The sequence below is a fragment of the Dermacentor andersoni genome, chromosome 3 (assembly GCF_023375885.2).
Source record: "Dermacentor andersoni chromosome 3, qqDerAnde1_hic_scaffold, whole genome shotgun sequence".
Classification (NCBI taxonomy): domain Eukaryota; kingdom Metazoa; phylum Arthropoda; class Arachnida; order Ixodida; family Ixodidae; genus Dermacentor; species Dermacentor andersoni.
Window position 1 is genome coordinate 66,311,604 of NC_092816.1, and position 121,896 is coordinate 66,433,499.

Below are 121,896 nucleotides of genomic sequence, written 5' to 3' on the forward strand. Positions count from 1 at the left end.
AGGCCGGCAGGAGAGAGCATTCCCGCATCTGCAGGTAAAGACGTCTACGCTAGTACGTATCCTTAAACTTAATTGTACGATTTGACGTCAACCCCAAACCGCACTGGATGGATGGATGGATGGATGGATGCTATGAGCGTCCCCTTTGGAACGGGGCGGTGGGTTGCGCCACCAAGCTCTTGCTACTATGCTGCCTAATATCCTACCTAGGTTAACCAATGAAAAAAGAAAAAAAAAAAAAACACTATGAACTACCGCGTCCAAACTTTCTGATCCCCTATTGCGAATTGTGCTTTTGTACGTCTCCGTCTTTTGTCGTTTCCCTACTTTTCTTCCACCAATCCTCCAATCGCCTCTTACTAATGTCTATTGCGGACCTGTTTGCTTTACCACTGCTCCCGCTGAACCCAAGGGCTTCAAGGAGGCCAGTGGTGCCTAGATCAACCGCTGGGTAGACGTCTTCACATTCTAATAAAATATGCTCCGTCGTTTCCCTAGCTTTACCGCAGCAAGCACATGCTTCTTCTTCCTTCTTATATCTCGCTTTATAGGTGCGTGTTCTAAGGCATCCCGATCTCGCTTCGAAAAGTAATGAGTTCACTGTGGGTTGTGAGGAACGCCGTCTAGTGGGAAGAGCTGCCGGATTAATTTAGACCACCTGTGGTTCCTCAACGTGCACCCGGAGCCCGACACACGAGCGTTTTCTACATTCTGCCTCCTTTTGGAATGCGGCCGCCAAGGTCGATAATCGAACTCGTGACCTGGTGTACAGTAGCGGAACACTACAGACACTGAGCCCCAGCGTGGGGCTTGCATAATACGCCTTATCAGAATTTGTTCTTGGGCTTGTTGGCTCATGTTTAAAGCTAGAAAATGAAAAGAAAAAAACTTCGTTACGCTTTCCTTAATAAGTGCGAATACACTTTCGTACTATTCTTCCACTGCAAGTGAGAGAAGAGGTGTCAAAGTGGGTTACGTAGATGAAATGGGAGCGTGATGCAGGAATTTGGAGCAATAACCGCAGCGTTAACTCGACGTACAGAAAACAAAAACTGGTGTCCGTCGTATTAGCGCAGGCATTAACGTATATTGTTGTTGTCTAGCGGCGGCCGTTAAATATTGTGGTCTGGTACCACACGCGGAATAATCCAGGGACCTGTCTCGCGGCCGACAACGGCAAGTTATTACGTGCTATAAAGATAGCGCAAGATACTTCCTCGCTGCTTTTCCGTCCAACTACAAACGGCGCCAGCGAAATCGTAAGAATGCTAGCAATTCGACACAAAACTGGATTTCATTTCAATTGGCGCTATGTATAAGCCACCGAAAAGCGGCATTCGCAAGAAAAACAAACAAGGAAGCGAGCCTTCGCGACAATCTTCAGTCCTCTTAAAAATATTCTTTAACTGACGGCAGCCGCTATGTACAGCGATAATGCTTTTTTCTATCATACGTGAGTGCTTATGCGTGTGTGCAACTGCTCAAGTACATTTACCGAAAGTCTTCCGACTCTGCTATACGCTAGGCTAAAAGTGCGTGCGTAATCTTCATGAATTGGTGTGAACGTACGCAGTAGAAAGTCAAAACAGAAAAAAAATGCGCATGAAAAATATAGGCAGCAGCACATGCACAATGTTCTACTCACTGCTACGTAACGGTGATCGGCCCCGTTCATGGTATATGCGCTACTCTTTTTCGAGGTTTTTATTTTTCGGCACAATACGCACATTGCCTGCAATTCCAATGTCCGTCCCAGGGACATCTTTATTTGCTTGTGGATGCGTTGCATGCATCCTGTGTGTGTTTCTCTTTCCAAGTACGATGCATCAGCCCACCGAGTAAGCATCCCCATTTTGCCGTTCCAAAGCATTCTTTTCGCTAGATAGCTTTATCTACGACATAAACGCGTTGGCAATTTGTCGTGTTTTGAGACAAATCGTCTGTCTCCATCCTACAAATGGAAAATATTTGTCAATGGTGTTGAATAATATTACCTCCTCGTTGTTGCCGAAAGAGGGCCAAGGCAGTGCTCTGAAAAAAAGTAAAGAAAGAGAAGGAGAACAGTATACGTCAAGAACAGCTAAAGCGGTTTAATATCACGTGATCTTTGGCATTTTCAAAAGGATTCATTCAATAACTCATGGATGGCGCAGAGATAGCCTCCGCACTACCAGTGAAGGACAGCTGTCTATAGTTGCAAGGCCAGCAGAAATATTTCGTTAGTTGCGTCTAAATGCTTAAGCGAAGCACCATGTTTTTCGGAGTCTTTTACTCCATCACAACAACGCTACGTAAACGCTGAAATAGTATACTTTGAGATGAAAAAAAAAAAAATACGGGAAACGGGAAAAACTGCCATCTACAGTAGAAAATGCGTAGTATAAACAAAGGTTTCGTCCGGTTTGCACCATACGAGCGCGTATTTCCTTTCCACAGTATACCAGGGTACCAAAGATTTCCGAGGTTGAAGGCCCAATTGATAATATATGAGAAGCTACGCCAGTTGTCTTTATTCTTATGATATGCGCCTAAAGATTAAAAAAAATTATAATTCGGGGGTTTTACTTGCCGGAACCGCGATCTTATTTCGAGATACTACGAAGTCCAGACTAACTTTCACCTAGTGAAATTCTTTGACGAGCACCTAAATGTCGGCACCCGATACCTTCTTGCGCCTCGCCCCCATCGAACTGTGACCGCCGCTGCCGGGTTCGAACTCATGACTTCGAACTCAGCAACGCAACGCTACGAGCCACTAAATTACTGCGGTGGGTCGATATGCGCATATTTTTTCTGTTTCGTGGCCTCAAAAGCGTGTTTCGCATATCACGTCCGCATTCGAGCGCTATGAGGTGTTTTATGGCATGAAGAACTCAAACTTGCCTTCTGCGGATCTCTGTTAAGGAGTCATACTGAATAAAAGAGCCTTGCCACGTCGTCACAAACGTAAGCAATTCGGTTAAGTTCAGCGTCGGTTCGAAGGGCCCAGAACCGGTGTAGGCATAGAAGTATGCCAAGGCCCTTCTTTCGGCAACCGAAAACACCAACTCTTGCAGAGGGCAGTGGTAGATGGCGTCGACGAGCAGTCGCTGAACTCCCGACCTATTCAGGCTGCCGAGAAAGCTTTTGGCATCGTAGGGTAGATTAGCGACGCTGCCGGGCCCATTCTAGTGACCAAAGAAGCGCGCCGCGTGAACAATCATTTCGCCTGGCTTGACGCCTTCCGCGTCACGTAGGTCCTACTTGTCGCGCCGTCCGCGTACGCGAGTCAGTCTTTCAGGCTGTAGCCACACAGTACGCTCACTGCCGTCAGCGGCCTGACCGCGGCTTTATTGCTAGATGAATCGAACGACAGCGGCTTTACCTCCCTGGAAGGTACGAATCCCAGGTGACCCACCGTCCGGCTCTCTCTCACAAGGTTTCTGAAGTCGTAGTCCTTAAGACAGCTCAGGGTCGTATAGATGAACACGTCAGCGCCGACGCTGCAATTGAGACGCTCGGTCAGGGAGCGGTCGTCGGCGATGTCGTTCTGCGGCAGCAGAGATGTCGGCGACAGGCCGTGGAGCACGAAGCTCTTAAAGCGCGGCATAGAATCCGGGGCGGTGAAAAAGTCCGTCGCCAGAAGCAGTTCGTCGCCCCCGAGGCCCAGAGTGACCATTTGCGTGGTGTCGTCGTAGAAGGCACCCACGTTGCTGCGAATCCAGGACAGGGCGACTGTGACGTCCGTGTAGGCAGTGTTGTAATCGCACCGCTGGCACGAGTTGTTGGGGTCTCGGTGCTGACGCCCGTTATTGCCAATGGGTCGCAAGCCCCAAGGGTAGCGTTGGCCTGGCGGCCTGGGGCACTGGAAGCATCCGAAGGTCCCGGCAAAGCATGAGAAGACTGGTAACAGAACAACTTGTTTATTCTAACATAGCAAAAGAGCGGCCGGTCAGGTCGACCGAAGTGGAGAGACGGGAGAGCACGTAACTCAACAGTACAAATCGGAGCCTCTCTCTTGGCGTCCGGGGGCAGCTGCTCTTATACTCCCGGCGTCGCGGTCCAAAAGGGAAGGAGGGAAGGTCACGGGATGAAGGTCACGGGACGGCGCAGCAGGAGCCCACGACGGCGCGAACTGTCGGGCCGAGAGACCTCCAGGCTCCTCATTCGGGGAACTCCGCTCCCCGGCTGCCGCGCTTTGACAAGCGAGGGCACACACACACACACGCACACACGAAGACACGTGGCACTGAAACACGCCTGGACACGCTTGGCGGGTAGGCGTCGCGGCGGCGTCGGACGGGCCAAAATGTCCGCCGCTTTGAACGAAGCCCCGGCGTCCGTTGCATCCGCGCCGGCATTACCGCGCGTTGTAGGCGAAACGTAACAGACCGCCCCGCCGGGGGAAGGAGATCCCGAAGGTCAGGGGACTGCATCCGCTGTCCGGAGGGATGTCGCTCGATGATGCTCATAACCGAAGTTGGGCGTCCTTGGGCGTTTCTTGAGCGCAGCGCACAGAGAAGGCCTCGTTCTCACGTTCAGGTGCACACAGGACACTGCAAAGTGACTTCGGGAGAGTTGACATTTTTGTTCTCGTTTCCGGCAAGCGTTAGAACCACGCCAAAAGTCAACCGCTCAGTCAGCAAGCACGGCACAACCCTCACTAAGCCCTGCCAGGCTCTTTCCCCTTTTTTACTGCTGCCTAGTTCCTTACAGTAGTTTAGCAGCACTCAGAACGCGTCCACAAATCGGAAAAATTGCACTAGAAAGCACATCATCACTTTGAAACACTACACAAAAGCAATAAGTTAAAAATCCTGCCTCAGGAAGAAAAACATCAGTAACAAGCAATTTTGAGGCTGATTCTCACGTTAGGGGCTTCGACTTAAGCCATCGGCGTTACCGTTGAGACTCCCCTTTTTGTAACGCACCTCAAAGGAATATTGTTGCAAAGCGAGGCTCCAGCGCAGGAGGCGGCCATTTTTGGGAGAGATGGTCTGCAGCCATTGGAGAGGGCAGTGATCCGTTTCAATGATAAACCTCGAGCCGGCTAGGTAACATGACAATTTCTGAACGGCCCACACGATACACGCACACTCTTTCTCGGTGGCGCTATACGCCTGCTCACGACTGGTCAGCTTACGACTAGCATACAGGACGGGGTGTTCTACTTCTCCATTTTCCCGTTGGCACAGTACAACGCCCATGCCTCGCTCACTAGCATCACACTGAACAACGAACCCTTTTGTGTAGTCGGGCGATCGTAGCACAGGCTGGCTTGTTAGGGCGCTCTTTAGGGCGCTAAAAGCTCTTTCCTTCGTCTCATCCCAGACGACTGTTTGCGGCTCTGTCTTTCTTAGAGCATCCGTCAAGGGAGCCGCGATATCAGAGTACCTGGGAATGTACCTCTGATAATAGCCGGCGACACCTAAGAACGACCGAATATCGGTCTTCGTGCGCGGTTGCGGGAAGTCTCGCACAGCGGCCACTTTTATTTCAGAGGGGCGGCGACGACCCCGACCAATCACGTGTCCGAGGTAGACAACCTCGGCCTGTGCTAACTGGCACTTGGGAGCCTTGACTGTCAAGCCCGCATCGCGCAGGCGGGTTAGCACTGCCCGCAAGTGCGCCACATGCTCAGGCCAGGATGCGGAGAATATCGCTACGTCGTCTAGATACGGTAAAGCGAATTCTTGCTGTCCCCGCAACACTTTATCCATGAGGCTTGAAAAGCAGTATGGCGCGTTCTTCAAACCAAAACTCAAAACTTTAGGACGGAATGTCCCCATGGGTGAAATGAACGCCGCATACCTACTAGCCTCTTCTGTAAGTGGAACCTGCCAATAACCCCTGACAAGATCTAGGGTGGAAATAAACTGAGCGCTACTCACTCTCTCAAGGCGCTCCTCGATGTTAGGGATCGGATAAATTTGATCCTTAGTGATGGAATTAAGCCTGCGGTAGTCGACGCAAGGACGAGGTTCCTTGCCCGGTACCTCAACTAAAATCAAAGGGGAGGTATAATCACTCTCACCCGCTTCAATAACACCGAGCTGTAGCATTTTCTTTACCTCAGCCTCCATAATATCGCTCTGGCGGGGTGACACCCGGTACGCCTTGGATCGTACTGGCTCTGGGGAGGTAAGTTCTATGTCATGAGTAAGGACAGAAGTCCTACCAGGCCTCTCAGAGAACAGACCTTGAAACTCTTGTAAGAGCTGGTGTAGTTCTGTTTTCTGCTCAGGCGACAGCGATGCTTTACTTATTAAGTCACTAATGACTTGATCGGTGTCTTTCCTGTTTGTCACTGAGCCTAGTCCCGGAAGCTCTTCTAACTTTCCCGCATCGGGAATTTCCTCTCCAGTATCTGCTGCCTTTAACGCTACAGGCTCAATTTTATCCCGTTCGGGCGTGCTCTGAATACCAGCTTGCTGCGCCTCTGACCCTTTCTCATCATTCAACAACGTCGGCCCCGCAACTACCGCCTTTGCAGCGAGCTCCCGAACCTTCGATCTGGTTAAGGCCTGAACGCTAGCCTCACCAAACAAAAGCCCCTTCTCGCGCAGGAGGTGATCGGACCTGTTCGAAAATAGGTACGGGTACTGGGGGGGCAGCATAGATGACACTGCGGCCTCCGTCTCAAGTGCTCCGAAAGGTCCTTCAATAAGCACTTTTGCTACCGGCAGACACACGCTATGAGCTTCCACTGCTTGCTTGATCCATGCGCACTCGCCCGTGAACATAACGGGTTCTACGTAAGAGGGATGAACTACATCCATCGTGGCTGCGGAATCGCGAAGCACTCGGCACTCTTTCCCGTTCACGAGGAGGTCTCGTATGTAAGGCTCGAGAAGCTTCATGTTCTCGTCAGTGCTGCCTAATGAAAAAAACACGACTTTTGGTTTTGTTTCTGGGCACTGCGCCGAAAAGTGACCCGGCTTCTGACACGTATAACACAGGCGCGCTTGCCTCGTCTCGAACCGCTTTCTGCGTTCGGCTTCGGTTGCCGCCGTCTCCTTACGTTCGGTCGGACTGCTTTCACTCGCATCCGCACTACGTGTATCCCCCTTTGCTCTCATGGGTGTGAACTTCGGCCTCTCCAACTTGGAGCCAAATTCACCCTTTTGACCGTCCTTAGCTCCGCGAGCCCGACGCGTCACAAACTCCTCGGCTAACTCAGCGGCTCTAGCCACCGTACTAACGTCTGGCCTATCCAAGACCCAATACCGCACGTTCTCAGGTAACCGACTATAAAACTGTTCTAGCCCGAAACACTGCAGAACTTTCTCGTGGTCACCAAACGCTTTCTCTTCTTTGAGCCACTCCTGCATGTTTGACATAAGCCTGTACGCAAACTCTGTATATGACTCACTTCTGCCTTTCTCATTTTCCCGAAACTTCCGACGGAACGCCTCCGCTGACAGCCGGTACTTTTTTAGCAGACTCGATTTCACTTTGTCGAAATCCTCTGCCTCCTCTCTCTCCAAGCGAGCGACTACGTCGGCCGCCTCGCCGGGTAGCAAAGTGAGCAAGCGCTGTGGCCACGTTTCCCGAGAGAACCCCTGCTTCTCGCACGTTCGCTCAAAGTTAACCAGGAACAAACCAATGTCCTCTCCAAGCTTAAACGGCCGCATCAGGTCAGTCATTTTGAACAATACTCGTTCTCCTGCACCGTGTGCCTGACTTCCATTACGAGCGCGTTCCATCTCTAACTCGAGACGCTTCATTTCCAAAGCGTGTTGACGGTCGCGCTCTCTTTCTTTCTCTTGTTGCTCTTTACGTTCGCGCTCATCTTTCTCTTTCTGTTCTTTAAGTTCGCGCTCCTGTTTCTCTTTTTGTTCTTTAAGTTCGCGCTCCTGTTTCTCTTTTTGTTCTTTAAGTTCGCGCTCCTGTTTCTCTTTTTGCGCCTCCCTCTCCTCAATGGTCTCAAGGCATTCCGACAGCTCGTCATCCTCAGCTTCTAACTCAAGAATAGCCCTTAGCAGTTCTGGTTTTCTGAGTTTGTCTGAGACATCCAGACCCAACTCTCTCGCAAGCTCCAGCAATTTCGGTTTGCGCAACGACTTCAAATCCATGGCTGCTCTGAATGCTGCTTTCTCTACTGCCTACTATTGTCTTGCCGCAAACTAACCCGGCAGCAACGACAACCACAATTACCAGCTCTGTTTCTAACACTAACAAAAGCCTGGCAAAACTCAGAAGAAGAAAGTCCCGCACTCACCAAACCTCGCAGCCAAGACTTCAGCGCAGTCGTTCCGCTGCAGGCAACCAGTCATCACACAGGGCTCGTTGCGCTGCTCCCGGATGGTCGTTGTGCTGCTCAGCATACAGTCAACCGCATCTCTTCGCTGCTGGCCTCCGTTGTCGCGATCTCACCGCTGGCAACCAGATGTTGTAATCGCACCGCTGGCACGAGTTGTTGGGGTCTCGGTGCTGACGCCCGTTATTGCCAATGGGTCGCAAGCCCCAAGGGTAGCGTTGGCCTGGCGGCCTGGGGCACTGGAAGCATCCGAAGGTCCCGGCAAAGCATGAGAAGACTGGTAACAGAACAACTTGTTTATTCTAACATAGCAAAAGAGCGGCCGGTCAGGTCGACCGAAGTGGAGAGACGGGAGAGCACGTAACTCAACAGTACAAATCGGAGCCTCTCTCTTGGCGTCCGGGGGCAGCTGCTCTTATACTCCCGGCGTCGCGGTCCAAAAGGGAAGGAGGGAAGGTCACGGGATGAAGGTCACGGGACGGCGCAGCAGGAGCCCACGACGGCGCGAACTGTCGGGCCGAGAGACCTCCAGGCTCCTCATTCGGGGAACTCCGCTCCCCGGCTGCCGCGCTTTGACAAGCGAGGGCACACACACACACACGCACACACGAAGACACGTGGCACTGAAACACGCCTGGACACGCTTGGCGGGTAGGCGTCGCGGCGGCGTCGGACGGGCCAAAATGTCCGCCGCTTTGAACGAAGCCCCGGCGTCCGTTGCATCCGCGCCGGCATTACCGCGCGTTGTAGGCGAAACGTAACAGCAGCGTTGCCCGGTGCCTCTTCGGCGGGCGTTCTCAAGTATACCCTGCAGCATTCCGAGCCTGACGTTGAGTGCCACCAAGACGGCGTCCCCGCGGGCGACCATCCGGTGCCAAGTGTCCTGGTGGTGGGCGACGTGACCCGTCTGGAACCACCTGGTGGACAAGACGACGACGACCGTCTTGAGAGGGTCGGTCGGCCGGCAGAAGAACGGCGCCCCGATGGAGAGCGTAAGGCAGTCTTGGGACCCCACGGGCGCGCGTCTGGTCGTTGAGAAGTGCGCGCACGGAGGACCGTGCTCGTACAAGTGGAACGTGGCGTTTGTGTACCACGGCGCGGACGCCACCACTGGCGCGCAGAAGCGCCGGTTTCCCGTCCTGGAGGCCGCCTAGGGAAAGCCGACGAAGAGGTGAACGGGAAGCTCCGAGGGGTCTCCGTTCCGAACACGGTGCCGTGGGCGAGGTGGGCGGCTTAGCTGGCCAGATGGATGGACGCAGCTAGGCGGGCTAAACCCGTCAGTGCTCTGGACTTTGACTGTGGTGGACGTCGAGAAGTAGCCAATTCCACGACTCTAGCGCGGCCATAGGTAAACAAGTGGTGGTTGAAATACCGATGTGAATGTGATTGAAATACCAATGGCCACTGAGCGACTTCTGTAAGCAGAAGGGAGGAGGGATCGCGTTTAGGGCTTTGCTCTGTCGCGCCATCATCAGAATGCGTACGGTGCAATGTTATACGGTTGTTTTTTATTATACGCTAAATCTGAGTATAGAGCATTGGCACTAGATGTAGGCACTCATGAGATTTTGCGAATGTACACTTCAAAAATTGCATATGAAAACTCAGTTATTCTTAAGAGGAAGTTTCTCCAGTGCCTCTGCCTGTCCAAAATTATGTGAACGCAGTCGTCCTTTCAATAGCTAGGACACCACCCTGGCGATTTTGATGAAATTTATTGCAATAAATAAAGCAATTTAAAAGCAGCCAATGATGATCTCGCGAAATTATCACTGCGCTTTAGATCACAAAATTGAAGATGGCAAGATGAAAAATATTTGAATAGTCAGCGACACGAAAATTTGTGTCTAGATGTGCGTCACTCGCACCAGTGTTGCATCGTCGTTTGCACAGCAGTGTGGAAGTTCACGTGCTGCAGCGCTTCAGCGTGTCGCTGCATGTGATCAGAGTATTACACGATGGACAAGGACGGCCCGTCGTGTAATGCTTTGGTCGCGCGCAGTGATATGTTGGAGCGCTGCAGCACGTGCACTCTCACACTGCCATCCCGCAAGGGACATATAAACGAAACTGTTGCGATTCAATAACTGAGCATTATTATGCTTCATAGATTACGAAAGGGCATTAGATTCAGTAGACATGCCAGCAGTCGTGGAGGCGTTGCGTAATTGAGAAGTACAAGAGGCCTAGGTGAATATATTGGGAAATATCTACAGAGATTCCACAGCTACCTTGGTTCTCCAGAAAAAAAGAAGTAGAAAATTGACTATCAAGAAAGGGGTCATGCAAAGAGACACAATATCTCCAATGCTATTCACGGCACGCTTAGGAAAAGTATTAAAGCAATTAGACTTGAGAGACTTAGGAGTGAGAATGAATGGCGGATATCCTAACAACCTTGGGTTGTTGAGATATGGTTTGCACATGACATTGTCCTGTTCAGCAACACTGGGCATGAATTGCAACAACTGATTGAAGACATTAACCGAAAAAGTGCAAGAAGGGGCTTGAAGATGAATATGTAGAAGACAATGGAAATGTTCAATAGCTTGACAAGGGAACAAGAATGCATGATATCCTGTCAGCCTCTAGAGTCGCTGCAGGAGTACATTTATTTAGGTCAGTTGCTCAAAGGGGGCCCTGACCATGAAAATGAAGTTTACAGAAGAATAAGAATGGCTTGGGGGTGCACACGGCAGGCAATACAACAATGCTAACTGGGAGCTTACCACTGTGGTTGAAAAGAAAATTGTACATTCATTGCATTCTACCGATGCTAACATATGGAACAGGAACTTGTAGGTTAAAAAAAGAAGCCCTAGAACAAGTTTAGGAGCTCACAAAGAGCGATGAAACGATGAATGTTGGGCGTAACGTTAAAAGAGAGGAAGAGAGCGGTGTAGATCAGAGAGCAAACGGGGATATCCAATACTCTAATTGACATTAAGAGAAAGAAATGTAGCTGGGCAGGTCACGTAATGCACATGGCAGATATCGAGTGGACTATGAAAGTTATAGAACTGATGCCAAGGGAATGGAAGTGCAGTGAAGCACGGCAGAGAATTAGGTGGTGTGATGAAATTAGGAAATTTGAAGGCACAATTTGGAAGAAACTAGCGCAAGACAGCTTCGCTGGGAGAGGTCTTCGTCCTGCAGTGGACATAAAGATAGGCTACTGCTACTGATGATGATGCTTCATCAAAATCACGCTTGGATCCGCAAATTACAGTGATGCTGTCATCGCCCAGAGTCGTCATGCTTGGGTGAACCCAGATTTGCTGGATGACATTTCGCCTTCTCGCCTATAGCCAGGCACGCATCACGTAGTCAAAAAGTAAATCACAGGCGTGTTTAGTTTACGAGTGCAGCCAAGGTTTAAACATAAAGATTTTTAATTTTCTATTGGCCATTGTGATCCTTAAGATCTTGCTAACTGTAGCATGCCTAAATTTCGTGCTCAAGAAACAGTGGTATCATTCACTGACACCCACCCTTTCTTTATTACATCTTTTCACTTCATTCGCCTTGTCAAATCGTCACCCCTCGCTGACTTTCAATAATTGGTCCACTTAAGACCTCACACGCTTATCGCTGTCATTTATTCATCCTCAAAAATTCCTCTCACTCACTCACGTAGACAGCTTTCTCCTTATAATCCTCATTAATACGCACTTTCATTCTCACATACCGCCTTCTCGCTCATTAATGCTCGCGAACTATCATCCTCACAATCTTTCACAATGTCTGCAAGGTTTCCTTTGCCTGCTCAATACCTCATAATCATTAATTCAAATACTCTAACCCTCACAAACCCACTTTCATCCCTCTGGAATTTCAATCCTCCCTAACTAAACCATTCTCACTCTTTTATTAGAGCAATTATATGCCGAGTACACGAGAGGAAAACAACACAAACTTTACCGAGCGGGTCGTATTTATAGAGGGAGTGTATATTAATAATCAGGCTTTAAGGTGAGCTTCGCTTAATATCATTTTCCGGCAGCGCCCACATAGAAAAGCGCTCCGACCTTTTGTCAGGGGCTGCCAGCGTCTGCACTGGGGACTTCCTGCTGTCCTCCTCTGCAAAAGAGGTTGCCTGTGGAAAGGTAGGGAAGCTAAGTTAAAATGTGCCCTTCTCATAAGCTCGGGTTTTCGACTAAGTATCGAACTGATGCGATGCTATTTAGGAATATAATAATAGAACGCTTGTTCTGGTTACTTCTAGCAGAAACGAGTTACTGCAGGTATACGCAAGCGTTCATATAACATCGTTGTTTGGGTTGGTGGATTCGTACTTTTATTGTGATAACAATAACGTGGACGCTTCAAGCTGACTTTCGCCGCCGTCGTCGGTGTCGCCGTGGGGCTCCGTATATGTTTAGATATATATTTATTACACATTCTGTCAATCTCAATGGGGATTATAACAGGAGGGCGAAGAGTCGAAGAACAGAAAATGCATACAAAGTCAATGACACCATTCAGAAGTACAGAAGAGCAGTCGACATGAACAGAATATGCAAGTCATATGCTTATTCATGCTGCATATGCGTGTTAAATCGCTACACTATTCATTTACCAAAGCTGCTCATGCCACGTCTTACGTTTGGAAAAAATTAATTATTCCTCAGAATTTTGAGAATGGCAGCCCACAAACAAATGCCACGACACATTACATTCACAGTGCATGTCTTTTATCCGAAATCTTTTCAGACTATTAAATATTAAAAGTGCCAAGCAATATCAGCTGTCAAACCAGAGCGTCATATAATTTTACTGGCGCGGCTCCTTAGGGCTAGCGTAGTAGTGCCTGTGCGATGCCATTACAGGCCCTACATGGCGCGTAGAAGCTTTTCATTGTGCCAGAAATTTTGGTGCAACCGCGTATGTCGCGCGCACGTTAGTCGGACCCACGTTGACTTAGAACCCCGCACGAAAAATTCAAGCGCAACGCTAAAACATCCTGTTTACGAATTGCCGAAGCATATGTTTACGCCAAGTTACAGAACCAAGTCATAGAAGCCTATGAATACGTAGAACGGTACAAGTGGCACCAGTTTTGTGGTGCGGTTAGAATGTTTCACAAGAGAATTTGACTTCTGTGTACAACAAGAAAGCCACACATAACATCTCGACGCATGGGATACGTTCCTTATATCTGGGTACATCGAGATTGTGCGCCGATTACATACTGTGGGACCAAATTATTACTTTTCCTTGGATAATTTGGCTGTCAAAAATTGCATGAGCGGAAGCTTTCTGGAGTGATGAACACACTCTGCACAGCGCGGATGAAAGGGTCTCTATCCCCCCTATTCAGAAATGCATCTTAACTTGAAGCCCATGCTTGACTTCATTCAAATTACCCCTGTCGTGAACGCACCTAAGCAAATGCAATGAGCGTCTTGGGCGCGTTCGCACCAGGCGTCGTTTATAATATCAAGTAAAGCACGGGCTTCAAGTTAAGATGCATTTCTGAATACCGGGTAAGTAGCCCCCGTGATCCTCGTTGACGGAAGTATGAACTTTGCTATGTTTCCTGTCGTATGTAAAGAAAAACAATTCAAACATGATGCTTTTCTCATTCAATTACTTGGAGAAACGAATGACAGTCACATCACGTGCTATGTGTTTCATAGAGTTAGTATGCTAACTCTGGAGGAAAAGCTGGGCGGAAGAAAGTGGAAACCGGAATGACGCCACCATGTTGCTACGTCTCGTTTTTTTTTGCAACGCTAACGCTATTCGAAATGTGATGAAGAAACAAGCATTTAAACGTATACATATATAGCACGTACTTAGGGACAATGTGTAAGGCTCATTCCGTGTATATTGCAGAAAGTTCCGATGGCTATTCATAACCCGCCGTGGTTGCTGCAGTGGCTACTGTGTGGCTACTATCCCGGCCACGGCATTCCGCATTGCAATAGGGGCGAAATGCGGAAACACCCGTGGTACTTAGATTTGGGTGCACGTTAAAGAACCCCAGGTGGCTCAAATTATTCCGGAGCCCCCCATCTACGGCCCACCTCATTATCAAATCGTGGTTTTGTCACGTAAAACCCAACAATTTAATTTTCATTATGTCTACTTATAAAATATTTATTTCAAATTTACGATGCGTGAAAGAATGCGTCTGCAGGCACCTGAAAGTAGATGGCGCCATTATAGACCGTTTCATCGGGCGAGGAGGAAAGGGCGCGCGGAGAGCCTTTCCTCCTCTCTGGCTTGGGCTGTCGCGTGCTGCGGAACGATTTCGAGGTGTTTTAGATCTTACTTTGTGAAATTTACGCCATGTTCGTTGATATAAGGTCGTCAGGGAAGCCTTTCGGTGCATCGGTAACTACTGTAGGCAGAAATATGTCTTGGGGGCGCAAAAATGTGACACGCATAATCAGCCGCGGTGTACGAGCATTATCAGTCGCGGTGCGTGTATGTGTTGTTTACTATTTTGCTTATATCGATTTTAATTCAACAAAGAAAACCGGCGTCTCTGTATTACCAACATTAAATGGTAAATCAGCTCACTGTCTGATCGATTGGCGTAGGCAGTAAAACATAAAACATAAGAGCGCATGCTCGTGCACGGCCAACCTAAGGCAACCACGAAACATCTGAGCAGGTGCTATCAAATATTTGTGATACACTGGCATCGTTCTCACGCATTTCAAGTCTAGTATGCTTGAAATTACCATATGTCTACGCTAGCCTTGCTGCATGAGGCCCATGGCGCTTCTCAACACAGCGACCACTGCGGTTGGTGAGCCAGCACGATACACATAGAAGCTGTGTGCTTTGGCATTGCCTTTTTGGCCTGTATACAGCCATAATATATGAGACGGTTCGCATAAAAAGAATGCGATGGCTATTTTTGAGCGCAAAATTTCCGTAATACGTGTGAGGGCGTCGTAAAGAACTGAACGAACACAACCGAAAAAAAAAATTCGGTTATCATCCTCTTTTTCTAAAAAGCACGAGAAAACGGGCTAACGCCGCACAACGTTTGTAAATATATACCCGCTGATGCCGTATGCTTGGACCATGCGCTATGTATAACAGAGATATCTGTAATCCAGCACCTACTACTGCTTAGGACGCTCGCGCAGTTCGTAAACGGTCGCTTTGTTGGACAAGCTTAATTCAGACTGTAAGGTATGCTGCTATTACTAGCCAAAACTATTTTATTCATGGGTGGAAACCTCACCCATCCAACCAAGTAGTCACGCAATGTAACCTGCAGTGAATAGTTTGAACGCTTGTCAAACAGCACAGCTCCTTTCGTAGCAGAACAGTACCCATGCATGCTGTTACGATCGTCGCGTATGTTTTAACGCTCCTAAACCGCAGCTCAGAAATAGAGGATAAATACTGCAATAAGGTCACATTAGTGATTGGAACATTTAGAAATACACAATTGATCTCCGAGGCTGATTGTAGGCTCAAATATGCGAGCACACATCGCGCTGCATGTTCTGTACACCTCAACGCCAGCAGAAATTCCGGCCATGACCCCTTAAACCACTCCAGCACGTCTCACAGAACCGTTTACCACGTAGAAGACGCACGTCATACTAAACAGACCGCACGACCGCGAAAACAAACGCCAGAACCTACCGCCAAGCGTATACCTGCCATGCAAAAGACCGCTTTCACCCAAGCCAGTATGGCGCTGCTCATAGGCGGCGCCACTGCGTTCACAATATGGCGGCGCCTACGAAAAAACGGTCTATACTGAGGAGGATAAATCTTAGAGGGGGACGCTCATAACATACATACATACATACATACATACATACATACATACATACATACATACATACATACATACATACATACATACATACATACATACATACATACATACATACATACGCACCCACACCCACATCCATCCATCCATCCATCCATCCGTCTGTCCGTCCGTCCGCCCGTCCGCCCGTCCGTCCGTCCGTCCGTCCGTGGTCGGCATCGCGTTGATTTCGCACTCTGATTGCGCGCCTCATCGGCATGGTGTTAAGTTCACAGGAAGCGCGTTTCCATCTAGCGCTTAAACGCTGCTTACGCTGCTCAGCTCGAAGACGCAGGTTCGATTCTGGCCGCGGCGGCCGCGTTTCGATGGGGGGCGAAATGAAAAAAAAAAAAAAAAGAACGCTGGTGTGCTGAGGTTTAAGTGCGCGTAAAGAAGTCGAGGTGGTCAAAGATAATCCGAATATACGGTACGCCTCACAATCGTATTCTGGTTTTCTCACGTGAAACTTCATAATTTAATTGTTATTTGAAATTTACATAAACTCCTCTGAGGAAGTCATTTGCTACACTGACAAAGACGAGCTCGCCTGCACGTTGGCTCCTGCAACGTTCCTTGTTCGGCGACTGATGCAAAGTTTGCCGTGATCCTTAGCGTTAGTCGCCGTCGTTTGATGCGCATAAGAAAGGGTGTCGCGAAGAGACGGACGATCGGAGAGAGATAGGGAGACAGAGACAGGGATTAAACAAATTGAAGACTTCTTTGGTATCAACATAATGTAACAGAAGAAGACTTCAGCAGGGATTAACTATATGGGACAATGACAGAGATGGGGTTCGTTCCTTCGTCGCACTTGATTCAAGCATGTTGCGAAGTAGCTTAATAAAAAAACAGAGAGACATTTAAGCAACCATGCCGGGGATCCGACTCACAATCACAGGTTTCAAACTGACCCTTCTAGTCGTTATACGGCACATCCGCTTCGCGCAAGCCAAAGGATAGCACTTGCATTGATAAAACGTCCTTATACATCGCAGCAATGAATTGTTTCGTGACAACAATAGTATCCTAAATTGAGTAGTTTCTGTAGTTAATAACCTGATGAGTTGATATCGTTGATAACTAATAACGAAGTAAAATTAATGATGTTAAAGACGTTTGCAAGAGGGCGTATAGGGTTTACTTGCCTGTTTCTTAACGTAATTACTTAACGATTGATGGTATTTAACGTCGCAAAGCAGCACTGGGGCGACGAGGCAATCTGCAGTGGAGGGATCGGAATTCATTTTTGACCGCCCTGCGTTCTTTGACGTGCAGCTGAAGCACACGAGCTTCTTCATGCATTTCGCCCCCCTCGAACTGCGACGGCGGGAACCGAACCCGCAACCTCGTGCTCGGCATGCAGCACCTTACTGTTGTGGCGCAACCAACCATGGAGGATTGGCCATGAATCGGGCGGTAACGGTGTTATAGAGAAAAAGAAATAAAGAAATAAAAAAGAAGAAACGTTGAAAATAAGTTGCAAGAACGTTACGTACTGGGAATTTGGAAATGAAGAGTTATACAGATATAAACTTAACAATACATATATATATTTATAAGTATTATTGAAAAGAAAGCTTTCCGATTTCTTAGTGATCGTCCACAACAGTCTTTTATTAGTTCAGTAGTTTCAGCGCGATCGACCGTTCACTGCGTTTTTCTTAGTTTTTGTTCTTATTTTTCTGGCAAATTAAGCAGGCCAGGGAGCGGGGAAGTGTGTGTACGCGGGCGGGGAAATAAGGGGGCGATGACGTGTGATACAAATAAACCCCGACATTGACATGGTTGTGTCTTACAGAAAGTGTTCGTCATTGGCCCTACGCCCTCACCTCGCTCGTTGTCGTAGTCGCCGGTGCGAGGTCTTACGAGCCATTCTTGCTTATTACTAGCTTGCACAAGCTATTACTGCCGCGAAAGCGTGTAGGGGGAAGGTAGAAAATATGGCATGAATAAGGCAATTACCTGTTCCATTGGAATGGACAAATGTGAAGTGTCTTTTCTTTTTTATCGCAGTCTCAGAGCACGCAGCTTCGTCACTTAACGATGCTTCCAGCTGTCGAGAAACTTCAAATCAACCCATAGAGTTTGCCACGCTCATGCTATGTATGGGCCTTTCTTGGCCAGTTATTTCTGTTAGAACCGTAATGGTTACGATGAACGCCCGACGCGTAGGAAAACCGAAGCTAAGGAAAACGCCCCTTACGACAAATTTAATTACAATAATTTATTTGTTATTTCACTACGCAGGTCATTTTCTTGTCGCCATCCCCCCCCCCCCCCCTGCCTCCCTCCCATTTTCGAAGGATGGTACTGTCGGCTGCACACTGGAAAATTCAGCAAAACTACAGCTGAGGCCAAGCTGTCTTTCATAATAGCGCTCACGTAAGTGTGCCTTTCTTAGCACGCATTCTCTACTTAGGCAGCGAAGATCGTCTTTTGGGCTTCAGCGCTACGTGTTCAAGCAGATGATGCTCAGCCGGTAGCGCGCGCGCACGCACGCACGCACGCACGCACGCACGCACGCACGCACGCACGCACGCACGCACGCACGCACGCACGCACACACACACACACACACACACACACACACACACACACACACACACACACACACACACACATACACACATGTTCTTTGCGGGACGCGCCTTGCCCCCCCCCCCCCCCCCCCCCGGGCAGTCCAAAAGAAGTTTCAAATGCCGCCGCTTGCAGCACCCCATGTTTGTTGGGGCCGTATAACCTAACCAGCTGAGAAAGCACAAAATCAGCTTCTCTTTTATAATTTAACGGTCTGTAATCAGTGTTGCCATTTAAGCGATTTTCTCGCTTGCAGGGTCTGGGTGTACGGGCTAGTTGGTATCCTATTGCAAACTTAACTTACAGCGCTTAAATCGTCGTTCTTTCGGCCCCACTGTCTATGCACGCGCTGTAAGTCAAGTTTGTCGCTATAGATTGAGCGTCTTTCTTCTCTGTTTAACGACAGCGTTTTGTATTTAACGACCGGCGACGTTTTTGGCGACTTGAATGAACAATGTGCGATATTTTAGTGATTTCGTAGTTATAGGAAAGTTGCTTCAAGAATGGCCTTTCAAAACGGGGTCTTCAACATAGTCGGCGCCTGTCTAATGAGGGCTCGCAGAAGGATAGTGTGCGAATGCGCTCGTATAATGCTGTGCATACGAAAATCGGCGCGAGCGCCATTGATTGCTTCGGAACGTACGATGACGCGTATGGACAGAAAACGGACAGTCCTCATCAGAGCGATTCGAATCGCGAGACGCATACCGCATGCTCGCCGACGTCGCTCTCGCTTAATCGTGCTTGGCCTTTTGGGCACGATTGTGAGCCCAGTAAAGAGCTCCCGCACTATCACTACCCCGAGGTGAAAGGAGTTAGTTACTTCGAGAATAACACCTGGTAAAGTAATGGCTAAACGAAAGTGTACACAAAGGCAACCGAAACTGCAAAATGCATGACTGATGTATTCTTGTCCTTGGTCGCCTGCGTTTGGGGGCGTTTAGTGGGCACTCTTTGTCAGCGAGTCCGAGTGGCCGCGTTCGCTTTCGATTCTCCGAAGGTATCTTCGCGGTCTTCTTTGGGGGACCAGGCGGTGATGGAGCGCCGCATACTCGGGAAGGAATCGAGCGTGTGGAGTCATCGCGTTGGTTTTCGCGCCGGCATCCGGCGGTTCTAGAGAATGAAGTTAAGCCATGAAGGGGGCTAGTTGGTGAACGTTCATGGTTATATTGCGCTCAGTTTTACACAGACGATATAAGTGAGCCCATAATACCTAATTAATTTATGCAGGCTATAGGTGACATTTTGTCACCTCGCCGTTTCAAAGGGGATGCCAATAAATCATCATCGTCGTAATCAGTCACTCGGCGCGACGAATACTACTAAATGAACAGGGTTAGGGGACAAATATGGACCCAAGTATTTAACGAACGATTAAACCAGATACTGCATTTGGACCATGATACTGTAGATAGCGTAGTAATAGAGTGACGCGGAGGCGCCGATGCCCACGGGCGCAGTCAAGAAAAATACGTAAAAAAATATTCTCGTCGTGGCCACCGCCGTTTAGCAGTGCTTTCCTGAACGCAACGTCTATGAATTGTCCGTGAACGCATTACTCTTTGCAGAATACCAAGTTACTGAACACGTCTGCCAGAGCAGCTGAAAGCCCCTTAAACTTCGTAAAGTAGCGGCACGCTTTGAAGAATGCCGCCTCCTCCTCGCTCACTGTGGCCGAGGCCGACGCCGCGTCGCCATTGCCTAATAGCATCACGTGGGCCCTCGAGCCGTGCATCAGCGCCATGTTTGCTCGAGAAGCGTCTACCGAGGGGCGAGGAGCGCATGTTGGCGCCGTTGCTACGCTCGAGCAGTGTAGGCGGCGCCACGGTCGAGGAGGGGGCGTGAAAGAGAGGAGAAACGAGGAAGAGTGAAGGCGGAGCAGGAGAGTGTCGCTGCTCTACGAAGTTTAAGGGGTTTTAGAGCAGCTGCGTTTGTGGCGCCATCTCATAACGGAGATTTTAGCCAGGGAAGATCGATAACTATTGTTCGGCCAACGTGCCATAGTAAAGCAGAACGTGACTGAGACGACTAAAGACAAAACAATTAATACGATTATGTCTGATTATATGAACACGCACAAATATGGGGGTACCTAAGCAATTCTTGTGATGTGTGAGCGCGAGAGCATTACTTGTCCCTGAGCATGCCGCCGAGTTTATAGTGTTGTGGCGAAACGTTGTTGAGTTTAGTGCTGCTGCGTTATATTTCCGAGTGTAATGTTGATGCTCATGAGTTAGCAACAACGTAAGAGAACTTGCCTGTCATATTGTGATTTCTCAGCTTAACTTTTCTGCGGACTTCTCATAAGTGTTTCACGCATATTGCGTTGAGTGTTCTTTCTCGATGACATCACACTTTACCATGATGACACCACTTAGCGAGTGGTGATGCCACTTTGCCGAGCGATGGCACTACTTTTCCGAGCGGCATCATGATGTTGACACTTCTTCATCTGGTTCGTAAGCATGCTCTGGGAGGGGGGGTAGCCGTAGTCGTCGTCTGACGGGTACCTGAAGCGCGTTGCATCGTACTCAGCGTCCATGGGCCTCGGCGACTGCCGGACCCCAACAACGTGAAAGGTAAAGCGAGCGGCCGCTCCGCAGCGTCCCGTTCTGCCATCTAGTGAATCGTCCGCCAGGCAGAGCCCAACCGCGTGCGCAGGCTCGGAGATATTCTTTACTGTCACCTGCTGTAACGGTGGCGTAATGCAACGGTAGCGCAGTGGTTAGCGCGCTTGGCTACGGAGCGGTAGCAGTTAGAATGTACTAATGTAGCAGTGTCGAGTCCTCACAGCGACCACTTCTTCTTTTTTTCCATTTAAATCAAGGTGACGTAATTTGTGTGCTGTTTTTCTGCCACTGCTTTCTGGTGATGGCGGGGTCGCAGAATGAGCCAAAAAGAAAAACCTTTACAAAAACATTACAAAAAATTTTAAAACGCGTCGTGGTTGGACAAAGCGCCGCATGTAAGATGTCGCCACCGTCGCTGCTGCGGCCGTCGATAGCTCTGGCGTGTGTCTGGCAACTGGGTATTCCGTAGTAAAGCGTTTTGTAGACGTCATGTTTTCAATGGGCGTTTCACCCACAGTAAACTCTGAACGAGAAGTAAACTCTGTAAACGCGAAGTAATCCCTGAACTTCACTAACGTGTCCTGCTGGGTTACGTTTTGGTGATTAGCTTGCTGACTTTTGCTGTTTGTGCTGCAAGTTGGTTGTGTACGCTTCCTTGCATAACCAGGCGTAGGAAAGTCTGCTATAGTTTCGGTTCCATTGACTAGTGCTCTCCTGGTGGTTGTTGGGCTCATTGAAGAGAGTTGGAATATTAAATACACTGGGTCGTTTATGATTTTCGATATTGGTAAGTTATTAAAGTAAAACAGAATTTCTTATGAGGAACATACTTTTTGCCCACACTTTCTTCTTACTTCATTTTGCGCGTTTGAACTCGCGGTGCGGAACTAACGGATTTCGTGAACAGTGGCTGCCGGTTTTGGTAACCCTTACGGGCTTATTTTTACTCGACGTCTCGCCACGCTCAATAGCCAATTTCGTGACACGTTGGTACGCTGATACGTTTGTACGGAGGTTCGTAGGTATCGGGGCCCGTTTGTTGACTGGCGTGGGCCTAATCATTGCAGATCCCGAAGGCGCTCAAACGTGAAGCCGAGAAGGACCGAAGTCCGGTCATCCCATTCCCTGTGCAGATAAGGTATTCCGTAAGCGTCCACCAAGTGGTCTGTCGATTTCAGTGTGCGCTGAACGGATAAAGCTTAAGAGTCGGCGGTGACAATTCGCGCCTGCCCTAACGGCTTCGAGTCCTATCCAAGCAGTGATCGCCGAAACGGACAGTCCCACTTAGTAAACTATCCGTGACATAGCTTCCACCGGCTCTGCTAATACAAGCCGTTCTCGTGTACTGCACAGACAGGTGTAGTATTTTACAGTCTAAGCTGTAAAGGACTCATTCCGATAGCCGTTTTGGTTGGTGGTGGTGTCCGCCTCCGTTGCCACCGGTGTCCGGTGTCCGTAGCAGCTATCGTCTAGAATGAGAAAAAATATTCCCCAGTTCCCACCGGGATCGAACACGGGCCTGCAGCGCGGAAGTCTGCTGCTCTACCACTGAGCTACGCCAGCTTTTCTTTTCTTCTCACATGGCATTTATTGCACCATGTATATGCGAGAATCGTAGTATAAGCGAGAGACGTGCAAGCACTAGCCATCACATATCGTAACCATGGCCTAGGAAGGACTTATATATCACGTTGAGCACACCATGCACTGCACAAAAACTACATTTAGCTTCGAACTTAAAAATGTGGCAACCACAAGCAACTTATCAAGAGGTGGTACCAGTCCGGTTGAAAACCTGTAAAGTCATACATGTCCTTCGAGTGTCCAACCATCTGAGCATACTGAAATTTCGACGAAACAACGGGTGCTGCGTTTCAGTCCAACATGCGTGTCTTCCATAAGCTATGTAGTCCAATTAGGAGAAACATATTAAATGGCATGTCTTCTCCGTGGGGTGCAATCAAGCATCGGATGGTACGCTGATTCAAATTGAATTATTTCTCAAAGGTTCTTTGAAGCACATCCCAAAATAATCATGCGTCTTTACAGCTGCAGCGTCGATACCTACAAACTTTGCATTCAAGTTCCGTTATATTCCACCAGGTGCCCTGACATGTAGCAGTTGCATATGGCAGTTGCACTCTGCATGTAGCTGCACCTGGTTAGTTCAAGCAGGCTAGGTGACTATTTGTCACCACCCCGTTTCGAAGGGGATGCCAGTAAACCACCACCACCACCACCACCACCACCACGAAGCCACGGAATCGTTTCTGTATGTTATGTTCGTGTTGCTGTCCAAGTAAATGCTTGACCTCACGGCATCTCTGAAACATGGTGACGAGGATGCAGAGGCAGGTTCTTGCAGAGGCAGTGATCGACACTGCAGAAACGATGACGACGCCACGGCAAGCAAGGACATCAGTCATGACCACCAACCTGGAATCCTTGGCCGAGTTCTGCCCAGACTCTGGCAATATCGATGTCTACTTGGAAAGGTTCGATCTGTATGCAACCGCCAACCAAATGGACGCAAGTATAAACTTGCAAGTCTTCTTAACAACCGTGGGGGAACAAGCTTGCACGGCTCTGTGTAGCCTACTGCTGCCGAAAAATCTAACCGAGGTCAAGTACGTAGAAGATACAGAAGCTCTCCGACAACACTATGCTCCACAACGGTTAGTGGCTACCGAACCGTGTCATTTTTACCAGCGAAAGCAGGAGCCGTACGAAAGCCTGAAACAGTTCATCGTCGAGCTGAAAAGACTATCCGCGACGAGCTAGTGTGGAACATTTTTGGAAGAAGCACTCCGGGATCGACTGATTGTTGCAATCCGTACGGATTCGATTCGATGCCGTGTTCTTGCCCAGTCGGACGACGAAGTCACCTGGGAGCGAGTCTGCCAGATGGCCACCGCCTTGGAAACAGCTTAAAAAGACACCAGAGGAATGCTACCGGAGGGGTTAACCACCAGTCTTGCCGACGTATACTGGTGTCGTGAAGCCACCAAGCAAAGCAGGCGACACGCGACGACGAGGACGTCTTCCTGGACCAGGATGGCGCAGGAAGACGTCCAGGAAGACGTTGCTTCCTTGGATGGCCCAAGGAACTAACGGGGGAAAGACACTGTTCGTACCTGTCCTAGATGTGGTGGACCGCACGTGCCAGTGAGTTGTATTTTTCTCAAAAGTACGCGCCTCAGATGCTTGAAGCCAGATCATGCAGCGAGACCGCGCAAAAAAAAAAAAAAAAGAATGTCGTGCACGAAGTCGTGGAGAACTTGCCGGCAACCGACTTGCTTACAGTTTGTACGACGAACAGCTTTCATAGCTCCCCGCCTACTGTGTTTAAATTAAAAGTAAATGGCTCAAACATATCGGTGGAACTAGACATGGTAGCCTCTGTTACCATAACGTCTGAAAAAGACTTCGACTAAATTTTTCCAAACTGCCCATGTTCCGAAGATGACGTGCCTCTAGGGGTATACAATATCACTGCATTTAGTGAAAGGTGTAGCGAAATGTTATCAGAACTGAAGCTACGATCCGCCTCTGATAATTATTAAGAAAGAAAATGAAGCTCGCATGCCGGCGTTTTTAGGTCGCCGATACGGTATCGACACTAAAAGTTGACCTGCACAATGGTGTGCAGCAATTGCGACGTGACGTGGATAACGTGCAGGATGGCAAGCAGATGGTAGCAACGGAAGCCGACGAGAGATTAAAACAGCTGTACGGTGAGGTGTTTGAGCCAGGCTATGGTGCAATCCAAGGATTCAGTGGCAGCATCCAAGTGAAAAGCGATGCACAGCCAACCTTTCGTAAGGCGAGACCAGTGTCATACGCTTTACGTGAACAAGTGAAGAATTGATTGCATGATCTTGAGAAAGCTGGTGTAATGTAGAGAGTCAGGCACAGTACTTAGGCTACACCGCTACTGATCGTGCCAAAGAAAACAGGAAACGAGATTAGGAGGTGTGGGGATTAGAGTCGCGGTCAATCGGGGTATTGAACTCGACCGCTACCTACTTCCTCTACCAGAGGACATATTCGACTCACTGGTGGGAGGGACCGTGTTCACTTTGCTGGAGTTGTCAAAGACGTACCTGCAGCTTGAGCTGGATGAGAAAGCACAGGAACTGCTCACGGTGAATACGCACCTGGGACTTTCAGGTTCAGGCGATTGCCGTGCGGAGTGGCAAGCGCGCTCGCAATGTTTCAGGCCGTGATGGACCAGGTTTTGCGAATCATCCCTGGGACTGCCTGTTAACTGAACGAGTGTAGTTTGTGGCGGCGAACAGGATCACCACCTACCAATAAGTACCCGCACCCCGCCAGCCACTGCCTTCATCATCGGCCTCCTGAGACTCTTGCTGCTTCTCCCTTCTCTTCCCTTCCTCTCATCTTTATTTCTCATTTCCCCTTCCCCGGACACTACACCTTGCTCCCAGCTGGGCTACATAAATAAGCGTCATCTCCCACATTAAATCACTACTAAATGCTGCGGCTCGAGGCGGCGTTTGTGTCAGGAATAGACCGAGTCCATTGACGAGTACGTTTGACAGTAGGAATGAAGGAAGAATGGGTTTATTTTACATTATTTACGCTGACTCCAGATACGGAAGTCCACTCCATGTAGGAGCATATTCGAATCGGTCACAATATCCCGTCTATGACATCGCACCGTTCCAACGAACTCCGCCTCCTGTGTGGCAGCTTCGCCCTCGCATATGGCGCAGGTGCGTAGCAATCTGGGAATCTGAGGTCGAAGCCGTTCCCACAGTAGCATTCGACGTTGGTCCTTTTCATTATTAGCTCAGATAGTCAAATTCAGATAGAAGGGTCTTTCGTTGACCTGTCAACAGTCGGCGTCAACACTGCGTCGACTTCTGGATAGACGCTGATGAACGAAGTGCGGGTGGGGGGGGGGGGGGGGGTTGCCTCGTGGTAAACGTCTAATTAATGCCCTTGACTGTGTTGAGACGTAATATACCACTACTGTTAATGAGGTAAAAACCTGAGAGAGTGCTATCACCGTTCCGAGCAAGTGCTACAAGCACTTAGTAAGCACAGAATTCGTGTAAATGCAGGGAAATGCAAATTTTTTCAAGAAAATGTTTGTTACTTGGGACACGAGCTAGACAAGGACGGCTCGTGGATAGCAACGTGGTCAATGATAGCAATGGGAAAGGTAAAGGCGATTGGAGAAGCACCAAAGCCAAGGAATGTTACCCAGCTAAAGGCATTCATGGACCTAATAAAGTACTACGCTAAATCTCTGCCGGATCTAGCAAACCTGCTAGAACCTCTCCACCAACTGTTGCGCATGGGTAGCACATGGAAATGGTCGAGTCAGTGTGACGCATGTTTTAGTCGCTGTACGAATTCGATTCGTGAAGACATGGTCTTGGAACCGCACGATGTGACAAAGTAAATGCAGCTGACATGTGACGCTTCTGCTTACCGTTTAGGCGCAGTGCTGTCGCACGTGGTTGAGGAAGTAGGGCGGCCGATCTCTCTCGCAACACGAACAGTGACTCCTGCCGAGCGTAACTATGCGAAGGCGGAAAAAAGAAGCTCTTGCAGTTGTTTATGGAGTAAAGAAATTTCTGAAATATGTGCACGGGGGTAGTTTCAATGTGATCACAGATCATGAGTCACTCGCTGTCATTTCTGAGGCAAATCACCTCATAAATACTATAGCTGCAGCTCGTGTGCATTGCTGGGAAATTTTTCTTGCAAACTACAGGTTTCACATTTTGCAGAGAGCAGGAACAAAGTTAGCCAATGCAGACGGCTTGTGACGCCTTCAACTGCGGGAAGCCAGTGTCGGGGCAGCAGAACTCTTTTATTTTTCGCCTGTGAATAAACTCCTCATAAGTGCGAAATATATCGAGTGTGAAACTGTGAAAGATCCAGTTCTCAGTGCTCTTCATGAAATGGCATGGCACGGATGGCCGCTTACTGTTGACGTTCCTCATGAGGCTTTCTTCATGAGACGATTTGAACTTTCAGTGAATTGCGGTTGTGTGGTGTGGAACTACCCAATTGTGATACCACAGGCCCTCCAAATTGAAGTTATGTGTTTGTTGCATGAGCAACACATTGTCATCACAAAAATGAAAGCACTTGCAAGGTCCACGGTTGGTGGCCACAGCTAGACAACTGCCTGCAACAAGCTGTGAAGCACTGTGAAATTTGTCAAAGCACAAGATATGTGGTCCCACTGGCACCGCTTTCATATTGTAAGTGGCGCACAAATAGTTGGGAGAGGGTACATCTAGGCTTTGCTGAAAAAGAAAACGAAGTGCTCTTTTTAGCAGTATATTCCTATTCCAAGTGGTTGGAAATAAGTATCATGACGTCAAAAGGCGCACAAAGCATGATCGAAATGGTACGCTCGTTGTTCGCAAGTCATGGTCTACCGACAGAAGTAATCACAGATAACGGGCCACAGTTCGCAAACGGGGTTAAGCATACTCTTACTCCGCGATATTATCCTCGATCGAACGGTTCGGCAGAACGTGCTGTCCAAACAGTAAAGCAGTCGCTGTTGAAGCAATTGCTAGAAGATAAGAGGAATAAAAGTTCCAGGTCACTGCAGCGCACAATCGATAATTTCCTGTACGCTCATAGAACATCGCCGCATACATTCACCGGCCAAACACCAGCTGAGTTCTTTTTGAGGAGGAAGTCGTGCACAAGGTTGTCGTTATTGAAACTGAATCTGCATGATGTAATAAGTGGCAGATCGAAGAGAATTGTACAGTGCAAACAAGCGGAGGAGTTCACCTAGAGTATATTTTTTGGAGGGGGGGGGGGTAGTGTGTTTGTGCGTTCAGTGCGGGGGGAACGGGCAAAGTGGCGACCAGGCAAGGTCGTGAATGTGAAATCGGCAATGACACAACCTTGTGGTGGTGAATGGACAGACGGCGTTTGTACATGCTGGCCATTTGGGACATTCTTGTGTAGAGCCTGCTGTTGTCGTGAAAGAAAATTATCTACAGCCGGCGACAGAAGGTTACGGGCCACAGGATCTCCGAAAACGAATTCCCGAGCAGCCTGTAGCACTAGCCAGTAAAACTGTATACGACAATGTTGTTAGCATATTCTAGTAGACGCGCCAAATGCAAATACCTGACTGCGTTGTGAGGTTACGGACATATTCAGCTCTTTTTCAGATTTCATGGTCTGTAGTATTTTGTCGCCGGATATATCTTTACCGCTTGCAAGTGACCTGTTAGAAAGTGAGATTTTCCTTGCAAGCGCCTCAACACGGCCACTGTTGGATCGGAGTGACGGTTGTCCACTCGCACCTGAAGACCAAAGTTCATCAACGTCGGAGCAGAGCGATGCTGGTTCACCCGTGCTACCCAGGCGCAGTACTCGTCATAAGCGGAAGCCAGATCGTTTGAGAGGTTCTTATCGTGTCGGAGGGGAAGTGTTGTATCGGTGCAACGCTTATCAAGAGTTGTTACTTTGTTACTGTGCACCGCGCATCTGATGTTCGCGGCCACTGTTCACGTGCGATACTGTATCGCTAGCCAATGGCTTACCTCGATTGCACCCAGGCTCCCTTTATAAGGCGAAGCCACTGAAACGTTTCTGTAAGATTCGTGTTGCTGTCCAAATAAATACTTGACCTCACGGTGTCTCTGTCAACAAGGTCAATATGTCATGTTCCAAATAAACCATTTACTTACGTTGCGTGCGCCGGGCGTCGCTCTCCTGCTCCGTGAGCGCTTTTCGCGCATGGCAGTTTGGAGTTTTCTTAAAGAGGTCACCTACTCAGTGTTCCACAATTGATTACAGTGGATGTATGGCTTTAAAACCCGTATATTGTTCTTTAGGTGTAGAGGACTACGTTCTTCTAATAAAGCCAAACGACCGCTACATCTGTACTTCCTTCATTACTAGTCAGGTGTTCCCACTAAGCGTTCGTTTTACGCAACGTATGTTTCTGTAGTAAGCTTTCATTGTCTTTTCATTTTTTTTTGGTAGCACCTTTTATGTAACGCATGTTTATGCGATTTTGCGGGGCCTGTTTATCTGTTAAACAAGCTAAAACATATTTCAGAGATGGGTTGCCTGTCTTTCGTAACATTTGCTGCTGAGGTTTCGTTTGGAGAGCATGCAGTTAGGACAAAGGCGAAAATCTTCGCTTCTTCACGGCTATGAGCCCGTATTACTTGCGTTTCATTGTTCTATATTGCTGTCGTAATCTTATGACGCAACACGATTGTTCGGCAATCGTGTCTTGCATCACAGATCAACCACCAAGAAAAAGTGAACACAAGACACAGGTGCTATCCTTTTTTTTAACAAAACCGTTCAGAAAGGTGTTTATTGGCAACAGCACACCAATAATACATAACCAGCCTCGCTGAACAGTGGATGATTGAACCATGTAAAACAATAATAATAATAATAAAAAGAAAAAAATAATAATAACAGATGAAAAGTGTAGACACAGGATGCCTCCAGACCCACCGACTGTGCCCCGAAGCGAGTCACCGCAGAAAGACGTCGTGCCGCCTCCCGTCGCATTGAGCTAAGCCCCGCGCTGGTCTATCTCGTCAATTGCACTTGGCGTTAAGGCATGTTTCACTCGGTTCATTCACTCTCACGTAGTACATTGGCCTCCTGCTTCTCTTAAGTAGGATACGCCGATGCAGTAGTTCATCCGTTGGGAAGAACTGAGCAATATACCTGCAGTAAAGCTCGCCGACTCCAACACGGCTGCGTACCACATAACTTCATCCATTCCACAATGCCAGATTCGTCAGCTTGCAGCTAGACTTAATTTTTGTTTCTCCCGATTATCGGCTCCGGAGCGCCGCCTTGTCAGTATAACGGCGCAAGCAATGTACGTTTAGTATACACGGGCTACGCCGTTGCTCAGCGCTCGGTACATAGCCATCATTAATTTAGTGGAGTTCAACGTCGGGATCATGCGTGCAAGATCATCGCTAAAGTAACTGCTTACTCGCAGAGAATTTCTTTTTTCATTATTTTTGTAGCATGCACTTCAATTGTTCGTGAGTGTGTAAAAAAAAACTTACGTTTTACACTCCCACAATTTTTTCCTTACTGCTGGCGTGTCATCTTTCTGCGATGCAGAATTGTAGCTGCCACCACGCCAAGACGCACATGTGGCGCCTCGGCTTGTTCCCCCAGCTTGTGACCCGCACCCCGAGCGAGTATGTACATTGGATGGACGACACTCAGGGCGCCGATGATGTGTGCATCACAGTCCCTGGATGTGCGAGGCATTGCCGTGAGTTTCCAGATATTCCTCGTTGTAAAACTCCGTAACCAAATGTGGGCCTTCGACTACAGAAGTACTTCTAAAGAGAACGAACGCTCTCACGATGCCTGCTTTAGGACTGCGGACAAACCGCACGCTGTTTAAGACTCGGAAATGTTCCGCGCGTAGTACTCCACTCGATGACACTTAACATTCCCAGGGACATTTTCCCTAAATAATGGGGATCACAGCGGGGTGAAGTTATTGCTAAGTATGAAGCTCCAATTGATTGCTCAGCGCACAGTTTACGGTTCAAATTTAATCATCCTTCCCTTACATTATCAATACATTTTCTTCTCCATCTGACAGCAGCGTCAGTTATCACGCGCCTAAGGCCCACACCACCGGGAGATTCACAACGGAGAGCATCGGACAATTCGGGGCATACCTCTACTAGTCGCCTCAGTGAGCCCGCCGCCCAGAGCGCCTTCGGTCCCTGTGGGGCTCGGCACCGTCAAGGTGCAAGTCAGGAATGCCAGCCTTCACTAACTGGACGATTGGGTCCTGCGTCCTCGATGCGGTGGCGTCTTCGGATTTGACACCGGCGCCGTCGCCGCAAGGTTCGCCCTTGTGTCCGTTGGAGCTGCCACTCGCATCAGCTCCCGCGGCGGCTGAAGGCGCCGCTTCTGTTGTGGCGTCATCGCGGTGGTCGTCGCCGCCGGCAGGAGCAGGCGCCTGTGTCGTCGTGTAACGAGTTGGGAATTCGGTGGCCTTGGGAGCGTCGGTAACCTCGTTAGTCTGCGTATCCTCATCGCCACCTGCGCCGTGGACTCCGTCTCCAGAACCGGAAGCCTCATCACCACCGTGCCCAGCTCCGTTGGCGTCACCGGGCGCGGGCGTCGTGGCCTCTGGCAGGTTGTCACCAGAGTTCGAGGCCGGAGTGACCTGATCACCGTCGGCTGGCTTCGAGCCGCCGTCGTCTTCCGACTTTGGAGGCCTCGCGCCCAGGACATCGCTGTCGGAACCGGAAGCATCTGAGTCGACTGCCGGGCCTTCTGATGTCGGCGGCTGCTCGTGCCCCGACTCGCCTGGTGAAGCACCGTGAGCACCTTCATCGCCTCCGTGTGCCGGTGGCTCTCCACCGGACGGCTTGGAAACAATCCCGTGGTCCAGCTCGTACTGCCGCCTTGTGTCTGGGCTCAGCTGTGCCAGAAGCTGTTCAATCGTGGGAGGAACCCTTCCTCCATAATCGTGGTGTACGTGTGGTTTGTGCTCGTGGCCGTGAGCGTCGCCTCCATTGCCACCACTTGGCTTTGGCGCTGGTGCAGGTTGTGGAGCTGGTTCAGGAGCTGGTTCTGGTGTCGCGGGAGCAGCATCAGCGGGCGGTAAATCGCCAGCACCCACTCCTTCGACTGGGCCAGTGGCACCCGGAGCCGCTCCGTCATCGTGTGGCGCACCGCTGTCACCTGGAGTGGCTTCATCGTGTGGAGGTGCATCGTTCTGAGGTGGCTCAGTGGAGGCTTCTGGTTTCTCGCCTTCGTTGTCTGGTGACACTGTGTGCGCCTCCTCCGGCACGATTGGCGTCTCGGTGACTGGCGTTCTGCCGGAGTCATCGTCCACGTCGTGGTGTGGGGCTTCAGTCGTAGTTGTAGGCGTTTCCTGCGGCTGTGCGGTTGTAGCATCTGATTCTCCTTCTGTATGTTGTTCGCGTTCTACGTTTTCAGACATGGTGGTGTCCTCACTCTTTGGCGCCGCAGATGATGTGCTGTCGGCTCCACTGTCGGCTCCTAAAGCATCGGGTGTCGGTCCTTGATCTGCTGGGGTGGTTGAGTCATCGTGGCTCGCACTGTCTGAGACGTCGTTTGATTTCTCGTCCCGCTGCGGCACGCTGGATTCAGTGCTGTCCTTGGGTGGCACAGCTTCGTTTTCTTCAGTCTTGACTTCGGGAACAACTGGAGCGTCACCCTGTGGGTGCTCTTCAACGGGTGTGAAGGCAGGAGCGTCAGTGGCTGGCTCAGCTTCTTTCTTCGGAGCCTCGGTACTCTCGACCGCGCCTTCGTCACGGTGAGGCTCGTCACCGAGAGGGTGTTCTTCTGCAGCTGGAGCTGGCGTGCTTGGTTGGCTTTCTCCGGCAGCTGCCGCCTCGGTTGATGATGGCGTCACTGATTCAGCTCCCGTGGTTGCCGATCCGGCCTCTGGCACCACTAATCCTGCCGTGGTCGTTGTTTGGCTGGCTCCTTCCTCTGCTGGTTTCATGGCACTTGATTCGCTGCTGCTATCTTGTTCGGTAGCTTTTTCTTCAGTGAGGGAAGGTGAAGGGCCAGCGGCTGGCGTAGTCACTTCCGAAGACGCAGGGGGAGCTGGTGTGACATCAATAGAACCGGAACCAACTTCTCCGCCTTGAACGGAGCCTTGGCCTTCAAACGTTGCTGGGCCGGCTTCCATGCCTGAACTAGGACTAGCAGTAGTTGAAGCGTCGTCCTTTGTTGAATCAGCGCCTGCGCTGCCAGTAGAGCTGTCTGTAGAAGCAGGAGCAGCCTCACTGCTGGCATCGGAACCTGTGGACGGCGTGGGGGTGGTTTCACTGGTTTGATCAGCACCACTTGTCACCGCAGTCGGTGTCGCCGACTCATCGTGCCCAACAGCAGACAAGCTTCCCGTAGTAACATCAGGCATATTGAAAAGGTTAGAAGTAGGGTTGCTGGTTACTTCGTTTCCGGGCGCAGAATCACCAGCAGTTGCTGCCGAGACCGAATCCCCGGCTGTGTTTGACGTGGCAGAGTCACCGGTTGTAGTTGCTGGGCTAGATTCACCAGTACCCATTGCACGTGTAGTATCACCCGATGTCGCTGGGACGGAATCACCGGTTGTGGCTGTTGGCGCAGAGTCCCCGGTGCTGGTTGCGGGGATAGATTCACCGGAAGCCGGTGCATTGACCGCATCGCCCAAGGCAGGCGTAGAGGCGGCGTCACCCAAAGTAAGTGCAGGGGCAGCGTCGCCGGAAACTGGCACTGGAGCGGCGTCGGCGGAAGTGGTTGCAGTGGCAGCGTCGCCTGGAACCGTTGCCGAAGCAGCGTCACCGGAAGCCGTTGCTGGGGCAGCGTCACCCAAAGTAAGTGCAGGGGCAGCGTCGCCGGAAACTGCCACTGGAGCAGCGTCACCGGAAGCCGTTGCTGGGGCAGCGTCGCCTGGAACCGTTGCCGAAGCAGCGTCACCGGAAGCCGTTGCTGGGGCAGCGTCACCGGAAGCAGTTGCTGGGGCAGAGTCACCTGAAGCAGTTGCTGGGGGAGCGTCACCGGAAGCAGTTGCTGGGGCAGCGTCACCGGAAGCAGTTGCTGGGGAAGCGTCACCGGAAGCAGTTGCTGGGGCAGCGTCACCGGAAGCAGTTGCTGAGGCAGCGTCACCGGAAGCCGTTGCTGAGGCAGCGTCACCGGAAGCAGTTGCTGGTGCAGCGTCACCGGAAACCGTTGCTGGGGTAGCGTCACCGGAGGCCGTTGCTGGGGCAGCGTCACCGGAAACCGTTGCTGAGGCAGTGTTAGCGGAAGCAGCTGCTGGGGCAACGTCGCCGGAAGCAGTTGCTGGGGCCGCGTTACCGGAAGCAGTTGCTGGGGCAGCGTCACCGGAAGCAGTTGCTGGGGCAGCGTCATCGGAAGCAGTTGCTGGGGCAGCGTCACCGGAAGTCGTTGCTGGGGCGGCCTCACCGGAAGTCGTTGCTGGGGCGGCATCACCGGAAGTCGTTGCTGGGGCGGCATCACCGGAAGTCGTTGCTGGGGTGGCTTCACCGGAAGTCGTTGCTGGGGCAGCATCACCGGAAGTCATTGCAGAGGCTGCATCGCCAGCAGTCGTGCCTGGTGTAGAATCGGTCGAACTCGCTGCAGACGAAGAGTCACCAGCAACCGGTGCAGGGGCAGCATCAGCTAGCATGAGTGGAGGAGTAGAATCGCTGCCTGTTGTTGCAGTGTCTCCAGCAGGGGCGTCGCTTTCGCTTTGATGTCCAGCCGTGCTACTAGCGTCAGCGCCAGAAGATAGATCAGTGGCTTCACCAGCACCGGCTTCCGCCATGTGAGTGGCAGTCGCATCTGGGACGTTTCCTGCTACCGTGCTGGTAGCGTCAGTTGAGTCCGAGTTGACAGCGGTTTCCTTTGAAGGGGAGGCAGCGTCTGGGATTTGCGTCTGCGAAGCTGTAACGCCTTCTGGTGTAGTGTGAGCAGTTCCCTCGGCCTGGCCACCTGCTGTCGCCGTTACTGCAATCCCGCTGTCGGTAGACACGCCAGAAGTGGCATCAGTGCGGTCCGATCCGCCAGAGTGGCTGTCCGGCGTAGGGCCTGTATGACTCGTGCTATCACCACCAGCCTGGACACCACCCACAACGGCAGTGTCAACGGGCGCGGCAGCGGCTGCACCGCTGTCGTGTGCTGCTGTTGCTGTTGAAGCATCGGTCACTGCGCCAGTGGTGGAAGCACCGTTTGGCAGCTCCGAAGTAGCCGGGACCGTTGGAGAGGACGCGCCGTCGTGAATTGTGGAGTCGCCACCCGCCACGATGTGTGTAGCGTCTCCGACTGAAGTACTCGTGGTTGCAGCAGTGTCAACCGCAGCACCCAGATTGGTTTGACCTGCAGGCGCAGTTCCAGAATGCTCAGCTCCCCCTACGACGGTGCCGGTAGACGTGGCGTAGGCTCCTCCTGCTACTGCTGCTCCTGGTATCCCGGTGCCCTGAGTCGCCCCCGCATCCCCAGTAACATGTAACACAGTTCCGGGGACGGTCGGATGAACAGTTCCGAGCCCGGCAGTTGTGACCACTGGGTGAACAGGAACGTTGGCGATCACAACTGGTCCCACTTCTGGGAGCACGGCTGGAACCACGGGAACTGCTGCAGCAGGCACAATAGTTGCAGGGAGAATGTGCCGCGTGACAGTGCGAGACCCTTCATCGTTGCCGCCGGCTGCAACAGTAGATTCAGTAGCATCCTTGCCCGCTGTCGACTTGAGCTTGTCGTCAACGTCCTGACTCTGCACGGCTGCATCCAGTGGCTTCACGGAGTCGGAGGCCAGCGCTCCGCCTGCAGCGCCGGTGGTGCCTTCTGTTCCTTCTGGTGGTGGAAGGTGAGTCGTATACCTTTTCACGGGGTTGGTGACGTCAGGAACAGGTTGCGGGGAAGATAAGTCATCGTACAGCGAGCTGGGGAACGCAGTCTGCTCCGGGTGGATGCGCTCAGTCGTTCTCGTAGAATCAGTGGACGTTGGGAAGGCGGTCCTTGTGATCAGCACACCATCCTTTGTGATTCCGCCGGGAGCACGGCTGGACGAGCCGACACCAGGAACTGTCGTTGGTTCGAAGCGCGTAACGCCGTGTTTCGTGCTTCCACCAGGGACGTGGGTGGACAGGCCGGCACCGGGAATCGTAGTTGGTTGGAACCGCGTGGTGAAGAACCTGCCCGTCGTGCGCGGGCTCGTGAAGGGTGACCATGGCAGCTGGACGGTTGTGGTGCTCAGTGGGTCCTCTGCGATTATTGGAGTAAAATAAGAATAAGGTGACTATTTCTGGAAGTAATTCATCTCCAAAGGTTAAGAGTGAGGGAAAATAAAACAACAATGGAGCTGTCTTAGCTGTCAGGACTGGTCTAGAAGCGTACTTATTTTTCTTTTTTCTGATACGAATACAGACGATATCACAATACAACTCGGATAGCAAAGCAATCGTGTGGAATAAGCTCGAATGTGGCATAGACTGAGAGAAATGCCGTCTCACCCACCGTGGGGGCGTAGTGGCTTTGGTGTCGCGGGATCAGCCCGAGGTTCAGGGATTAAATCCCGGCTGCGGCGACCGCATTTTGATGGGGGCGAAATGCATAAACACCCGTGTGCCACGCACAGGGTGCACGGTAAAGAACCCCAGGGGGTCAAAATTAACTCAGAGTACCCCACTGAATCATGTCGTGGTTTTGGCACGTACGTAAAACCGCAGAACTTATTTAATTTAGCTTTAGGAGCAGCTTCAGTAAAAGATGAATGAGAAAACTGCATTAAAAAAATATTGTTTATCGGAGCAGCTGGTACTACTGCGATCTGATGGTCTCTACCGGTTTTCTTAAAATGTAAAGCTCATGCGCGTAGCTCCGCTTCATCTCGACTGAACAGTCGCTCTCTTCAAGTAACTGAGAGGACAGGTGCACGATATTTGCGTCGTGTGCTCACAACACGCAGCTATAGCAAATCACCGTCCAGCTTCTTTTCACGCCAGACGCTGTAAGGGTTACAGCTACGTGCAATGAACTATGGCAACACAGTGTGTCAGCTTTACGCATGCACGGAAATTTGCTCACACTTTCAGTGTGACCCTTTCATTATCTCACGGTGTATTTCACTAGACTCTCTGTTATTACGTTCCTTTTTTTTTTCTAAACGCTTCGTGTTGCATGGGAATAGTCGTGTGCGTGTGATGCGCTTTGTACACGATCACAAGTTTCAGAGTGCGGGTTTGGAAAACAAAGATCGTTCACAGCCGATCATATGAAAGATCACATAGCTTATTCGCAGTTCTTGAGAAGCAATGCCGAATCCAGGAGTGAAAGATGCGATCATGCACGGAATACACCAAACTAATACGCGTCTTCATGCGGGCAGCATAAAAAGAAAAGAAAGAGGTCTTCCTAGTTGCTCGGTGGCATTTATTACTTTTACCCTACATTGTTGCCATATGGCTTTGCAGACGTAGCTAGATATAGCGAACATGAAGAGAAAGAGAGAGAGAACATGAGGTGAAATAGAGAGAGAGAGAGAGAGAGAGAGAGAGAGAGAGAAAACAAGGATAGGAAAGGCAGGGAGGTCAACCAGAACAGCATCCGGTTTGCTACCCTACACTGGGGGTGGGGGAAAGGGGAATAGAAAGAGGAAGAAAGGGAGAGAGTAAGCATTGAGTACGTGTGGGACGGACACCGTACACAAGGACACTTGTTAACAAGGTTAACTGTCTGCTAAGTTGCTGTGCACAGGGAAATGGCGTAAGGGCAGAAAAGAAGAGAAAAGAGGGGAAGTTAAAAAAAAGAAAGAACGCATCAGTCGCGCACTATAATTTTTCGATCAGCGAATACGACGCACTACACACAGTAATATGGAGACTTGAAGCAATCAACAGTGGTCGAACAAGGAACGTCTCGAGACGCAGCCAAAGTCTCGACAAGCGAGGCTGCGATTGGTGTCACTTGGTTATACATTGTACTGGATAAACAGGCCGGTTTCGCACGAAACAGAACAAAAAATATATTACTTAGAAACTGGAAGGAACGCACCGAAAACGCAGTTTCGACAAGGTGACAGTTTGTTGACTCGATAGAGACGAGTCCCCTCGTCGAAACGTTGTCTCCAGCCTGATTCGTGCGTTGTTCGACGAGTGTCGGTTATTGAAAGGAAATGCCCCCCTCACAAACCTGTCGGCGGGCAGTGGTCGTATCGTGGACAGCACTCGCCGTCCACGTATCGCGGCTCACAGTCGCCCCGGAACTGGCAAGCGACCAGGGAGCAGCTGATGGAGCTGCCCTGGCAATAGCAGACGTAGCACGGGCTCTGCGGGCTGGGGACCACTTCACCGTCCTTGTAGAACTTGCCGTCTTGCTGGCAGCCTGCACGAGACCAGGGGACGCAAGTGAGCTTGGGGTTCAAGATGGATTCACCGATTCGGTTTCACGCTCCAAAACAGCACCTGGGCTGTGACAGACGCTGCGAAGTTGAGAGCCGAGGATCAATTCCAATCGCCGGGCGTTCTTAAACCCTGTATAATTTCCAAACAGATGTTCCACGTCAAGGAAAATTAGAACAACTTGTTCACCTTCGTCCCTTGTCGTGGAGGGTACATTCGTGCCAAACGAGCAATCTAACGTCATTTGAGTTTTAACCTGATTAGCATCGTAACAATTTCTTGAGTGATTGGTCGGCTGAACTATGCATAACTGAAAGCTCGCTTCGGTGCCTCAGAAACGCCAATCTGGGCTATGCGCTAAGCTTTTTTAGGGATCAAACTCGTTGCAGCATAAATGACCGGCTGGGCATTACAGGGATAATGAGCATATAAACTTAGCCGAACGAGTATTTTCGCATAACACGTCACGTTTCAAGGGGTGCTAGTAAAGAAGTAAGTGCGGAAATGCGATCCGGATCAAGAACAATACTTCCGTGCGAATCAGTTGTTTCGTGACTTGAAAACATGGTTATGGACGAGGACCTGATAGAATTGCAATATTCAGTTTGGAGTTCGCGCATGTAAAGATACTTCAGTGGTTGTATGTAGGTCTTGTTTATCGCATGATTATAACCTCACTCAGGCTAGTTGGCATAGCTTTAAGACTTACCACTACCATTCCTACTTGGAGAAACTGTGTAACTGGGGGTTTCTCTGAAGACCATTTAGATTGTTCACTGGTTCATGATGACGCCGAAGTCCACAAGAACGAAAGCACAGTGGCTGTAGGAAAGTATTGCTATACAATGATCCGCTGTTGTAGCATATTGATTGTACGGCAAAACTGCAAGAGAAACGAAGGAAACCAACAAAAGAAGGAAAATAATCTTATAAAAGTACACCGAAATACTCGTGCATTGCCCATCGCGCCTGCTACAAAAATAAATAAATAAATAAATAAATAGATAAATAAATAAATAAATGGCCCTATGTGCCAAAATAAGATGATAGTTGACACTGAAGAGCTACTTTCTTGAAAGTATATTCATCTTCTGGTCTACTAGGCTCATTAAAGCGTTTAAAATGCCTTATACAACACGCCTAGTTTCATAGTCGGATTGCAATAGACTAAGCGCGTACCACTGTTTATATAACTTGTCAACGGAGATGAATGCTTTAAAATAGCAATAATTTTTTTTTTAATTTCGAGCTGATAGTGTCAGCTTATCACTTGCGTGGCTACAGCGCAAAACGCGCGAACTCCTGCAGCGTTGCGTTATGCAAGCGGCAGATTTTGTAAAAGCATCCGGAGCTGCACACGTTTACAGACAGCCGAATGCATCCCAACGTTATCGAGCGGGCGCCGTGTTCTGCGAATCCATTAAGTGACTGTCAGTAATTGTACAAAATAGAGGAGCGAAAGCGCCGTAGACAAAGAAAAACTGCGAAATGTATTGAACGCCTAGTTCCCGCAAATCATGGGCGTGCATTAGGCGTGTTCAGTATGTCCGAAGTCGAACGCTCTTTCGCTCCCCTGACAATACAGAACGACCATACACGCACAAATAAAAGAGGAAAATAGATTTCGCCAGCAGTAATTTCCCTGAAGAACGCACCGCAAGTAAAAAAAGCGAGAGGGGAAAGAAAAAAAAAAAAAGAAAGAAGTGCATGCAGACGCGTTCGACGCCGCTGACATCATACGCGAGCAAAAACAATGTCTGCTGGAGAACATACATGCCCGATTTTTTTTTTTTTTTCGTGAAACCGCCTTTTTTTTTTATTGACGTCGTTTCAGAGAAACGCTGCGCGAGTGCGTGTTTGCGAAAAGCAAACGGCAGCTGACTCACCGCAGTGGTACTCCGGGCAGCACTGACCCTCTCGGCGGACCGCCTTGCAGTTGGGCCTCACCTCGCACTCGCGCAGCGTGCAGGCGAAGCCAGGTGGACGGCACTTGCACGTTTCGCACGGGTCCTCCGTGGGGATGGGGTCGCCGCTCCGGTAGAGCACGCCATCGACGTTGCACACTGGTCGATTGAAGAAGCGCGCGCAGGTTTGCAGGTGGAGAGGAACGGGTGGTGAGAAAGGGTGGAGAGACGGAGAGAAAAGGAAAAAAAAGTGTAATTAGCATCGCTTGACAGAGAAGTGTATGATGCCGTTGCCACTTGAATGCGACGAAAAATGAATCGCGAAAGAAAGAGATCTAAACGACCTTAGCGTGAATGTACTGTTTCGTCACGCCGTAGGTAACACTAACGAAGCTGTTCTCCTACGTGAATGCACTTCGTTTGGCTTGCGTCTAATGGAAGTCCACACTTTTCCGTTTTTCCAGCTGTTGTCTTACGCTTCTAATCGATACTGATCGTCTTACGTTTTAGCGTTTCTTACCTGCGCTTCGTGCACGAATTTGCTGCATCTTCCCTACTGGCAGAAATATTGCTAACTTGTACGTTCGTCTTGTCCAGCCAATTGTGCATTCAACCTCACTGAGGGATCCGTTAGTAAAAAAAAAAAAGAAAGGCAGTAGTTAATCTGAGCACACAATAAGGTGCTCGGTTCTTCTAACAAGTATTTGTTTCCCTATAGTTATGCGGGTCACAAGAAGTTGAAAGGGTTGAAAGGGTTCGCCGATTTCATTGAAACCTTCCTCGCGCCCAGAGAACGTCTCTTCAGGACACCCAGCTCGCATTCATTCCCGTTAAAAACTTCTAAGCTTCACCAGGTGACGAAAGGTGAAAGGTACGTACTACGTACATGTTGAAACCGTACCTCAACCGACCACCGCACGCAATGCATTTCCAGCGCATTTTAGGCGCGTTAGTTCTGTGCCTTGCGATAGATACGCCAGCTTTATGGCTGAAGTGCGTACCACGCAGAAAGCTTCAGTGGGCACATCGAACAAATTACACCCGTAATCAGAGCGCGGGCATTGTGCGTCGTGAAATGGAGGCCCTGATGCACAGTATCGCCATACCGGAAGCGCGTCGAAAAATTTTGCGTTCCAGGTTCAGCGTTGCTGGGCTGCTCAGTATCGCTAAAGTTAAGCGACTGCATAAAGGGAGACGCTGAGCGAGACTAAAGGTAAACTAAATAGCCAAAGCTGCACAGAGCCTGGCGTGTCTTCTCGCGAGGCAAGTTGCAACAGCCGTAGTTGCAGCGTTAGCTCAGGTTCGCTGTGAGCAACCGGCAACCAGGCCGATCTCGCGCGCGGAATACGTCTTCGTTAAGGCGATAACATTGTATTATACTTCCTAAACTCTTCTCAGGGAAAGAGGGAAAGAAAGGAAAATAACTAACAAAGAAGGTCCACTACTACAGCACACGGGAAAATAATCAAGCTTGTTTGGGAAGCAACGCGCTGCACGAGAGAACGCGTGGGATTAATGGCTCTCGCTAACAAAGAATAACGACTGGGCGAATTGAGATTAAGGGAGACGGGCTCGCGCGCCGCAACGCACTGCTGTGACGTCCATCGTGCATTTCATTAATCTCCTAGTGGAATCTATAGAGAGAAGAAGAAAGAAACAGAACAGAGAGAGGTAGGGAGAAGACGTTATCGCGACTGTAGCGCGCTCTTCAACCCTTCCCGTAGAATTACGTCATAACACCAGCGAACTCGAGGAACGCGAAAAACTACTGTGCGTGCCAAATTAACAAAATCGCATCGCACAAATATAGGGGTACGGCTGACGCGTCTTCCATTACCACTCCTTTCGTCCACTTATGCGTCTATGGCATCGTTAGCTGTGTGCCTAGGGTACTTAAGTATGCACTTCACTTTAAAAAAAATAGAAAGATAGATTTTCACTTCAGTATATGCTAAACATTGATAATTTATTCTTTCTGGCTTTAATTTGTTGAGATAAGAAAAAGAAAGAAAATATATCGAGTGCCCTAAGTTCTTTCTATTTCGTAATTTCTCTCTCTCTCTTCTTTAGCTCATTCCGAAGCATAGGTAGACATAAACCGCCCCGTTATGTCGAGATCTCGCGGCTTCCTTTTTATCTTGTACAAGTACGGTTTTAAATAAAGCACGATGCCTCACGACAGCCGTTCCTACGACGCGCAGCAAACAAATCGCTAGAAATGAGGAGGCGAACCCAAACGATTTCGAGCGTAGGCGTGTTCTCAGACAAACTAGAAAGCGAACACCACATTCTTCTTACTTACGGCACACACCAGGCTGCATGCATAATATATGACACCACGCTGAAAATCTCGTTGATAGCAAGGTATAGTTATGGTTTTCGATATTCTGGCTCTGCGTGGCGACACAGATTTATTTCTTTTATGCTGTTGCTCGCGTTTTTTTGTATTTGTCATCGCTTGTGGCACGCTCCACAGGGCTTTCAATGTCTAGTGAGGCGATGACATAGCGTCTCTGCGACGCCCATTGTCGTGCAAAGTCTGAGCCGCCATTCAATTTTTCTATTGCTTCTCGTGTCGAGGATACGCACGGGTAAGAGGCAAACACGTACAAGAAAAGAAAAAAAAGAAAGAAGAGAAAAGAACAAGGTACGGAAACGTCAACCGAGTTTTATAAATAATAAATGGCTTGCATATGCTGAAAAGAGGACAGAGATATTCTGCTCACGGTTATATCTAGCTGCTTTCGCATGTCTTGGTGATCTACAGCTCGTCCAGGATGCAAAGATTGCGTCGGCTTCGCCACCAGCCGACGTTGCGTGCGGCTAAGCCTGCAGTGCCGGGAGCAAACATCCGACTATTGCGTGTTTGCGTGCGCGTAACACCTCCAAGCTTCCATGCCCACCTCTGTCTCTTCCGACTTTGTTATCCTACCAGGAGTAAGGGTCAACAAGAAACAAGAGACGTTGCGCGTTTATTCCTGGAAAACAGCGCACATAAGGTTCTTCAGAGCCGCCCTCACCGAAGTATGTACGCTCACGTTATCATTATTATTGTTACTCTATTGCTCGGTACTTGTCTTTCTTCTTTTTAGTTTCGGCGTAGCGCATTTGAGGTTACCTTCCAAGAAATTGCACAACATAGACATCAGTTATGTGCTCGCAAGCATGCAGCGTGCTCATTTCTTGAGAGGAAACCAGCGAAGATGAAACAGGCTATCTCCAGCTCGGTAGTGGTCGCGGGGCCAGCCGCACAGATTTGTTTTACGGGGCCAGGAGGCTTCTTCGTGAGTGGAAATACAACGGAAGCAAACAAGTGAAATAAAAGATGCGTCGGCGTTCAGTTGAAGATTATGATTACGGTGCAGCGAGAACAAAAAATAAAGGAGAAAGAAACAAGACTCGGTGTCAACGTTTCGTAAGGTCGCTTAATAGCAGCGTGCGTTGGTTTGCGATACTTTTGTAAGAATAATTCAGGGCTGCCCGGACTTGTCGTGCTCTCTTCCAACTACTCGTGTTGCGTCATTCTGCTGCGTTAGGTGTGTCTGTCTGTCTTTCTCTTTTTCTTTTTTTTTTTTACGTCTTGCATTTTGTGTATGGAGCAAATGATCTTAGTTGAGAGAGATGCAGCTTCGTTTCTCGCCAGTAAAGTGCATGCGCGAGCATTTTGGGTGCATTTTGAGCAACCACAAGCAGAACAGCGCACCCAATAAGACGGTGACGGAGGCAGAGACCGCCCCACGCGCAGCCCCGTGGTGTCATTTCTGCCTCTGTCATCGTTTTCTTGTGCGCGCAGCTCTTAGTTCATTCCAAGTCGTTTTCAACGAGGGACTCAACGAGCAGTTGCACCATCCGTTACGAGGGCTGTGTACTGCTGCGAAAGGACGAGCAGATTGTCGTCCAATAAAAAAAAGATGGGACGTGTCCAAGCAGCAGCCGCGCTCCGTCACGGCACATCACCGTAAGCACTGTCGTTTATAGAATAAACAAACAAATAAAAAGACGGCCTGCGGAGGGCGTTTTTGTCCTAGCTTAAGTATCGACGCAGGCCAATTTATCATGGAGGAAGGAACGAGCAGTAAGATAGCCTTCCGCACTATGACACGTACATTTGCCGTCGACTTTCCTGCTACAGCTTAGAATCGTAAGGCGTGAAATGGGAACGCTTCCTTCATTTCTGGTGGTCATTTTTTTTCTTCAAACTGCGCGCATGTTTGCCCTGCGGCACACAAACTTATGTTTAACTAAAAGCGTGAAAGCCATCTGCGTAGAACTTGCAGTAGTGGCGTACCAACCCCGCCCCATCCTGTATTCTACGAATAGAGACGTCCTCGCCGCACCCCCCCCCCCCCCCCCCCCCCGAGAAAGGTTATTGTGAAGACTTGCAAAAATAAAATGGCTACAAGTTCCACCTACTCGTATATCAACAGGTAGCTATTGGACACAAAAAAATATTGAACAGAAAATTTGAGGAAGTGTTTCAACACTAAACTCGGGAAGCCTTCATATTACTATTCGAACATGTTTTAAAAGCATTTGGTTTTTCGACTGTGTAGTATGAGTGGCTACGTTGTTGAAGCATTCCCGCAGATTGGGATATCGTAGAGGTTGATATTGATGCTGACTCCTTAAAAATATGGCACATACCCACGTGGGGGGGGGGGGGGGGGAGTAGCGGGAGGTCGGGAGGGGTTGAGCCACACAGCGATAAATTAAAGAGACTGCCAACTAACGTCAAAAGTTGCAAATAAAACAATAAAAACAAAGAGAATAGGTATGCGGCGTCAAGAAAATGTGAAAATACGCCATAATTGACGGAACATGTATCTAAAGAACGATAGTTCCTAAAGTGCTCTCTAGGGGAAAAAAAAACAAAAAAGAAAGGAAAGCCGCAGTGACTGCAAGGATGCAGCGCCCTAGTGACACCGAGATAATTCTTACAATGCCAGATGTAAGTGATCTCGTGCACTGAATGTGGAAGAAACTTCAGCTCTTGAATAATTTTGCATATGTAAACCAGGCGGGTGCAGAGGAGCTTTGATACTCAATGGTGCGCTACATAAAATAATAAACCGGTTCGTGCGGTGCGCTGATGCACAGCCTCGTCTTCGCTGCACTCTGGTGTGCTCCGTCTGTTTTCACAATCACCTGCTCGTCGCCCCTTGGGGCGCGAGCGTGTTTTTTCTTGCGCTTGGGGTTACGGGGTTAGTATAGAGAGGAATGAGTGCGGGGCTCGGAGTGCTTACCTTCGAGCATCGGAGACAGGGGTTGGAAAAGCAGGTGGGAAGGTTGAGGGGGTTTCGTGGTCTCTCCGGGAGAAGGAGTTGTTGGGGACAAAAGGAGGTGGTAGTTGAAGAGAGGATGCGTTTACTCGGTCACCAGGGGACACAGAAAAAGAACAACACAGAGAAAAACTGGTTAGGAAAGGCTGTACACAAGTGGGCGTATTGTTTTTATTGTTGTTTACCTGTATCGCTTTTGTTTTTGTTTGTCCTCTCCTTTGTTTCTTTTGCTGCTGACACGTACTGTTCGGCAACAAGCAGCCAGATTCGTTTCAATTTTGACCATCGTTACGTAGCTAGTCCTTGCTGTATGTTGTCTGGTGAGCAGCACAATATTGAGAAGTTGCATCAAGTCTTATAGCAACCACTCAGTGAGCTGAGTGCTCAACGAACAAAAAAATGTACGGTCTTTACTAGGGTAGAACATGTATTCTCTTCAGCATTTGGATGTATGAGGCCTCCAGCCCACTTTCACTACGCTATTTTACAGAGGTACTGTCTGGACAACGTGTTTTCGGTGGTAGTCGAACATACCAGAATAATCCGGGAACAGTCCAAGTCCAGAGAAATGTTGGACCTAGACAGCTCCCGGAACATTTAGCCATGTTTGAATAACATAGTAGCTTTTGTTGCGGTTCAACCGAGATTTAGGTGCTACCTAATTTGCGACCTTTTAGGTTCTATAGAAAGGACATTTTTAAATTGTAGTGAAAGGCACTTGTTTAGGTGCATGTAAAGAAAGATACGTAAAGCTGGACAAACAGGCACAGAAACTCATGCATGAGAGTTTTCGTGCAAAAGGGCAGTCAGGAAATAACAGTCCTTTTAAAATCGTTGACTCTTTTTATTGATGAAAGAGTTACACGATGTATCAAACAAAACTCAACAGTAGATTCATGTGCTAACAACACTTCGTTATTGATACAAATGTTGTGCATTTTTCTGCATGGTAAATACTCCAGTGCTGTTTTGCCTAACAACAAACAACAGTACCTGTGACGTTCGCCAGGTATGTGGTTACTGTGGGAAATGCTTTAAAAATCCGATGCTTCATCGAATCCCGTAATTGGCAGACAGTTGACTTAGTACTTAAAGATGCCGTGACTGACAATGAACACCGACATCAACCCCGTAAGCTGGCTATGTGCTCCAGAAGAAAAACAAAGCGAGACACTGTAGGGAGGAATGAGCCGAGCACATGCATCGAGCACTGCATTCGGATTGCTAAATAAAATATGCTTATCTTTCAAGCGTTCTAGCTGCCTTATCTCCCGCTTTTCAACACAAACATTGAGGGAGGAAATACCGATGCCACTTAACACATGCGTCAGCTCACAGAGCCACACAGGAGCACCGGAACATTTAAGCTTACGTCTCGCGGACCAACTATTTCCCTGTCGCCACTCATTTTGTGTCAGGACTCTTTCCGTGGTCCATCTCGTATTGCCTCCTCGTGTCCGGACTGAGTTCGGCAAGGATCTGCTCTATGGTTGGGGGCACCCGGCCTCCATAATCGTGATGATGGTGAGATCCTTCGCCGTCGGCATCGCCGTGACCTCCATCTCCGTGACCTCCATCTCCGTGACCTCCATCTCCGTGGTCGCCTCCTCCATTGGAGCCACCATCGTCGTGACCTCCGGCACCGTCCGAGCCACCGCCGTTTCCACCGTCATCGTGGCTTCCGGTGTCGCCACCGTCGCCACCGTCGCCGCCGTCGTCGTGTCCTCCGGAGCCATCAGAGCCACCGTCTCCATTGGAACCACCGTCGTCGTTACCTCCGCCTACGGATGGCTCGGTGGTCGTGGTCGTGGCTCCACCGTCGTGCTCGTCCCCACCACTGCCATCGCCATTGCCATGGTCTTCTGGGGTCGTGTCGTCGTGAGGTGACGCAGTCGTTGTGCTGTCTCCACCGCAGTCGGCGTCGCAGTCAGCCGACGGCTGAGAGGTGGTGGTCGTCATCTCTTCTCGTTCGATGTTGCCGGTCTTGTCCTCCGGGGCGTCAGTGCTGCCGCCGAAGCCTCCGGAAACGCCACTACCTCCCGACGCGTCCGGGCTTTCGTCACCGTTCCCTGCCGTTGTAGTAGCCGGCGCTTGCGTGGTTGCATCGTGGTCGCCGAAGCTGGGAGCGTCCGCCTGCGGAACGTCTTCTGGCCCGTCACTGTGTCCTGCGGTCGTAGTAGCGGGTGCCTCTGTGGATGCATCGTGGTCGCCAGAGCTGGGAGTGTCTGTCTGTGCTCCATCTGCCGATCCACCAGTGGCTCCATCAGAAGATCCGCCAGCCGCTCCATCAGAGGATCCGCCAGCCGCTCCCTCAGCCGCTCCATCAGCCGATCCACCAGTCGCTCCATCAGAAGATCCCCCAGCCGCTCCGTCAGCCGATCCGTCAGCCGACCCGCCAGCCGCTTCACCAGACGATCCACCAGCCGCTCCATCGTCTGATCCACTAGCCGCTCCGTCAGAAGATCCGCCAGCTGATCCTTCAGCGGATCCACCACTGGAAGTTGTGGTCGTCGTCGAGGGGGCCTCCGTGGCGGCTGCGTGGTCGCCGTCATCGCTGGGTTTGGGAGTAGTTTGTGGGGAGCCGAATAGGTCTACGTCTTTGCCTTGATCTGGTTTCTTCGGTATGGCCTCGTTTTCTTCGACATCGAAAAGAACACCAGTTACGATGACTGGCGGAGCGTCGCCGTGGAATAAGTACTTATCCTTGGAGTCGCCACCTTCCTCGCTGTGGCTCGCGCTCGTTGTTGGCGTCGAGGGCGTGGTCGCCCCAGCACCTGCGTCAGCAGAGCCGGTGCTGGTTTCCTGACCGTCACTCTTCGTCGTAGCGTCGCCCGCTCCCAAGGAAGCGCCGCTGTCGGTGGCAGAGTCGTCGCCGGCTCCGCCTGTAATCACACACAGATCAGGACGACAAGACGTGTCAAACGACGACAGCGCTGTTCGACAGCAGCGATGCGCAAAGCGTTTCCGGCGAAGCCTTGTGCGAGCGAGGACGCCACCGTCGAGCCAGGCCGCTGGGTTAGCTGAGCTGCAGACAAGTCCGGCAGCAACCGCAGCAGCAGCAGCAGCAGCACACGGACAAGCTAGTCAGCACAACCACACGCCTCCACCAAACGGCTCACAAAAGCGGCGTCCAAACATCTGGCGACCACAAGCAGTGATCGGAGTGTGCGTGATTAGTGCAACAGCCCAGCATGTTGGCGAACGGGCCAAAGCACAGAAGAGCGATACAGAGCTCGAAGGTACACATTGTCCACACGAGTTCATGGTAGCGGCGTCTCAGTACGAAAGGTTAGATACGACACAACGGACAGGAAAGGGAAGGAGAGCAAGAGGTTATTTGACAGGTATTTGATTCAAGAGAGAGCCAACAAAAAGCAGTAAGATTGCACACTTGAGACAAAAATTGTCAGTAAGACCACATAATTCGAACACAAGAACATATAGCAGCGCCACTGCAGATAGCACAGGGATCCATACCGTCCGTGCAAAATTTATCTGGCAAAGACTTGTACTGCAGTTACGAGAGAGTTTTTGAATAGGGGCCCCTATCTTTGCGGCTCCAAAGAGCTTTGCGCACACGGCCTTTGCGCCACGCGAGAGCAACGGGGTTTAGAATAGGGTTTAGGGCTCGCTCATTGTGTCGTGCTCTTGCAACGCTTCGACGAGCGTTAACGGAAGCTTCAACAAAAAGTAATCTGAAGCACAGCAAACTAATTGCTATCCCGATATGTGTTTCATCAACAATGACAAGTCTCGGTACTATAATGACCGTGTTTATGATGAATTATGTCATGTTAAGCTCGTCTGTCCGACCTCACAAGATGCGTTTGTGTTAGGCCTGGTGGCCGATGTAAGATATAATTATTTCCCGCCTAATTACCAATGTTTAGCTTTTTTTTTACATGAAATGAGGTAAAGCGAAAGCCTAAGACATCGTTCATTGCTTTTATTGGCTGCAGGTCAACGAGGACAGAGTTCGAATGTGGTAGAAGGCGAGAGCCGTCGCTTCGATAGATGCCGCCATGTTCGCTCACGCAAAACTGTTGCGTCGGGTTTGGGCCGGGATGCTATTCCCGTGAAATAGAACGTTAAACTCTCTTTGTGTCTCGCGCGTGCGCCGTGGCGCTGACGCTATTTCTTTTGGTATAGTATGGTATGGTAAAACTTTATTGAGGTCCTGCAGCTTTTGGGCCTCGAAACATTTGGGGCCCCATTCGAGAAGTCTCTACTCTCTAGTATTCACTCTTCGCTCACAGCTAGCGGCAAACTTTTAAACGTGTAGCACATGCATAGCTACATTTTCCCTTGGAGTCCGCTCATATTATGTGTTTCTTGTAACCAGCCAAGGCACCAAGTGCTGTGGTTGCGTTCGAAATTTCGGCTATCTTGAGGCAAACGCTGCAGATCGCGTAGCAGAACGCAACAAAACTCCATATCCATAATCGCATATTGTCTTATACGTCCATGTACAAGCCCGCACATTCCCGTATGAACTCGCATGGTCGGACATAAGTTCGGTGTAGATCACATGGATGGGTCTTTTGTAACCGGCACGCGGATTAAGCTCGCTGTCACAGTGAAGTGCTCGACGAATAGCTATAAGGCGGCGGTTCATCACTAATGCGCAACGGCGAATCGAAAAAGTTATCTCTGTTCCTCCGTTCAAACGCTCTCAGAGCCGACGCCAGGGATCAGACTGTAATCGCTCTGCGATCGCAGAGCACGCTCATTAATGTGCCCCGGTTATTGCGAGGAGGCGACGGACGCGCGAGACAATGCCGGAACCAGGCATCAAAGCACGCATCGAAGGTTTCTCGTTCGGCGACTGAGCGTCGCCGTTGCCGCCAAAGTCGTTTTGCATAAACCTACGGCGCGAAGCTATTGTCGCGTGCGGCGCGCTACGTCGGCACACTTGCTGGCGGTCCGCGCGCTCGCGCACCATCTTTCTTGCGCTTGTGGCGTTCGCCCGCCCGCGCCGCGTTTTGCATAGAATAAAGGTGCGCGGCGTGTCGACCTCGGGACGAGCGAATCCGCTAAGCAGGCCACGATCAGCGAAGACTAACTGAGCAAAAAACCTTGATCCCGATGCAACCGTCCTCTTTCATCTGATATGTATCTCTTCTTCCTCGGACAGGTATACGGCTTCGACGCGGGCTTCGCGTAGAGTGTAGAGGAACGTGCGGGGAAAAAAAATTACGGAGAACCCGTTGGAGCGGCGGGGTGTGCGCCAAGTTGTGAATGCCAATGTATCCTAGTCAGCTCCCCCCCCCCCCCCCCCCGGAGATACTGAACACGGAGAGAAATAGAAAGAAGAAGAACAGCGGGTGACGCTTTCGAAACCACGCGTCAAGGATCGCACGTGCTCGAAAGCGGGCAGCCGGCGGTAAAGGAGCCCGACGGTCCGCTCCCGTTTCTTCGCGATCCGCCGCCACCTTCTCCGACGCATGACTCACCTCAGGGTGTCATCCGGGTTCTGTTTTCCACGACTGATAACGTAACCTTAAGATTGCCGACGGATCATTATTTCGCCAAGCGTGTTGTCTCGTTACAGTTGCAATCGTTACAGCTGCTCGCGTTTCGTCGGTGTTATCATTGCTCCCCTGCGTAACTCTCCAGTTTCGTTACAGTCGTTCGTAGAATGTTTCGCAGTCGCCTTGCGAGGGACGAGATGCGGTGTCTGTTTCTGCACTGCGACGCTACTGCAACACTGTCTGGCGCTTCGACGCTTCCGAAAGTTGGTAGAGCTGTCAGTTTCAGTCTCAGTAGCCATTCAGCAATGGCGGTGGAACGGGTGCCCTGGCAGTCACATGGCCAGAAAATTTTTTTTTCGGGGGAAGGGAGGGCGGAGGTGAGAGCACAGGCTTGGTGGGTCGCACCCTGGCTCTGCAACTGGGCCCCAGAACGCGGCACGACGGCAGGTGACGTTACGCCGGGGGTGACGTAAAAAAAAAAAATAATAAGAGCACGTCTATGCGAACGCGTACACCCGTGATCGAAAGTATGTGGGCCAGGGTTTCTGCAAGATGATTGTAACAACGCGGACAAGACGACGACGGAGTGAAAGGACACAGGGCCTTTCACTCCGTCGTCGTCTTGTTCGCGCTGTTACCATTACGAATGTTTACCAACTCGCCCAACTTTCCACTTTAATTTCTGCAAGAAAACTAACGGTCTCAATGTTTTGGCGCATAAGCTGAAACTAAAGACTGCAGTTCAGACTTGGCATTGCAAACATCGCATTGCATTCGTCAGGTTCAGACTGTAAACCTGAGTTGCGGAAAAATTATGTTTCTTTTTTTTTTTTGCGGAACCAATGCGGTCCTCACAATTTACGTAACGGTTGCCCATAGGTGTCATATATAAGTGGACCCTAAATGGCCCACTTATATGTGCTTGTTCGCACGTAACAAGGAAATGCTAATTTCTGCCTTTAAGAATTAATTGGCTGGTATACCCTTGATTTCACTTGCACTTTTTTTCGTGTATATGTGCACGTGTAAGAACCTTGGGCCGTAAGAAATTGTCCAAAGACCCCCCCTTGGGCGTCGCACCTCAGTGTTGCTTTATGGGAGGCCAAACTAAGTAAATTTAATTAAATTCTGTCGTCTTACGAGCCAAACCCAGAGCTGTTTATGAGGCACGCGGCTGTGGGGGGACTCCGAATTAATTTTGACCACTTAGGTTTCTTTGACGTGGACTTAAGAGGAAGCTTTAACTCGGGTGCTCCTATCTAAATACATGTAAAAGGAGAATCTGTTTTCCTCGGCGACCACTGCACCAAATTTGACGAGGTTTGTTGCATTTAAAAGAAAAACTTAAAATATAGTGTCTGTTGGTCTCGAATGTTTTATTTAAACCGTCCATTTTTTAAATAAAATATTGGCAAAATTCTAAAATTTTGAGAAAACGTGACTATCATGTTTACAACTCTGTAACTCTGCAATGAAAAACGATATCACAATTCTGTGGACTGCATCTAATAGTACATCTAAAGCGGACAAAATTGATATGTTACACATGAATCTCAAGAAATTAAGCAATAAGAAAATACAGCTTTTGCATAACCCTTGTACAAGACGTAACGAATTCATGTAACATATAAAATGGCATGTTGAATTTGTCCGCTTTAAGTCATCTAATGGGTGCCGTTTAGAGAACCGCCATACCTGTTCTTGATGCAGAGTTATTAATTTGTAAACTTCGTGCTTCTATATCTTTCGAACTTTCAAATTTTTGAAAATATTTTTAATGACATTCAGGCCCTAAATCGAAATTCCGCTTCCGACAGTCACTAGTATTTAACTTTTTCTCTCAAATGCAACAAATATCATTAAAATTGGTCCAGTTTATCTCACAAACACGTTTCTTGCGTTTTACATGTATCTGAATAGGCCGCGTCGGAGTTGAGCCCGAGCTGAAGCTTCCTCTTAAATCTAAGTACGCGAGCGTTTTTTTCTTCCTCCTTTTTTTTTGAATTTCACCCGCATTGAACTAAGGCCGCCGCGACCGGGATCGAATTCACGAGCTCGAGCTGGGTGCTATACCACGGCGGGTAAACGCAGTTAACCTCTCTAAACTTTTACTACATTCCCTAAGCGTAGCGTAGTGAACCTGAACAACTGTGGCTAACCTGCCCACCATTGTACGCATATTTTCCTCGCTCTCTAAACCAGCTAAATCAATGAATAAGCAATAACGTGGAAAGAAATCTTTTTTTTATTCGACTCACCTGTGCTCAACTCAGTCGCGCGCGCGCGCGCGCGCGTGTGTGTGTGTGTGTGTGTGTGTGTGTGTGTGTGTGTGTGTGTGTGTGTGCGCGCGCGCGCGCACACACACACACACTGTCGCTGTTTATAAAGTAACTGGATAGTTTATCGCAGAAGCTACTGCTGTAGCTTTGACTGAATAACGTCTCGCCAACAAAGGAACAGGGCTTTACAACGTCAGTTCTCGGAGCGGTAGCGTTTTAGTACAATATACCGACGCTTTCACAACAGGCCCTATTACAATGCTAAGTCGCAACCGAATCATTAATTTTAATCTCGCACATACATCTGGGGGCGACTTCAACAATGTGGCAATGATATAAGTATAAGACAGCTGTCTCATGTGCTTGCTGAAAAACAGGATAACTCCACAACGGGTTTAATGTGCAACTCATGACATAGCTCTAGTTCGTACATTGTACTCGATGTTTCATTCCACTTGTTTTATTTTTCTATCAAGACTTTAGTTTCGTATTATCCTTTCAATTCGCCGCTTATATTCATCATTGATGAAGTTCGGGTAGCCAGGTTGTTCTGTTGTCCATTTTTGTCTGTCATTCTTTTTATGAATTATTAAAGCGCGGCGAAATATAATGTAGCAGTAATCCTAACTATGACGACAACATTGGATCGCGTTTTTCACAAACCTACATCGCACACACTTTGCAGAAACTTCATTCAATAGAGACTTGGACGAATTGCAGTTGTTTTTTGACGCCAACTTTCTTTTCAGCAACAAATAACCTCGTGAAAGGATGACACGTAGAATCGCAAAAGTGGGAACAGAATCTACTGCTACCGTTTGTCCTTTATTTGCCTGTTTACTTGCGCGCATAAAGTTGAAGTTGTTTTTCTTTCCCGTTTGATTTTTCTCCTCACCTTATTCTGACAGCACATTCTGTTAAAAGAGGCGCGTGTTCTATATAACACTCTCTGCATCGTACTCCGGGTATTATTTATTGCACCCGTCGCTTCGGCAATCTACTCGCCGTCAGACGCCACATGAGCAATATGACTTCGCGATACAAGTGCCGCAACTGGGATGAAGTTCCCAAATCGAAATCTACGCAACGTAATTCACGAGCGATATATATATATAGTGCAACCGAAACACACTTCGTTCACTGTGCGATCGCGACGCATACAAAAGACGAAACAAATAAAATATCTTTAAAAAAAACAAGCGATGTAGAGAAGAAAACAACGTGGTTTCACTCGCGATTCGAAGCGGGCTCAATCTGAGCGCAGCCTGTTATTAAGGCGTCGCAATGATCGTTCTGTTGTTGTCGCGTTCACTCGCGAGCGCATTTTCCATCACAATGCTTCAGGCGCACGGTATACATACGGTGCTGGGCACTTCAGATAACGCGGAGAGAAAAAAAGAAGGGCACAGAAAAGAACGACAACAACGACAACAACAACGAGGAAATGAAAATTTTAAATATCCATTGCGGTATTAGCTCGCTTAGATTTGCATATACCTCATACACCCCCCTCCATGCACTTGCGCGTCGCGCTTCTCGCCTCTTCATCCCGTCTCTGCTGTCAGTTCATTTTTCTTACGTTTCCTTTTTGTTTTTATTGAAAAACGGTCTGCACCTCCTCCTCCTCTCCTGCACCCCTCCCCCTAACGCCTCCTTTAATATCATTTTTTTTAATTCTTATGTATATTTCTCTACTAAGGAATTCCACCGCTGATGTTATCACATGTGCGGCGGCGGCGGTGGAGGGAGCACAGAAAACAGAAATTCAAAAACGTCCCAAAATGCGTGAAATTCTGCGCTGCGGTAAATATATATATTAAATAACGGCGAAAGACAAGTCGGCAATCTGGACAGCGCTCATAGGGCGATCTTGACGAGAAACTCTTATGTCGCTCTACCTACAGTATAGGTAGTTACGAAAGCTGAAAGAAAAGAAAGAAAGAAAGAAAGAAAGAAAGAAAGAAAGAAAGAAAGAAAGAAAGAAAGAAGGACGCTTTCTCGTAGAACATTGCTCTCTGCATTGGGTATTTGATATTTTCGCGTTATTTTTGCTGGTTTCCGCCGCCAAGTGAACCTAGCTGGCGCCTACATTCCGTTGCTTCATACTTCGCTTCATTTCACATTTTCGGCAAGGAGGTTATGCGCCGTAATATATGCGTGGTTCATAATTAAGTTTTTAGGTGACGTTTTGCTTCAGACGACAAGGTTCTTTTTTTTTCTCTCCGTCTCTATCTCTCTCTCTCTCATGTTACTACCAAGAGGGGAGCCAGGCAGGGCAAGATAGTGGCCTCCTTTTCTTTTTTCCTTGTCGTCGGCTGGAGTGTTTTGTACCTTTCTCTTTTTGGAGACCATAGTCCTTTTCAACATAGAACGCGGGTAGGAAGAATCGAAGACGATAAAAAAAATTATAGCATTACACGAACGCGAGAAATCGCGGGAATGCAGTGAGATTTTCTCAAGACAGCATAGAAGGAACGAATAACGAAATGAAAGCAGCATATTACATGAAAGTGCAATGGAAATCTGCTCCAACTTCAGAAACTTGTTCACTGCTTTCCTTTTGCTGAAGAAAGGGCAAGTTAAATTTTGCGCTGAAGATCTCTTGAAGGAGCTCCATGCTTCTCCCACAAGGCGAGTTGGTATGATTTGAATGTCAGCGATCTGTAAGCGTTTTAGCAAAACGTGCTCCTTTCAGACTCTTTAGGGTATACTTTTTATACCAGAAGCGGGCCTTTTCAATTTGCTTGGTTGTTCGTTCGATAAAGTCCGTAACACACTGCCTGTGAGAGCACAAACCATGCAGCACTCAGCGTTCATAATTGTCTGAAACCATCAAGAAGTGCGTGCTGGAAGATAAATTTCAAGGTTTCTTGCTTTTTATACAATTTATACCATACCATTTTTCTTTTCTTCCTTCTTTTTTTTTGGGGGGGGGAGGGGTTCCGTAACTACGTTACTCACCGTTGCCTTTCTTTTTGGACGTACAAAGCCTCTCTTAGTCATAGAGCTTCCGAACAAATGAACAGCAATATCAGTAAACGGTGGTTGTGAAAGTGCTTTACGAATATTATTGGAGGCACTGCGGGCTACGTTCAACTTAATTAGGTTTCTTGCGGCATTCCACGGCGAACAAAAGTAAAAAAAATGAAAGACCTAAAGGTACGCTGACGACGCTGCATATTTTTTTTCAAACTTTATAGCTTATCAGCTAGATTTCCTAAGCTCATAGCAGTACGGAAGTTCACTCGGTCGGACAAACTGCTTCTGAATATATACGAATGCCGCATTTGTTCTGGCGTTACATTTTTTTCTACTTTTACCTTGCTTACATTTCAATTTGCTGCTAACGTTCCCGTCTGTAATGGTTTCCCGCGCTGGGCTTGTGTGCGCTTGTCTCGACTATAATTTGCGCAAACGACTTGCGTGAGCACTTCAAAGACTTAAGCTATACAGGGTCACAAAGCAGGATGCTGGTAGTTCATTCTACGAAAATATTTTGCGAACATGATTCGTCAGTGTACGTTGCAAGCTTAGTGTACCCCAAGGGCACCCTTGCACTGCGTAGTTCCGATTATGAACCAACGTAGCGTCACAGTTGGTGCAGCTGTCGAGATCGGTGCAGTGCGCATCACGCGTTCTTACAAGTGCACGCTCAGACTAAAGCGTACGTGAAACATCATATCTGTAAGTTTAAATGCGAGAAAACACGAGCCGATTCTCGTCTCGAGAGTCTGTTGTTTTTACTGCAGCCAAAGCGAACGCAGAATAAGTTAAAGGAAGACAAAAAGAAGAGCTAGCAAAACGCACGCACACAGTCACACACTAAGGGAAAAAAAAGCTGGTTGCATAAGCTTTGTTACCGTGTACTGTGAGCTCTTCCTCTACACAAGTGCACCGAAGTGGAAGTGCTCGCTAAAAGTGAGTGGGCGCAAGCTTCAAAAGATGCTCTCGACACAGGCTCTGCCAGTGAAAGTAAGACAGCTTCGACAAGTTCAAGTTGAAAGTACTCCCCCCCTCCTCCCTTCCTCCCACTTCATAGTTTTAAACAATAAGATCTTGGGAAGCCTGGGATATGCGATGGGTCACAGAGAGAGCCGCCCCGCTTCACTTACTAGAAAAAAAAATTTTAAAAGGAAAACAAAGAGCACTTGGAGCGGTACCACGTCAGTCTTGTGTTGTCTGTCTCGTGAGCTGCTAGAAAAGAACTCTTTATTGGATGGAACGTGTTGGGAAGCTTACGGAGTTATAGTGTTAGTACATCTAAAGGGGGCGAAAGAGACATGATCGTACGGCTAGAAAAGCTACGCGCCCTTTAATTAGGTGCCTAGAAAGTTATCCAGACATACCGCGTGTATCCATAATGAGGGCTTGTGTACGAAAAGAAACCCGCTTGAAAGAAGTTGTAAGGAGCAAAATCTTTCGATGGAAAATGTAGTCCGTCTTAAGTTTCGTGACACCTCTCGTAGCTCATAAAGCAGGCTACTAAGCTTGGCACTTTTTTGCACCTGCCTGCAATGGGCTTGAAAGGGTTAAAAACGACGAAGAGCGGGGGGGAGGGATGCTTGATGTAACGATCGTTTCGACCAATCATATTCTGTTCTTATAGTCTATTCCCGGGCTAATTAGATAGATAGATAGATAGATAGATAGATAGATAGATAGATAGATAGATAGATAGATAGATAGATAGATAGATAGATAGATAGATAGATAGATAGATAGATAGATAGATAGATAGATAGATAGATAGATAGATAGATAGATAGATAGATAGATAGATAGATAGATAGATAGATAGATAGATAGATAGATAGATAGATAGATAGATAGATAGATAGATAGATAGATAGATAGATAGATAGATAGATAGATAGATAGATAGATAGATAGATAGATAGATAGATAGATAGATAGATAGATAGATAGATAGATAGATAGATAGATAGATAGATAGATAGATAGATAGATAGATAGATAGATAGATAGATAGATAGATAGATAGATAGATTTGCTTTAGTGGCACTGGCGCGAAAGAGGGAACTAAATTTACTTTTGAAGTGATTTCAGTCACAATCATATGCGGGAGGCTTTTTCTTTTCTTACAGTTTTTTACAAATAGGGAACGTACGTTATTTCCAGCGCCTTCCCTGCTTACATGTTCAGTGCAGGCAACAGGACTGACGAGCTGGCGACGTCGGCGCTACAAGTAGTGGTGAGTAAGCACCGACCTTCCTTAGATCAAAGCAGCCTTTCTGCCGAAACTTGACGAGATCCGGCTCATCTGTTCTTTCCCTTCTTTGCTTGCGAAGGCCATATATCCTATCCCTGCTGAGGAGAGCAAGGTGCAAAGCCGCACATTTCCGGCGCTCGGGCGCCGTTCTCAAATCCGACGCGACACGCAACAGCAACGAGAGCGCCGCGCCACGACGCGTTAAGCGAAGCTCTCGGCGAGAACATTCTTCGCGAGTGGCTCGTGTCATCCTAAGCCACGACTCACGAGTATCGCCCGTTCTAAATCATTAAGCAGGCATTACATTCGATGGGGAGTCCCGCGTCAAGAAAAAAAGAAAGTATAAAATAAGAGAAAGGAAAGCAGGAAAAAAAAAAAGAAATCTCCGTCCGCAAGTAATTCCACCTCTCGTTATAGGCGCAGCATAAGATTAGACAGAAAAGAAACGCAGAACGGAATAAAAAAAAAAATGAAGAGAGAAAGAAACAGAAGTAGCGCGGAAAAATTTTCGCAATCGTCACATCCACAAGGCACCAGGAGATTTCTTCGTTCGACTCTCTCTCTCTCACCCTCTCTTTCTCTCGCTCTCTCCACTTTCTTTTTTGATTCTCGTACCTTCTCTCGCAGTTTATATTCCAGGCACACGTCCCGGGAGCCGAAAAAAAAAAAATAGGCAGTGGTGGCAAAACGGAATCTGTCGACGGCAGCGCGATTCTCCCGCGGCTTCAATTTGGTGGGCTCTTCCGGATATGCATATCAGAAAACGTTGAACGAGGGTGAGAAGGGGAGGAGAGAGAGAGAGAGTGTGTGTATGTGCGAAGGAACGAGGAGAGAAGGTGTCGCACGGACACGTGGAACGCGTTCCGGGTGACATTCGCACCCATGCCGCCGCCAGCTCACTGTATATACGGTCTCGAGAAACGACAGACAGACAAGAAATAAAAAAAAAAAGGCACGGAAGATCGAAGTTGATCGAAGCAAGAGAAGGCGTGAAGCAATCGGAGCGCCGAGGAGACCGAAGTTTGCGCTGCTCACTGCGTTTCGCTGCTGTCGTTCTACATGCCCGTTCAGTCAGTCTGTCGGGCTCTGGGACGACGACGAAGAAGGGACGAGAGGCTGTGAAAAGAGACATTAACGGGAAGGCACCGAAACTCGCGAGGAGCTGCCAGAGGGAGCAGGAAAGTGGGAGAGAGAGAGGAAATCGAGGCCCTGTATCACGCGATCGTTGACATATTCTTGTTCGGTCTCGTCTCGCGCCATCTAAATAAGAAAAAAAAAGTAACGCTATACGTACCCACGCGCTTCAGTGAGTGCGAGCACGCAGAACTGGAACGCACGGTTAAAGAACCAAAAGAGCGACGAAGTTCCCGCACACACCCTACACTCTCTATACAAACGGAATTCAGCCCTGCCTTCAAATCGATAAGCGTTCAATAGCAAAAAGCACTTATCGGACGCGCGGTGTGGAAAGATGCACCGTATATATATACCACAATCAGCGATTCGCGAATGCTCGACTTGACTGGCTTCGCAATTTCTACAAAACTGAGATTGCTGACAGCGTTTAGATCCTACACGCGAAACCCAGTCATCGCTCGTGCGCGCTACTCCCATCGTCGGCCGGACTCCCCGCTTCTCAAATTTTATTTTTCGTTCTTCATTCCAATTATGCCGTAATTGCGCGAATTTTTTTGCCCCTTCTGCCAGTTAAGCTCCCCCCGATGCGCTTCTGAGCTGCTCCCCTAATGTGCAGTACGCAGTCTATTATTCTCCCGAGCTCCGATTTCTCTCCTCGACTTCATAGGCGTGCGTGCGGGCCGTTGGCGTTTGTCTCTTGCTTGCTCCGGAGGCCTCCTCGCCCTCATCGCACCCGCAGATGGAGCGAGTGTCTCGAGGGTCGTGGAATGAACCCGGAGACAGACCGGTCGATATTTTCAATCCTACACTCGCATTCCGCTCGCGAGTATAATGACGCATTATTGTTATCTCCTGTTTTCAATCACCGAAAGAGAGAGATGGAGAGGCGGAGAGAAGAGACGATTCCCAATATTTGTACCCTCCAATCGCTTAGAGGAGGGCGTTGGTGGCGGCGATGCTGACGACGGTGAAGTGTGGTGGTATATTAGCGCCCGAAAATTATAGGCATTACTCGGCACCGCAGTCGCCTTCATGGCCGGGGCGCCTCTCGTCATACGTCGACGAACGACTCGATGACGGTCGTCGCGGAGCGTCTGCACCGCCTCGTTTCGCCCCCCCCCCCCCCCCTTCGTGTCGGTTCAGCACGACTCGCTCGTTAGCGGCGTGTCGGAGGAACTCTCGCAAGACGCTTCCCCTGAATGCTCGCATCGTTGCATAAACTGTGCGTACTACAGCGTGCGTACGTACAACGGCAGTGTCGTGCAGGTTTCATCATTGAGATCGAAGGATACTCTCTCTGTCTCTCTCTCTCTCTCTCTTTCTGCGGTCTGGTTTCTGCGGACTGATTTGTGACGACATCGCGTAACGCGCTCGTTGTAATGCGCTTCGTTGCTCTATACAGGCTCGGGATGTTTCAAAGACCTGTCATCTGGTAATCGGCCTAAATAAGGCAGCTCTATATCACAAGGGAGAATATACAAGCGCTGTCCGGTTAATACCTATCGCACTCGTTTCTGGGTCGACCACACGTTCCCCAGAAAGTTATAGTATCGTTGTGTCTATTGCGTGCTAGTCCGTAGCCATCCTTCCATCTTTATTTTTGTCGTACACGTTCTTATACTAGGAAGAAGACACAGCGTATCATTGCTGCTGTCAATTAAATGAAGAAATAATGTCCTTATGAAAAAATTGAAAATGTCCTTAATCTTCTTCTAGTCTGCTTCTCCCTCTTACTTTCCGACAGTTCTCTCTCTCTCTCTCTTTATATACAGGGTGCTTCATGTAACTTTAACCATAGCCGTATATACCAGGTAGGCAAGAGGGGGGGGGGGGGGGGGGAGTGCCCACCCGGTAAATACGTCTGTGGTTCCAGTTACGTGAAACACCTTGTATTTATACCGACCTGCTTTTTCGTGCCGGCGTTGTCAATGACTATTTATCTACTCCCTTAATTTACCTTAATTCCCTTATTTGTTTGATCTATCTATCTATCTATCTATCTATCTATCTATCTATCTATCTATCTATCTATCTATCTATCTATCTATCTATCTATCTATCTATCTATCTATCTATCTATCTATCTATCTATCTATCTATCTATCTATCTATCTATCTATCTATCTATCTATCTATCTATCTATCTATCTATCTATCTATCTATCTATCTATCTATCTATCTATCTATCTATCTATCTATCTATCTATCTATCTATCTATCTATCTATCTATCTATCTATCTATCTATCTATCTATCTATCTATCTATCTATCTATCTATCTATCTATCTATCTATCTATCTATCTATCTATCTAATCTACCCAATAGCTAAACTGCTAAAGCGAAGCGCCTGGAAAAAGAGAAAAGGCAAGTTCATTTAACGGCACGACTCGAAGCAATTATTTCTTATACCTGGTAATGCCCTCAAAGCGAACGCCTATAGGCACGTGCATGTGCGTGTCAAAGCGCTGGCGCGCGGTTAAATTCTCGATTTAATTTTAATGAAGTTTGATTAATGATTCATTAATGTAGTACTACCGCAGCCGTGTAGTTAGGAAATCACGTCGGACAACGCAGTGCATTAGAGCCGCCGTATAACGGCCGAGGATCATTAGAGAAAATTGCTTCCTTCGCTAATTATTGCGCAGTCCGAAACGACCCCGTCAAAATGACTGCAAGCGCGTCGCACCATCGGCGCTAGAGCATCGGAAAAGAAAAAAATTGTATTGCAAGCGCACGAATAAACAGCTAGTGTAATAGTGAAACAACGTTACACTTAGAGTGATGTCTTTTAATTGCACTCAATGGGGCTGATGTCGGGATAGAATAATAGCGTCGTTATTCCGGGCACAGTGTTATTGGCTGCCGCAAGAATAATCGTAAAACAAAGCAATAACTTGGCGCACCGAAGTTGGAAGGCGATTTGCGGAAAAGTTTTATCGCCGGAAAGTACCGTTTGCCGCCTACGGCAAAAAGCGCCGCACTTGTTTGGAACGAAAAGTACGTGTATGACAGTGACAGCCTGCCGAGGGATTAAAGAAAAATCGCGAAGAGCGATTTAAAAGCGCATTGGGCTGCGCGCGGCGTCGAACAAGCCATTAATAAATGATTTCGAGGGACGCAGGACCGTAGCCTGTGCCAAGCGACTTGGGAAAGAAATTCAATGCGCGTTGTTCTTTTTCTTTCTTTGGAGGGTGTGTGTGAATAATTCACGCGTTCGTGACGTATCTCTGTACAGAGAGAACTGTGCGCTCGATGTGTTGATTTTCGCATTTCGGTTGTGCTGAACTCTCCCGTTATATAGAGGTGCAGCGCTCCACTATGCGTGGGGCCTTTCATGTTGAAATCATTGAAAAAGACATCCGCGTTACGAGTCTGGCAGCGGCTTCAGTTCTCTCCCTGCGGCAGTCGTTTCTGTGGACATTCCCTGCAGTATATACTTTAAGCAGCCATTATTTACCCCCCACCTGCACGCGGGCATTATAAAGAACACTATATCATGAGCCTACGCGTAGTACATATTGCAGCTTAAAGAAGAAGATGAGTATACTGTTCTTAGGACAGCTATTGCCGGAAGATCTTGAAAAGACAGTTTCGATATCCGCTTTGCGCATAAAAGAACGTGTAAATCTTACTAAGAGCAGTGCTGTTCAAACAAGCATGCGTACGTAAATGCAAGTCAAGCATCGCGCATCCGATTTTTCCCTTACGAATCGGCTGAGTTGCTCTTTTTTGAGGCCCGGGGGAGACATAGAACAAGAAAAAAGTTCTACAGTCCGCAAACACCTCTGAAATAGCTTTCATCTAAACCTAATTCCCCAAGCATTAAAATAAATACAAAAGAATGGCATTGCCTTTTGCGCATGTTGTTTGTTGAAACGCTTGTTGTTTTGCGCATGTTGCTTGTTGAAACGAAAACGTTTCAACCGTTAGAATGTTTTTTGAAACAGTACGATAGATTATGAAAAAGGAAAAAGAAAGAAAAGAGAAATTTACCGTAGCTTTGGCGGACTAGATGTTTTCGATTCCGTGTCAACTTAATGTCACTTATTTTTATCAAATGATTCAGCTAAATCTCTTCAGATGAACTATCCAAACACGTTACATATATATATATATATATATATATATATATATATATATATATATATAATCTTCTGCATTTCAGCTCATGAATATAGGCTTCGATTCACTGACGACAACAGCGTGCAAGTGGCAACCGTTCGTGGGAGAGAAAACGGTTCGCATTCCAACGTATTTCGAGAAAAAAAAAAAGAAACTAGCTCCTTACTCTCGTCTACAGCATACATATTCTGCAGGCCAGTTGCGACAGCACATTCCGACTTCTTCAAGCCGCCCAAGTTTGATCTAATCAGCCGTTAGCCAATTACGCGCAATCAAATACTTCAGACGCCCTCAATCGAAATGGCGCAAGTTGCCAATTGCGAACGCAGCTCGTTTCTTTCTTTCTTTCTTTCTTTCTTTCTTTCTTTCTTTCTTTTTAAATTCAGATGCGGCGCGCATACGCGCACCGTCTTCGGAAACTGAGCTACAGCGAAGCCAGGCCTGACGCAATCGCTCAGAGCCAACTATAGATACCGCAACTGTTTTTTTAGGAAAGACGACCAAAAACAAAGAAAGAAATTAGACTTGGAGAATGTAATTTCCGGTCTCTGTGCCAGTGTACGATATCTCGCGCCTCTTTTTATTGCACACTTTGAAGAAAAGGAGACCGAAAAAAAAATACGTACCTGTTAGCTGTCAAGGCACGTTTTTTCGGTGTGCCTCGCTGCAGCCTTTGAGATCTGGATAAGTTACCCCTTAGTTTTACTTCATAGAGTGAGAGAGAAGAAAAGAAATAAAGAGATACGCGCGAGAAAATATGCTGGCAAGTGAAGTTTAACCCGCGAACATAATTCTTGACATTGAAAAAGAATAGAGAAGAAAATAAAGATACACTGTCCTTGGAAGACTTTGAAGTCGAAGGCTCCCGTTTTAGTTCAGGCGCACACTTACAGGCACGTCATCATTCTTTCTTTACCTTCTATCACTTTGAAGTACGATTTGCAGTCCCACCCACACTTAAGCTTTTCCCTTTTTTTTTTTCTTTACTGCGTGTTGTTCATAGGCAGCCTTTGATAAAGCTAGTTGGGACGTGAGCGCTTGGTGAGCGAAGCTTTAGAAATCGGGAAGAAACTTTCGCCACATAGTTCACGACTTTGTACGTGAGTCAGATCGATCTCAATATAGGTTAGGTTAGCTCTACAGTACGCTAGCTACTTCCTTTCTTCTATACGGAACCGGCAAGTATGATCCAAAAGCTAAAACGCTGCATGCGTGCGCTTCGTCCTTTTTTGTTGTTGTTGTTGCTGTTGTTCAAAATTCCAGCGTGCGATCGAGTGCCGCCGTTAGCGCAACTGCGCTCTCCTGAGCAACCGATCAGTTCTCGGATGCAATCGCGAAGGCCGTGTCCAGTGGTACGAACGGTTTCCGCGCGCTATGCACCGACAACTTAAATAGCTTAACGATTACTGCGACCGCTCGTTTTATTATAAAACAAGTATTAACGCTACGAACGCGAAGCTTAGCATCTTGGAAATAGTTTCGGGTGAACGAAAGCTCTGTTACCGAGTCGAAAACGCATGCTCGAATCGAAGTTAAATAAATGCGGCGGCCGCGCCGCCTACACCTGCGCGCTGTGCGCATTTGGGCGTTCTCTCTCTCTCTCTTCCTACAAAACTGCAATGTATGTGTGAGTCGTAGGTGTGAATGTTTGCGTGTGCTGAAATGTTCCTTTCATTATGGTTATTTATTTATTTATTTTAACGAAGTTTTGCTACTTTCTTTTTTCTCTTTTGCATAGGAGCGAAATGAAGTAGCCAAAGGCATACTGCTTCCACCCTTTCGAGCTAGGTCTCATTTAACCCTATTTTGCTAATGTTCGGCATTCTGTATAGGTTTTAACGCTATATTATATATGACAACAATGGGAAAAAAGTATCGGATTCGCACGCCGAAAATCTCCGGGAAGATAAATACGCGTTTCCTGCTTTCAAACTTACGTTTGGAGCGAAGAACCAGCACGTTGCATCGTACATGTGCCGCATGCAACGCATTTTTTAATTTCGATCCGAAAATGCCAAGCGAGAAGTGAAATTAATTACTTGTATCCGTTCGCGACTTCCACTTTTGGCCGAACTTTTGAGAAAGGCTCATGGGCGTAAGAACTATTAGTAAAACCGGAACGCACGCGCAGGCATATACAGCAGAATTGCGAGCTGTTGGTATTTGTGGTTGCTCGCGAAGGCGCAGATGAGTCCTCGTTTCGTCGTGACACAATGATTTTTTCGTGCTATACGCGTTCGCGAAAGTTCTCGTACGAGAGTTGGTATAGCCTGGCTGAATGTCGCTATCTTGGAAGCTGTCAGAATACTGCCGTGCTGTCGAATTCGCCCGTGTTATAGTTTCCAGTCAATTTGGGGAGACGCACGTCACCGCCCTGTGAGCCAATCAGAGACGACGAGATAGCGAATTCAACGGCCCGGCGAAACGCGACAGTGTCTTGAATGGCGGTAAAGCGCGCACAGTCACGCTGCCCGTCGACGCTCACTCGCGCGCCATTCTACGAAGCGCACTGCAGTCGAACCTCGTTATAGCGAAACGGGATATAACAAAAATAAGGAATATAACGAAATAAGTCATATTCCCATTGATGTCCTCATAAAGACTCACAGTTCAGTACGTAAAATACTGGATATAAAGAAGTGATGTAAATAACGAAGTAATCCTCACTCCCCCTTCAACTTCCTTACAACGATGTTTTACTCTAATACAAAATCACTGCGTCACTGCCCGTGTGAGAATTTCACTCGAGGGTTCGCCAGCAGCATAACAGCAGCGTTATCTGAGCCTTGCCCTGGGGTGGTCTTCATTTTTTTTTATAGCTGCAATAAACACAATTCTCGGGGTCTATGCATTTTTTTTGCGCTGCGGCAGATGTTGTTACTCGCACTCCACGCGCCGCTGCAGGTGGCACTGCGAGACTTGAAGCTCACATAAACGGGAGCCGAGCCATATCTCCCTGCATGCGCCGCTGATCGAGTTCTTAAATAGACTAAAGCAAACCGATGAAGAAAACGAAAACCTTGAAACGGCGCCTGCACTAATATTTTCTTATTGCCGCGCTTCCACTTCGTTCTTTTTTCTGTACTCAGTGTTTTATTGCTTTCCCTCTGGCGTTTGGTGTCCAAGAAAGGAATGTGCATGCTTGCGTCTTGGAATTCCGTGTTTCCCGCGTCGTAAAAGGCGATAAAGATAGGCTAAGGTGGTACTGGCTACTGTCTTCACTTTTTGCCCGCCCAACTTTAATTTCGTTTTTTTACGCGCTTTGCGAGAGAGAAAAACGAAACAAAAGGAAAAGCAAGAAGATCATTAAGAACGCGATAAGAAAAGCAATGCCGACGTCTGTGTTTCACTTATACTTATTTACCTCCATAATTCGACATTGCAGTGCCGCTTGTACACTGCAGAAATTTAAACACGTAGGTTTTGGCACCGGTCACCAGTTTACAGCATGTACGAGCGGAACATTGAAACGCTATTTCTTGGCTCCGAGATTGGTTAGAGTCCCCTCACATGTGTTCTTCTTTTGCGGTATTTTACTGTTGCAGCAAGATTATGGAGAGAAAGATAGAGAGAAATAACGTTTATTATTCCCAGAGAACCTAAGATTATGGATTTCACAAGTGTAACACTAACCTTCCCAGACAGCCTCAGGGCAAGAGGCAGATTTGATTCATAGTAGTGGAATTACAAGTAGTATTATACTTTCTCGCAGCATATTGTGTATATTAAAAAAAAACTTGCAGACCTATAGTCATTTGTAATTTGGTTTGCTTGCCTGCTTTTTTAGCCATACTGCTTTATTGATCACACTGGCTTTTCTCCCCGTCCCCATTTCCCCCTCACTCCATTTATAGCAACTATTAGTGCAATACATATACATATTTTAAGTTTTTATAGTCACTATATTTCTGTATATATCTTTCCTTCCGCAATGCCCTTCTGGACCTATAAGGTATTTTAAAATATATGAATAAGAAAACGAAATGATAGAGAGATTGGATTAAAACACAGCCATATATCCAGCCACTTCGAACTAAAAAAGGCAAAGAAAGAAAGAGAATAAAGAGTAGCTACAACTATGCAGGAAGCACAGGTCACCGTAAATGTCACTGCATGTGCCAACATCTGACAATCACGCAGTATGAGAGAATAGAGACGAGACAATATTGTAATATCGCGCGGCCCCTTTCTACAAGCGAAGTAAAACGGGAAGGACTGGAAACTGCAATTAGCCCCGCCGAAAACCCAATATTAGTTTCGTTTCGAGTGGTTTGGTTGTCGAGACGGGCGAGGGAATAAGCCAAATGAGAGGACGAATGTCTTTCGCTAGCCTTTGACTGCTTCACATCGTTAACAGCGCGCAGGTTAATTTACAAATTGTTCTGATCCTTCCACCACTAACTTCCCTTTCCCCTTTTGTAAGTTAGCAAACCGGGAGGCCTTGTGTGAGTTTGCTGCATGCTCCTCGCATTTCGTCTTCGTATCCTCTCTTCTCGGCAGTGCAAAGTCCATATAAGTAAAAGACACTTTACAAACGGGAACTCAAACTATCAGAACTGCCGTACTCCACGAAGGTTATACAAGATTCAGACTCACTAACATTTTTTTTATTATGGAAATAATTAACGATGAGGCGACAGAATGTTTACCGCAGCTTCACAATATTGTGCAGCAGTAAACACCGTGTCTCACTTTCCACGGTATTGGAAGTCACTCTGAACGCTTTCTGCGCGTCATGCGCAAGAATTGAAGCCAGATCCACTGAAATGTATTCCACCTTCACATTCTATAATAGTGCTTTACCGACTGTTACTAATCTCGATACCTCTAAACCGCATATTTTCTCGCATTATATATAATTTCTCTAATCTGTTATCTCTTAGTGGCATATAGCTCCTGATCCGAACTGTGTTTCGGGATAGTCAGTTACAAAGTATCCGTGGCAGGTTTTCAGCGCACAACTACACAAGAGCACGGGAACGGAAAAATGTAGATACTTGCTGTGCGCACAGAAAAAGTAGCAAGCATTTGTGGACATTTCTCTTTTAGTTTTTTGTTCCTGTGCTCCTGCGTAACTCCTCCCTGAAAGCCTGCCATACATTGGATTTACAATTCCAACTCCCTTAAAGTAGTACCTTCTTAAGCTGCGGTTATAAGGTAGTCTATGTCTCCATTTGCGTGTACTCATTAAACAACCATTACTAGCTACTTCACGGCCATTTGTTACACTCGGGAGCGCAACGAAAAAACAAATGCAGTGAGGAAAGCGCAGATTCTCTAGAAATTTTCATGGCCATAAATCCCCAGAACAGCAGGTTATAAAGCCGGAATGCTCGTTCTTCTGCTATTTTGCTCGCGTTGTGGTTTACGTTAGTTTACAGTTACCACTGGTATACCGTAACCCCATAACGCAATCCAAGAGTGATCACTCGTGCCGTAAATATTACTTGTGCGCGGAGCTAGAAAGCATTAGGAAGTTGTAGCGGAGCGGATATTCCGAGCAATTCGTCTTGGGCCCTTCGCGTTACTGGGTAGTACTCGTACGTGCATCGGTCTTTTGCATTTCTAGTTTGCAGGGAGCAACATAACGATTACATTTTACGTCCGTCCAATACCCTAGTTATCATATATTACACTCCTTCGAGTGAAACATTGTAATAACGGCGCAACAGCAGAGAGATAATGCAAAGTGCGGACGAAAAAGGCGCCGTCTAACATCAATTCGCGTTTATTCGATCAGTGCGAAATATATTAAGAGGCAGCAAGCCGCAGGCGCGATACTTATACATGTAGCAATAAGGATTCCCTTCATTTAGCATCATCGCTCATAGAGCAGTTTAACGTTGTGCGTAAACTGGGCGCATGCTGTATTTGTTGCCAACCATTTCAATCGATCGATCGATCGATCGATTGATCGATCGATCAATCAATCAATCAATCAATCAATCAATCAATCAATCAATCAATCGATTGATCGATCAATCAATCAATCAATCAATCAATCAATCAATCAATCAATCAATCAATCAATGTTTTGAGCTTTCGCGGCAGGCGGCAGGAACTCCATGCAATAATTAATTCTCGTGCATTCAGGCTGCGATTCCGATGCTTTCTTTTACTAATCAATTTCTTCAAAGAATGGATATCAGTCTCGACAGGGGAACAGCGCCAAAGGACGAAGGACAAGAAGGGGAACACACACCAGCGCTGGTGTGTGTTCCCCTTCTTGTCCTTCGTCCTTTGGCGCTGTTCCCCTGTTGAGTATGTACCGACTAGCCCAAGCCGCTATACGATGTCGCAGTGCATCAGGTTTGGCCCGTTCCTTTGATGGCCTCTCTTGGTGTGAGGACGGCGATTCTTTTACGTAGTGTGCTGTCTTTTTCACATACGGATGCCTACAGCGACTGCTTACTGTACGCAGATTAAGGCTAACTGCTTGAATCATACGTTTACGAGGTTACTGGTATATTTATTTGTACATTTAATTTTCCATTCCTTTTCACCTGCTTTATTAGATGCTAAAGATTAACGTACCTGTAGCGACCCCTGCACCTCCAGCCTCCCATTCTTCAACCATGTCTAAAGCAACCTACCTTCTCGCTTATCACCATCTGATAAACAACAAACATGTTTGCTCTAGGCTTTGCGCTAACTGTACCCGCATGAGATTGAGGAAGAAGGACGCATCGCTAAAGTGAACAGACACATCTGCGCTCAGCGCGCGCCTGTTCGTGACTAGTACTCGTCAGCGGTGCCCGGAAAGAAGTCATTGCGGCCTCTTCGGACGGAGCTCCTTCCTTTCCTTTCACTCCCCCCCTCCCCCCTCTATACGCACGTGTCGTTACTTTTCTTTTTCCGTTTCCTTTACCGCGTTTCGATCAGTTCAGCACACGCCGGCCGAAGCGACATTGATGTTGTTCTAGACACACCCAGCGAAATGGAAATAAGAAACAGCAAGCGATAAGGAGTCCTTCCTCCCCCTCATCCCGTCCAGTAATAAGGCCTGACGAACTCTATTTCCTTATGGTCACGCCCTTAACGAGCCGCGCGGGACCGAGGCCGTGCGTATAACGGTTCGGCGACCACCTTTGCCCTTCAATTACGTTCTCTTTTTGTTCTGTGCTTCGCCTATAGCTTTTATAATGCGGACAGTATTCAGTCATCTCGCTTGCCCTTCCGTTTATTTTTTCTTCTCGCTTCTTATCAGATTGTAGGCGACATCTTCTGGGATTCCTTGATGAGATCATGCTGTGTAAGCACAAATCTGCCAGTAATGGAGAGTCAACAGGCTTCAGAAAGCAGCGCTGTGTGTGTGTGCTTTTGAAACTTCATTCAGGAGTCTGTATAACGAGTGTCGTACTCTTGAACCCACCAGCAATCGAAACCGCCCTGAAAGCTTTGATATATATGAGACTATAGCGGGGCTTTACTAATTTGCTGCACGTCTTGTATTCATTGTCCCTTTGTAAAAATAAAGAAAATCTCGGGGCATTTTTGTATCTGTACCTGTTGGTGCCAGTGCCCTTTATTTTATTCTTTAAAAGAACGTGTGCTTGTTTCATTATTGCACTTTACTGCAGCAATGAAACTGAGTGAATGAGCATTACCGCATTAATCATGTTTGTCTAAGCGTGTCTTTTCCAATTACGTTTCATTGTATTGACGCGTGTAGTCCGCAAGAAATAGTATAATGTCATCCCTTTGTTATCGCACGTTATCTTCTACTTACAAAACAAGACGGTCACTTGAATTAATTTTCTGTGTGCGAACAAGATAAGCGTCACTTCGGAGCCAACGCTTCCACAAGGGTAGACTCCTATGTTTCTCTACACATCACAAATTTTCCTGCGGAGAATATCGAATAACCAGAAGCGAGCCATTGTAGTGTCTGAAAGACTCTGGTGACGCTTTTAACCTCTCAGTTTGTAACACAGTTCCCAATTAGCTCTATCCCACATATCTGAAGAAAAAAAATAAAAGAAAACCAGAAGCGAGCCAATATAGTGTCTGAAAGACTCAGGTGACGCTTTTAACCTCTCAGTTTTTAACACATTTCCCAATTAGCTCTATCCCACATATCTGAAAAAAAAAGAAGGACGCTGCAGGAAATGCAGCGTACCTTTAAAGAAGGTGAAAGAAACGAATGTGCATTCAGCTGTACGCGAGCGTTATTGTGTACCGTTCACGTCGCGACAACGCAGGCGGTAAGCAGGGAGTGCGAACATCGCGAGCATCATGTAACCACGGTGGGGTCAGGTTACGTCGCTACCGCACAAAAGCGTGCACGCGTAAAAAAAAAAAAAAAAGCGAGGGGACGTTATCCGGCTATCCCGTTTCCAGCGGTTTTAAGAATAATAATAATAACTGCATAACGGAAGATCTCGATCAAGTCTAAGCTATACAAATTCGTAGTGGCATCTCGCCTCAAGTGCTTTCAGCCCGAAAACGCAGCCGTGACAACACTTTATATGTGTGTGTATAGGGGCTGGGAGGTGGAGGGGGGCGGTGAGGCTAAAGTGCAGCAGCAGTTTTCAGCTTAGGTTTCCAGATTGTAACTCACGTTGGCGGGCGCCGCGGCGGATGCTTTCAGAAGAAGCACTAAGTGCATATCCGCGTTTTTGCATCCCTTTCCTGCTTATTATTTGTTTTTCTGCTGGTAGATGTGTTATTTAGTCAGAACACAGTGCCTTTTTCTTTTCCCCGATGCATGGTTCTTGGTGAACCCTCAGTATATATTATAAAAGAAAGACAAGTTCACTTACCGGTGTCGTTGGCGATGTAAAAAGCAGCCCTCTTCTTGATTGTCAGAGCTCCTGCGAGACGAGAGAGAGAAAGAGAGAAACGAAAAGAAAGAAATAAGAAAACGAGCCTGCTTAAGACAGAAAACAGACTGCTTGGTTGTTCCTTGGTTGCCGATTTAAAACGATTTCACTGCATCCATCATAATGCCTGACAGATAAAGATCTTCTGTCTGTTCTTGTTTCTGTTTTCTTCTTTAGAATTTTAGGATTTTTTCGTTTTCTGGTTGTAATCAGCGGGTGTCTAAAGTCTTCTAAAAAGTTCGTGACCAATTGAAGCGAGTAGACTCTAAAGCGCCGGTATATTTTGGCTTCTTTTCTGCCCTGCTTTAATTTCTACCTGCTCGTTCGAACGGTATTGTGGGGGAAATTTAAGCTGGGGGAGAAAGTTGCAATCAATCAATCAATCAATCAATCAATCAATCAATCAATCAATCAATCAATCAATCAATCAATCAATCAATCAATCAATCAATCAATCAATCAATCAATCAATCAATCAATCAATCAATTGTTCTAAATTATATTTTCTAACAGCGCGGACCCTAATAAAAGAACTAAGATCTGTATGACACGTTGTACAGTCGGTAATATATTTAAAGGAATGGTTGGAGAAAGGTAAGCTAACCGATGAAGTTCACACTGCCGAGAAATGAGACAATATGAGCTAGATGTTCTAATTTAAACCTTAATAAAATAATTAAATTTTGGCGTTTCACGCGCCGAAACCAAGATCTAATTATTTGGCACTCCGTAGAAAGGTTCTCCGGATTAACTATTTTTTCTCTCCTCTGGGGATCTTTAACGTGCACCCAATGCACGGTACACGGGCGCCTTTTCCTTTCTTTTTTTCTTTTTGCTTTCGCCCCCCGTCGGTATGTGGACCACTGCGGCTGGGATTGAACCCGCGCCCTCGAGCTCATAAGCGCAATGCCATAGCCACTGGGCGACCGATGCGGGTCCAATCTAAAGTGTACTAACAGGAGAGCTCGTACCAGCGTAGCAACGACCGTTAAGTCCTTCATAACCTTGACAGTGGGTTACTTACGACTTCAGGGGGAAACAAACAAACAAACAAACAAACAAACAAACAAGCAAGCAAACAAACAAACAAACAAACAAACAAACAAACAAACAAACAAACAAACAAACAAACAAACACAATCTTTTAATCATCCGCTGCGTGTCCAGCAGTGCAAGTTAACGAAGTTGCGAGCTGTTCTTTTCTCGATTTTGCACATGAACCGTCATCGCAGTCACTCAGTCTCTAGTTTGCGGCCAGTAAATTCAAAGATCCAGCGAAATGTGCCCGTAACGCGTAGAAGCCGACGAGTCAGCTATTCGGGAACGCCAAGCCCGAGTAGTCGAGTGCATCATATCGGATCATCTAGAAAATATAACTCATTTATCCCGACGTGGGATCTTTATCTCCTAAAGGGGTGATATCACTGCAGTTATATTTTATTTATTTTTTTAATTTTATTTAGTACATACTGCAGACCTTTCGGTCCAAGCAGAGGGGCAATAGACATCTCGACACTATTATGCGATATGTGTGGAAACAGTCCTGAGTGGTCTCGACGTAATCCTCGGCTCCCCACTACTCGAACTCCCACGACAGGCAAGCGAAAGAGCCCCGATAGCATTATCTGCTGGGAAATGCAAGCGCCGTAACGTAATATGCTTCTAAGTCGATATACGGTATTGTACAAATTCGCTCAGCTCCGTCGAGCATTGCGAACAAAATACGTCTCAAAGGAGCGGTTTATTTTTCCATCCGTCTTCAATCTTCGCCCGTCAGTTGCACTTACCGTGAATACGCAGCAAAGCAGGAAGGAACAAATACGAATCCATCATATATACATACCCTCCCGCCCCTCCCTGTCTCAGGGCTTACATATTTAACTCATCAATCGCCTTACCGGCCAGAGCGGCCTTGCACGGCATAATTCAATTGCCCAGGGCGCGTTCCATTTCTCTTTATTTCTGCGTCACTTTATGGTCTGTTCCTTGTCGCCCAAATCCGTCTTCGCTGAGCGGCGGAAGTATGGAGCACGCCGATGGTGCAAGAACGTAGGAGCCATCGAGCAACCGCGCGCTGAGTGCGTCATCAAAAATTGAGCCGCCGCGCGTGGAACTGCGAGACGGAACGTGAGGCCACAGAGTTGCGCGCAGGTGAGTGGGCACGCTTGCCGCTGGGAGATGAGAGAGATGCGGAAAAAAGAAATTGAATTGGGTTGGAGTGCACGCGGCAGGCATTGCCAAGTCCTGACTCTGAGCTTACCACTGTCGTTGAAAAAAAAAAATTTACAATCATTGTGTTCTACCGGTGCTAACATGTGGGGCAGAAACTAGGAGGTTAACAAAGAAGCTCGAGAGCAAGTACCGAGCAAAGAGCGATGGAACGAAACATGTTAGGGGATAACATTGAGAGACAGGAAGAGAGCAGTGTGGATCAGACAGATAGTGGGGATAGCCGATATTTTAGTTGAAAAAAAGAAGGGAAAAAATATGAGCTGGGCAGGCCGTGTAATGCATAGGTCAGATAAACGGTGGAGCATTAGAGTTACAGAATGGTTGCCGACGGAAGAGAAGCGCAGTCGACGGTGGCAGAAAATTAGGTGGGATGTAGAAGAGAGAGAGAATAAAGAGGAAAGGCAGGGATGTTAACCAGATATGAGTCTCCGGTTTGCTACCCTACACTGGGGAAATTCGGAAATTTGCAGCAGCAAGTTAGAATCAGCTAGCGCTAGACAGGGGTCATCGGAGATCGCTGGAACAGGGCGTCGTCTTGCAGCGGTAATAAAAATAGGCTGATGATGACGATGACGAAGCTGACTTTAATGGTGTTGAGCGAAAAATATAATTATGCAGATTACACCCCCCCCCCCCCCACACACACACACAGACATACACACGTCCACAGGCCACTGTCGCAGCTTCAAGAGAACCGAGAGAACCAGTATGAACGCGTCATATCATGTTACTCTCGTAAACTGGAGTAGCAAGCTGTAGGCGTGTGGCCAGGAAAACATTTCCCGCATCCAGCGAAGCAGTTCGCCTATACACACCACGCAAATTCGCACAGCGGCTCATGCTGGGCTCGGAAGCACCGAGCGGTATACACTGCCGGATGCGACGCATATTTTTGCCATGCATAGGGAGTCCACTGCTAACCAGTCGTACGGCACCCGCTTCGCCTTATATCGACGATGCTGCACGCAAACCGCCCGCTAAAAATACGACGCATCAGCATCGCCGGGATTCGTCGAGACGCTCACGCGGTCGTCTTCGACGCCGTCTCGACGGGCAATGCTATAACAAGTCGCGGCCTTGCCAAGTCGAAGGGAGGGAACTGAGGCTCATTACCGGAACCGCCGCGCGCGACCGCTAATGAGATCTAGGGGGAACGTACGCCGTGATGGGCAAAGAGTATAGTACATATATACGGCGGTGCGCGCGCTCTTCTTCTCGACGACGCGTCTCGGGAACTCTCTCGCGTGCGCTTTGGATCGCGCAGGCGGTGGGTGGGGCGGGCGCGGCCCCGGGGTAATCACGTGCCGTTCGCAATTAGGGACGAGAGCCTCGCGCTAGATGCTGCGCGCCTTAGGAGGATGAGGAGGAGCAGACTTGCCGGCGGAATCGTGCGCTTGGCGGGCGTCGCCTTCTGTCGCCAGTAGTTAGGGATATGGGCCGGAACCGAGCGGATTCTCGGCTCTTGACACTTATCGCGATGAAGACGAAGGGATGCGGGCCATTCCGACCCTTCCTTCCCTGGCCCCGGGTGTGCCGCCGCCGCATATACGTCTGCTTAACGCAGCGTCTGCTGAGACTGCGATGCTGTTGCCGAGGTTATATACGTCTGTTGGTCGTCTGCTCCCCTAACGACTATCTTACGTCGTTTTTTCTTTCTTTATGGCTCGGTTGTCGCATGAAAGAAAGCCTGTTAGTGAACGCTGGCTGAGCATCCTCATGGCACGCCTCATTGATCAGGTAAATTATCCGTGAGGGAGACGGACGCCACGTCGCGTCGGGGCCGTGCGCATGCATGAGGACGGGGGGAGAAGTGATAAAGCATATCGCGCCTGCAGCATCCGTATGGCAGATCGTTGCGCATGCACGATAATATGGACGGCGCATTGATGACTCTTATACTAGATAGCGTGCGTGGTTGTCTCTCCACTTTATTCCGCCAATTCCCTACCCATCTTCCCGCACCCTAGCCTAGGCCACAGGGCCATCTCTTTATTGCACAAAATTCATTCATTCATTCATTCATTCATTCATTCATTCATTCATTCATTCATTCATTCATTCATTCATTCATTCCGCCTTATTTGACACTGGGCGAGGGACGCTAAACAAGGATGACTGGCAGTATATATGTATGAGGTGCAGCTAACTGTAGTGGTCGCTAAGCGCTCACTCCTGTCTCTTTGCTGGAGCAGGCTAATTTGTCACTGACGTATGGTCATTAGGACGCAAGTTTGTCAAAAGAACTACGCACTGCCATTTATATATATATATATATATATTGCACCAGTGTCGTGCACTCGTGAAGTGGCGCACTTATTTATTAACAGACTAAGGAGCTCACGTTAGGCAGGACCTTAAATGCGAGTTCGTTTTTTAAAAACTTTCCTTGTTCTCCGTATACCGGCGTCTCCTGGGAACGTATTATTCGCGACGGCTTACGAATAGCGTGTACACGCAAGGCGACGCACAGAAGTTGACGACTAGAAGGATTTGTTTAACGTCCTTGATGTCTATCGTGCAGTCATCGACCCGCGGCGCCACCATTTCGAAGTATGCTGCGGCTACTGCGGAAATTGGGCCAGAAAACCGAGTTGCGCTCGTGATTAGGTTTAACCCTCGAGAACAAAAAAAGAAAGAAAAACTGATCGAAAACGCGTATGCCCGGGACATGTACCGAAGAAAAGAAAAAAAAAAAGCAGAGACGGCATGCTCCGTCTGGTCACACAAGGACGCCTTTTAACGATCAAGATGCGAAGAACTGGTGCCGCGCTCGTGTCCACGCTTTCTTTTCGATAAGCTCACAACCCGCGGCGTGACTTTCGCAAGAACATATCTTAAGCGCGGGCGAACAGGCCGGCAGACAGACATCGAGCGCGACGCGTAAGAATTAGGCTGACCCAGCTATCAGCTTGATACACTAAGTCCCCCATCCATACGCGTACGGAGGTGGGTCTGCATAACGCATATAATAAAAAAAAAGGACAACGGTGCGTGGTCTCTTCGAGACGCGGTGTCCGAATCGAGCGAAGCGGTCGGCAATCTGGAAGCCATCGACGGTGACCCGTACAGTGGACCAGCCTACAGGGCAAAGAAGCGAGAGCGTTTTAAAAGCGGTACGGCTTCGGGCGTGAAGTGTCGTCGCGAAAGGTACAAAAAGAAAAAGAAAGCTGGTAAAATTGAGCGAGATCGGAATCGTAATTTCAGGAGCGTAGAAGGGAGTGAAAGAGGCGACGGAGGTGCCACAACTCTTCCCCCCCTCCCCCCGCACCCCCCCCCCAAAAAAAAAATTACAGGCACGCGTGTAGACAGGCAGAGGACGCAAGAAGACGGGCAGGCTTGTTAGTGCGTGCGCGGGACGGGCAAAGTGGCAGGGTGAGGGGCGTGGAGTGGGCACACCGTTGGCGTACCGTTCTAAACTGCGGAGCACGATCCGTGTTCGTTTTAAAAAAACTGGCCGCGCAGGCCTTGAGCGAGATCATGCGATTCGCGCCACCATAGGAAGCCAAGCGGCCCGAGTCGACAGTCTTGCTTTTCGCTCCAGTTTCTTCTTTCTTTTTCTCCCCTCGTCCTCCTCCCTCACTCACTTTTGCTATTACCCATCGGCGCGCGGCCCGATAATGCGGGGATTCGCGTCGAGGCCGACTTCCTTGAAGCCAGCTTCAAGGTCGTCGCGTCGTCTCTGCTCCTCGCATTGCTTTGCGAGAGATCGAGAACGTGTCGAAGACGGCGGGTCAAAACAAGCGAAGAAGAAGAAAGCGAACTCGGCGAACATTCCGATCGGCTCCCGTTCGATTGCGAGAAGCGGCGGGGTTCTTCTAAGTGCCACCGCGACTGGCATTCCGCTGTTTTCTTTTCGGACGTGTGTGCGAGACGGGACCGGGTAGCAGCGCAGAGACGTAGCGCGAGTCTATAAATATCTAGCAGCCTCTCGGTGAGTATGTTTGTCCAACTCTTATAGCGGTGCAGAGGCGCTGTAGTAGGTTGTTCAACTTTCGATAACACGCAGACCAACCTGCTGGCACTAGCGGTTTTAAGTGCAGAAGAAAGGGGGAGGGGACGGAGGGGGGGGGGGGGGGGGGTTCAAGGCAGGCCTGCCAACGTCCGCACAACCTCCCCTCTGACCACCACGCTGCAGTCCTTTCCCCACACCTTTCATCCTGGGACTGCAGTCTCCACGTTTCCCGTCACCCTCTGCGACAGCTTTCTCGACAGAATAGCAAGCAGTCGAGCTTTCATTTTCGTTTTCCCAACTTTCTCACCCTCATCTATTCCTACTATCGACTGCAGAGTCATTTTCATGGACTACGCGGCGGTCGCAGATAAACTCTACGGCTATTTTAAGGGCGCCGGCAGCAAGCAGCCGGAGAAGAAGTCCCAATTTCGCCCCCTTTGCCGCCGAATGCTGTCCGCATCCTGGGGCCGAAACCATTCGTCGTACGTAAATAAAAGCGCGCACGTAAGAACTCCGCCGAAATGGACTCCGAGTGTGACTCCGAAGTGCGTCCGTCCTTCAACGCCAAAGCTTTCCTTTTTTCACGCTATCATTGTTACTGTTGCTTGCTACTGTTGTTGTTGTTGCTTCTCTGCGTATCTCTCGGGGCTACTATTGTGGACTGACCATTTACTCGAGAAACCTCGAAATAAGAGAGAGAGAGAGAGAGAGAGAGAGAGAAAGAGAGAGGGTGGGTGGGTGGGGGAGGGAACGGAAGGCCGTACGGCGAGGAAGCCATTCTTGACTGTCGTCAAACGCTGCCACTAGCTGTTATTACACGCGGGCTTCGGGAAAGCCCGGCGCCAGGCCGTAAATCTTTCCTTTCATAGGGGCCGGCTTAAGAACTGCGACAGTCTCGGCCTGGGCAAAGCAAGCAAAGCGTGCTCTGGCCGTCTCGCTAGATCCGTGCAGCGCGTCGATAGCTATAGCTGGCTTTCACGGCGCATTCGGCATGTCACAGGCGGAATCCGGAGATAAAGGCTGTTTTTCACGTAATAAAGGTTCGTGATAGGCCAGTGCGATGACCACCTTACCGTCGGTTGTCGCGATTGTCTGCATAACGAAAGCTGTCTGATTACGTCATGCGTTCTCGCCGTACAAACAGCTTTGCGAATTCGGCTCCCGACTGAATGCTATTAGTTTCAGCTTTGGCCAGCGCTGCACGGTATTAAAGCTCTCCTTTCTGTATTTATTTCAACCGAAGACCGGCCCGTATATAGACCTTGGCTAATGGATACTCATTGATCCTTACATTATACCTGCCAGTCTAAAAGTTTGTCGCTTGTACACTATTGTACTTGGGTTAGCTTCGCGTGCTTGATGCGCATGCATCTTCCATTCGCATTGCGTGTCGTAGCGAAGGATAAAGTTGAAATTAACGAGGGGTACGTCGGCGCGTGGCGGAAATTGCGTCGCGATTCTGGAGTCTAATGTATGCGTTTAGCCGGGCTGAAAGAGAAGACCTAGGTGGTGGGAAGGTGCGTACGAAAAATGAAACGCGGCGCGGCAATTTCGGTTCAGACATTAGAGTCCATGACACATTTTAGCGCTAAAAGACTGGATGGGGTACACACATTTGTATAGTAAATCGACTTATATAGCCGTCTGTATTACCTTTACAAATGGGCGGATGACCGGCTCTGCTTTGTACGGAATTTCGCAAAGCGGCAGCAAACGGTTCCTGTAAATATCCGCACTGCAAGAAATACGCTCCTTCTAGCGCATAATTACTTTATTAAAGCTAAGCTTTCTTCGCCTTCCTTCGCGGGATTAGGCGCTTATCTGCTCGACCGGTTTCTCAACGAGTAAGGTGGGCCGATCCTGGAGATGAGGTAATTAATGAAGGCGGCGCCGATCCCTGAGACCGTGTTATTCGCGGTAGCGTGGGGTCACGTGGTGGAGCCACCGCGTACCGGGCCACTCTTTCTCAGCCCGGATGTTTGGCACGCACTTTCTTACATCGTCCTTATGTTAAGTGGTTTACATGAAACGCCGCTCAAAGAAATTACAGCGGAATTGAAAGAAGCTCATGCTGTCTTTGATGGCTTCTACCGGCAATTTTTTTTTTTTGTGTGTGTGGCTGCGTCGACACGGCGTCGGCGTCTGCTAACTGTTATCGGGGCGCTGTTATCAAGGCCTAAATGGGTATTGTAGGCCATCCGCTGATGTCGGCAACGTCGTAGGGAATTGATTTTGAGCTTGATCACGGTGCGGTCGTCGAGCAACGTTGTAGGCACGGACTCCTGGAGGCGCAATGCCTGCATGGTGCCGGATAAGAAATTCGATATGGTTTTCCTAAACCGTCGGGCGCCGACGACGAAGTGCCCGAGAATGGCCTCTCTGTGTACCAACCAACTGCATATGTCTCAGTAAACTACATCGCGACGAAGTACGTTATCACTTCGCATTAAGAAGAGAAAGCGCATACGCACGATCACATCGACGTGCACACAGACGCCGCAACTCGCGGAGCTATCGATCTTCGCGATAGAAAGGCAATATTTATGCGCCCTGCGCTTTGGTTAGACGCGTTAGCGAAGTCAACCGTAACCATGTAGGCTGTTATCAAGAGCGGGCATCACTGTCATAAAGAGGAAAGCACACGCCCTATGCGTTTGCGTGCCTGGGACAATCGAGATACGACCGTCATTATTCGTCGGTAGCGCTTATCCTCCTCTCACTATAGTGCCGAAGCTGCAAGTCGCCTCGGACGAAAAGCTGCCTGAGTCGCCTCTACCGATGTTCAGACTCAGACAGTGTCAGTGTTTATCAACGGTCAGAATTTTATCAACGTCCGCCAATGCGCGTCGCGACAGAACTGCTGCACAAAAAAAAAAAAAAGGGAGAGAGATAGAAGGAGAGAGAGAGAGAAGAAATAAAGTGGGTGGGAGTGGAGGAAGGAAACCTGGGAGGGGGGAGGGGAGGCCAGCAGTTTCCAAGCACGGCGTGCAGGACGCGCTACGTTCCAAGTGCTATCGATGGTTAATGAACGTGAATAATGTATTTCCACAGCAATAACAAAACAAAGAAAAGACAAGAAAAAAGAAAAAGTTTATTGCTCCGCCCTCTGGTAATCATCGAAATGCATCGTAAGCTTTTAATTCTTCCTGAACTATACAACCATGCGGGGTGAATGGTAATCATATCAGCCTTCACTATGCAAGTACAAAAGAAAGAAAATAAAATAAGGGCGGATGGGGGAGGGGCAGAACAGGGGTGGGGAGGCGAAAGTGTTCAACAAAACTAAAGCACTGCGCTCGACTTGCATCATTATGTTAACGCGAGCAAGAACTACCGTGGCCGCCTCGCAGTGAAAAACTGGCCGCAACCGCGGCGAGCTTTCTTTCGTGCGAATTTCGCTTGCCGGACGAGATTATATGGTGCAATGCATGCATAAATTCCACATCTTTAGGCATGTGGAACGAAGCTTTTGAGTGCGGAATAAACTGCATATTCCGGTGCATAAATCAGTGAGGTCTTTAATTCTCTGCTGCATCGTTTGCATGCCTGCCGTATTTTTGTTGTTGTTTTGTTTTTGTATTGCACTGACACCGCACAGCAGCACGATGCCTCGTTAAATAATGTAGTGTGACCCCTGGAGGGGCGCCTGTTTGAGTATCTGGATCCCCTCTGAAATATTGACGATCAGAAGCATAAGTGCGCAAGCATGCATATGTCATAATCTACGAGGCAAGGAACTCGCTTGGAGGCGAGAGTGCCGCAACACATGGAGCGACTCTCCCCCCCCCCCCCCCCGTCCCCTCCTCCTTCACCATTTGGCGCACTCATCCACTGAGTATATACAATCCTCCGTTGCGCCTCTGTAGGAACACACGCTCATTAACGCGTTCATCAGTCCACTAGCTCAACAAGCATCTCACAATACCAGCTCTTATTTCCCCTCGTATACTCACCGTATACTGCGTTCTTTGCTCGCAACTTCACACCAAACTTAACAATGATTTGCACAACAAACAAACAGACAAACAAACAAACAAAACAAGCGAACAAACAAACGACGGCAAAGAGAGAAGAAGGCATCTCGCGCAGCACTCACTGCTCTCGGCCAAGGGGATCAGACAGGCTGCCACCACTGCCGCCAAAATGAGCGCCACGGGCAAGGCCAGTCTCCGGGGGATCGCCTGCGTCCAGGAAGAAGAAGAGCGATTGTCACAGAGCCGCTCGGTGAGCTCGCGCTTCCCGAAATCAAAAGCTTCAATTTGCGAACGCGTTTCCAATACCGTATACGACAGTACAGCAACGGATGGAAAGAAAAAAAAAAACAGTAGTAAGAGTTAGCAGGGAAAAAAACAAAGAATCGTACTAATTATAGTCTTCTTCACAACCCGATTCATGGCCGATCCCTCAGAGTGGGCGGCGCCATTTCTCCAAGGAACGAGAAATGAAGAACGGACGCGCGAATATTGACGCTGCAGGTGAGGAAGCTGTTATAAGAGGCCAGCTGCAGCGTTACGAAGAAGGAGAAAAAGACAAAGAGAAGCGCGATGTCGTCGCACAAATGACTTTCCCCATTTCCCGGAGGGGGGGGGGGGATGGGGGAGGGCATCCTGAGATGGCGGCGCTGGGGGGAGCAGCCGGCGAAGCTGTTAGCGCGGCCGCCGACGCAGGCAGCCAAATTCGTTCGCCCGTACGCGCAGGGCGCGAAGCACGAGGCAGGCGCGTTTCGCGCGCGCCGTTTCGGCTTGTTTTGATAAAGCAAACCGAGACAAACGACGCCGCCCGTAACAACAATTTGCCGCCACTATTGCGTTTTCCTTCCTACTCCACCCCCCTCTTCTCTCTCTCTCTCTCTAGCGTTCACTTCGCTCGTTTTAACGCGGAATTGGGCACAGTTGGGCGAAACAATTTAAGGCGCCCTCGCATCTTACGCGCGCACACGTACGGATACGGCGAGTCTTATCCTTCAACATTGCCTATATGTATGTGTATACGTTTCAGTGTTGCGTCTTTCGCCAATTCTACGGTGCTGTTTAACTTTCGCTCCGCCTACCTAAATGAATCAATTGTACGAAGCAACGGATAAAACAGGGGGGAGAGGGGGATTTGTCGCGAACGTACATCTGGCGTTCCCATATGTTTCTGCGTCCCTGCGTATGTATGCGTTAGGCATAATTTCGTTTTGTATTAAAAAAAAATGTACTTTTTGCTTGCACGTGCCTGCGTTTCGGATGCTCGGAGTGTTGAAATTGCTTTGCTTCGATGGGAGCCGGGAATTCTCGCGCCCTGGTAAAACAAACTCGTTGTGTGCGAGCTTCGCGCGAATTTTGTACGAGCCCCCCACCAGCCTCCTCCAGCGTGTTTTTTTTTTCTTAGTTCACAGTTCACGCCCTCTAGTTCCGGTCTTCTATCCAATTTATATTCTCGTTCGACGACGCGGAAACGAGGAAAAAAAAGGAAATTTGAATTACTGCGGCAGCAACTTCGCGCTCGAAAGGTTCGAAAAAAAAAAGAACAAGGGGGGAAGAAATGAAAACGAAGAGGTTGCAGGAAAAAAAAAAAAAAAAGAGAGAGAACTACCTCGAGGCTTATTTTGCAGATCCGATAGGAAGGAACGCCGTTGAACCCATCTATACCCCGAAGTACGAAGACAGGGGATATATATATAGCTCGTATTTATCTAACATCGTCTTCAATTTACCGCCGCGTTGCCCGATTGCCGACAGTAATCGAGAACAAACGGGAGAGATGTACATGCAAATTTGGGAAGCAAATAACATACGTAGGGGAGAAAGAAAAGGGGAGGATCTGCTTCTGAAAATCGTTACTGTCGCCTCGCAAAAGCACGATTTTTTTTTTTTTACACCTGCGCAGAGTGATTATCTTATTAATCGCGCTTAACGTATTAATGAGAGACAGGAATTGTAGTGGAGGATTGCGAATTAATTTCGCTAAGGCTCGCGTTTGAACAGCGCCATTATGGGCAAACAGTGCTGCATTATAGTTAGGAGCGCTTTCTCGTCGTTCATGTTCGTTTTCTTCCGCTGTAAGTCTTGTGCAAAAGTATACTGCGCTGTTTCCAAATAATTAATTTTGACCACCTAGGTACTTTCTTTAACGGGCACCCAGAGCTCGCTGCTTGTATTCTGCACTAATCGGTATGGTGCCGCTATGCATTCAGTCAAGGAATCAAGCGAGTGACCCGGTCTTTCAGCATCAAAACGCCATGTTTCTACTGAGACGCTGCGAAGGTTTACCTGCGGAGATGAATCTGCAACCAAGTTCTACGTGCCCGCGGGTTCATCACAGGACCGAACACTAACTACGATCTTACTACCTAAACAAAACGACGTCGTGTTTCTTATTCCTCTTGATTATAGCGAAAACTGGATTTCTCTCTCAGGATTTGCTATGCGGGATCACTGGCGCTTTCGTTTCCGCATACTGAATCCACTGTACGCAAACGACACCATCTTTATTGTTCCACGCGAACAAAACAAGGCTGAGAGAGCTACGTTAAGAGCTTAAATGGAGATGAGGCAAGGTTTGAGTACGGGCTAGTTGGTATTCCATGGTATCAATCGTCACTTACAGCGCATACATAGACGGAGGACAAAAAAGGAACGACGTAGACAAGCGCTGATGAGGAAGTGTGTAGTACGATCGCACGGCTACCAAATCCTGTGCATTTCGCGCCCGAAAAGAAAGTGCTCCACTTGTGCTTCCAGTTCCCACACTGTACATACGAATGCGAATCATGCGCATGAAAATTAACGCGTTGAAATGGAGTAATTGAAATTACGTTTTCTACTCATTACTGAATAGCACTTGCACGAAAGGAAGCATCAGGTACGCCGTTGGGTTTTTCCGACATGTTTACTTCTGTTCCACTAGACAATGTTGCTGTTCTTAAAACTTTTTTTCTAAGCTCTTTTGCAGCACAGCAATGCCTTCTAGGATCAGATGACTTCCTTTTGGTTGTTTCTTTCTTTATTTGCTTTTCTTGCGATCATATTTTCGTTCTCTATCATTTCTAATTACAGACAAGCCTCGTTATAACGAAACGGGGTATAATGAAATAATGGATGTAAGGAAGTGAAATTCTCCTTTAAATACCCATAGGGAGTCATTGTGCGGTACACGCAATAATTAATGTAATCGATATAACGAACGGAATTCTGATGCCCCCTCCAAATTTGTCGTAACGAGGCTTTACTATATGCCTGTGTCAATGGCTAAGAGCTGGAACTCGAGTGAGACAGGAATTGCGCACCGCTTTCTCAACCATACACAAAAGTTCGTCGCGACATGCAATGAGCGGAGAAGTAAAGGCCATGTTTGCTAAAAGGTGCGTCCTTTAAAAACGACTTAAATGCGCTCGGAATGTCAGATGTGAGGGGATAAAAAAAAAAAAAAGAAAACGAAGCAGCATTTGGCTATGCTCTTTCAATCCTGTCGACCGTGGGTGTGTTCCAGTTCTGGCCAGCGCGAAAAACAGCCATTTTTTTACTGCTAAGATACCAACTTCGAGCTCAAGTAATGGGACGCATTTGGAAGTCGTCTCTGCAACTTGACGCCACCTCGCGTGGACAAAAAAAAAAGGAAGCTATGAAAAGCACACGTTATCGCTGCGTTTCAACACTTTACGTGCGCGAAGCTGTGAAAGAAATAAACGCAAAGCAGCTGATATTGATTTAAGTGCACACGAAAGCCTCATTATACGTTTTCTTACGCGCAAGCGACCTTTCCCGTCGAGTTTCCAAGCAATCCGCTTAGCCGCCATCTTGTTTGGACAGCAAATGTGCCATTAGCATTTTCTTGACTTCGACGTTTTCTTGCGAATTTCTTTTTGACGGCTCCTACGGAATTGGAACGAGACGGGCGCTGTCCGCTTATCTATTCAGGCGATTCTACTCAAGTATTGACACACGACCTGTGAGACACTGTGACAACATACAAGTGTAATCGAGAACTCCCGAACACAGGTATCATACATGTTCGCGAGCGTTACAATCGCTTGCGCTGGGGAAGGTTACTAACCGGGTCTATTCTGAAACTAATGTATTTGCTCGACGTCGACCCTGTGTTCGCCATGTTCAATGCACAATTTTTGATTGCTGTTGTTTATCATAACTTGTTATTCTTTTTCTGGACATAGTGGCGGCTGCATAGCGAGTATATGCGTTACCGTGTGAATATTTTATGACATGCTTAATCTATCGCAAAGTTTGTATGATGTAAACGTATATATATAGGGTGTGCTATGAGACGCTTTCTTCAACTATATAGACAAGCTGCAAAGCATGACGTCACGAAGACACGGTCAGCATTGTCATCACTTTCCGTGCAAGGAAAAGAAAAAGAAAGAAGAGAGAGAAAAGCCAGCGAACTCCAGCATCTCTAATTTTCTCTGAAAGCAGTATGCGTGGTCAAGTTCAAATGTCACTCTGCAAGGATTCATGTTCAAAGCGTCCACTAGCGAAGACGGAGAAAAATGCCAACGTTGCCTCCGGCTTTTCTTTTTCTTTCTTTCTTTTGCCTGCACTGTGTCTCTTTGCTTAGAAACATGTCAATTGTTTATCACAAGCAGCCATTAGTGAATGCATCTTGAGTTTAAAAGTCACGCACCTCTCGTTATCACCTGACACATCGTGGCTTCGGAACACGCTCGTGTTTCACACAAGGACACGCGGACTTTGATGACTACGCAAAAAGTGCAGCACGGCCCACTGTTAAAGTGAACACTAAGTTAATGTTCAGGTGCCGATTATAGCTATGTTTTTATACGATGACTTCGGCAATAGTGAGGCACCAACATAGACCTACCTAACAGGTCATACCGAACACCTTTCTTACTTCTTATTTTTTTCTATGAAGTGGATTACTCACACAAGATATGTTGCTTTCAATATCACTGAAGTGTTTCATTTAACACTGTACCATACTGGGTACGCATGCGAGCTCGATCCACTATTCTGAGCAAGTTCACATACGTGGCTAGCAAACAATAAGTAAGCAATAACAAGTAAGCAATAACAAAGCGGGCTCACTTTCACATGAAACCACCGGCCTAACTCTCGTGTCTAGAAAAAAAAAAAAGGAGCTCGCGGCTGTCTGTAAGAAAACAATTGTAGGAGTTAAAATTGCGAAAGCGTAACCACAGGAAGCGTTTAATGAGGCATATGAAGCGCTAGAATCACACCGTTTGTTCATCTGACAACAAAGAGCGGGCGTATGCCTGCTCGGTCATTACGAAGAAATTACGCGCTACGAAGCTAGGTCTTTGTGGCGAAATGGGCCATTTGGTGCGGTGAATATTGCCCGTGTATCACTGTTCCCAAAGCGTTGTTCCCTTCGCATACCCTTCCTGGCAGATATCTGTACCGGCGAAACCAGACAGAAAAAAAAAAGACAGAAATGTGTCAGACAAATGAACACACATGGGACACGTTTATTCCGATTAGCCGCTTGAAATGCGCGTACAATCGTAAAGTAAAGGCGTATTAACAAGAAAGCCACTTTATATTTCTAATTAAATTGGGGACACTGCTTCTGCTCGCGCACACACCAACGTACACAATGAAATTGTCGTTATAAGTGGCGCAGTAGAAGGAAGAAGCAATCGTGTACGCTCTATTAAATCGTGTTGCTCTGTTCGTTCGCGAAATTTCTAGGAAAAACTTGCATGTCTCCAACCTTTGCTAAGGAAGAGGTTTATCTTTGTGCGAAGGTTTACGAAGAAGTACTGATGACTTAGTGGGCTAAACTGTTGTGAGTAGTGTAGAAACAGCTCGAAAAATGGACTGAAAGAAGACGATGACAAACGGTGCGCCGTCTTGAAACTTTCGCGTCAGCGCACTGCCTGTCGTCGTCCTTGTTTTGCGCGCCGTTTTTTGGCGCCGTTTCTAGATATGAGCGCAGTAAAAGCACGTCGCATTCTCCGGAGTTTCCCGAGGGTCAGAGTTTGAGGAAAGTGGGTTGCGATAACGCTGGGGCAAGGCAATAGAGAGACTTCGTTCGATATACAAACCGCAGCAGCAAAGCGAAGAATGACGTCCCGCAGATCTTCCGTAGGAGCCAGTTGCAATGCCAATTTAGATGCACAGCCGAAGGCAGCAGCACTTGGATCCAATGGCGATATATATATATATATATATATATGTAGTGCTCTAAAATTAACCCTTTACACTTAGGTGTTTCAGCAATAACTGAAGCGTACATTTGTGCTTCCTTAAAGACATGTTCCTCTCTGTGGAAGTATCTCCTTTGCAACGACATAGGCCGGGGGGGAGGAGGGGGGTAGGGGGGCTCACTACATCGTCTCCCTTTTTCCCGCGTTTCTTGTCAGTGTAGTTTTACTCGGTTTGCTATTCTTCATATTTCTGATTTATCCGTTTTGATCCAACTTACAACTGTTAGGACGTCAGCGTTACGTCTGACAACGACAAATATGAAATCATCATCATCATCATCATGCTTAGGAGAGAAGGCGGGATCCCTTCGCTTATCCTCCGCACCCCAACGCACGAGTCCTGCATGCATGGCTGCTCGAACGCGCGCTCCGGCGACATACGTACACGCAACAGTGCCCCTCGCCAACGGCATAAACAACTGGCGCAAGTCTCTGTCCGCCAAATAGGAAGAGCGAGACCTTCCCTTTGGGCGCGCGCACCCGATCGCCTGGCGCGCTGCTCTCTGTATCGACTGACACCATCTCACCAAGGACGACGACGCAGCCGCTGGCTCTCGGGCATCGTTATATACGTATCCGATCTCGCCTCTCCTCTAGACTGCTTCTCTATAGCCGGACACTTTCTTTTCTCTTAGATGTCTTTTTCGCTCGTCCCTTTGCCATCATCTCTTCGTCGCGCGCGCGCGCGCGAGAGAGAGAGAGGTAACGGATGAGACGCGAGACGACAATGGGCCCTTCGCGTTGTCACACATACTGAATGACCGTCGCCGATCCCCGTGGCCACCGACGCAAGGCTCCGGATTGCCCATCGCCGGGCCACTTTGCGGAACCGTGCGCGGAGGAAAAGAGGCGAGAGCGGGGCGCGTGTGTGAGGAGAGACAATCGGAAGAACCCCAGAGAGCGCAGCGCGCCTGCGTCTTCGCGCGAATTCGATACTGATCACCCCACCTCTCTGTCCGCCTGCCCGTCTCTTTGTACGTGCGTGTGTGTTTCCGACGGAGACCACGGTGTATACGTGCGTACACTGTACGCCATTGTACCCTTGCTACGAGCGTCGGTGCAATGGATGATGGTGACGAGGAACCGGAAGGAAGTGAGGAACGAACGGATCCGCGTCCCCGTTCACTTGACCGTAGACTCGCTCGTCCACGAATATAGCGTGGCCGCGCGGCCCCTTGAGAGTGCGCGCTTGCGAGGCCCGCCCTTTTGTGGGGTGCACCGCGGTGGCGCTGGCGTGCCGTAATGACAGCGCAAACAGAGGAGTCTCGCGGCCACGCTGCTGAGAAACCTGGGTGTTCTCGACAGATTAGTGAAGCTACAGAGCCGGCGCAGTGTTCTCGACTGATCGCTCTTTCTTGGGGATGCCGATTTTGGTGCCAGTCGATGGGCTAAGCGATTGTAATAAGACTTCCGCGAGGCTCCTCCAGTGAGGCGCCGCGCGCTGGGCATCACGTCTCCCAAAAAGTGAGAGAGAGAGATAGAAAAGGATGCATAGAAAGTATCCTAGAAAGTGATCGCCACGTCGGAACTGAGGCTGCAATTCATTCTTGAGAAGAAACAGAACAACAGCTGGGATAGCGTTTTTACACGCTTCGGAGCAGCGACGTTCCCGTTGTTGTTTTATATCAGAGGCGGTGCACAACTATATACAACTGAGAGGAATTGCTTGAAAACAAGTGGTAAGCAAAACAGGGGTCAGCTCATTCTTATGGTGGTTGTCTAGCTCTATTGTTTAGGTGGTTGTTTAGCTTGACGCTAGTGTGTTTGCGGTATTATTGAAAACTAAATGAAAAAAGTAATCAAAATGAAAGACTAAGGAAACTTACGTGCGGCCTTAGAAGCTTAGGAGTTATCTGAATTCATATAGATCGTTTCTCATTAAAAGGGAAGGATGCTCGGGTAGGCAGGCTTGCCGCCACGAAGGTAAACTGTAAACTGTTTCTGTAAACGAAGATGCGCATTTATTGAACATAGCATAGCATTTCTTGATGAACCCCTATGTGGCATGTAATGCGACGGGCCGATTCCTATAAGGCAGTGCGAACCACAACGAGACCGAGTAATCTATGGTATAACTATAGCCAACTCGCCACGTGTCACGCTACAAGTAGAGCAACATAAAGAGCCAGCGCTCTATAACGGCAATTCAAAAATAAAAGAACGCACCAAAGGACCCGCAGCAGTCCCGACAAACTGTAGACGCACCGACGAATGTTAAACAAACCTAACCGCATTGGAGAAAAAAAAAAAAAAAACGCACGGTCAACGGGATGGGGGCATTCGCCGAGGATGCTGCCGTTTCGAAAACCACAAAGCTCGGAAGCAGGTGCTCAAGGTAGCCAGAAGGCTCAACAGTGTCATATTTTCTTATACTTCCTCAACGCATTTCGACATATGTTCAATCACTCCGCTTGCTTTCGGGACATGCGACTGCGCGGAAAACTCTAGTGTATAGACAAGGGCGTAAGAGGGCCGTCCCTTCGTTGCAGGACCGTTTGATGCTGCGCTCAGCATATGCTGCACAAGACCGCACCGAGCTGAGACAGAAAAGCCTTCCATCTACGGATTACATTCGTGCTCCGCGCGTCCGTATACACTATACTATAAAAATTCAGTCGCGCGCGGGACGCCTCGTATACCATGGACTATACGAGTGCGTCCATCCATCCGGCCAGTGCCTTTCTTTCTTTTTTTTTTTTGCTCCCGCGGGGGCTTTTCGGTCAACGACAGCAATGTCCAGCAACGCGAACGCGCGCCCACTCACTCGTATGGGAAAACAGCTATAGCCGAGTAGATTGTGAACAACAATGCGCCATTTCCTAAAGCGGAAAGGAGAAGAAGCAAATTTTTTCCCTTCGGGTGCGAGCACAAATCCTCGTTCCTCGCGCTCAACGGCCCTTAGGCGAATGGAACGACGACTTCTGTCGCGAGACCTCTCCATCCGGAACAAAAAGAACGGAAAAGCAAACAAACAAACAAACAAACAAACAAACAAACAAACAAACAAACAAACAAACAAACAAACAAACAAACCAAACAATGACGCGGGCAGCACAGCGAACTGAACACGTTTCCATTCAGAACCACGCGGAATAACTTCGTTCCTTACTATACTGTTCCTTCCATCTTTATTTCCGCTCTTACTTCCTTCATATCCTCCTCCCTTCGATGTGCTCACGCTTTTGCTGAAGGACGAGAACAAAACGATCAAAGGGAGAAAGAAATAATGGATTGCCATAAACGTAGAGAGCACTGTCCCCTTCAAAGTTCCGGAAAACGCGTTCTCGCAGCTCGCGAAGTTCTTTCAAGCCTCTCGCCGAGAGCCCGTCGGAGAAATAAATTAGTTTTTACTTGTTGAGGACCTATAAAGGCGTCGCGGCGGGCGGGGCGATTCCCGACGGACCGTTTTCGGGATGATAAATAGCCGGTCTCCTGCCGCAGGGCAGAAGGCTAAGGGAACGTATACTATGCGGGAAGTGTGTTGGAGACGCTGTCCGACCTTTAACTTTTCCAGGCCCTCCAGTATATGTAGCTTTCTTTTCGTTTTTGCCGTGCTTGTACAAAATGACTAGCAAGCAACAAGGCGAAGTGTTCTACCTCGCTAGACAAGGAAGCACAAGTGTGCGGTCTGGTAGTTTAATGTTCTTTTTGAATGTGTAGCGAACTCCTGTGCGCATGTTCTGTATTCACAACTGAACAAAACGCCATAGTAGAACCTCGTTGATACGTTTCCTTAAGAAATAAGAAAACGCGTTTTCCGGGTAAACGTATTATCCGATATCCCTTGCGGCAGCACTATACCGATCAGACAGAGATCTTCTCTCACACAAACATTTATTTAAAGTGAGGACAGAAAGTCAAGGAACTTATAAAAACCCGCTAAATAAAGTTGGCTATTGGTGCTTGGCGGCTAGACTGAAGTTTAAACCACTATATGCAGCTCGCCATTTCCATCAGACACCTACGCCGCATGCTCGCTGATAACAGCCTCTTTTCGAGCACTTGAAGCTCTATTTCAGTTCCCGCGCAGCCGTCTATATCGGAGTAACCGCGTAAGGTTTCTTTGTTCATGACATCGGAGGTCAGCGTAACCGCCGTCAACGGACGAGGCATTTACAGGCCGTATACCGTCCGGGAAGGGAAGCGTATGTCAAACAGCAACGCATCGACGAGGTTCTGCTAAACATGTACTTAACGAAACAGAGGTCAAGCGAGAGAAGCTGTGAATGCCTAGTTATATAAATCGTATTTCAGAGGTGGCAGCGCTAACGGAGCGAAGGCGCGACGCAGCCACCCATATCTTTCTTTTTTCTTTTTTTGCAAACAGCCAACACAAAGACAAACGAGCTATAGTCGGAGCCTTGCGTCAGAACGCATAGCGGATTCAGCGCAAACGCACACGGAACCATACATATTTCATACTCCTTCAAGACGAAGGGTCGACACGAAGAAGACGATGTGATGCACACGCGAATTCAGATGGCGCCTCCTCTGTAGTAGATATATAGTAGACTATAGTAGAGATATATAGTATATAGTAGATATATAGTAGAAACTAGTCCAGGACTTACTTTTGGAAATGCGGTTGTTTGCTTTAAATCAGGGGTACAATCAGGACTCGACGGGAACCAAAGGTCAATGGGTCGCCTCGCATTAGGCGCTCACGGGAAGACTACAAATGAAGCTGTGCAGGGTGATATGGGCTGGACTAGTTTTGAAGTGAGGGAAGCTCGCAGTAAACTTGAGTATGGAGAACGGCTGAGGAATATGGAAGAAAGTAAATGGGCTGGGAGAGTGTTCAGGTATCTGTACGGGAAAAACATTGATTCACAGTGGAGGAAAAGAACTAGGAAGCTTACCAGCAAGTATGCGGCCTGTAGGGTGGGCAACACAGCAACAAAGAAGGTCAAGCGGAAAGTCAGAGAGGCTGAAATAATCTTATGGGTGACGGCAATGGAAAAAAAAAAAAAAAAACCTGCCATGAGTAACTACTTAAGAGGAAAAAACGAAATCATGAGAAAAACAATTTATAATAACTCAAAGGGAAGCTCATTACTTTTCGAAGAGCGATCGAGATGCCTTAGAACACGCACCTATAAAGCGAGATATAAGAAGGAAGAAGAAGCATGTGCTTGCTGCGGTAAAGCTAGGGAAACGACGGAGCATGTTTTATTAGAATGCGAAGACGTCTACCCAGCGGTCGATTTAGGCACCACTGGCCTCCTTGAAGCCCTTGGGTTCAGCGGGAGCAGTGGTAAAGCAAACATGTCCGCAATAGGCATTAGTAAGAGGCGATTGGAGGATTGGTGGAAGAAAAGTTGTTGACGGAGACGTACAAAAGCACAGTTCGCAATAGGGGGTCAGAAAATTTTGGCGTGGTAATTAATAGTGTTTTTTTCTTTCTTCATTGTTTAACCTAGGTAGGACATTAAGCAGTATAATAACAAGAGCGTGGTGGCGCAACCCACCGCCCCGTTCCAAAGGGGACGCTCATAACATCCATCCATCCCATATATTAGCACTGTACCCTCCCCGTCTGTGCACACTCGACAAAGAGTGTAAGCTCCCATGGCTTTATTTTCCCGCCAAACCCGGTTTTCCCATGTTGATAAAGTAAAATCAGGAACGAAAAAAAAAAAAAAAAAAACTGATCGCACCACACTCAACGCGATCTTCACGGGCTAGCGCAGCACTTGAAAGAGACAGCGCGGCGGCTGCTCGGTACTTTCGATTCCCGCCTTCGCTTTCATTAGCCGCACGAAGAAGACACAAATACAGAATGAAGCACTGCTAAAAAGGGAGAGAGAGAGAGAGAGAGAGAATATGCGCAGGGTAATATGCGTAGGAAGTTCAGCAGTGAATGAAGTTGCCGCCGCGGAAGTGGCGATGCAGGCTATCTATTATTACGCCGATGGGGCAAGAGATAAGCAAACAGGCGGTGACAAAAGCTGCTGCTGCTGCCGCCGCCGCCACGTTCCTTCGGGAACAGTGCGGCACGCGACGTCCTTTTGAGGCTCCTTTTATTCTGCGTTTAATGAAATGAGCGTGACAAAGGAGATGCTCTCCAGCTCATTAAACAACACTTCTGAAACGAAAAACAAAAAACAAAATGCAAGTCACAAGCTACAGTGTCTGGATAGAAGATGAACAAGAAGAAAAGAACGAAGAAAGCAAATGTATCTTTTTTTTTCTTTCATTATCGCCCACTGAGCGTTCTCGACGTGTGTCCGCGCAGAGGAATTTCGCAACAAAGACAGGCTCTCGGAACGCCACGAGACCCGCCCGCGCACGTCGAGATATTGTGCACAACCCATCGATCTTGCCTGTGTGTGTTTGTGTGTGTGTGTGTGTGTTTTTTTTTTCTCACTAGATCAAAAAGGAAAACGCGAATGGCGCAGCGATTGATGACGTCGAACGAGAAAGAAACACACAAACGAAAAGGACAGAGAAAACTAAAACAAGAGAGAGAGAGAGAGAGAGAGGGAGAAAATGAGAGTGCCACGGTGTCCAGTCAATCGCCCGACGCCTGCAGCCGTTTTGTCCGAGCAGGCGAACACTGAAAGCGCGCGAACGCAGGCCTCTCGCTTTGACGGAGAGGCCGAGCTATGCGTGCCGGTGAAATTGATCGCTCACGGTTGTTGTTGCTCAACAGCTCGACCGAAGAGTTCAAAAGAGCGCAAATGCAGCTCGCCCCCCCCCCCCCCCCCCCCCACCCCACCCACCCTACCACTTTTGTAGATTTTGTATCGAAGTCAGTGTAATAGTACACACGTTAGTTCAGAGAACAATTGAGATGGGCGAAGGCGATTCAGTGAGGGAGGGTTGTCGAATGGAGAGAGAAAAAAAAATCAAGAAAGCTTAGGAGATATTCATGAAATCCTTGCTTTTCTGGCAAACGAAGCACGGCGAGCGCTTTATACAAGGTATAGAGACGCATTTCTATGAAAAGGTTAACTCGGCGGCATCCCACTCCGCCATCTCCCTCCCAGTTGTGCAGTTATGTGGAGTGCTTGTTAGGAAGAGTTATCGCTGTCACATTTATTTTTGCTTTTGTGCTGAACTTATCGTTAGAAAGAAAGAGAGTGAGAAACGGCGGGCCTACAAGAAAGCAATGTTTGTCAAAGGATTTCAAAAAGAGAGAGAGAAAAAAAGAGAAAACTTCGGAGTTAGCGTTTCAGCGAGACGGAAAGCTCATACAGGTGAAAGGCTTTTTTCTCCGCTGTTCTTTCTCTTTCGCTCTGTCTGCTTGACTAACGGTGGCTTGTCGCACAGACCGAAGTGAAACAAAAAGAAAAGCGTGTTGTGTAAACAGAACGAAGCTGCATGTAAAGAGAGGCCGGCGAGAGAGAAATAAGACCAAATAAAAATAATCGAGAAAGGCTAAAAAAAGTTGGTACGATTATTCGATGATGACATGGAACGAAGAATTAAAAAAAAGTGCCAGACACGTATGGTGAAATCTAGGAAAGGTATTAGCATGCGCAACCACTGAACGGAACTGTATACTGCTGTATACTGCTGTACACTGAACTGTATACGCCTACAATTCGGCCAGCTGCACAGTTAGCTCACGGACCCGCCGTGGTTGCTCAGTGGCTATGGTGTTGGGCTGCTGAGCACGAGATCGCGGGATCGAATCCCGGCTACGGCAGCCGCATTTCGATGGGGGCGAAATGCGAAAACACCCGTGTACTTAGATTTAGGTGCACGTTAAAGAACCCCAGGTGGTCGAAATTTCTGGAGCCCTCGACTACGGCGTGCCTCATAATCAGGAAGTGGTTCTGGCACGTAATTTAATTTAATTTAACAGTTAGCTCACGGAGGACACTTTTTCGAGCACGGACACGATGGCGCATGCAAACCACACTCGACTAACTAAATCGGTGAAATTCCGCAAGGAAAAGTTAACACCGGTGGGTGGGGTAACACATTTAGATGTCGCGGTTATGAGTGATGATGTGGCCTAACTTCATTACAGAAAATCAAATTCTGGGGTTCTACGTGCCAAAAAAAAAAAAAAAAGGAACACGCATGTCTGGTGAGGCACATTGTAGCGGGGAAACTCCGGATTCATTTTGAAGACCTTATAGATACGTGCAGCTAAATCTAAGTGAACGAGCGCTTTTCTTGGATTTCACCCCCAATCGAAATGAGCCCGGCGCCCTCCGGATCGAACCCGCCACCTCGAATTTCGCTGCGGAACGTCACAGCCACTGGGCAGCCGCGGCGAGTCTGTAACTTCATTCTTTAGTAAAACCGGACCTCCCAAAATTTCGCGGGGGAAGAAAAGAGCGCGTTTCTGTCGCAATTAATTATCTCCTAAAGGCGGCCATTACTCGCAACAACAGATCGCAGAGTAACGTTAACTACACTTTATCTCACGAGTCGTTCGCAGCGCTGCCGTAACGATGCAGGAGGCGTACGCAGGCAATATCCGTGCGCAGCGGAATGTAGTTCCGGGCCGTAACTGTCGCATTATTGGTGGCATTGGGGTGCTTTTTTTTTTTTTTTTTGCTTAGTACGTGATACGGAACAGCGACACGTGACGCGTTGGGACCTTCGCACACGAACGTCGTATACTGCGAATCATTACCGTGGCGGTGAGCAGAAGACGCGGCGCGGATGAACACATCTCGAGGTGCAGTCGGCATTTCCTATTGGGCAAGGAGTCCTGCAGCTTCCACAGTGCCCCAAACGACTTGTGAGATGGAGTATGATTAACAAAGCTTCGCTGATTAACTTTTTAGTTGTACACTTTAGGGGGACACATTTCCCGATTTTGGAATTAAAGCCGACCAATAACGGGGTCATCCGGATTTAGAAGATATCATGTAAGTGATTAGCGCCAACTTAAAAAAATAGAAAAACATGCGCTCGAAATCTGCGGTGAAATGCATTAATGTTTCGGTCACCACTGGGACAGTTTCTTGGAAACAGTAATAGGCAAGGAAACTGCTTCAAAGTTGTTTTTCCTCAGTAATTGCAGATTTACACTATTGGACATGCATTGCGCAAAGGCTGTACAAGCATCTTGCTACCGTGCATGCATGCATACTGCTGGTGTTGCGTTGCTATACAGCCATGAGGTCGCGGATCGAATCCCGGCCGCCGCGGCCGCATTTCGATGCGGACGAAATGCAAAAACTCCGTGTCCCATGCATATGTCTCGTGCAGGTTAAAGATCCTCGGGCAGTCAAAATTAATCCAGAGTGCCCCACTACGGCGTGCCTCATGATTAGATCGTGGTATTGGAACGTAAAAAGCCGAGAATTCAATTCAAATCAAATTCATGCAGACTACAAAGGCACGTGATACGAATCTTTGTTCGCGTCCCACATTCGCGCGAGACCACGGACGAGATGCCCCCCAAAAGAACGGCTATGCCACCGGTTCCTGCGACGTCGCGAAAGTGTGACCTGGCTGCTTCTATAATGTCTCTTCGGGCAAGCCCGACCGCCTGCTACAGGAAATTGAAGGCTAACGTTGTTCCATAATCCCCTAGAATACTTCCTCTACTTTTACTCTTTTTCACTACAGTGGCATATATCTCTTACAAGCTCAGTCTATAGGCAGGCGAGGAATTAGTTTCCAGCCTGCGGCGACTACAATCACGGAGAAGACAACTTCCATCTGTGTGGAAGGCTCGCCAGCAATTAGCCCGACACCGTGCCGGGGGAAAAATGCATGAATATACATAAAACAAGGAAGAAGGAACGACGAGTCGTACCAAATTACCCGGGCTGGTCTCGGTCACCGGTGGCAGTTTCGCGGAGCCCCGTGCGACGGAAGTAATTGAACTCTTACGGCGTCAAGTCCTATTCGCTGGCACGGATTAAAGAGCAATCGCAACAGAGAGTGGACAAGGGAAGTCGAAGGGAAATTGAACGTCGGAGAAAGAAAGAAAGAACGAAAGTTGAAGTGCGAGTTTTCATTTCGTCTGACAAGCGATTCCCAGCCAGAGAAAAGAATAAATTAGGAGAGAGAGAGAGAGAGAGAGAGAGAGAAAGAGAGAGAAAAAGCGTTAACCAGGCACTTCGTTTGCTATCCTACACTGGGGGCGAGGGAAGCAGGAAGAAAAAAAGGAAAGGGAAAAGGATAAGAAGAGATCCACGAAGAAGGGCTGAAGAAAGGAACAAAGGAGTCAAAAACGTGTACGAATCCCCATTGCCTGAAAAACCGAGCGATTTCGGAAAGCGCCGGCGAGTGGAAGGGTGCGAATCGGTGACGCCGGCAACTTCGCCGCTGGCGGCGGAGGCGACGGCGTGAGGGAAGAGAGAAAAAAAAAAAGGGAAGAGGCAAACCGCCACCACGCTTTCCCCAACAATGCAAGAGTCTGGCGCCACACCCCCGACGCACTTCCTTCCGGCGGATTAATTAAGCGAGAAACGAAGCCTTCCGCCCGCCCGCACTTTATAGCTTCCACGCCGGCTCCTCCGCCCCCCCCCCCCCACCCCACACCTTCCACCCGAACGTGGCAACGCACACGCCGCGTGCCGCGGTACCTTGCGAGCGTCAGCGGCTTTTATGCTCCGATCCGCTCCGTGGTGCTCACTCGCCGCGTGTGCCGCATTTCCTCGAATGCTATACACGCTTCGTCGATTTCATTCCCCCCGCGAACGTTGCTCGAAAATCTCGCCGCGGTGGCTTGGTACATCTGTGTCGTTTTGCACCTGAGCACGGTGTTGCGGGTAAGATACCCGGCCGCGGCTTCGAATCTTTGCATTAGTGTGGAACGCAAGAACGTTAGTGTACGTTGACGTTGACTCGTTTAACTTCAGGCCGGAATTCACAAGGCTTTTCATTCGTAGTAACTGTGCGCCGTTGCCTGGAAGCCTTGTTAATATGATGTCCGTCATCACGGTCGGCTCTTACGAACAGCTCTAGCTTGACACCCTCTCTCTCTCTCTCTCTGCGCGCGCGTATGTGTGTGTGTGTGTGTGTGTGTGTGTGTGCGTGCGTGTGTGTGCGTGCGTGTGCGTGTGCGTGTGTGCGTGTGCGTGCGTGTGTGCGTGTGTGCGTGTGTGCGTGCGTGCGTGCGTGTGTGTGTGTGTGTGTGTGTGTGTGTGTGTGTGTGTGTGTGTGTGTGTGTGTGTGTGTGTGTGTGTGTGTGTGTGTGTGTGTGTGTGTGTGTGTGTGTGTGAATTAGGACCCAGGTATTCTACCACAGTGCCAGACAATGCTGCCTCCGATAGCCTAAAAGCTCCTTGGAGACCTTAAAAGCAGTCAATCCAATCAGTCACTCAAGCCCAAGTGTCGGGGCTTCATCTTATGCTAATCTCTGTGAAAGATCGGTAGGTAATTGCGATTTCACGTGGAAGTGGGACAACCTTAGTACACTGTGAGCAAGAGTGATTGGGCGAACAAGCTTCTGGTTTTTTTCGATATAAATTTCAGAGAAAACGCATGATGATTATGATAAAGTGTCTCAATATAAGTTTTGACGAAGAGGACGACGACGGCGAGATGTCTTGTTGAATGACAAGCTCAGCTCCACGACGGTGAACTTCAAACATCGCTCAGTAGGCCGTGAAACGAGGGATCGGCTGTTGAAAAATTTTGTGTGTTTTCTCAACAAATAGAGATTGACCTATATATGGACACTTTTTGTTTTATTGAAATGAAAAGATGAAATGAAACTTAAGGCACTTATAGGGGTGACGGCTGCTTCCTTTCGCCAAAAAATGCATATAATAGGTTAAAAAAGACGAAACGAGCAAACAAAAATGATACCGGTGTCACACGTACACTTCTGATCGTGATCGGAGCCGATCCAGATTGAGCTTGATGCGGATTGAGTCTTGTTACATGGTCGCTTGCGATCGTGATCTTGAGGGATTCGGATCCGGTCAATCGCGATCCGTAATTCGCGATCAGGGGTTCATCGCGATCGCAGGCTGGTATCTGCTCCCTCTAGGGCAGTATTTTGAAAACGCTAAAAACAAAAGGCTACGGCAGCTCAATAAAAAAAAACATTTAAAACCCTTCTTATCAGCAGTAGTAAGCTGTAGAATTTAAATATTGTCCAGATTTAACCATATTTGCAAATGTGAATTTGTGCCGAGACATTATGCCGTTCTTAGCGTTGCCGACGATCAGCAGATGATAACTCGATCCGCATCGTTGAACCCTGCAGCATCGGTGATCGCGATCGAAAAATCCGATCCGGATCAGCCACGATCGTGATCAGAAGTGTACGTGTGGCACCGGTATTATATAACTTAGCCCACCTATACGTTTGTGGCCTTGCTATAGACGAATGAACACGGTAACCTGAGCATCCTCCACTTGGGCCGCCTTTTCTCATACGGTGACCCGGATGCGACGGCGGGGATTATTTTGATCTTGCATGCGACGGAGGCTTCGACACTCGCAGCGCTGAGAGAAAGAAAAAAATAATAAAGGCGACGCAGCACCTCGCCTCTTCTCTGTATGGCATTATACCATATACTCGGCGGCTAATCTTCTCAGGAGCTTCCCGATTTTTGCCTCCTTCCCGTCTCGGTGGTTGTTTGCTTCCGCCTTGCTTGTTGGCTTTTTTCGCAATTTTACTTCCGCCTGAATTTGCGATAAAAAAGAAAGCGTGAAAACTCGCGCACTGAGAGCTCTCCGTGACAGAAGAGTAAGAGAGACGGGAAAAAAAGGTGGGGATGGATGTGGAATTTATCCCTTTCTTTCTTGGGCACTTTAGGGATTCTCGGCACTGTTCGACGCTTCGCTGCCTCCCAGATCTTCGCCGTCTCTGGTTATTTTCTACATCCTTTCTTCTTACTTCGTTGTTTTTTAAAGGTTCGCCCGCTTCATTTTCTTTTTATTTTATCTGTCTTGCCTTTCTTTCTTTCTTTTTTTTTCGCGCTGCTGATTCGTCGAGACGTGGAAACTACCAACTAAAGCATACGTCTGTATATCGATGTATTGCGCGATAAACGTACATTCGCTGGGGAATTGAGCACAAACGAAGAAACGTTGCATAGGTTCCAAAGGTGCAAAATGGACACGAAAGAACCAGCGGGTTTAAGTTATAATGAACCAAGAGTGAACTAAGTTTGACACAGAGCCCGCCATCTTCACGCTTTCGTGTTTTGTTTGTTCATTTATTCTTTTTTTTTTTCATCTACCTACTTCCATTTTTCGGGTAGCGCATACTTAGAAGAGTGCCCGCATAGAACACCGCGCGCGCCCTCTATGGCTTCCATACTTTCGCTTTGTTCACCAGCTTCCCTTTACCCTTTACCGTGGTTTGTGGAGTGCCTACGTCCTGTTAGAATAAGCACAGAAAATAAACTTTACCGCGAGAGCTGTTGCAAGACGGAGCGTCATTTCCCTACTGGCAATGACAAGCAAGCACTCCCGGTAGACGGTACGCGGGTGTTCACATTATGGCATTTTTTGCTTCCGTTGTTGAATTCGTGGGTCTAGCTCGAGCTAACGTGTACAGTTCTAGCTGCAGTGCGCGAGCATGCTTCTATCTTCTCGCGCTCTGCCCCCCCCCCCCCCCCCCCCTCCCCCACCCCGCCTTTTGCGGCGTTAGCTCAGGACAAGCGCATGTTGTTATACCGCGAGAATGTTGAGAGTTTTTGTCGTTGGCACCGTGGGAAAACATGGCGCTCGCGTGTAGTGTTTTGCGAGGCTCCGTAATATTGGGACTGTGTGTAAATATTTGCGCACGTCCTCAACAAGCTTTGCGGAAACGCACATTCGCTCAGCACAGGCCAGCGAGTTTCTGTCTATACCACGGCTCTTCGATGTCGCCTCTATGTTGTCTTACTATACGATGGACAGTGCCAGGGTTATAAATTGCCGATTGCTCCCTGTCTCGTAGGCAAAAGATGAGAGCTTGCGAGTGACATTTTGGTGTTGTTTTCTTTAGTGCAGGCAATGGGACAAGGTATAGTGGAACAAGGTTAGCAGGGATCAAGAAGGTACACCGGTAGGTGGTTATTCGGTAGTTCATAAGGGTCAGTTGGCCTCTGGTGAGGGAAAATTTCCCCAACGCGTTCCTACGGTCAAGGGACACAAAATAGCGAACATAAACTATATTAAATGGGTATAGTACACGTAAAGATGATTGGCTAAGGTATTGCAGTAACGTTTAGGTAGGTTAAGAATCGAAAATACGTCGCAAGCACGCTACTTGTGGTTGCCGGCATACACATGCTGCACGGTACCTTCGCGGTTGCACTTCAGCATCTTGGTAGCTTCTGGGAGCCTATGAACGGGTCGCATGTAGCCATCAACTTGCCAGTTTTTCGCAAGCATTTTTGTGTAACTCTCGTGACGCGATACAGTGTAACCTCTGCAAAAGAACGTGCAGCCCAAATTCGTGGGCCAACTGGTATACAACATTATCCAACGTTCATAGAGTGCGCCCTTATTTCCGCTTCGCTCTCCGGACGGCGATCTCGCCCGATGCGCCCAAATGCCCGGATATTGGCCGTGGCCCTTACTGACATTACTTGGGCCGTTCCTTTGGGGTCAGCGAGCGATGGCCGAGCGCTTGCCTTGCCTTGAAAAGAAAACGGGTGCCGTTAGCACAGCCAGTATTAGGCGAACCGGGGTGTGTAGTGTACCTTTTCTTTCTAGGGACGTGCAATTTCTCGTCTACTGGAACGAAGCCTACTTGTGCGAGGCACACACACATACACGCGCACACAGTTGAAGCGATTGGAAAGGGAAAGAAAGGGGGTGGTTTATCCCTAAAAGCAGTCACGCAGACGCCGGCGAGTGCACTTTAGGGTTGCTCGTATACAGCCGCATCGAAACCAAATGGGCTGGCGAAGAGAGAGAGGGGGACGCGAAAGGAAAAGCAGGAATCCGCTAGGAAGCGGTGGGAGGTGCTTTATGGCGAACCACTGCTCGGGACGTAAAAGCCGAGTTTTCTCCCCTTTTTCCCGGTGCTTGGCAAATCTCCTTCCGTTCGAAAGACCGGCGGGGTCGGAACGGGTAAAAGAGAACTAACCTCCTTGGAAAGGAAAGGCCTAAAACCGTTCATGCGCGTCGAAGTACATACAGGGAGAGAACGCCAGAGTAGGCGGTCCGCGTAAAGAAAACACCGCAGAAGGGATAAGGCGAAGTAAGGGATAAGGGGGGGGGGGGGGAAACGAGGTAAGCGGGAAACAAAGGAGCGGACAAAGCCTGCCCCGTAATTCGATAGAGACTCACCGCACCCACCGTTTTCAACTCGTGATGCGCGAGGAGCTTTCTTCTGTGAGGCGGTGCGCGTGCTCGATGAGAAAGCGGGAATAAAACTTTGTACGGGCTCGGTCCTCGCGCGGAATCCTTCAAACGAGTAGACATGATGTATTTACCATGCCGAAAGCAGAATGTTTTGGTACTTTCATTTTCTTCTTTTGTTTGTTCGCTTATGTTTTTTTTTTTCTCTTGCGCATGCCTTTCGCGTGTCTTTTGCCCGGAGACCAGGGAACGCGGCCAGGGCTTGAGAGGGTGAAACACATAATCATGCCGGGGCGTGGAGCTCGGAATGGGCTGCGTGTGCCTTTTCTTTTTATTTTTCATCTCTGACCGGTCATCGTTTTATCGAACTGTTGAAGCAGGTGAAACTGGCGCGGGAATGTGATCCTTTCATCCGGGAATGAGAAATCGAGGGCGGGAGATTAGATAGATAGATATATAGATAGATAGATAGATAGATAGATAGATAGATAGATAGATAGATAGATAGATAGATAGATAGATAGATAGATAGATAGATAGATAGATAGATAGATAGATAGATAGATAGATAGATAGATAGATAGATAGATAGATAGATAGATAGATAGATAGATCAAACAGGGACAAAACTTGAATTAAATAAAATCAACGACGACGGGACAAAGAGTGCGTGCGTGTAGAGAAATTGGCGCTATAAAAGGCAGTCGCTCGAGGTGGATACGTTAAGAGAAATATCGGCCACACGGAAACAAAAAAAAAAAAAGAAGAAAGAGGTGACTGCTAGTGTGCTTGCCCGAGTTTGATCGGTCGTGGAGCGGTAGAATAGAGTATAAAAGAAGGCTGTGGACGAGTGCATCGGATTTTCCTGCCTCTCTGTTGTGTATTGCGTGGATATGTTATGTATGTCGGGTTGCTTTTCAGAGTTGAGATGCAGCGGAGCAATAGGATGGCGGCGCACGGGGATTGCCGCTTTTGACTCTGCAGTGGCCTCAATCCTTTACAATTGATTCGGACGTATCTTGTGGCCTATTCCGCACGCCTTCACCGTTCTTTAATTCCTGAGGTGTACACATAATATTGAGAACATATAATTAATAATGCACCGAGTCCATAGACTGTTTAAGGCCAAGATTTTAGCTTTATGCAATGTTACAGTCGGCATACGTGGAGTACGTGGTCTATAGACACAGTCCTTCAAATTTATGTGTAGAGAGTTTATGTACCTTATAGATTAATATCTATAGGTTCTTCATAGGCTGGCAAAAGTGCATTGGTTATGAGGGAGCCTCTGTGCAGCGAGCAGGATAATCGCAGATACGACGCATGCCTCGCGAAAACGCGAAGAAAAAAAACTTATTTGTGTTACCAGTCATTGTAGGATTGCATATGCAGCATCGTGCCTCCATCCTGACACAACGAAAGCATGGGAGTTTAAGCTCAAGGGAACTTTGAAAGCTAAGAATAAGCGAACACAAAAAATCGCTAAGGACGTGATCATGTCGTTTTCTTCGGCACAACAGAAAACATTTAAGGCTACACTTTTGGCCGTCCACACGCCATGGACCCGAGATTCGCACAGTTCCGACGCGCTGTTTCACGCCAAGTCCTAGCTCGCGCGGCCGTATACTTTTTATCTGCGCTCTTTTAGGAACGCTGTGATCAGGCCAGTCGAGGTTCACGATGCGACACCGTTATCGACGTCCGGCGTTCCGTTCTCTGCGAGTATACAGCAGTCGCTACGAAGCACAGAGAACGGCAGAAAAACAAACCCGGCGTCACTCTCTCTGAAGCCTGCTCGGACCGCACCTTAAAGATTATGAGCTACGGTTCGAGTACATGTACCTCTTCCTCTCTATTTGCCCATTCTCATCTCGGAGCCCCGAGTGCTTCCTCCGCTCATTATGCCACGTCGGCTAAGTCACCAGGGCCATGTCAGACGTAGAGAGCAACTAGTTCCCATAGCAACCGTTGCTATAAGCTTAATATGACACGTGACTTCCACCGCCATACTTCTAGCAATGTGTCTGGGGATGTTGGGACCTCCAGCTTCTCGGTTATCGCCCCCCCCCCCCTCCCCTACTTCCTTTATTTTTATTTTTTTTGTCTTCTCCTATGCTGCGAAACAACACGAAGTTCGAACACGTCTTCGCTGCAGATATGGTTCGGACTTCGGAAAGTCGAGTAAAAAAGTTTCTCTCCTCGTGAGCCACCCCTTGCCCCGTGTTTTTCGCCTTCGACGTGGTAGAGAAAGTGACGGCCGCAAATTGAGGGCTTGAACTTTCTCTCTCAGCAAGATGGCAGAGGGATGAGGAGAGCACTTAATCAACCGCTTAGTGGGTTTCTGTCTTACGAGTTTGACATTACACTATTCTTTTTTTTTTCTCTCTTTCTTCTCGAGTCCATATATCCGCCCCTGCTCCTTTTCGAGACAATTGTTCCCGTGTTCCTCTCAGCGGTGCCCGATGAAAAATGTCCTGTCGTCGATGGCAGACATACAAGAAGCGAGAAAACAGCAGCCGTAAAATGAAATGGCTTATGCTCTCTGACGGTATTTCGGCCACTCTTCATTATGGGCTAGAGATACGCGAAAAAGGAAAGATTCTTTCGTAAAAGAAGCATAGAATAGATCGACTGTGTAGAGCGACTAGCGAACGGTCATGCACTGATTGAATACGTCTGCAGAAGGACACGGAGAGCCAAGATTGGACTCGGACGTTTTTTATATCTTCTCCTGTTTTGCTTTGGGTGTACAGTCTTTCTTTCTTCTTTTTATTCTGCCATTTGGTTCTTGACGGAAGCTTTGAAATATTCTTGTCTGCCGCGTCCTTCGTTTTAGTTTTTCCTAATCTTTCGTCTACACTATTGCGTCAGACAAAGAAGAAAAGACAGAAATGGGGATAACCAGGACTGCACCCGGTTCGCTACCCTTCATTATAGAAGGATAAAAGAGGAGTAATAAAGAAGAGGAAAAGAAGGGAGAACAGCGAGAGAGAAAGTGTCGAGGGAGGGAGGATGATGGTGCTGAAGCACGCGGGGTTAAGCCTGGCATGCTTTGCTGTCGATTGTTCCGCCTGGCCATCTCATACGTTGGTTGGCAGGGGTGCATCACCAGAGGTTGATCAACCTTGCTCCTCGAAGAAAGGCACTCAACAGCTCCTTCCACAGACCGAGTACTTAGACAAATACATGAATGCTCCCGGTATTTCAGGAAGACGCAGAAAATTTGTTTGCCCGCCTACAAGGCTGCTCGCGCTGCAACGGTAATGGGATTCGATATTTGGCACATACTATGGCACACCATGAATGCCCATCTCGTTATCGTGTACTGGTGCATTCCGGCGGCTTCGCCTTATAGCAAGTATTGTGTGTACTGGCTGTATAGTCTCCAATGTCAGCAAACTTACGTGAACAGTTCGGCGGTCTCAGAACTCGGGCGCCTCCTGAGAGCTTCCATTTAGGAAACGCATTCATTAGTCCTGCAGCAAATAGCACTTACATTCGCCCAGAAATAGGACCTAGTCATAAAGGCTCACAGTAACTCAAATAGCGCACATAATTACTTCGTACTTTCGCAACAGAACATCGCGTAAACAGTTACGTTACGACCTCTGTTCACCAGACTTTGTATGAGAGAGAGAGAGAGAGAAAATAATGCAGAGAAAGGCAAGGAGGGTAACCAGAGGTAGTTCCAGTTGGCTACCCTGCGCAGGGGGAAGGGTTAAGGGGGATAAAAAGAGAAACAGAGGGGAATGGGGAGAAAGCATTCGCGTTTCTCTATGGCCTAAGGTTCAGTGAATACCGGCAACAAGCAGAGCCAACAATGCAAAAGACCGACTAGTTTACACCAAGAGTTCATCACCATTGCCGCGTCAACTTTGCCAAGTGGATTCAGTAATATGCCATCCATTGCGGATAAGCTGAAGCTAAGCGTCACCTTGGCGCGTTCTGCGGCGTTGCATGAGCGTGTAAAGTTGTACCTGCGATTCTATGGCGTACATGACCTCCTCTGAAATACGAACGGAGAGTATACGCTGTACCACGCATCCAGTTGAAAGATTCCGGAGGACGCGGACTTGCTATAATTTCGCTACCGACCACACCTACACGTGTCACGCGAGGCACGCGTAGGCGTAGCAGTTCCGGGCCATCACCTCCCCGTATAAAGCGAAACCTGCTTGCCCTGCGCACAAACAAGACGTATACTCATTCGCTCGCTCGTTCACTGCTCGAGCCCCGAGCCCGTTTCTCTGCGGTCTCGCGTCAGGCTTAAACGGTAATAGTTTATACGGCGGCGCCTTTCTCCGGTGATTTAAGCGTGATCCCCGGGCTTCGAGACGCTATTCCCTTACGGCGATTTTACAACGTCGTAAAACCAAGCGGTGCCCCCAGCCCCGTACCAGCCAGAACGAGACGCTGCCGAGAGGAACGAGGGGAACGCGCTGACTCCGGACAGCTGAAAACTGACACACATACATACGAACACGAGACACGCAAACAGCACCGGCCCGCTCAGTCGGACCAAAGTTCCATGTTTACTCACGAAGAAAAAAAAAGGGGGGGAAAAAAAAGGAAAGGGGTTTCGACCGTTCGCCGCGGCCTTCTCTCACCGTCTGCTGGCCGGGTCAAACTGTCGACCTCTTTTAACGCTCCGCTCAGGCGAAGCGTAAATGCGGGGCACTTCGGCAGCATGCTCCTCTAATTCCGTCCTTTTACTTTTATTTCCTTCATACCGCCCGCACAGCTACGCGCCACGCACTCTCTTCTTCCATTTTCATTCCTTATTTCTGCTTCTCTTTCGGGCAAAGAACGGATGCCCGCGGCCCGGCTCCAACATCAGCGACCAGAGTCCCCGAGGTTAATTTGGAGAGACTTCGGGGTTCCTCCCTCTTTCCACTTCGCCGCGTCACGCGGGGGAAAAACCACCCGAATTCGATTCACGTGTGATACGGTGCGCGCGCCCGCCGCGCGTGTCGGTTTGGATTTGTGCGTATACAGGGTGGGCTAACAGCCGGTGCCCCCCGCCTCCCCCCCTCTTGCCTAGGCAATTGATCGTCCACCACTCCTCAACTTCCTCCCCCCCCCCAGCCTTCTTTTATTCACGGCGGGCTCAGTGTCCTTGCCGCGCTGTTTTCGTGTTCGTTTCTTTCTTTCTGTTCCCCATTGGAGTCCGTTAGATTGGGTAGGCACCAAGCGAGGCTGCATCTGGAGAGACCGAAGAGCCGTTCCACAGGAGGCCAGGCCTGGAAGCTCAGGCCTTCGATTCTTCGACGCCGAACCAACTTTTATTTTCCCTTTTTTCCCCCTTTCCTTTCTTGATCCTTTTTTTTGGTTCTCGTTACGCGTGTCGGTTTACTCTTTGGCAGTGGAGTGCAGATAGCCTTGTTCGCCTTTCTTTCTTCTTTTTTTGTTACTCCACTAAATCCAGATTTTCCTTTTAAGCCGCGCAACTTGGTTAAGGGGAGCTTCATTAGTCGCGAGCGTAAATCACGCTCGAAGTCACAGAACAGCGAACAAAAAAAAAAAAAGAACAGCAACGTTGCAAAGAATGTAGAGAGTAAAAAAAAAGAAAAGCGTAAGAAGGAACACGTACGTTTTGGTAGCAAGTTGAGCACGAGTCAACGTGCATGCAATAAATTATTAGAAAGAAAGCGCAAGTTTGTCGCGGACACTTGACGCTTTCGGGTTTGGAGTTTACCTAACCAAGAAACCTGAAACGAGTTGGGGAAAGCGCACAAATTACGCTTCTTTTCATTTCGACGCATTCTGACGGTGAATTTTAATACACTGACTTTCAGTTTAAGTTCCTTCCTTCACTTCTTTCTACAATATCGAGCGCAGCGACGTTGCGCGGGTTTTTCCCTTCCCGATGTGCCCCAGCCGCAAAGAAAAACCTGTCTCGGTTGACGGCCGAAAGCTTTTCTGTCAGCGACGTCCCACGTATCTGTGATAACCCATTACGTGAACCACCGCTATGTATGTAGTTTGAAGGCAATGGATAAAAAGCGCAATATTGCTCCCATGTCCTGAATCAAGGGCTCTACAGAGAGTTTCTCAACCAAACTCAGCTGTAACCTTATGTGCTAAAACAAACCAAACAAAGAAACAAACAGATAAATTAATAAATCAGAACAAGTAAGTGAAGGTACGTGGACTTCGTAAAAGAATGTCTCTAGTACCTTTCCGTTAACATTATATGATCAGAACTTAGGAAATTGTAAGTAAGAAAAAAAAAAGGACAGAAAAAGAAATAAATTGGATTTTAGCACTCAAGTGACGCATGCGGAGGTAGCAATGGAGTTCACTTCCCGATAGAGACGAGCGCCAAGTTTCCCACTTTCGCCACCGATGGCAAAACAACCCTTTCTTCGCGCATGCAGCTTGGCGACAATTGTCGCGCCTTATTCGCCCTCACTTTTCGGCTGATATATCTATAAATGTGCCCTCACGACTACACACCATAGCAGCAGAGGCCCCAAGAAGAATCAAATATCGAAGCTTTCAGACAGAAAAGTCCCCGTAAAAAACCCGTTCTCTCTTTTTCTTTTCTTTTTCTTTTCTTTTTTTGTCTTTCTTTTTCGTCATTTTCGAGCGCTCTATGCAAGACCGCACGCCGCGCGTTATTCCAGCAAGCGGCGCCACACGTATAGCAGCAGAGAGTGTCGGCGTTCCGCTTAGCTTCGATATCGGAACTGCCGCGACAGCAGGTTAATTCGATTTGTGAACTCTGTCGTAACGGAAGGAGGAGAAAAAGAAGAAAAAAAAACCTTGTCAAAGGCGCGGGTCGGATCACGTACAATTCGCACGTCCTGAATTCGGTATCGTCATTCTGTTCCATGTTCTTCGCAGCAGCCTTATTCGACGCGCACAGACAAAGAGAAAGAGAGAGAGAGAGCGTTATGTGGGCAATAAAATAAAGTGATACCGTTGTAAGCTTCTTTTTCTTGTCAAAAAAGAAAAAGAAAAGAAGATAGTTGAGAATTCGGCGCCGTCGACCACTCGGCGCGCAAGCAAGGCAGAGGAGCATGGTCCCGGCGGGTGTGCGCGTGCTTTGATTCTTGACACTGTCGCGTCGAACGTTATACGCCAGGAGCGAACCTCAGTATCGAAGCGCACTTCAGACAGGCAGACAGAGAAGAGAGAGAGAAACAAGAAATAAGTTTGAAACCCTCAGTCGCGAATGTAGGTTGCGGATCGAGTGGGATCGAGATCGCATCGCGAGGCGCGCATTACTCACGTTTTCTTTTGATATATTTTTTTTTATTTCTTCCACGTCTTCGTCTTTGTGCCGTCGAACCAGCGCATTCTTCTCTCCCAAGTCCTGTTAGATTCACCAGTCGTCGTCGTCTTACCGTATCGCGCGCGCGCGTCAAGGTTATATTGCGCCCGAAACCGGTGCTCGGTCACGGAACAGGTTTTCTTCCTAATTTATCTCTCTCTTCGATACCGCTGCCCGTAATCCGTGTGTCGCTCCGCAATTTCGCTTCGTTTAATACTCGCCGACGTTGAGACAAGAGCGCTGCGACTCGCGGCCGTTCCGGGCACGTATATATATTGTTCAATGTGACCGGTCGCGCACATGTTCCTGTCCCAGGCGAGGCTTCTGCTTCGTTCTCGTACACGCGGCACGTCCACACTAGAGTGAGTGCTGAGGTTAGGCTGTTGGAAGAGAAAAGATAGGTAAAATGGAAATCATAAGCCCGATGCGACTGTCAGAACGAATTTCGTTAACGCATGGCGAGGTAACCGTCGCTCTCGAGATCTCTCTCTATATATAAGCTGGGGCGGCCAAATTGGGAGCAGCAATCATTGCCCGAAAGCTGAGGGAGCTCGCGGCTGCGTCTTGCGCGGATATCCGCGCAGTAATGTAGTCCCCCCACTTCGCGTAGACGTCGGAATGACACTTCGTCAAAGGAGGCTGTACTTTTGCAGGCGTGGCCTGACTTGCGAACTACCATTCGCGTGGCGTCTCCGCAGAAGCATATAAACAACTGCACGGCCGCGCTTAATATGGGGATAGGTAGCGTATTAACACGGCGCTTCGGGTGTACCTGCCACTATCTGCATCGGGCACGGCCGCAGCTTTCAACGCATTGCACGGATTTACCGAGACGGAATCCAGGGCGATGTCTTCACGCCTCGCTTGCTCGAGTAATAGGGTTTCTCTATCTCCCGCTCTCTTTAGATCTTTCATTTTAACTGCCCAAGTGGGACGTCCTATACGTATATCTGGATTTGATCCGCTAAACGAACCCCGAGATTCGATATGATAGTCGCAAATTTGCTATGGAGGGTTCTGTTCTTAGGAATACGGGTTGCTCAACACCACAGCTAGACTGTCGCGGGCCCCGTAGTAAGCGATGCCGAAGCGAGTTTGAGCCAACGGAACGATGAGAGTTTGCGCGAGACAGTCGTGCGCACTTCACCTCGTGTGAACATAACAGTTGAAGTCTAGCGTAACACATTCGTCAAACGGCCTAGCTGTGCTGGAGAAACCGTGTTCGCTTGCCTGTTCAGGCCGTTAAAAAGAAAAGGTTGACAAGCTTTAAGCATAACCAGCGTGTCCGTTATAGCGGTAGTCATTTGAGTAGGAGGGTAGAGAGAGAGAGAGAGAGAGCAAAGTTAATTTGGAACCAGAGTTCCTCTCGAAGAAGGTCACTTTGTCATTTTGTTCCTAGTCCGACAGATGCGGCGAATATCGAAAACAGAGTGAATCGCTCGGTGCACCAAATGCTGTAGAGGGGCGAGCAATTGTCCATTTAAAGGTGCCGTGATGGCGAAACAGCGATTAAAGAAAGTATGGTACAAAACATGGCGAGGTCAACTGCACAAGAGTCTGAGCATGTATCTTGTGCTAGTGGGGAAATGGGATGGAGGATTAAGCGGACGATCGAAGAACAATAAAGGAGAAAAGTAAAACGATTGGAATGTTTCCACTCAAGTGAGCATGCACGCAGTAACCGTTATGTGAATGGCTTCCCGGAACTCCACATTCCTAGGCTGCCTCTAGCACTTTTCTTGCATTGTTGGTTCGTACCTCTGAGTTGTTGTCCATATTCACTCTCAAAGCATGTTCTCATCCCCACGTACTGCTTCACGTTATCTAGAGACACACATTAAACCTTTTTAGTGTAATGCAGCCTTACGTTTCTTATAAAGAATGAGAAACACAAAATACGTATTGCGCTCTTTTTCTTGTTCTGGTTTTTTTGTCACCAATCCATCTATGCCGATGGATAGTAGCAAACCAGATACCCGCACCATGATATAGCCTTGACTTTTCGTACTTCCCTACCTACTTTCACCCAAAGAATAATCTTCGCCACCTTCAGCTCACCTTCCTTACTCACTCCTAGCGAATCAGCCAATGCTATACCGCTAACACACACGCGCACACGCATACACGCATACACACACACGCATACATACATACATACATACATACATACATACATACATACATACATACATACATACATACATACATACATACATACATACATACATACATACATACATACATACATTTTTGGCTGCTGCGAAAAAGTTTGCAGTGTTTTGTGTTTGTGAACGAGGAGTCTAATATTGTTACATTCTCATCGTCTCGTAACAAGGAAAAAAAAAGAGAGAAAGAAAAATGACATAGTGGTCACATCGCAGTACACCTATTACGGGATTTAGCGACCTGGATTTTTAAAGCAAGGTAAATAAAACTATTCGGACAATTTCGTACAAAAAATGAAATGTTGCAACTGTCACAGTGATGGCTTCGAACCTCGCCGAAATACGTCCCTGCTGAATATTTCCATCATGCTTTGATTGCCATCAAAGCATTCGTGCATAGGTTTAGCATGGTTCCCAGTGAAGTGTACGTACTTCCCCGAAGATGGCTGCGTCATAATCATCATCATAATCACCATCGTGTTTATGAGTAGCGCCCGACTAATGCCTCTCCTGTAACAGTACCTCGTTACCACTGTCCTTCGACAGCCGGCTTCATCCTATAAGACCGCAAATTTCTTAATCTACCATCACCACATTTAACTCAATGCGTGCCGAATTTCGGTTCCGTGGCCGCGCGTCGGTTCTCGATCCGCATTGACCGAAGCGCACTCGAAAGAGCCCTTGTGACAAGTGCATTAGCTTCGGCGTCGAGCGCGAGCAGGTCCGAGCAAGAGTAAACGGCGCGCGAACGCGTTTTCCGCCTTGCCGACTTCGTGTCACTTCCGCATAACCTCACGAGCGAGCGCTCGCTACAGCGTAACGCGAAAGATCAAGTATACACGCGGTGTAAAAGAGGGGTGGGGGAGGGGGGGCGACCCCGCACCGGCCGCGCACGTGTAACACGATGTTTGAACAGTCGGAGAAGGCGTGGGCTCAGAGCGCACGCAGAGAGCGGAACCGAACGAACATGGAGACGCGCCCGCGTGCGAGCTCGCAGGGCTGACCAGCTACGCGGTATCGCGCTTCCTGACTTGCCGTGCGCGGAGGCTGGTCTTTTTTTCTTGTATTTGTCTACGAACGCTAAACTTTTCTGTCCCGTAATGCACAAGTCGTGTTTGCTGACAGGCGCAAAAAAACAAAAACAACATGAATGAAAAGCAGTTATGTGTCTGAAGTTGAGTGGCTTGCAAACAAGCTCTTATAACCCGCTAGACTTTGTTGCGCTTAGATCAATTTAGGCTATTTATTACTGAAGCTGAGAAAACTACCGTAGAGTGACGATAAAACAGTGGCTGTTCAGGTACATCAAGTATAATTTTCGTTCTGTCCTTTTCTTTTTCCTTGGTGGTGACAGGCAACACAATTTCCTTTTCTAGAGCTGCATTCTTTTTGTTGTAGTTGTTGTTGGAATACGCATTTAAAACAACGTTTGTTTAAGATACTGTGCAATGGTGATGACAAATACGCCTACTTCTTTACGAGCTGACAACACTCGTGCCAGAAACGGAGGCCTCATCAGTGACAGAATACTCGCGGATAAAAAAAAAGAAAGAGATCCAACATCCGCAAGCGCTGCCATAAGAAGCGTGCGAAGAACGACACGGTATACTCGACAGCGCCATCGACGTCCTCGCCGAAGCGCTGCTTTCGTTCCTAATCTCATGCGCATCAGCTCAGTGATAAACCATCCCGAACTCCTGTTGAAGCCCGCCGTGACTGTTCACCACTACAATGCACCGCGCGAGCGCAGCTTTGTACCGGAGTCACGAAGCAACGGTTACAGCTCTCGCTAATATACCGAAATAACGCTAAAGCTTGCCGCTGGGTTTTGTGCATTTCAGGATAATGAGGAGTCGGGTTTCGGAAGCGCGATGGTGCGCCGCATTCCATAGACTTGCTTGTAGGCTTACCGCATGCGTTCGACACTCCTATTCGTCGAAAGCAAATGCCTAAACCTCTCGTTTTCTTTTTCCGCTCTCGCGAACATTCAGAGGAAGTATATATAAGGCAAACGAGCTACCACGTACGGACGTATTATTGCCACTGTCGCCAAAAGGCTTACCACCTCAATGGTGCAAGAAGGGCCCAGAGTATAGCTGTTATTCGATTGCGCAAAGCCCCTTCGTTTCTCCCGGGAGGCAGAAATGCTCGGCGCGAGACGTGTACCGCATTTACTCGATCGTAAGGCGCATCCAAACTTTGCCAGCCAGAGCTGAAAAAAAAAAAGAAGAAAGTGCGTCGTCCTCGATTACAACGCGCCTAATTCGCAGAAATGCAAAATGTGATACCGCGATTGCTGCCTCGCCGAATTTTCATGGCATGAAAGAGAAATGGGCATTTGTTTACACTTAGAAAAAGAAAATTTATTGCACCCTATCCACAGTGGACCAGGCATCATTCGCCATACGCCAGTCCGGCGATGACAAACTTCCGGCGCCTTAAGTTCGCCAAAGCTCGGCCTTGGACACTGGAAGGTGAGATTTGATTGGAGTTCACCTGTTGCAGGTTTGTTAGCGTACTCTATTCAAACGCGCATGCCATTTACTTTATCGAATTATTGGGGAAAGAAAAAGTGCGCGTTATAATAGAGAAAATACGGCGTGTCACGGGTTAGATATACACGAAGACCTTTACCTGCGACACGTAAAGCGTATACAATAGAGAAATGTGAACTCAGAATTGGCCATTTCACCCCTTCTGTCTGTCCCCGAATCCTAATGGCTTGTTCCCCCCCCCCCCCCCTCCCCATGGAACGTAATACGCGCGATGTGGTTCTCGCGGGTTTAGTCTTGTTTAGTAAACGAACCCGTGGGCGAATGCGACTTACAGCCATCGCGATGCTGCGCAACTGCGGGGCGAGGTTTTGCAAGACCGAAAACAGCGCCTTCTACTAGCGCCAAGGTCTGAAAGCCGAGCTCCCGCGCAAAACGTGATCCTGACAAATACGCTCTTCAGGCTTCGTTCGGGTAGCAGCTGCAGAGAATTGAGGCCCGCGTGTGTATGCATACGCTGCACAAATGGGCGGGTGTGCCGGCTCCCGCGCATTCCTCAGAGTAAAGTAATGATCGACAAAACGTGTGATGGTTCAGGGCATGGCGCGGCGATAAAAGTGAGACTTTAAAAAAATATAGACGTGGGTATGCGGGTCTTACGGAAAATGTGGTGGGAATTATCAGTGGAAAGACATTTGAGAGATGACGAGTAAGACGATGTACATCGTTTCTTTTTATTTAATTTTTCTTTTTCTTTAGGGTGACCGGACTATACGAACGCTTGCGACTATAAGCAAACATTCATCTCCGAGCGTGTTCACAATGATTGCCTCACCTCATTTTTCTCCTCTATTTCCCCATTTGCCCTAGCATATGGTAGCCGACCAGGCAAGGCCTTGGTGAACGTACCGGCCATTGCATTCTTTTTCGTCTATCTCTCTCTCTCTCTCAAGCAAAACAAGTCGACGTGTATAAGGTCATTTCTTACTCACAGTAGTTCGTTAGTAAGCGGTTTTGCAAAATTACTCATTCATAGAAGAATAAAGCCAATGGTAGAAAAGTAAACAGAATCGTGCCCGGCTGCCTGCCCTGGTGCTGGACAAGCGAAGAAAGAGAAAGAAAAGAAGATAGAGATTGGTGACACCAAACGAACTTTTACTATCGTAGTTACAGGCGCGGGTCATGCAATCCAGTCGCCTACAAGAAATGCAGCAGCGCCCTATGATGTCCCTGTGGCTACACGAGTGTACCTGTAGAGTCCCACGATCTTCCGAGAGTGGTCCGTCGTCTAAGCGGCTGATGTTAGCGCGATGAGAAACTCGTTCTTCGCCCAACGATGAACAGTGGCACACAGTGTGCCTGTGGCTGTTTCCTCACATCTCAAATAGTTGCGTGTGGCGTTGCTGGCTCTTCCGATGAGCAAATGAATGAGTGCTCGTGAATACAACGCTTAACCAAGTGAGACATAATAAGACTGTTTCAGGATGACAGAGTGCTGACAAACGAAAATACACAAGGGATCAGCTAATCGCCGCTCTTCCTGCATCTCTTTTGATAAGTCCTGGTCTGTATGGCCGCAATCGATTATACACGTCTCTGGAGGGTGAGAAGAATAGTTTTTTTCTATCCTTCGAACTGCTTCAGCTCTGTGATAAGATAAGTAAGCTTTTGGCAACCACACTGTGATCTGGATCTTCCGTCGCAACCGATGCATCTAAATCACGAAACGAAAGGTGGGCTTCACCACGCAAATTATTGGCCTAGCAGAGAAGCAAGACGTCCGGCTTGTGCGAGCACGATTTTTTCTCTTTGTACGAAGGTCTTCGGGAGATTTCCTGTTTGGCACACTGACACAACCAACCATAATCAGCGGAAAAGAAAGATAACGACGGGCCACAATGACCTATTTGTGCAGGAAGGTTGCCAGCGCTTTGACTCCACCAGTGATTCGCTGCTGTATAAATGAATTTCCCCTTTAATGTATACGAGGAATGATACATACACAAGGCCGAAGCGTGCGACGCATTTCTTACTTTCTCACACATCAAGTCGTGCCTCCACAGTAGAGTTTGCGAAGAGGTAGCTCTCCCCCCCCCCCCCCCTCTTTGCGAGGCTTCGGGCCAAAGATTTGCGACGACAAACGCACACGCCGCCAAAAAAAAAAGGAAAGAAGCACAATTAAAATGACGCAAAAGCGCTTACACCTTTCAAGCCGTTGCTACACCATCTACGAATTGAACGGCGTGGCTCAAATTGCGTGACAGGCCTCTACGGTCGCAAGCACGTGACTTAAGCGACTTACGTGCTTCCGGCCACTTCGCGAAGTTAAGCCAGTTCTTCGACTCAGCGCTCAGAGTTGCAATCGAGTTCCACTTTGGGCCGAACGTGCAACGAGCAATAATTGGGTCAGTCCGGGCGCTCCGGGAAAGAGTGAGTATATTTGGCTACATGGCAGGACCAGATAGTAATAGGCAGAATTGGATTGAGAAAGAAAAAAAAAAGGTAAACCGGTTAGGCTGGCTTAGGAGACCAGACAATTTTGTCCAGAGGGAGGGTCGTCGTAATATTATGGGCATTGCTGGAGGCATGGCTTCACAGCGACGGATCTGCACCCTGAACAAACGTGAAAAGAGCATAGTGCGGAACCATAGTTCGACGCAATCACAAAGGATTACGCAGAAACTTCGGAAATAACAAAGTCGTGACAATGTACGCTATAGGCAAGATTTTTCAACTAGGAGGAAATACAGGTTAGGCTGCAAAACTGGTATGCGCTGATGAAAGCAATAGCTCATCTCATTGTTAAGCCTTGTAAATTCTGCCCTATATCAAAAAGAAATATATGTTCAACGTGGAAAAAGGAAACACGACATGCCAGTAACGTCTAAATGGTACGCCCACAAAAACAGCATATGACGAAGAACAAATAACGCCGGCCAATTTTTCACCGTTTACGAGCGAATTGCATGCGATCGTAATCGCCTGAGAATCTCGGCAAAGAAAGCAATATGCATGCGAGCGCGTTAGCGCTAAATAGCTGGACGGAGGTTATCCGAAAGACAAATAGAGTCATTCCTTTTCTCGGGGGTTCACTTCTGCTTTTCAATTTGGCGCACCTTGCAACATTTATGTTAACTTTACTTCTTTCTTTTTTTGTCTCAAGTGCTCAAAAGCAACTAGAGACCATACTTTTTTTCAACGTGATGGAAAAGGAACAAAAAGAAACGAGAGACGCGGACATGAACGTAAAGTATTGAAAAGAAAACGAAAAAAAGAAGAAAGCACAGGATTTGGAGCGTTCAGGTGCTGTACCCACGGGAAAATGCCATGCGTGCCGCACAGGCTTTATAACTATCGTCGAGGACAGATCTGCGTCGAATAGCACGTACTTAGAGAAACATAATGGAAGGACGTTTTCTGTAAGAACGTCGATGCGTTTGCAAAGCAGCTACCTCCACCTTGGCTTCTCTGTACGTGTACTCGCTTTGCAGAAATAATATATATATATAGGGACGCAGAGAGACGCTTTACTTTAAGCACTAGACTGCCGAAACTGAGGGGCTCATTAGAGTTCACTGCAACCTCGTTAAACGACTTGCTGGCACCTAGCTATGAAAAAAAAAATGTAAAAGAACGGAGTGGGACGGGAGTGTTTATTTCGCTCTCATGACCTAGCAGTGCAGATTTTGCGCGCCGATTGAAGAAACACAGCGATGAGTTGTGAAATAACGACGGCGTCATTAGAGAGATTATTGCAACGCCTAGCGTTCTGAAAGCTGGCGATCGATGTTGCCAATCATCCCTGCAATTGCATCACTTCCAAAGAAACAACTTGACGTTTTGTCCGTTATACTTTTTGTTATAGCTTGACTGGCAGAAGCTTGGTTCATCAGCTTTTTCTTTTCTTTTTTTCATCGAAGCAGCACCTTCCACCCCTCAACCCTAAGTACGCAATATATTTCTTCGAAGTGAAAGTTTTGAAGAATCAAACCGCGCTTATATTCGTAGTCGTGTGCATGCATTTCCGTACTCGTGAATAAACTTGAGCAGTCAGGGCCGCGTCATGTCTCTTTCTCTGAGTAAGCTTCTATTCTTCTTCCCCCCTTTCCCCACTTCACATGTTTAAGACGGTACGTCGACTATGTCAACTTCCCGTTGCTAATAGGGCCTATTTGCAACGAAAACGAACTTTCCGCTCGAGCGTTAAGGTCGCCAGGAAGATCCTATCTTGCAAGCAATGTTCGGTTTCTCTTGCTCGCACGATGTGTATTTGTTTCAAGTGCTGCTCCAGAGGGTGGCGCAGTACGTCTAACGCGCAAGCTTTTCTAACCTGATCGATGACGTCAGTGTATACGCTTTGCACTCTTGCATCTCTTGCACTTTGCACATCTCGTGCATTCTCACATGTCTAGCATACGTTTAAAAAGTAGTTTTCATGCACTCCTCTTTACAGCCCGGATCAGTGGCTGGCGTTCAGCCTAATATCGTGCAGCGCGCAAGACCTCGATGACCTGACAAAATTTACATCTCGTTATCTTAGTTTCGTTTGTTTGATACATGTTACCCTGAAGAAGACAATCGTTTTTGCTCGCAATTTCCCGCATGCAGCTGGTTGACTATGGAAGCAGGTTAAATTTACTTTCGTAAGTAGAAGGCTGTTCTTATCGGAGTGCTCTTACAAAAGATTTTCATGCAATACCTATTTACACTGCGCACCATCTAGTGGTTTCGAAGTGCATTACACAACGGGCAAAAGGACGCGTTCAGAGACGCAAGACAAGCAAAGACGAAGCACGTGAAGAGAAGACGATAAGTCACACCAGAGGAAACAAGTAGACGTTCAGTAAATATTCGGTGAATGACTGCGCTATTGTCGCATGCGAAATGTTGACACCGATATCAGGCTGTCAACATTACATGCCCTCTAGGGGTTGTCAAACTGAATGCGCTGGTTACACCATGACTCAATCGTCTTCTGCGCGGATCAGTCAGAAAGACAGCGACTATGATAGGTCCCGCAGTGACCTATACCTAATGCATCAATGGGCAGGGGCACGTGTAGGATGGGATTAGAAGCTGTCTCTAGTTTGTGTACGACTGTGAAATCTAAATTTCATATAGTCGCCCAATTTCTTATTCATTCCGATTTGTGCAGCCCTCCGTACAACCACTCAAACCAGCCCGAGCGGGAAGAAATCACTGTGACACTTACCATGTTGTTCTTGCGAGTCAGGCGACGAGAGCAAGGCGGTAAGCAGTGGACGTCTCAGACTTCTTGGCACGTCGTGGTGTACGGCGAACACGCGGAACAAAACAGCGAACAAAACAAAAAAAGAAACAAAAAAGAACGAACAACTGTCAGCGACTTGAACGTGTCAGCAGTGAAGTTCGTCGTCCACGGGACAAGAAAAGGTTAAAGTGAAAACTGTCCTTCTCCCCCGTTCCAAAAAAATAACCCCTCGTGGCGGTGTCTCTGTCCGTTTCACGGTCTCCGATCTGGCACCGGGTATCCCAGGTCCTCCGATGAAAAGAACGACTGCCGGCTGTTCGGCCACGAGTTCTTGTGCTTGCTGCGTGCGCTTCGGCTTCTCTCGCCGAGCGACGATTGACCAGCATCCGCCGAGGTCCACCTGTTTTTAAGAGGTGTCGTCTGCTCGCTTCCGCGCTCGCACGCCGCCGCCACGCATGCGCGTCTGGGCGACGCTCTCGCCCTCTATCTCGCTCTTCCTCCTTTCCTTCTGGCACTTGTGCTCTCTCTCTCTCTTTCTCGACCACCTACACCCTCCCTTCCTCCACCACCGACTCGCGCCCTCTCCTCTCCTCCGCGGTGCCACATCGTGACCCTTTCGCTTCACCATCGGCGATCCCGCTTTCCCTTTCTCACGAAGCTCGGGCCCAATCGAAACTGCGCCCGCACGCAAGACGGCGGCGACGCCGCCGACACTTCTTAGCGAAAGAAGGGTGCACACCGGGCCTCCCTGTCTCATCTCATCCCGCGTACCCCCCTCACGGGCGCGGGAAAATGCGCTGGCGAATATCAAGAAGCCAAACAGACAACAAATAATATTGAGAGAGAGACAAAAAGAAGAGCTCGATATTACCTTTGGCATGCTCCCT

General features: G+C 48.3%; 1 protein-coding gene and 1 pseudogene across 1 annotated transcript; one reads left to right on the forward strand and one right to left on the reverse strand.

Annotated features, from left to right (window-relative positions):
* The first annotated feature begins 23,599 nt into the window (after positions 1-23,599).
* On the forward strand, positions 23,600-24,783 carry LOC126543583 (uncharacterized; annotated as a pseudogene).
* A 4,568-nt stretch (positions 24,784-29,351) lies between these two features.
* Positions 29,352-121,420, reverse strand: LOC126543573 (uncharacterized). Its single transcript, XM_055062409.2, has 6 exons — positions 120,992-121,420; positions 82,583-82,667; positions 72,243-72,293; positions 39,942-40,118; positions 37,847-38,038; positions 29,352-35,920 (listed from the first exon to the last, which is right to left on the reverse strand). Exons 1-6 carry the CDS (start codon positions 120,992-120,994, stop codon positions 30,882-30,884), a joined length of 5,547 nt encoding a protein of 1,848 aa, XP_054918384.2. The 5' UTR covers positions 120,995-121,420; the 3' UTR covers positions 29,352-30,881.
* Positions 121,421-121,896: the final 476 nt, after the last annotated feature.

Coding starts and splice junctions, on each gene's coding strand:
- LOC126543573 (XM_055062409.2), bottom strand. Junction 40,119..72,242: donor TTACATCGCCAACGACACCG/GTAAGTGAACTT, acceptor TCAATCGACCAG/TGTGCAACGTCGATGGCGTG. Junction 38,039..39,941: donor CTGCCCGGAGTACCACTGCG/GTGAGTCAGCTG, acceptor GGTCTCGTGCAG/GCTGCCAGCAAGACGGCAAG.